Source organism: Elgaria multicarinata, chromosome 5, assembly GCF_023053635.1.
Source record: "Elgaria multicarinata webbii isolate HBS135686 ecotype San Diego chromosome 5, rElgMul1.1.pri, whole genome shotgun sequence".
Lineage (NCBI taxonomy): Eukaryota > Metazoa > Chordata > Lepidosauria > Squamata > Anguidae > Elgaria > Elgaria multicarinata.
In genome coordinates, this window is record NC_086175.1 from 2,950,579 (window position 1) to 3,086,020 (window position 135,442).

The following is a 135,442-nucleotide window of genomic DNA, read 5'->3' on the forward strand; positions in this document are numbered from 1 at the left end:
ATTCTTCCGAACCAAGATAAATTTAATCTTTTATATTTCTCCAATTTCTCTAATACCTCTTTCTTTAACCTCGTTAAATTTTCCTTTTCAAGATTCTCTACATTTTTTGTAATTTTAATTCCCAAATATTTAATCTCATTCTTAACTTTCAATTCCATTCCCTTAAATTCCCAATCCTTTTCTTCCTTCTTGGTATAGTTAAACAACATCATCTCTGATTTAGACCAATTTATTTTTAACCCTGTAATTTCCTCAAATTCCCTCAACTGATATTTAATTCTTTCTAATTTTCTTAATGGATTCTTAATGGTCAATAAAGTGTCATCCGCAAACATGTTTAACTTTATTTCCCTTACCTCTCCAATTCCTTCTAACTCTTCATCCTCCCTTAGTGCCTTCGCCAAAACTTCCATAACCATTACAAACAGGACCGGCGAGAGCGGACATCCTTGTCTTGTTCCTCTGGCTAGTCGTATCTTTTCAGTAAGTCCGTCATTTACCACCACTACCGCCGTATTTTGGGAATATAGCTGTTCTATTACATTTTTAAATTTATTTCCAAATCCCAATTTATCTATAATACTCTTTAGTGCCTGCCAGCTCACACAATCAAAAGCTTTAAAAATATCTAATGCCATAATACCTGCCTTAATATTTGCTTTTTTTATTACATTTATTACATTTAAAACTCTACCCACTAAATTATGCATATGCCTTCCTACCACAAACCCACATTGATCTGCTCCTATATATTCTGCCAAAAATTTATTTAGCCGTTTGGCCATAATAGATGTAAAAATTTTTGCATCCTGATTTATTAAAGAAATAGGTCTATAAGAATCGGGATTAGTCAAATCTTTATCTGGTTTTGGGATCAGAATTATCACTGAATGTTCCCATGATTCAGGTATCTTCTCTCCTGATAATATCCTATTATAAAGTTCCATTAATTTTGGAACTAAACAGTCTTTGAAGACCTTATAATATTCTGGACCCAAACCATCTGCTCCCGGTGATTTACCAACTTTTAACTTATCAATAACCTCTTCAACTTCTCTTTGAGTTATTACTGACTCCATTAACTCCTTATATTCTAATTTTATTCCCTTCTTTATAAACCTTCCAATATACTCCTCCACCTTTTCTTGTTGAATTTCTTTACCCTTATACAATTCCTGATAGAATTCCTGAAAAATTTTTATTTTAGCTTTCATTGCATGACAATAATTCCCTCGGCTATCTTTCAACGTTTCTATCCCATTCCTCCCTTTTTCTTTTTGTGTGAGCTTGGCAAGCAACCTCGAGTTCTTATCACTGTTTTCAAAATATTCCCTTTTCATATACATTAAATTCTTTTGAATCTCTTCTATATTTAAATTTTCTAATTGTTTCTTCTTAGCTTGTATTTCCACTAATTTATATTTATCTTTAACTCGCCAATATCTTTCCTCCAAGTTTTTAATTTCTATCTCTAACTTTTCCTGTTCTGCACGTTGTTGTCTTTTTAAACTACATGTTTCTCTAATACAGATTCCTCTTGCTACAGCCTTCATGGTGTCCCAAATGACTGACCCAGCTGTTCCTCCTTTTTCATTAATTTCCCATGACTCCGACAGTTCCTTCCGAATTTTATCTACTATTTTATTATATTTCAATATCTTTGTATTCAGCTTCCATCTATATGCCTCTTTATAATCTTTCTTAACTGTAAATTCTAGACTTAACAAGGCATGATCAGTTACTTTTATTACCCCCATTTCCATTTTACAAATCCTCGTTGCAAAATCTTTTGAAACAAATATATAATCTATCCTGGAGTATGTATGATGAACTGGGGAAAAGTATGAAAATCCAGGCCTATTCCCGTTAAGTAAACGCCACGAATCTAAATAATCATTTTCTTTTACTAATTTATTCAATATAGTCATATTGTTCCTCTTTTCAACATTAGTGGGATTTGACCTGTCCCGTTTATTATCCATAACCATATTAAAATCCCCAGCTAATATAGCATACCCCTCCTTAAATTCTTCTATTTCTTTAAACAACTTTATAAAAAACTCTCTATGCCTCTCATTTGGGGCATAAACATTAATCAAAGTATAGACCTTTCCCTCAATTTTACCTTTTAACATAAGATATCTGCCCTTATCATCCTTTTTTACTTCTTCTAATATAAACCCACTTTTTTTTGAAATCAAAGTGGCCACTCCATTTTTTTTCGATGTCCCTAATGACTTTTCATAATAGGCTAACCACTTTAATTTTATCATATTCGAATTCTCGGAGCCTTGGTGTGTCTCTTGGACCATTATAATATCTGATCCCTCTTTATTAAACATTTGTTCTATTCTCTTCCTTTTCACGACTGCCCCCAAACCTTTAACATTGAGTGTTGATACCTTTATCTTTTTATCCATAATCACCCTTTTGAAATCTTTTCCGATCCCTTGTGCTCAGCAATACAAACTTGCTTACATAAAAAAACAAACTCCATACATAAAACCCCCACCCTCCTACCCCAATCCCTCCTCTCCTACCTTCCCCCCCTCCCCACCCCCCCACTCTAATCCCCCCCCATATCCCCGTGAGTCTAGTACTCCAGCCATCTACTTTAAAGGGGGGGGGAGGCAGTGCTGCGCCTGGCCGGCAGGTTTCTATATTAGCATTTCTATTTGCAATTATCTCCAAACAGAATTAACAATTCTCTTACTCTCCAGATGTCCCAGCCTCATTCCCTCCCCCACCCACTCCAGCCCCATTTGCTTCCCCATCCAGACCCAGCCTCTTCAGCAATTCTTTACCTTGATCCAATGAGGTTACTCTGTGTTCCCTCCTCCCATATGTAAATCTTAAGAAAACCGGGTAACCCCATGCGTATGGAATTTTGTTCTGCATTAACATTCCAGTTATTGGTTTAATACTCCGTCTCCAATTTAATGTATGTTGAGAAAGATCATTATAAATTTGCACTGCTTTGCCTTTATATTGTAACTGGGTCAAAGATCTCAATTCTTTCATGATTTGCTCTTTTTTATAATAGTTACCAAATTTCACCAAAATATCTCTAGTCCCTTTGTAGTTTTGCCCCCCCACGCGGTGGACTCGGTCCAGATCCGATCCATCTATTGGTGTGTCAGGCATCAGCTCTTTGAACCAGTTCAGAATGATTTCTCTAAGATCTTCTCCTTGTATCTGCTTCAGCTGCTTTATTCGAATCGAAGATCTACGAGACTGGTCTTCCAAGGCGATCAGACGTAATTCCCATTCCTTAAATTGAATATTTGTTGATTTTTCAAAGGCCTCTTGCTTCTTCTGGTCCAATTCCGCTTTTGCCTCTATCTCTTTGATCTTATCCGAGTTTTCTGCGATCTTATCCGAAAGAACACGCATTTGTTGTCTAAATTCATTCATTTGCAGATCCATTTTTTTAAAAATGATGATATTATTCTCTACAATAACTGCCTTAATTTCTGCTAGGGAGGGAAAATTGCTGTCCATTGCTTTTCCCCCTTCAGCCATATTCTTTTCTTTATTTGGTACTGTATCCAAAGAAACTGGGTCTATAACTTCGTCTTCCTGGTCTGTTCCAGGGGCTGTATCTTCCAGGTGGGAGAGGTGGGTTAAATTATGATTTGAAGGTTTCTTTTTTTGTCTATTCAACTTTTCCCACTTCTTAATCTTTTTTTTAATGTTGGACATAGGACCCTTCTGAGTAGGGCATAAATCTTAGAGCCCCCACTTCCTTAGCAACTTTTACTGGCTTCTCTTCTATGTGCCAATCACACCACCTTCTTCCCGAGGGGGAGGAAATATATTCAGTTCACAACAGCATTCACTAGAGGGGATCAGATCCAATCATTCACAGTTTCTCAAAATCCCACATCTCCCTCACAGAATGCTGTTTCTTCCCCTTCACCCCCCCCCTTCTCGGCACACCGCAAACAGCTTCCACTTTCCACTTTACAAAGATTACAGCAAACAACTTCAAAGCCAGTATTTCAATCTTTCCAACTTAAGATAAAGGATGAGAAGTGAGGATCGCTGTAAATCAGATCAACGTCTAACAAGCATAAGTTCTTTCTTTTCAAACTGCGACATCAATCATGTTACTTTCGGTTTCGCCTCTGCAGTTTATAAAGACATTCCGTCAAGCTCACCTCATCCCATCGGCTCTTCTCAACACTTTCCAGCTCCGATAGCTTTTATAATCATTTCCTATCGTTTGCTCAAAGATTTATGCCCATTAAAAAATAGATAATTGCTTTTTCCGGCAACGCCGCTCAGAGCCTCAGAAGAAACCTGCCACCGCCATGGCTGCCAAGCTCCGCCCTGCTCCTGCAGCTTTAAATGTTGTGATGAAGAGAGAATTTCACCAGGTGGTGCATGCATACAAATAACACCTGCTGAAATTCCCTTTTCTGTGCAACTGTTAAAGAAACAGGAGCCCTGTCCTCCTTTCCATAGGGTCATCCTAGGTTAGCTGGAGCAATAAGGCAGCTTCCTATGCTCCTTCGTACTACAATCTAGTATCAGTATTCTGAACCAAATTGAAATTTCTAAGTAGCCTTCGAAGTCAGACTGTAATTTAGTCTGGAGACTAAATTACAGCAGAAGGCTCAATCTAAACAACACATCTTGCCTCGCCAAAAATAAATAAAAGGAAAACACACACACCAAAGTATGGTCCCATTTGCTTAGTTCTAACTAGTTCCGAGAATGTATGAAATCTCAAGGTAAAATGGTAGATAGTTCAATATTTCTTTGGAATTTCCCTTTCTTTCCTTCCATTTCCATGGTTTGCTTGTATCATATCAAACCTAAGCATCAGTTCCAAGATTTTTGTTTTGTTTTGTTTCACAAGCTGCGAATGACTAATACAAGTTCATAGAATCATAGAAAAGCAGAGCTGGAAGGGGCCTATAAGTCCAACCTCCTACTCAATGCAGGAATCCACCCTAAAGCATCCCTGTCCAGCTGCCCCTTGAAGGCCTCTAGTGTGGGAGAGCCCACAACCTCAATAGGTAACTGATTCCATTGTCGTACTGCTCTAACAGTCAGGAAGTTTTTCCTGATGTCCAGCTGGAATCTGGCTTCCTTTAACTTGAGCCCATTATTCCGTGTCCTGCACTCTGGGAGGATTGAGAAGAGATCCTGGCCCTCCTCTGTGAGAAAACCTTTCAAGTATTTGAAGAGTGCTCTCATGTCTCCCCTCAATCTTCTTTTCTCCAGAATAAACAAGCCCCGTTCTTTCAGTCTCTCCTCATAGGGCGTTGTTTCCAGACCCCTGATCATCCTTGTGCTATAAGAGAGGTGTCTTGATGGTGTCACTTTGGCATTTGTTCCTTCAAAACCCTGAAGCATCACAGCTATAGGGTGGAAGCAACAAATCCCCATGGCAGGCGGCAGCACAGGAGTTCTGGGCAGCACCAGCAGCTATTTAGCTCACCAAGCTTACACCCAGCCATCCCACGCATCCCCTGACCTACTGTGGGCTTCAATAAGGGTGACCATACACAAAGGAGGATAGAGCTCTTGTATCTTTTACAGTTGTATTGAAAAGGACATTTCAGCAGGTGTAATTTGTATGCATGCAGCACCTGGTGAAATTCCCTCTTCATCCCAACAGTTAAAGCTGCAGGAGCTATACTAAAGTGACCGCATTTAAAAGAGGGCAGGGCTCTCGTCATCCTTTACAAAAAGCCATGAAATTCAATGAACAAAAAACCTACGGTTTATAAAACAACGTTAAGGATGTACACTTTTCCACCAAGCACCAAAAAGCAGGGAAATTGGGAGTTAAGGCTCACCAGCCTTAACGCCACATCCTCCCTAAGGAGGCAGAAAGTACCAGTGAAATTCTCATTCTGCCAAAGCAGATAAACCATGAGGACAGGATGGAGAATAGGATATGCAGAGGTGACTGTGGGGTTGTAGAAAACTGATGACAAACAACTTAGAGTCACCTACTTCTTTTTTTGTTTAGAGCAGCCCTTCCCCAACCTGGTGCCCTCCAAGGGTGTTGGACTGCGACGACGGAGCAGGTAAGAAACCCCACCCCCTCCTGCCTGGCCCTGCTGCCACGTAAGCCCCAACCCACTTACGTGTTCCATCGTCACTGGGCCCGGGCTTGAACTGAGCGCCCTGGTCCATCCAGAAGCTCAATTCAAGCCTGGGCCCGGGGATGACGGAGCAGGTAAGAACCCCCCCCTCCCGCCTGAGCCCTTACCTGGACCCGCTGCCGCTGCTGTGCGAACTGCGGCACTGGCTCCAGGAAAGCCCCCACCCCAGCCCACCCCACTTACCTGCTCCATCGTCGCTGGGCCCCGGCTTGAATCGAGCGCCCTGGTCCACCCGGAAGCAAGTCCACACCTGCAGCCTTACTTCTGGGTGGACTCGGGGGCTCGATTCAAGCACGGGTCAGGCCATGACGGAGAAGGTAAGTGGTGGGGTGCGGGGGGGGGGGGCTTGCCTGGAGCTGCCACCGCAACAGTTTGTGCAGTGGCAGCTCCAGGTAAGGGGCCAGGCAGGAGGGGGGTTGCCTGGAGCTGCCGCACTTTGTGCAGCGGTGGCAGCAGGTCCAGGTAAGGGGCCAGGTGGGGGTGTTCTTACCTGCTCCGTCGTCGCCTGGCCCAGGCTTGAATTGAGCCCCTGGGTCCACCCAGAAGCAAGGCTGTAACTGTGGCCTTGCTTCCAGGTGCACCAGGGCGCTCAGTTCAAGCCCGGGCCCAACGACGACAGAGCAGGTAAGCGGGGGGGGGGGCTTGCCTGGAGGCGCTGCCCTACGTTCCCCATCCTGCTGTCCCAGCATTCCTGACCATGGGACATACTGACTTGCAATGATGGATCGTCGTAGTCCAACACCTTTGGAGGGCACCAGGTTGGGGAAGGGCTGCTCTAAACAAAAAAAGAAGTAGGTGGCTCTAAGTTGTTCGTCATCAGTTTTCCACAACCCCACAGTCACCTCTGCATATCCTATTCTCCATCCTGTCCTCATGGTTTATATCTGCTTTGGCAGAATGAGAATTTCACTGGTACTTTCGGCCTCCTTGGGGAGGATGTGGCGTTAAGGCTGGCGAGCCTTAACTCCCAATTTCCCCGCTTTTTGGTGCTTGGTGGAAAAGTGTACGGCCTTAACGTTGTTTTATAAACCGTAGGTTTTTTGTTCATTGATCAGAAATATGCACTGGCAGCACTTGGAACATGAAAGACAGTTCTGGGAACAAGGTAATCTTTACTATGGCCACATACCCCAACCAGAATAGATTTAGTTTTCCCTGCATTTTAAGGTAAAGTTTAATCTTGGACAGGGCTAGGCCAAAGTTAAGCTGCTTTGGTTTGGGTAGGTTCTTGTGGATAGCTGCACCCAAGTATTTCAGTGAATTGTAGCTTACAGCAAAGCCTGATAGGGCCTGGATGTATTGCTGAACTCCTGGAGAGATATTTAAACAAAATTGTTCCAATTTAATATAATTAATTTGAATTTCACTATCTCCCCATACTCTCGTAGTTCTGTATGGACCTGTGTGATTCATCAAAGTATTTGCTAAATATTTCATTGATTTGGGATGGAATAAAAATTCTTCTGCCATTGGTGTCTCTGATTGAATATATTCTGTGTGTTTTTCTGATATAATTTGCTAAAAGTTTAGATGATCTGTTGCCAAATTCATATTTTGATCCTCATAATTTTATTTAAATCTAGTGTTTCCAATTCAGCGTTTTAGAGTGTGAAGATTACCTGTTTTCTTCTGCTGATCTTCCAGAGCTTTGATCTTTGCCTCTATTTTCTTCCTTTGAGCCTCTTTTATATTTTTGAGAGTGCTCATGTCTTTTATATAATGCCCTCTAATCATGGCCTTTAAGGTGTCCGAAATTGTGTTGTTTGACATTTCTGGAGTCAAATTCTCTTTTATTTATTTTATTGCATTTGTATACCGCCCCAGAGCCCAAGCTCTCTGGGTGATTCACCTAAGATAAAAACACTTAAAAACAATATACAAAAATTAAAAACCACAAAAACATGCAAAAATGCACGTACATTTAAAACCACTACAACAAGTTTACAAATGATGAGCTAAAAAACAGACCCAGGCTCATTACATATTGCTAAATGCCTGGGAGAACAGAAAAGTCTTGACCTGGCGCTGAAAAGATGACAATGTCAGCGCCAGGCGGGCCTTGTCAGGGAGATTGTTCCACAGTTGGGGGGCCACCACAGAGAAGGCCCACTCTCTTGTTGCCACCCTCCAAGCTTCCCTCAGAGTAGGCACCTGGAGGAGGACCTTTGATGTTGAAAGTAGTGTTCAGGTAGGTTCATGTTGGGAAAGGTGTTCCATCAGGTATTGTGGTCCCAAGCCGTGAGATTTTTTTGGGGGGGGGGGAGAGTTCACAAATTTCCTGTTTTTGTAATAGTATGGGTTAACATTTCCAGCTATGGGATTGATGTGCACAGTTTCCCAAGGGAAACACTGCTGAGACTGGAGCATGATCCAATATTGTTATGGATCCTATTTTGGCTTCTTTTTGCTTCAGTTCACCCATATGCCATCATGCTTCTTATGCCCCCTACTTCCACTCCTCTTTAAGTACTGGTCTACTACTTCATTCAGACCTCCAGCAATAAACACTGTTCCTTCCTTAAAGTTTTCCAGGGTTTGCAATGTGTCTCTCAGGAACTGAATTTGACCAGAATTTGGTGAGTAAATACATCCTAGGGTTATCTTTTGACCTCTTAACGTGCCTTTAGCAAACACATAATGTCCTCTAGTGTCTGACACCATATCTGAGATTGTGATTTCTTATTTGTTCATTACTGCTATCAACACCCCATGTAATTTTGAGTTTCCTTCTGCAGCAAAAGACTCCCTAATGCCTACCCCTTTTAACAATAAGTCTTTCTGATTTTGTTTATGGTGTGTTTATTGCAAAAAGATAATATCTGGGTTCTCCTTTTTTATCAACATCTGTACCCTTCTACGTTCAATTGGTGAGCCCATCCCCTTGACATTTAATGACCATATTTTCAGATCTGCCATATTCAATTAGTTAACATAAGCTTTAAAGTACTTTCAGTCTCAAGTCCCTCTTTGCTCCCACTGACTGACATTATCCCTACCACAGTTATTGTGTGCATGTAGACAGATACCCCAATAACGAGTAGTAATAACATAACCCTAAACCATAACAATGAACAGTTTCCCTTTTTATTTGACGGACCCCTTCCTGTGGGATCAACCATGCCCCAACAGTATTTATGAGGCGACTTAGGGAAATTCAATGGAGAAAAGTCCAATCCAGATTGCTCCCTCACCCCACCAACCCAAAATGTAACACAGTATAAAGCAATTTGTGTAGGTTTCTTTTCTTTCAAAGATCCTCTCTCTCATTACTCTTCAATGAATATGTGGAAATAAAAGGTGTGAATTTACATGTGATCCTTGACCAATCAACTTCTATTGTATGTCAGCATGTGTATATTAAATTCTCCAGTATTGTACTCAATAGTTATAGTTCAACCGCAGCTTTTAAAGCTCAGCTAAAAACTTTTCTTTTTCCTAAAGCTTTTAAAACTTGATTTTGTTCTGGCTTTATACTGTTAGTTTTACCCTACCCAGTGCCTGTTTACCCTACCCTGTGACTGTTTGCATTCTCTTCCCCTCCTTATTGTTTTATTATTACTTTATTAGAATGTAAGCCTATGCGGCAGGGTCTTGCTATTTACTGTTTTACTCTGTACAGCACCATGTACATTGATGGTGCTATATAAATAATAATAATAATAATAATAATAATAATAATAATAATAATAATATAACGCTTATCCGCGAGTAAAACAAAATCAGATATTTACTTAACATGAGGGAGCCCAGCAGTTGGTGCTTTGCTCCTTTTTCTTTGCCTTCTGGGATGTTCTGACCACTCTGCCATGTTCCTCCATTCCTCCTTGAGGGTCAGATTCTTGCTCTTCTGATTCTGACAAGCCTTCAACATTCAGCTTGAGCATTTAAAGTAAAGATCTTGCTTCTTTGTGAGCAGAGACTACGTGGATCTTGCTGTCCTTGTGGATGATTAGTTTCACAGGATGACCCCATCGAGAAGGAATGTTGGCTCTGCAGAGTTGCTCAGTGAAGAATTTAAAAGGTTTTCTTCTGATAAGAGTTTCAGGACTCAATTCTTGGGAAAGTTGCATCGTGCTGCCCTCTATTAACAGGTGTGTGTGTGTGTGTGTTGTTTCTTGCAGCTTTTAAAATGGCATTCCTTAGTGCTTCATTTGACAGTTTGACTGTAATGTCTCCCTAGGGAGCTCCAACCTGCAGCTTAGGGTATAATTTATTTATTTATTTATTTATTTATTATTTATTGCATTTCTATACCGCCCAATAGCCGGAGCTCTCTGGGCGGTTCACAAAAATATAAGGCACTGTGAGCTATCCTATTGTAACAGTTCCAGCTCCAGGAAGGTGTTAATGAGCTATTATGTTAAGTACTTAATATTCTCCTTTCCCTCAGCCACTTCTTTAACCCCTCAAAGACTGCGGTTAGCCCTTCTGCTTCAGTTTTCCAGGGATTCTATCTTTTGGCTTAGCTCTTTATTCATCAAAGTCAGTTTTTTAATGTGCTTCTGGTGTTTCAGCCCCAGTTCCATGGCATGGTTTGCTGCTGTAGAAGTGTCATTTAACTGCCACTACCTCCTCACTAGAGTTTTTCAAAAGCCTTACTGTGTCATTCCAGTCCTTACAGAGTAGCTTTATTTGCTCTGCTATTTCTGAGATGTTATCTACGCCATCTTTCGCCATCTTGTTAGGCCTTTCCATCTCACCATTGTCAGAGAAGCCCCTTTTAGCCATTCTATTTTTTAAGTAAAAAAGAAAAGAAAAAAGAAGCTTCTAACTGAACTTCTTTAGGATTGGCAAGACCCTGAGACATTCCCCAGTGCAGGATTGCGCTCTGATTTTGTTTTGGGTGGTGGATTGGAGCTACAGGTTATTCTGCCATCTTTCTTGATGACATCACTTCCTCCTCCTTCACCCTATTTTGATGATGATGATGATGATGATGATGATGATGATGATGAAGGCCTTTCTCCATTCCTGTGTGCTTCTCACACATTTTCCAGGATCCCTCAAAGATGATCGATTCTGAGAGCACATCAGCATATTCCTTTAGTCCCTGGGATGCAGTTCTTCTTGCCCTGAAGACTTGATCCTATTTATGGCATGTCCTGACCAATCTTGAACTGCAATCCTGACTCCTCAGCAGCCAAGCTACTTCTGTGCAGTTGCCCACCGTTCTCTTTTAGGGAGATGCAGGCAAAAAAAAGAGTTGAGTAGCTCTGCCTTCTCTATCATACATTAGTATCCATTTCACCTGGCTGCAAGAGGGAGAGATGCATTAGTCCAGCCTACTTGTTGGCTCTGCTGGGATCAGCCACCATTTGATTCTTCCCCAGCTCTGTCTTCCTTAGTAGTTCTTCACTTGGTCATGAAACATTAATGGCTGATTACAATTATTTTGTTCTCTCCCATCCTTTCCCCTTTTTGAATTGTGTCTATTAGACTGTTTTGTATTTTAATTTTCATACAGTACTAGAAACCTTTTATGTCCTTTATAAACAGCAAGTAGCAAAATCCCCCTTCTATGCCACTTTTAAAGGTCTAGCAGTCCTATCAGAATCTACTAGTCCTAATGCACCCAACAGTTCTTTGCTCACAGAACTCTGTCTTTTGAGCCTCCATGATCTTTTTATGTCTTTCTTGGCCCTACACCCAGTGTGAGTTTTTGACCAACCCCTACTTTCTCCTTGGCTCCTCCCATCTTTGTTCCCATCATACATTGCTTCCTGAGGTCCCTGCTTTTCAGGCTACTACCCAATTTGCATATTTGCCCCCACTTCCTTTAAGCCACCTTTCTCAGAAGTGCTGCTGCTTAACCAGTCATGCTCTTTCGTATCCTGCTGAAGACTTAGGCTTTGCCACCCCACCCCACCCTACCACGAGTACCCCATCTCCTTCTCCCTAACAAGCACCCCATGAGGTGCTTGAGCTGAGCTGAATTTCACATATTGAGTTGAATGAACAAACTAAATCTTGTAAGTCTTTAGGCATCCTTGGAAAATTGTTGTGGTGTATTGAGAATCAAGATGCAACTTTCTTATTGGCTAGGACTGATTCCTTACAGAATTGCTAGGCAACAGCTCTGCAGGATCTCTCCTAAGCACCTATAATCCCATGCATATGATTTTTATTTATTTTTTACTTTCTCGTTTGGCACTAAGCAACAATAATAAGATTAAAACTGGCTTTTACCAGTTCCTAGTATTTTTCTTTAGCCAAGGCAATTAGCAAGGAGCTGCTTTTTCACAACTAAATTGCAGCATGTGAGAAATAAGGCATAACCCCTTGGAAACAGTAGTCTACAGGTAGTCTGTCTAATTAGAACTGCATTTACATATTATGCATGGTTCCTCTGTAAGGGGTATGTTAAACCCACCCTCTTCCATAGCCTCCATAATTACAAGAGTTCACCAGTAAGTGCAGGCAGCTTTTATTTGTAAGTCTTTGCCCCTACTCACAGCACTAAGGACAAGCAAGCCTACAACTCGGGGTGAGGAATTACACCTTCCCCCCTTTCCTGGCTTTAAATTCCAAAAATGTCAACTCCCCCAGTTTGCACTGCTGGTTTTCCAGGTGGCAACCCTTCACAGTTTCCCAGTTGTTGTTCATTCTTGGGAAGGTAGCTCCCCAGACCAAGCTGTAGGTGGGACTCTTCAGGTGCCTCAATCAAAGAGCTTCTTTAGACAAGCATCTTATAGCATGCTTGTGACTAGCCACTCACAGATGTTTGCGGGTTGTTTTGACAGCACAGTGAACTTCCTATGAATCTCCCGCTCCTTCTTCTCTTTCTTCTGTCACAAAATAAGACTCTGAAAACCTGACTTTTCTGAACTATAGCAATATTTGTTACTATTACCTGCTGTGTACAGGAGTAGTTGCACTATAAATAACCTACTAGAGAGCACTTCCCACTAAACTGAATAGGCCACATGGTCACTGCTTTATTCCCCTTTATTCCCCATATGATTCTGCATAAAACTAGCACAAAACTTTGGCATTGGTTCAGAGGAGATGTGAGAATGCAGATTTTTAAATTATTTGCTATGTCACACCTAAGCATAGGTGTGGTGCAGGCACAAAACTTGGGATTTGTTGCAGAAAATGGTATAAAACTAGCATAAAACTTTGGCTCAGGTTTGGATGTGATATGACAATGTGTGTGTGTGTGTGTGTGTGTGTGTGTGTGTGTGTGTTAACTACAAACCCACACTTGATACTCAATTATGGGTGGTAGCACAAAGCTTGGGATTTGTGGCACAAAACAGCTCAAAGTATAAAACTTTGGCATAGGTTCGGAAGAGGTTCTAGTTTGGGGGGTTCGTAGTTAACAAAGCCACCAGCTCCAGCACTAGCCACCATCAGGAAAGAGGAAATGGTAGCAGCCACTACCATGCATCTCGCCTGAGGCAGCAAGGACACGGAAGCAGGAACCTACCCCTTCCCCAAGTCCCCTGTCTTTGAGCCCCTCTTTCCTGTCTCTCTATGAGAGGGGTGCTGAGAGCCCCTGATGCAGATCAGAGGTTGCGCGACATGGACAAGCAGAGTAGTGTGGCCGGTAGAAGTTGGGTTTGAGCCAGCCAGAACAAGGGATGGTGCACCCTGTGAAGGAAGGGTGGGGTCCACCCAGCACCCCTGCAAGGTAGGCCCTGGACCAAGCATCCGATTTCCCAGGCAGCCACCTCCCTAACCCTGTCCCAAGATGGTAATAGCCAGCCCTTCAGAGAATACCACACTTTAAGGACTGAAGCGGTTTATTTACACATACTAAATCTAACTCGTAAGGCTCCAGTCCGTGCTTAAGCTAAAGGGGGGGAGAAAGGGGAGGGGGAAGGATGGAGGGTTAGGAAAGAACAGCAGCAATCAAGCATACGCTTAAAAATAATCCACCACGCCACATGGAATCATAGAATAGTAGAGTTGGAAGGGGGCTATAAGGCAGTCGAGTGCAACCCCCTGCTCAGTGCAGGAATCCACAAAGGTGGCTTGTCTCCCCTGGAGCATCCAGACACTTTAAAACACAAAAAGCCCTCCCTAAAATCAAGCTGCCACCCAGCCCGACAGTGATCTCCCGTTCTGTTAATCTGGTGCTAAAAGGGTGAAATTATGCTGCAAGAAGAAGCATACACACTGATGCTTCTTGATACATGCTACGCATGTAGCCTCAGGGAAGATGGCTGCCCCCCCCCCCCCGGCTACCCACTCCTTTCCCCCTTTTGGGTCTGTTGGCATCGTGACCCATCTCAGCCAATCCCAAACCCCACTTGGGCTGCTGGCGCCCCCTCCCTTGCGGGCGTCCCTCCCTCCCCGGCAAGACTTTGGGCCAGGCTGATAACTTCCCAGGTGCTGTTGTGGGAGAGATGGAGCGCTTAGCTCAGCCAACTATTCTCTCTCAGATGGACCTTGAGAGTTGCTCCCATACAACTGCTAGGAGGCCAGGACAAATCTGAACAAGGCCAAAAGAACCAAACAAGACCGCAGCCACACCCTTATCTCTATTCCATGCCAAATAGACACTGCTTTTGAAGACTCCTTCACACAGAGGCCTTTCTCCCACTATTTACTGCTTTTTCTTGTTCCAGATTCTTTTTGGGATTTAAATGAACTCCTTACACAGCTGGTTTTCTTTTATTGTATAACACTATATGCCATTTACACCGGTGGGTGGAGCCTGGTGGGATTTTATCAGACGTCCACCTTCTCTGGCATAAACCCTGCCCCCTCTCGGCATGAAATGGAACGTTTCAATTTCCACTTCCTTGCCTCCCCTTTTCACTTCTGCTTGGATCCCTGCCTTGCTTTCTTCCAAGTAAAGGTAGCCACTGTGGATGAGACAATAGGACTTCATCAAGAATGAGCCCCTTGAACTCAGCGAGATTTACTTCCCAGTGAACAAGTGCTAAGGCTGCCTAGCGGTCTGGCAGCTATCTGGCTGCAAAGACCATTGAATTCAATGGCATGTCTTTTCCTGCTGCCATATGTTTACCCAGGAGCCAGCCTCTAACAAATCAGCGAGGGTTACAGCCGAAGGGCTCTCCCCATCCCCATGCCACATGCAGAAGTCAATATTGCCTTTGTAAAAGCAAGCAGTAATACTTTTCTTATTTGAGAATAAACTGGGAGCTCCATCACACCTTTGTTTTATCACACTCTTATCCTGCCTGTTTTGCTGTTTTGCTGTTTTGCAACGTGATACTCACATCATGTTGTGCCTGTCCTACAGTCACTTCCCCTCCATTTTCCTTCTTTTTCTAAGACAGGGAAAGTTCAATATATTTTCTCCACATGCCCTTCTGTCCCATGTATTGCTTTTGTTGGGGGTGGTCCTGCTGATGAAAGAGGAGGGTGGGGTGATTTTCCTCCAGCTTGCTGAGTTTGTTGGTCAAACAAACGGACTTGTGCTGAGCTGGTCAAATGGACTTTTGCTGCTCCAACCCCACCTTCGTTGCCCCGCAGAAACGGTGCCCAGCCGATTAAATGCTGAATCAGTAAGATGCTAGACAACAAAACCAGAGTGAGGGGGGAGGGAAGGCACCCACATCCATTGCCTGACAAGAACCAACGAACTGGAGGGGGAAGGAGAAAGGGTGGGTGAGCGCAATAGTAGGAGAGCAAATAAGTGAAAAGAGAGTTCACCGGTACAGCAGTGATCATGAAATGGACCAGCACTTGCCACTTTAATGAAACAGCGGTCAAAATTGCGGATGTATACCAGGAAAAAAAGCAGGTGTGATGGAGCTCTGGGAGAAGGGATTGAGTGGAAATGGGTTGCTTTTCTCTTGTTTGTGTATACATGGAGATTGAATAGAAAGGGTTCAAAGATTTCCAGGCAGCACTTGTAGAGCAGAGCAATCCCCCAAACGCATTGTAAAGTGTTGAATCTTTGCATCTTCGGAGATCTGCACCCCCCACCATGTGCAAATCAAAAAACTGCAAAGCAGGCTATCTTGTCATTTGATTCCTCACAATTTAAACCCCTTGTAGGGTTTAATTTAAATTTAATTCCCCACAATTTAAACGCACCAGAGTTACTGAATATTGGCTGACTTTACAAGCGTATCAGGTTGTTCTAAATATTTTCTCCTTTAATCATAGTATACCTTATTGGCATTATTTAAGGCAGCTTCTGGAGATTAGATTTGCTGACTTCAAGACAGTTCAATTATTCTCATCATGTGATATTCGGTTCTTCTTAGTTTCAACAAATCAGATATCCCTATTATTTTAATTAAGAAAAGTAAGGTCCTTCACTAACATTCAATTCTGTAAGACTATCTCCTCATGCTGGCAGCCCTAATGGCTTTTGGTTCTTAGAGTTTAATGAATTAGGATCATCTCATATTCCCAGTCTTTGTCCTATGTCCCACAATGCACAAGTTTTATCAACTAAAAATGGTTCAATCAGGAAGGAACATTGGAGAAATTAAATGCTATTGATTGATGACCTAAGCCTTGTAACTTCTTGCCCCTGATTATGTACTTATCATGGAATATAGTCAATTGAAACACTGGGGATAAAACATTTGTAACTATATTCAATCCTTTGATATTCTTCTGTTACAAGAGACTGGGGGCCTTCCTAGACGAGGCCTTAGCGCATCTTCTGACCCGGTTTCCCTGCTGTGCGTCCAGATGACGCACAGGGGAATTCGGAGGCAGGCCGCGCTGAGGCCTTCTCCAACGCGCCATAAGCGAATGCTCTTATGGCGTGCCTTTTCCCCAGCTCCGGCCTCAGGCCGGGGCTGGGGGAAGTGTGGAGACTTCCACAGCTTTTCGTGGCTCCTTGCTTACTCACGAGGAGCCGCAAAAAGCCGCGGACCGGCCTGGCACAGCGCTCGTATGAGCGCTGTGCCCATCGGCCCAGGGGCGGGGGGGAAAGAGAGGGGAGGGGGGAGGATGGCAGGGGGGGTGGCAAGGGGGGCGGGTGACAGAGGCATTGCCCGGGCAAGCGCCGCTCGCCTGCTTGCGAGTGGCGGCGGCGGCGTGCGGCGCTCCCTCTGTCACCCGCCCCCCCCTTGCCACCCACCCTGCCATCCTCCCCCCCCCATTTTTTTTAAAAAAAACCTTACCTTTCCGGTGTCTTCGGGCCCCTTTAAACCAAATAAAAAATGGCGTACGCCTCAGGGCTTCCGTCCTCCCTGCGGCTCCGCCGTCTGGAAGTGTGGGGGAGGCCCGCTAACGTTAGCGCGCCTCAGCCCCGCCTCCCTGCCGGCGTAAGCCGGCACGTCTAGCAAAGCCCTTGGTGAACAGATAACTCTTAATGGGTATATTGCCACTTGTTTGGAGCAACTCAACCAACACTAGAGGAAGGCCTAAAGCAGGGCTACTTTGTCTGATTTCTGCTGCAAGTAGTTACACTCCCTGGCTGTAGAACCATTGCTATAGCAAACAGTTATTTTCAACTACTGCTCTTTAACGTTTATCTTCCCCCATCTAGATGTCATTCTGAGAAGGAAACTCAGTGGGAAGGGCTGGAGCAACATATTACTCAAGCTAAGGCAACATTCCTAGCTGCATATGTTCTTAGGGCTGGGGACTTTAATGCAACACTAGGGTATGCATTAGTGTTTAATGCAACACTAAGGTATGCAACACTAGCGTATGTTATCTTATAAGCAGAATCTAGACATCTTCAAGAAACTGAGCATAATATAGGGCAGTCCTTCTGTGAAAGTCATTTCAAGGATGCTATAATAAATTTGCTGATGTAACCCTGGGCTCATCTACATCAAGCAGGATATTCCACTATGAAAGCGGTATATAAAAGACAGGAGCCACACTACTGCTTTGTAGTGGTAATGAAGTGCACTGACAACTGTTGGGGCCTATTGACACATCTACACCAAGCAGGATATAGCACTATGAAAGCGGTCTGAAAGCAGTATATGGTATGTGTCGTGGGCCCCAACAGTTGTCAGTGCACTTCAATACTACTATAAAGCAGCAGTGTGGCTCCTGCATTTTATATACCACTTTCATAGTGGAATATCTGCATGGTGTAGATGAGCCCCCTGTCTCTTTTAGCTAGCCTCCACAATAAAACTATCCTAAATGGAAGCATGCCAGGTGACCTGATGAGAGTGTTTACTTTTAGTTCTGTGTTAGGAAGCAGTGTTGTAGATTATATTCTGGTCACTTAGGGAGAGGGTCCAAATATTCTTTATTGACAATTGTACTGATAGTGATCATTATCCATTAGTTACACTCATTAACCTTTTTTCAATTTCTGTCTGCCTCATGGACCTTCATTGTTGGAAAGAAAGCTCATTGCCCTTGTGAATTTGTGCTATTCCACGATGCCACCTAAAAGTTATATTGTGAAAAAGCAGGAAAATGCTCCTCAATTCTGGGAGGAAACTGAAAGTAGAGCCGATTAACAGCCTTGTGTAGAAAAACTTCATACCACCCAATATATTAAATTCTAACCTTTAATGGTAGGCTTCCTTTATTTCAATCCTCTTGACTCTTATTTTTAGAACCGGGAATATTCCTGATATCTGGAGCAAAGCAATTATAGTTCCTGTTTTCAAAAAAAGGTGGTAACTCTGCAAATTATTATCCCACCAACAATTAGGAAACTCTTTGCCAGTTTTCTAACATGTAGGCTTCTGTCCTTGATGGAGGATAAAAGAATTATAATGACAGAACAGATTGGTTGCTCAATTCTAGATCATAGCACGATTTGTAGAAAAATATACTTCAGTTTCTGTCAGGAAGCTTTTTTCTGCCTTTATTGACCTTAAGTAAGCTTTTGACCTGGTCCAATGGAATTACTATGGTCAAAATTCAACAAAAGCTTTATAGACAAATTTTATTATTTCTTATTAGCTGGCCATATAATGAAACCTCCAGCCAAGTTAGATGTGGGCTGTAGGGACAAGTTCCGGATCCAATTTCTGTTACTAGGGGTGCTAGACAAGGGCGTATGTTGCGCCCCTTACTCGTTACTCTGTCCTTAAACAATCTGGTTCCTCATCTCTATGGTGTTGACTCTCACATCCCTAAACTATCTGCTGATGATGGAGTGTTCCTTTCACTGTTTGAAATAGGTTTAAATCAAACGTACTTTTTAGTGAATGCGAAGTCTACATTTGAATTACTGGTGTGAAAATTGCAAAAGCAAATACCAGCATCACTTATGAAAATAAAGTGTTGTAGTACAGTAGCTCTGGGCAATATTGGGCCTTCTTCATAAGAATGTGGGCATAGCTAGATGGAATGATATCCCAGGGATTGACCTGGGAATGTCCCTGTGCATCCACATGATGCACAGGGCATCCCAGGAGCAGAGAGGGATGATTCCTCCCTTTCCTCAGGATATTGTTCTACCCATTAATTTTAATTTTTCCACAGTCTCGGGATGATCCCGAGACAGTGGAACACGTGGCCTGCCGTTGCAGTTTCCCCCTGGCTCCTCAGGAGATCTGTGCCCATTGGGGGTGGGGTAGGGGGAACTCGAGGATTGGGGGGTTTTAGCTTACAATTTTGGTGGACCGCTTGTGTGCTCATTTTCCTTTAACAAAAATAAATCCAAAATGGTGGCCATGATGTCACGCGCTGTGTGTAGACGAGGCCAATGATCTTGTGATCATAAAATTGTGAGATCGTCGCCCTCCACCCCCCCTCACCTAGCCATGCCCTGTGACCCTTGACTGCTCCTGGTATTTGTAAACATCAGTTTTCTTTATAGTTGTAATTAATGCAGTCTTAACTTGTAGCATCTTCCTATTAAAAAGTACAAGGAATACTATGCTGAGCATAGAACTAATATAACTTTCCCCCCTATTGTTTCCCCCCATCCCAGGTGAGGAAATGCAGATAGTGTAAGGCACTGGCCTTTGAACTCAGCTTACCCTTTCTACATCAATCTGCCCCACATGTCCTATGCAACTGCAATGAAACCCCTAGGATTTATGTGATTCAGAGGATTGCGAAGGTACATCTGTACGGTATTTTGACATGAACTGAGAATACAAGCTAGGGGAAAGGTTGGTAATAGCTAATGAGCTGTCTTTCTTGCAACTTGTCTCCTTTATTAATCTTCTCATTGTTGAATCCCACAGTTTCACAGAACACAGTTGAAAACATTCATCTGAGGGACTACTGAGCAGTACTACTGGAAATGTGTCAAAACAGATCCGTAATTGGATTAATACTTCATCGAAAACATTTCTGCTATGTCTAACACTCCAGTTTTATTGTTGAATTAAAGTATCAAACAATCAAAAATAATACAAGAAATGCAGTAAATTTCCTTCTATGTTTATTTGGCATACATACCATAATTCTGTGGGAGCAGAGAAAAAGCACAAAAAGTTGTATCTGGTGGAGGTTTCAGCTTCCTGAGATTTCAGCTTTCTTCTTTTTTAAAAGCAAGGACATGAACCTTTTCCATGTGAGTCCTGCTTCGTCCCTCCCTGATGTGTACAGACAGGTGTGCATGCAAGTATCATGACTGCATGATTTTACATGTAATAGCACTGGGGGGGGGCAGTTAGCATTGGGGAATTGATACTGGCATGTATCCAAATCAGCCCCTTCGTGGCTGTTTTTCAAAGAAAAACAATCAGAAAATCCAATCACAGATTTCACATGTAATGTGTAGTTTGGCTCTCAGTGAGAGAACTCAAAGGTTTAAGTTAGTATAATTATCCCAGTTTTACAAATAAGAAACTTGATATGAGGAGGACAGAATTTGCTTGAGGCTGCCCTTGCAAGCCTGAAATAAAATCTGGACTTAAGAACACAGTATGCTAGTTGTTAATCAACACTGAAATTAATAGAACTAGCTGTTGCGTAAAAGCTGTTGGGTGCGCAGAAGATAGATCTATATCTACTGGTAACTCTCTGGGTGATTTGAAGTAGATTACCAAGGACTCGTAATTGTTTTAACAATAGCAACAATAAAACAATTTGCCACTGCCCTAAGCTATAAGGCTGAAATGAAGAAAGCTTGAGGTAATCAGGAATGAATTTTCATGTGGCAGGCTGGAGAGCAACAACCAGTTCTAACACTCAACACACATTCCTGGACTCAAATTTCTTTAATCTTTGGTTAATGTCTTTTCTGTCAGGCGCCCGTTGGTGGATCTCAGGGTTTTACTAAAAGAAAACCCCAAACCCTATCCTACAAGCCTGAAGTTTGCCCACTTCATTTTACCTAGAAGTGTAAAGTTATTTCTATCCTAAGATCAAAACTGTAGGCAATAGGAACTGGAAATGGGACTTCAGGAGAAAGGAAAAGGTGGCTACTTCTGACATCAGAATGAGGTGAAGCTGTGCAAATTCTGATTAAACACCTAGGCCATAGCTAGACCTAAGGTTTATCCCTGTATCGTCCAGGGGTCAAACCTGTTCATCTAGGTGACACACAGGGGATCCAGTGCTCAGGCAGGGGCGAACCCTGGATGATCCCAAGATAAACCTTAGGTCTAGCTGTGGCCCTAGACTCAGTGATAGGCTGGATGAGGACTAATAAATTGAGGCCAAATCCTGGCAAGGTGGAGGCTCTGTGGGTGAGTGGTTCCCAAGTCTGCAACATAGGCCACAGTGGCTGAGAAAGCCTTCTACCAGCTTTGACTAGTACACCACGGGGGGATCTACACTACGGCTTTAAAGCACTTTAAAGCACTTTTAAAATGTTTTGAAAACTGTATATGCAGTGTGTTCTGGGCCCCAACAGTTGTCAAAACTGTTACAAAGCGCTTTAAAGCAGTAGTGTAGATCCTGCCCAGCTACAGCTTCTCTTGGATAAGGATAGCTTGGCCATAGGCGCTAGTAAACCTCAAAACTAGATTACTGCAACACACTCTATTTGGTGCTGACCTGGAAGCTGCAGCTAGTGCAGAATGTAGCACCTTGACTATAGTTGGGTTCTGCCCCTTTTCAGCATTTAATACTGAGGGAACTGCACTGGCTGCCTACTTACTATTGGGCCAGGTTGAAAGTTTGTTATTGGCGTATAATGCCCTAAACAACCAGGATATTTCTCCTTTACCAGCCTACCCTGTCAATGAGGTGATCAGATGAGACACTCCTGGCGGTTCCTCATGGATCTGAAGTCTGTTTGAAATCCAGTAAGAGTAGGGCCTTTGGTGGATTTGCTCCCTCTCTATGGAACTCCCTGACTATTGATGTCTATCAGGCACCAAAATTGTTTAATTTTCAGCACCTGCTGAAGACATTTTCATTTAAACAAGGCTTCTCTGTGTAGTCACAGTTTTATTGGTATAATTTGATTTTAAAGATTTTAATTCTAGATTTTGATTATTTCCCTTCCTTTTTATTGTTCACTGCTCAGGAAGGTTATTGGATACAGAGCAGCATATCACCCTCAAATGGGGATTGTGGAATGGAGGTTCTAGTTCTCAGTCTTAACTGTTGTAAACTGCCCAGAGAGCTTCGGCTATGGGGCAGTAGATATATGTAATAAATAAATAAATAAATAAATAAATAAATAAATAAATAAATAGAAGGATTCAGCTATGCAGAAGCATTCTGCCTTACCTGTGAAGGCTTCCTTGAGCTATCATGCCATTTAGATAATAGCTATTGATAGATGCATTTATGGAGGATAGGTCTAATACATTTATAAGCCATCAAAGCTAGTGGCTATCATCACATTTTGTGATTCTGAATTCCATATATCAGTTATATGTAGAAAAACTTACTTCTGTCTGTCCTGAACCTCCCACAAATGAACTCAATGGAAAGACGTCCTAATTCTAGTGCTAAAAGTAAGAAAAGTTTGTTTCTGTCTGCTATGACCACCCAGTTTATAATTTCTGGTCAATTTTCTATTCAGATACGTTGAATTTGACTTTTTCTAAGTGTTCTGACAATACTTGCATCTTTTGCCATATTGTGCAGTTTAGGATTAAACCCAGGGCTGCCTCCCCTCTTGTCAATTTCATTTGTATTGTTCTAAGGCACAAGCATGTATCAGAGCCTTGGTGGTGGTGGCGATGGCGGGTACCTAATGGGAGGGTCATAATTTGAGTAGGAAGAACGAGTAATCCCTTCTTCCTCCTAATGGGCACCTTTAGTTTTTGTTGGCTAAACCACTTCCCCAAAGCAGGTCAATGTAACTCAGATCATAAATCCTGTACCCACCATGTCACCTGCCATTGCATCTTTGGCATTTGTGGGACAACAGCTGCTTGTGAGAGAGGATAGTAGAGACTCTGCCACTGATATAGAGCCATGTATCTAATCTAGTCAACTAGCTGATCTATTTAGCTGTCTAGGAGTACCAACAATTTGCCTACTTCATTTATAATGTCCTGTGGTGATGAAAGTAGCGACGAGAGCAGAAAGAGAATGCTGCTGAAAGCCAGTAGTCATAACTCCACATGGAAAAAGCATTAGAGCAATGGTCACTCTTCACAGGCTCAAGAAAATATGTAATTTGTATCCTCTTAAAGGTGACAGAGCAGATCTTTCTAAGCATACTGCTACTGGAATCCTAATTTCAGCTTGACTTCCAGATCCTGTCAAGTTACCACTCCTGGCTTGTCATCCAGTGCTGACAGATATGTGGAGCATGTTAGTCTAAGACAGCATTGTGGATTCAAACTCCAATGGCCATTTTGTTCCAATTATGCTGAATTGAACTTGCTATGTATCATCAACACAATTTTCTAGAAGGCCAAAAACAAAACAACAAACAACAAATAGATGCAGCCTGACTCAATAGCATGGCATATAATGCGTGTAAAGGACATGTACATCACACAAACTTTGATATCAGCTTGTGAGAAGCACGAGGTGCATGTAAGTAGGGCACCCAAAGCCATCAGAAAAGGTATGTGTGTGCTTTGCAATACCCCAAGAAAAACCCAAAGTTGGACCAATTACTGGAGAGTTTTTTTAGCAAAGGTCCAAGAAAACAAAACTTGGCAGAAGCTCAAATATGTCACATCCAGCATGACAAGCAAGGTTCTTGGTTTTGAACAGTAGAAACATCTGGATCAGTTCAATGGCCAACGGAGGAAAGTCGACTTAGTCCTACACTCCAGAAGTCAAAATGAAGTGGACAAAGAATCATTAGGCTAAATACATACTGGAAAGCTGTCTAAAGCAGGTAAAATAAACAGTGATGAGAGCAGAACACATTTGAATTACACATAACAACTGTTAAGCATGACCTGAACACCCTTTATGAAGATCTTTCCACTCTGTATATTCCAAACCATGTGCTTCAGCCCCCAACTTTATTGCAGCAAGCAATAGACTAAAAAGGATACAGTCTCTCAATGGTCTAAACAATTTGATTCCCTTCTGAATTGTCAAGAAATCCATTCTCCTTTTGAGATTTAGCTGCCTTTAAGGAACCTCCATTTTGTGAGGAAGGGCCTGCACACACTCATTAAACCACTTGTGTGCATTTATCACATGTTGTTTTAATCTCAAGACTAGGGGTGTGCAGAGCGGGTCTGCTCCTCCCTGAAATTTAGAGCAGCACTCAGCCACCAGAATTTTTGGTGTGGCGCTGTCTTTCCACACCGTCGGATTACCCCGTGGAAAAGCACTTTATTAGCATCAATGGGAATTAACAAAACTTCATACATCTGTCATTTTTAAAGATAAAGAGATGAAACTTGGCACCTTGGTAGCTCTTACGTAGGGCTTTAGCTATGCCAAGTTTAAATCAGATCCCTTCATCTCTTGATTTTTAGGATTTTTTTAAAAAAATATTCCCCCTCAACCCCATCCCTATACATACATATACACCCACCCGAAACTGCACAGAACCTTTTATCTTTTACTTTGCTGTTGCACAGTTGTGCATCTTCAGTTTATAAAAATAGAGATCTGTTCCCTGACCATTTGCTCTAATGTGGTGAAATGGTGTGTGTATATGTGCTCTCCCTATGAGAGTTCAGACAAGAACAAACATAAATACAATATCTTTATTTTTATATATATTTTCAAACCATATATACTTGAGTCCTGTCTTTAAAACAGGAGTTATACTAGTACTAGCAAACTTTTCTCTCGCTGCCCCTTCTCCTTGTGACTTTATGCCTGACCAAATTGTGTCCATACTTGCAGTACCCAGACCAGCCTTTGGCACAAGATTCTTTTCCATATCCTAATATTGGCTTATATGGATCTACACTGCCTGCCAGTCATAACCTCTTCCTGGGACAACTCATTTACATGGAATGGTTTTCATTATTTTCACAATGTGAGCCATTTTTCCAAAATCCTTTCAGCCAACAACAATAGTGCATATGGGGTATGGAACTTGGACTCTTTCTCACTCCACAAGCTAGCAAATAAATGAGTTCCAGGGCAGGGGAAAAGGGGTTATATAATTTGTAATCCTTCCCCCTAAGCACTGTGATTAGAGTGGGGGGGACGGGGAGGAGCCTATGACTATTGGTTAGCAACAGATGTCAATCTCAAAACTTCCCCCCTTCCCCCCTTGTTAATATGGAAGTATGTTCAGTTAGCCATCCATCAACATAAAAGTGCCCTCACATCACCTAAAAACCTTCAGACCTACAGATCCATTCTGGGCTTTGAACAATCTAACCACACTGTGGGTTTCTGACAGTTTTAAAACCACGCCCTAACTGCACTGCAATTTCAGAGGTTGGTCAGAGATCTGGCAGACACCCAAGTTTTTGGTGTGGAGCACACACCCCTAGTCCAGGCCAAGTTCAGAGTGGAAGTCTTGTCAAATTTAGGGTGACCAGATGACCTCCAGAAAAATGGGGATCTCTGGGGCAACCGGGACTGGGCCCCAATTAACCCAGGAAAAGGGCTGGAGGATGCGTTCCCGTACTTCTAGGAACGCGTCCTCCAGCCCCCCACCAGCCCCGAGCCGATCTGGCCTTCTCCTTGGACAGCACAATTGCGCCAGCCAAGGAGAAGGCCAAGATTGGCACTGGGTGGGCCTAGAATGATGCGTTTCTGGACTTCTTGGAATGTATCCTCCAACAACAACCCCCACCCAGTATTATTCTAGCCTTCTCATGGGCTGGCGCGATCGCCAGCTGAGAAGGAGGAGGAGAAACAGCAGCAGGAGAAGAAAAAACAAGTAGCAGGTAAGACTAAGGTGTGTGTGCGAGAGAGTATATGGGTGAATAGGGTGCCTGGTTGTTTGAGTGAATGGATGTGTGTATGCATGTTTTGGATATGTGTGTGCTTGTGATCCTGAGTGTGTGTGCTGGCAATGTGTGAGTGTATTGATGTGATGATGTCTTAATGTGATGCCTTGCTTTGAGTGAATGGATGCCTGTGTATGTTTGCAGTGTGTGTGTGTGTGTGTGGGGAGGGATGTAGTTATCTGTGTGTGAGTTGCAAGGGTGATTTGGAGGTGATGTTCCTATTAAATAATGCATTTTGACCCATAGACCTTCCTTTCCAATTTGTTTGATTGGTATGACGTTTGTTTTGTAAAAATTGCTGATAATTGTTCATCATTCTTAAAAAATATTTTTAAAAATTAACAGGGTTGCCATTATTATTATCATCATCATCAATCATAATTATTTATCTCTCTTTCCTTGCTCATGGTGGTTTTTCTAGATGAACATGATGGGCTTTGCCAAGTCCTGCTGTCTTTACTGATTCAGAAATTTCCTGACTATTGAATATGTTTTAAGTATGACTGCTTTCTGGATGTTGGCATGCATGTATTTTGGTAGGTTTTCTGTAAAAAAATATGATGTGATGCTGGTGACTGATGTGACTGATGGAATAATTGTAATTTTTTCCTGTTGTCATAGTTCTTTAACTTCCATAGCCAGTGGTGAATAGTTTTCTTCCTTGTCCTCTTCCTTTTCTGCAACATTTTTGTCATTAGGTATTGCTATGTCAATGAGGTAGGTGTGTTTTTCTTTGTTGTTTTGACTGTTATGTCTGGTTGAAGTTGAAACAAACTAAGAGGTGCTAGCCTTTAGTGCGTTTTGTTCCATGGATAATGTTTGCAGGGTAGTAGTAGTTTATACTCTTTCTGAATGCTTGGTTGATGTACTAGATAATTCTGTACTTGTCAATTGCTTCATTTGTTCAGTAGTAGCAGTATGCTGAATCTGTGAGTATGGATATGAGAAAGGTGATGGGGAAAGAGTGTTAAATTTTAAGAAAGGTGAGACTGTGGTCATCCAGTGAAGGATTTGCAGTCAGAAAAGATATTTGAGGGAAGTGGGGACTGTATCACACAGACTATGGCAAAAGCTTCAAAGTACAGCAAAAGCTACAAAAGTAAGAATGAGAGAAGTTAATTTCAGATAAATTGAATGTCTAACTTGTTCTTTATTCCAGTGATTTTAACATTAAGATGTTATGTAAAACAGGTTTGTCTTAATTGTGTGCTGTGAAATCAGACGTAGCTGGACATGTTGGTGGGCACACTCCCTTGGGGGTGGTCATGTTGTCCTCCTTTTTGGTTTCCAAAATATGGTCACCCTAGTCATATTAGACTGAATAATTTCAGTTGGTCTGCAGTGAAAGCTGTTCAAGCCCCACTCCTCCTGAATGCAGAGGAAGTTATTCAGCCCACCAGTGATTGCCTAAGGAGGGTTACATCTGAAGAAATTATTCAGCCAGCTATGGGTTGGCTACGGAGGCTCACCTCACATTTGTCAAGGGCCTGGGGTTGGGTATAAAATAAGGGGGCTGGCTATTCCTGCCCTTTGTCATCAGTCTTTATGTGCTAACTTGCTTTCAGGGTTGTGAGCTTTGGGATCCTGGATTGGACTGTGGCCTGCTGGAAGACCCATAGCATATTATCTGTAGATAATATATAGGATAGGCTTACGTATTGCTTTATTAGTTTTGCCTGCAACATTGTTCCAAAATTTTCTCTGGCTTTCTCTGATATTTGTATCCATTTCCCTTTGCCTATGTAAATAAACTTAATCTGTACCTTTAGAGCTGTGTGTGCTTTCTTCCAGATAAACCCCAGTATTAAATTCAGAGCCTTTCTGCTTGGTTTTGTTACTGTTTAAAGTTTTAGGCCTAGAGACTGAAAAAGAGGGTGTTGGCTTGGCCATTTATTTCTGAAGCTCTAGAAGGGTCCTGTGAGGTCTGAGAGTCCTGTCAACCTACCATGGCCAATGAAATTATCAGTTCACTCCCACAGAACCTTTTCTTATCCAATATGGAGGCTCCGTGCTGTTCATGGCACTGCTGGTAAGATTTTGTAATGCAATAAAACTAACAACGACACACACCACACACATAGAGCTTTATCACACCAGCGTTATACTGTGCAATCACTGCAAATTGTGCATGCAAAGGACTCTGAAGTTTTCCAGCTTATAATCTGCTTTTATTGTGAAGTACTCCCATGCATCATGCTTTAATTGTGCTTCAAAGGCAAAAGAACCGAGCTATTTTGGTACTACTTTTTGAGCGAATCATTTGTTGTTTTCCGAGAGGCCGCTGGGGTCACAGGAGCAGGATTTGATATGTTTTTTAAAAATTAAACAAATGCTTACATCTGCATAAGCTTTAAAGAGAAAGACATCAAAATTGGCACAGTAATAGACATTGAGAGCTTTAAGTATACCATATTTGAATTGGATTGGGTCATCCATTGATTTTTTATGATTTTTTACATTTCTCCCATTAAACCCATTTCCTGGTACGCAAAGGATCTTAGGAGCGCTGCCGCCCAGGGTGTGATTTAGCTGCCAACAACAACGGTGGCAGCTTAGCACTGTAGGGGATAATTCGAAGGAAACAGGTACGTGGGATGAAGCTTATACACACAGAGATCAGAAGAACATGGACATGACAAAAAGCCTTAGTTGCAGTGAATTGTGAAGGCATGTAGAAACCTCTCCACGCACTTGGCGGTTCAAAAGAGATGAATTTTTCTTCATACATTTAAGTTTTGGAAAGGCATTAAATTTCTGCGGTCAAAGGAATGCTTATTAGGGGCCAGCTTCAAACTTGGGATTTTTATGGAGGCCACCCATATGCCTAACAGATCAGGATAGGAGCGTGTTTCAGAGGTCAGCCAATATAAAACATACTCTGAAGGTCAGCCTCCAAGCATGCAGGAGACATGCTCTCTGCACCAGACAGAGGTCTGTCATAAGAAGATTTCTATGTTTGAGAAAGGAGCATGTTGTAAAGCAGTCATACTATTTGCAAAACATCTAACACAAATATTTCTGAAACATCTAACCTGTCAAACATATTTCTGATGCAAGAAACCATATAAATTAAGGCTGGAAACTGGGCACATGTACTGGGAGTAACCCATTGAACATAGTATAATAGGCACACAACTGCATTGCAAGTAAAGATTTCAGCTGATAATAGTCTTTTGGCCTGTTACCTTCTTCCCATTATTATTTTATGGAAATTTTTGTTTCTCTATCGCATCCTATTCCTTCTCTTTCACAACTAAAGCAATATCACCTCCAATATGACTTGCTGTAGCCCATACGAAGATTTATATTTAAACAACTGTGTTTCGTTGTCTCACATTGTTCAGATAGGTCTCCAATATGCTCACTCTTTCCTAACATTCTGTTTTAGTTCCAGGCACTCATAATTCACCAACCTTTGATTTCAAGCTATTGCCATTAGTGTAAAAACACTCTATATTGTATCCCTTTTTGTGTATAATATTTCAGGTGACCCTTTATTCTCTTTATTTTTCTAATCAAAGCTTCCTCTTCCCATAATTTCTTTGTAACATCCATAGCAGAGGTTTGTGCGTTTCCTTGTGAAGAGATTAATGTGCACGTAAATGCATGTACAGGTTGCACACCTTCCCAAGCGAGACTCCAGTTCAGACATTACATGGGAAACATAGACAAAGAAACCACGAGTGATGCTTTTTCCTCACTTTCTGTAATGCCGAAAACCACTTTAAAACAATTAAAATGTGCTTTTCCTGACACGATGCAGCCCTCTAGTGGGCCAAAACCAGCTCAGAGTACTCAAAGAAGATGGCTTGTTTGAAAGCAGATCCGTCTAAAAACCTCCCCTGCATGTGAAAGATTGCCACCCTTTCTGCGTTTTTGGCTTGAGAGGACCCATGCCGTATCAGAAGTCGCCTATTCGACCCAGCTGTTAGCTACCGCAGTTTAAAGAAGCTCCAGTGAAGATACAACTAGATGAACAAGGGTGAGATTTTACCTGCCTGCATTAGCACTGGATTTTTTTTCCTAATGTGTTCGGCAGAAGCAGGGGAAACAATAGTCCACTTTATTTTCAAAAGCCTGCTTCCTTCTGCAAGCTTACTTGTGTTATTGCATAGTTATATTTACATCAGGTTTTTCTGTTGTGGAAACGTCATCCGGTGGGGCTTTTCACACACCCATGAAAGAGAAAACTTCAAGCATACAAAAATAAAAACCAGCCACATACTTAAAAATGCCTCAATAAAAATAATAATATTCAATTTAGATTACGTATCATCTTCATTCCTTCACCGCCCAATCAATTAGGCTACATACTATTAATTCTCCAGAAACCATTTAGTGCAGTGATAACAAAGGAACAAAATAATTAAAAGGCACAAGCAGTTCTTTTCTTCCACTTTCCCCCCTAATACTTTATAATATTATGCTGTGTTATGCAGTTTAATGAAATCACTGAAAACAGCTAGAAAATATTATACCAATTTCTGTACACTATAAACCTCTATCCTACACCATTCCACAGTACACATTTTAGCTTCAGGAGAAATGTACAGCATAGAAATTTTTAAAAAAATACATCCCACATCCACACACACTCAGTTCCACTAGGTACATTCTGTAAATCAAATTCAATCTATATTACTGATCAATTTACTTTATTGCTGGGACACAGTTTGATGCTGCTATTTTTAGGTAGGGCACTGTCTGAGACAAGAAGAAACCAGCACTGACAAGGCATTAACTAGTTAAAAAGAAGAACATTTTGACTTTTGTGACCTATTCTTATTTAGTTGATATTTTATTATTTGCATGGAGACAGTAATCACTCTCCTTTCTCTGTACAAGGAATAGAACTATGAACGGCATTTCTCTTCCATAAAAGGTGCCCTCTTCTGCATAAGGATGAAGCTGACTCTCAGAAAGCACAGTGAAGAGGGATTTCAGCCTCCTCCAAAATGGATTAGATGAGGAATATTAATCCCCATATTGGCCCTTGCACCAGTCTCTACAAGTATATCTGCAGAAGCAGAGTACAGACTGTCTCCATGTCAAAGAACAGAGTCCAAAATCTTGCTGTCAAGTTGCTGAATTTTAGGAACATCAATCATTGCAATCCAAGGCATTTGGTTGGGCCATCATCAAAGCCCTTGAGCACTGTTCGTGGATGTTTCTGCCTGATGGAAAGGTCACTCCCTCTTTTACTTGAGTTCATCCCTCACATCTTGCCTAACTTCTATCATAGTATTTTTTTAATGAGGAAATGTCAAATGGGATTTCCCTTTAAAAAGCTGAATCCTTTGACCCATCCAAAACAAAGTGCAACCAGAAATGTTCTTAGCATTTCTGCTATATCACATTTAAAAACTCTTGATTTCCCTCAAGATACACTTCATGCAAAGTTGCTATTTCTTGAAATAAGTAACCGAGTTGGTAGTTCAAGCAAAAAAAAAAAAAAAAAGGCTGTAACCTTGATTATTTTAGTGGCAGGTACTGTACAGACACGCCAAATCTGTGTTGCATTGCTGTTTGCATTGTACTGTACAATTCACAAATCTCACATCATTAAAGCAGCAGTTCCTTTTTATGGCAGGCTGTCTATATTTATTCCGCTGGCAACTGTTAAAAAAAGTATCTTCTCTTTCCCTGCCACCTTCAGTCAAGCTCAGGACTTCAGTTATCTGTCTTTTGCATATTGCTTTTCTGAAGCATTTAGTTTCAGTGCACATATTAGCATACAGGTGTGTTGCCATAGAAACAGACGCCTCCATTTTGCCTCTGTGAAACCAATCAGCAAAAGCTAGAGCTTGAATAAAGAAAGCAAAAAAAGAATAAACAAAATTTTACATGAAGCTAAAATTAAATCAAAAGGCGTCCTACAGATTATAGAGATGTCTGGCACAGCCCTGCAGGTTATATGTACATCAGGGCAGACCATATTTCAGTACTTTACATATGTTACACTGGGCTCAGGGTTCATATTTGCTGGCTTAGGAAGAAAATGAGGATAAAAGAACAAGTCATAGTTATTGGATGCACCGAGATTCTTTCAAGCCGTTGGCAGAATGAGGTACATCAAAAAGTGCAATATCAGAGCCTGCTTGGCAGTGCCCACGTGTCTGAATGCATGCAAACACTTCCTCTTCATGCATTATAGCAAGCAGGTTTTTTTCACATTTTCTTTCAGTATTACTAATCAATATGTCACGGTAGCATGAATGTATACTTGTCCATGAAATACTGAGAAATGCATTCAAGTAAAAGGTCTGCACTTAGCTGTATCATGAAGTATCACTATATATTTTTTATATATTTCAGGAGGGAATACTATTTACAACACACACCAGACAAGCAGTATTGTTACATATTGAACATTTCTGTGCTTATGGAGGTAACCTGGGTAAGAGGGAGGGGCAGGTGTAGACAGGTGTGCGGCCATCTTGACCTCCTTGGCCGCTGAACAAATGAATGCCTCAAGGACAGCCAGCAGCACCTCCAGCGTAGCACCATCACTCTACAAGCATGTCAGAAAGGAAGGACCCTTCATTTGTACAAGGAATCTGTACAAAGCAAATGAACAAAATGAAATGAAGAAGCACAAAAATAAAATGAAATCTGCAAATAAACAATGGCAAAAACTCCCACAAAACACTAGCAAGGAAGATTTTGGGGAGGAACAAAATTAATTGGGGGCTTTTTTATTCTTCACGCAGCTGCAGGCAGTAGCGGTGATAGCGAAGCTGGAAAAACATTCGCTCTAGAATAGAATGCGTCATCCCAGGCAGAGTGTAGTGTTCAACAACACCCACATGCTTGAATCCTAAAGACTCATACAATTTGTGGGCTGCCACCTTCACTGCCGTGGTTCCCAGAACAACAGATGAATAGTTATTGACCATGGCAAACTCCAGCACCTTGCGGCCCAGAGCTTTGGCAATTCCTTTACCACGGTACTTGGAGTCGACAGACATGCGATGAAGCTCCACTGTGTTGTCTTCCTCATTGCCTCTTGCTGCTACGATGCCCACGACATTGCCATTCAGCACTGCAACCCAGAAGCAGGAACCTGCCGGTACAAAGCAACATGAGAATCTGAAAAAAGAAAACTCATCTTCAAACACATATATCTAGGGTCCATGTCTCACTTATTTTTTTAAGCGCTCGCTTAAATCTATAAGCTCATGACAAGGCAAGAGAGGGGGAATATTTAAACTCCCTCATGAGACCAACATTAGTCACAGGTCATTCTTCTACAAGAATTCCTGTAAAATTTCTTGTACAGGCTGAGTTCCTCGCTTAACAGGGAGCAGTGAATTGTGAGGCGCACTGGCCGGTAATGAAGGGAGAAAGGCTGGTGGAGAGCAGTGCGGTGGTCCAGCCACGTGGCAGCACAGGCCCAGCAGCAGCCTCTCCTTCCCAGGAGGGGACTGGTGGGCCCATCATCGCAATGATGGGTGTGGCCAAAGAGGCAGACCCGGCAGAGTGAGATCGCTCCTTTGTTCTGCCTCCAGTTCAACCTGAGGCTTCAAAAGCAGTCTTCTCATGCAGCTCCAGGATTGCAGTTGCTGACTTCCCCAAGAGTAAATTCTGCCAAAAGTGGCCCCTCCAAGAAATTCCTGACTTGTGTGGCTGATAACTTTCTCCTACAGAAAGTGGAGGAAGGAACTAGAGGATCAGCAATCCTTGACTTGATATTGACCAATGGGGATGACTTAGTGGATAAAGTGGCAGTCATGGGAACTCTGGGGGAAAGTGACCACGTCGTACTTGAATTCTTGATTTTAAAGGAAGAAAAAGCTGAGTGTAACCATACATGTAGTCTGGATTTTAGGAAAGCCGATTATAATAAACCCAGAACTATGTTAAGTAAGGTCCCATGGCAAGTAGCCCTAATTAGAAAAGGAGTCCAAGATGGGTGGGAGTATTTAAAAAAGGAAATTGTAAAGGCACAATTACAAACAATACCAACAAGAAGACAACAGAAGAAACCAATGTGGCTCCACAAAAAGCTTAGAGATGACCTGGGGCTTGTCTTGACGAGGGGTCTATATAATGCAGCCGCCATCGCGAAGCCATCCAGGGGCAAACCCCTGAAGCTCTGCTTTTAAAAAGTTGGCTATGTACTGTAACTTTTTCCTGTCAGCAAGGTGCAGAGACACAAGGCGCAGGCCAGAGGCATGTCATGGCCAATAGTGACCTTGATTGGTCACCATGGCCGGACAGGAGGAGGAGGGGGGAGGAGGGGGCAGACCAGCAAGCCAAATGGCTGCTACACCACCTCTGCGCCTCCACGGACCTTGCAGAGCTTCCCAATACAAAGTAACAAAATTAAAATTTTGCAGGACGCACCAGGAAAGTGGGGATGTGGTGCTTCATCTCCGCGCTTCTCTAGAATTGCACAATTGTGCAATTACAAATGGTTTTTTAAAAAAATCAACAACCCCAAAACACTGCTAAAACAACAACAATGGGGAGAGGAGCCGACTTCCCCTCCATGACTCCTTTGTTTTTGGAGGGGGGAGGGGGGAGGAGTAGGAGTAGAAGGGAAACAAGAGGGGTGTAGGAACAGGGGGCACTAGGTGCATCAGTGTCCCCATGAGCTTCCAAAACCTGCATTCGCCCTCTTTTCCATGGGTATTATCCTGGAGGAATGCAATTGAAGGACGCCCAATAACAAGGCGCCAATACGACCATGTATAGATACAGCCTTAAAACAAAAAAGGACGCCTATAGGAAGTGGAAGGAAGGCCAGGCTACAAAATTAGAGTGCAGACAGGTGGCACAGAAGTGCCGAAATGGCGTCAGGAAAGCTAAAGCTGAGAATGAGCTGAAGCTAGCGAGGGATCCTAAAAGCAACAAAAAAGGCTTTCTTCATATATGTGAATAGTAAAAGACAGAGGAAAGAAATGGTGGTTCAGCTGCTTAATGAGGATGGCAAATTGATATCAAATGACAAAGAAAAGGCCAAAGTGCTCAATTCCTACTTTGGCTCGGTCTTCTCTCAAAAGTGGGTCTATGAACCACCCACTCCTGGAAAAAGCGAAGTACAAGCTGAAGGGGAAGGATTGCAGTTTGAGATTGATAAACAAATGGTCAAGGAACACCTAATTTCTTTGAACCAGTTCAAATCTCTACGGTCCAATGAACTGCATCATAAATGAGCTGGCAGAAGAACTCTCAGAACCACTCTCTATTATCTTTGCAAAATCATGGAAGATGGGTGAAGTGCCAGATAACTGGAGGAGGGCTAACGTTGTCCCTATCTTCCAAAAGGGCAAAAAGGAGGAACCTGGGAATTATAGAACAGTTAGTCTGACATCCACTCTGGGAATTTTTTGGAGCAGATTATAAAGGAGTCAATCTTTAAGCACCTTGAAAACAATGCAGTGATTACAAGAAGCCAGCATGGATTTGTCAAGAACAAATCCTGTCAGACTCATCTGATCTCATTTTTTAATCAGGTAACCTCCCTTGTGGACTGTGGGAATGCTGTGGACATAATATATCTTGATCAGCAAACTAGTTAAAAGTGGGCTAGAAGGAACAACTATTAGGTGGATCCACAGTTGGTTACAGAATCAGACTCAAAGACTGCTTATCAATGGTACCTTCTCAAACTGGGGGGAAGTAATGAGTGGGATACCACAGGACTCAGTCCAGGGCCCAGTGCTCTTCAACATTTTTATGGATGTTGGATGAGAAGGTGCAGGGAACGCTTATCAAATTTGCAGATGACACAAAATTGGGTGGGATAGCTAATACCCTGGAAGACAGAAGCAAATTTCAAAGTGATCTTAATAAGCTGGTGGTTCTTAAGAACCACCAGCAGAATGAAATTTTTAATTTTAAAAAAATACTTTATTGCATATTAGCCAGGTAGGCCATTTGCATACAAACAAAATAATTGCACACCCAGCCGCCAACTCACCGCAGCTGAAAGACTAATACAATCATTAATAACATCGTAGACAGCCAGGTTGTCATATTTATGTTAACTATATTAACCAACATATGGTATCAACTGGATATAATTTGATCCTATAAGGTAGTCAGGAGCTTCCGCACCTCCAGCGCCCGATGTACAAACTCTGCAATCCTAAATGATATATAATGTGTTTTAAATTTGTTGGTTGTTTTTATGGTTTTTAATTTTTGTGAACCGCCCATAGAGCTTTGGCTATTCGGCGGTATAAAATGTAATAAATAAATAAATAATTATCAGAGCCTAACAGAAGTATTTGAGTTGCCTTTCTGGGCGGCATATAGTTAAACCTGGGAATTAAAGGCTCAAGTTATTGCTTCCTCAATTCTGCATACATTGGGCATTCGACTAGAAAATGTGTCATATCCTCAGTTTTGGAGCAGCCAGCTGGGCACTCTGCTTTCACACTTGAATGGGTCCTATAACGCGCCTTCACCTCCATCAACTGGAGTGAATTTAACCTGCACTGGGTTAAACAAACTTCAAAGCGATATTGATAGGCTGGAGTGCTGGGCTGAAAACAACAGAATGAAATTTAATAGGGATAAATGCCAAGTTCTACACCTAGGAACAAGAAACCAAATGCACAGTTACAAGGTGGGAGTCACTTGGCTCAGTAATGCTACAAGTGAGAAGTATCTTGGAACTGTTGTAGATCACAAACTGAATATAAACCAACAGTGTGGTGTGGCTGCAAATAAAGCAAATGCTTCCAAATCATGCGATGCACTGGTTCCCCTCTATTTGGCACTGGTTAGGCTCATCTTGAGTTTTGTGTCCAGTTCTTAGCACCACACTTCAAGATGGAGGCAGACAAGCTGGAGCAGGCTCAGAGAAGGGCAACGAGGATGATCAGGGGTCTGGAAACAAAGCCCTATGAGGAGAGACTGAAAGAACTGGGCATGTTTAGCCTGGAGAAGAGAAGATTGAGGAGAGACATGATAGCTCTCTTCAAATACTTGAAAGATTGTCACACAGAGGAGGTCCAGGATCTCTTCTCGATCATCCCAGAGTGCAGGACACGGAATAATGGGCTGAAGTTACAGGAAGCCAGATTCTGTCTGGACATCAGGAAAAACTTCCTGACTGTTAGAGCAGTACGACAATGGAACCAATTACCTAGTTAGGTCATGGGCTCTCCTACACTAGAGGCATTCAAGAGGCAGCTGGACAGCCATCTCTCAGGGATTCTTTAAAGTGGATTCCTGCATTGAGCAGGGGGGTTGGACTTGGTGGCCTTATAGGCCCCTTCCAACTCTACTATTGTCTGAAATCCATGGGTGAAAGAGCTCCATTATTATTATTATTATTATTATTATTATTATTATTATTATTAACCCATCTCTCCCTCTGGATCGAGGCGGGGAACAAAACTAAATAAAATATAATGATTAAATTAGTTAAAAGAGCATATAAAATAGGGTGACCATATGACCGGATTTGCCTGGATTTGTCTGGGTTTTTTGATGACAAATCTGGGAGGGGGAGGGGAAATCCGGATTTTTCCAAAGAGCAGCTCTAATGGGAATTAACAAAAATGCTTATAACTCCGTCATTTTTAAAGATAAAGATATGAAACTTGGCATGATGGGTTTGAAACAGATCCGTTCATCCACTGATTTTTTTAGGAATTTTTTAAAAACTGAGTTTTTAAAATTATTATTTTTAAAATCATCATTTCTAAAGATAAACAGATGAAACTTCACATCTTGATAGGATTTAGGTAGAGCCTTAGCCACACCAAATTTGAAATAGATTCGTTCATCCATTGATTTTTTAGGATTTTTTTTTAAATTGAGGTTTTAAAATTATTTTTAAAAGTCATTTTTAAAGCTAAAGAGCTGAAAGTTGGCACCATGATAGCTTTTAGGTAGCGCTTTAGCCATACCAAATTTGAAACAGATCTGTTTATCCATTGATTTTTAGGAAATTTTTAAAATTTGAGCATTTAATTTTAATATATATATATATATATATATATATATATATATATATATGTTATTTTAAAGATAAAGAGATGAAACTTGGCACCATGATTGCTCTTAACAAGGACTTTAGCTATGCCAAGTTGAAACAGATCTATTCATACATTGAGTTTGAGGATTTTTTTTTAAAGTTTGATGTTTTAAAATTATTTTTTTTAAAAGACATTTTTAAAGATAAAGGGTTGAAAGTTGGCACCATGATACCTCTTAAGGAGAGATTTAGCCATGCCAAGTTTGAATCAGATCTGTTCATCCATTGTTTTTTTAGGATTTTTTTAAAAGTTCAAAGTTTTAAAATTTATTGTGCTTTAAAACTGCTGGAGCCATATCTTTCAAACTCAGGTTGTCAAACCTCCTCTTTGGGGTGTTGCATATTGAGCAGTTTCAGCCCTTGGCATTAAAGGGATCTCCAGTCTTTAGGTAAGAAGTCCTGGGCAAGCAGGGCACCTTTCCTGTTGTAGATTTGGTGTGCAGTCGGATACCTGGAGCTCAGCAGAGGCAAGGCATCCACAAATCAAAATGTGGGAAAGGAGAGGTCAGTCAAAGCCACCCACAGGGCAAAACAGAATGGGCCAGAGGTCCTTTTGTCAAATTTCCACATCATGGGCGATGAAGGGTCATCTTTAGGTGATCATATGAAAAGGAGGACAGGGCTCCTGTATCTTTAACTGTAATGTAGAAAAGGGAATTTCAGCAGGTGTCAATTGAAGAGGGTGAAATTCTCTTTTCATCAACACAATTAAAGATGCAGAAGCCCTGCCCTCTTTTGTATCTGGCCACTATACTATAGCTAGTGTAGCTTTAACTGTTGTGATGAAGAGGGAATTTCACCCACTTCAATTGACACCTGTTGCAATTCCCTTTTCTACATTACTGTTAAAGATATAGGAGCCGTGTCCTCCTTTTCATATGGTCACCCTAGTCATCTTTAGAGAAAAACTCTCATGACCAACAGTAAGGTGCCAGCCAAGAGAGAAGCTCTCTTCTTTGCGGATACCCTGTTGCTGTGAATGTTGGAACCTGGCATATCATTGCTTTGCTTCACTACCACTTCCCTTCCACTTCACTTTGTACACTTGTGAGCTAGGCTCTGACTGCACTGCTGGGATGTAATGCAGAACATTTGAAATGCATACCAGAGAAAAATAGATAGATTTGTGGCTTTGGCTGGCTGGCATATCTCTTAGAGACAGAGTTAGACTGAAGACACAACTCAGAGATGGCTGTAGCTGAGCCCTGAGAGGCTGCTGTACCACACAGAGCCTTTTTAAGAGAGTCTCAGAGTCTAGTTTTGGTGCAGGCAGAGACGACTGGAGGTGGAGTTTTTTGGGGGAAAAACAAGAGTCACTGGATGCAACCAAGCCATAAGCTGTTGGCCTACCCCCAGCCACAGGGTACAAATGCACAGCCTGGCTGGACTGTTGGAAGACTTTGGCAGAGAGAGGCTGAAGGCAACCCATATGCACCTGTAGCTCTGCGTGGCTGGCTTGCCACGCAGAGTGTTTTAAGGGTGCATCAAAGTTGTGCAAGAGGAGAGGAGGTGGAGGCGGCTGGTGGCAGAGGTTTATAAAGTATTGGGCAAAAGGCGGGATAATAATAACAACAACAACAATAATAATAATGTAAGAGTCACCAGAGATGACCAAGCAATATCCTGCAATAAGCAATATCCCAAGCCACAAGTGTGCAGCCTAGCTGGACCACTGGGAGACTTTGGGGGAGAGAAAGAGATTGTTTGAGGCTGGAGGCTTTGGTTTGTCTTCAATGACTTAGTGTGAGAGACAACAGAGGCTGCACAGACAACCCAGAGACACCTATTGTAACTTAGTCCCATGGTGCTGGCATGAAACGCAGGGCATTAGGAAGAGGGTCTCAGAGTTGCATGTTTGTGCAGGAAGTAGACAGGAGTTCAAAGTCTGGATGGTGCAAAGTGGTGTATATATAGAAGCTAATGTATACAAGTGAGAAGTGTGAATGGGCAAAGTAGTGTTCACTGCCACAACACCCACCCTAATGTTAGAGTAGAGAAACTTGTGACAATTATACACAAGCTTTTTTAAAAAAATTGAAATTAAAAAAAGCCAGCCATCCGGCCAGCCAGTAGCAAACCCTGTTAGCAACAACAGCAGCTTGCAACGAGTGAGGATACAGTCAGAAAAGATATTTGAGGGAAGGGGAGAATGTAACACAGAGAGTATAGCAAAAGCTTTCAAGTACAGCAAAAGCTACAAAAGTAGGAGTGAGTGAAGTTAATTTCAGATACATTGAATCTCTCACTTGTTCTTTATTTCAGTGATTTTAACATTAAGATGTTATGTAGAACAGATTTGTCTTAAATGTGTGCTGTAAAATCAGACATGTGACCAAGGCTATGTTCGGGTGGCCACGCCCCCTTGGTGCTGGACACGCCCCATTGGGGGCGACCATGTTGTCCTCCTTTTTGGTTTCCAAAATATGGTCACCCTAATATAAAACCAATACAATATTAAAATAACAATCACAATATCTTAAAATTCTTAGGTTTAAAATTCATCTGGGTAGGCCTGCTGGAAGATGTGCTTGAGAAGAAGCTAGCCCCACCCCTGCCCCAAAGCAAGAGCAGGCAAAAGACCTCAGAAAACCAAGCAGGGAAGAGCAGTGCTGCCTCCGCCGCCATCAAGACAAGGAGCGCGTCTCGTGGGAGGAAAAGCCGTGGAAGGGGAGCAAGCTGTTTGCTCAGAGGTTTGGAGATCAAGGAGCAGGGGAGGGAGGTGGTCCTGGGAGGAAAGTAAAAACACAGTGGTGGCGGGAGGAAAGGGAGCAGGAAGGGGTTGAGGCTGCAAAAGGCCACGGCTTTCTGTGCTCCCCCCCCACCCCATCTACCCGCTCAAGAAGCAACATGCTCCTCCCCCCTCCCTTTAATCGCTCACCAGCTCAGCCAGACTATAGGAAAAGGGTATAATCCCCAACACACACACACTTGATACTGCATTTGGCAACTGCCATTGGAAAGGAATAGGGCACATTCCCTCACAAGACCAATATTAGTCAGAGGTCATTCTCCTACAAGAATTCCTGTAAAATTTCTTGTTACAGCCAGTATTACCAGCACAGGCTTAAAAATCTACCTGTGCAGAAGAAAATTGAATGATCTTTTATAAATCTCAGCCCTAAGAATTAGCAGCTTATGGATGGCTTTACAATGATGTTCCTTAGCGGGCCCACTTCAACACAGCCTCTCCCCACCCTTGTTTTCCCCTAGAAAGGCCTAATGAAGTCATACTCCATGTAAAACAGTGCTGAAGCTGGTCCTGTCAGACTAGCAGACTTCAAATATTTGCATGTCCAGGGTGTATTAGGGTTTCACTGTTTTTCATCTTTCGTTGAAGAACATGGCTGGGTCTGGCCAGAGGACCAGCTGAGCCAGCATTCAATTCCCAAGAGCACTGAGACAAATGTCTTCATGGAGCTTGCAAGCAGGGCATGAAAGCAACAACCCTCCCTACAGCTTTTCCTCACTATTTGTCTGTCATCCAAAGATGCATTGCCTTTTACCAGGGGTTTCTATTAAGCTCTTATGAGTAACTGACATACCATCACACCAGCGATTTATCACCATGCCTGGTATGCAGTTTTTCAGTCCGGTACTCATATGACATCATCCACGTCCTGCACTCATTTTGTCTCTTCCCCTCCATGTTTGGTTACTTTTTAGAGCGGGGAAAGTCTGGATTATTTTCCCTCCTTGTGAAATAAATGCACTCCTCCCTCCTGTGTATTGCTGTCATTGCATTCTATCTGACCATCCCGTTCTTTGTTGGGGGCATGTGTGTCTAAGGGTGGCCTCGCTAACAAAAGAGGAAGGTGGGGCAATTCTCCACTCAACTGTGAAGGAGGAGGGAGAGAGGTCCCATTTAACTCTATGTTCTTACTCCTGAGTAGGCATGACAAGGGATACATTTTCACCTTAAAAGAAATACAGAAAATGCACCCTCTTTGCCTGCAGCTTGCTCATTTTTAAAGATAAAGAGATAAAAAATTGGCACAGTGATAGCTCTTAAGGAGGGCTTTCAGCATGCCAAGTTTGAATCAGATTGGTTCATGCCTTGATTTTTTTTTAATGAATTTTTGAATTTACCCCATTAAACTCATTTTCCTGGTAGTCCACAAGTGCGAAGGACAGACCTTCCAACCTGGAGATGCACATCGAAGCTGTGCATCTCCAGGTTCATAAAATAGAGATCTGCTGGTTCCCTTACTCAAGAGTAAATCCCATTGATTTCAACTGCATTTACATCCAAGTCATACTAAAATCAAATGCATGCTTACCTTTGAGTAAACCCCATTGAACAGAGACTTACTTCTGAGTAAACAGTTTGCTGTTTTAGACTTTTAAAGAAAGCTTCTGAGTGACCACACTATTAAAAGTCAGTTCTATATGTGTTTACTCAGTTCTATACGTGTTTACCTTTCATCCAGCTGCTTTCCATAAGGGGCTGGTGCCCTTCCTCATGAGGGAGCAGACCTGCAAGGCAGGTGCTAAAACTGGCCATATCAGGATACTTGGACACATCTTATCTCTCCCCAGGTGGTTCCATTTGCAAGTAAGTATCACAGCCTGCTATTTCAATCAACACATTTGCAGATGCCTAATTTTCCTCAAGGTATCATTGCCATAAAGTTTACACACACACACACACACACACACACACACACACACACACACACACACACACACATATATATATATATATATATATATATATATATATATATATTAAAAAAAAGGAAGAGAAGGGAGAACCCGCCAAGGCCCACCAATGGAGGAGGCCCATTAGTGGGCACTTTGCCTAGGCCTTCTCAAACCTGGAGCTGTCCCTGAGGAAAAAGAGCTAAACCCTTTCCCTGCCCACAGATTCTGCACTCCAAATCACACACCCCCAAGCAGTTTCTTCCCTCATTCATGTGGTTCAAAATATAAATATGTGTTTTAGATCAGGGGGCTGACAGAGAAGGGCGGTTTCAATGATAGGCCTTTTGGAGTAGATGTTTTCACAGGTAGAAATTTTTTTGGTGGCTAAGCAGTACCTGAGTCTGACAGGGACATTTGGCACAGGACTGGTGGCAAGAAGGAGCGATTGGTGATGTTGGTGGATGTGTTTTTCTGGGTGAGGTGGTTATAGAAAGCCCCATATAAGGACATGGGAAGCAAAGCATATGGAACAGGAGAAAAAGATGAGGGGGGGGGGAGGTTAGGCAGGCAGCCGTCCGTCAGGAGAATGACTTTGGAAGCCTCCTTTCCTGTCCTTGCTGTGCTCCACACCAGGCAGCGGAAAGGTTCCTGGGGTAGAAATATTCAGGAAGGGAACATTGCAAAAATGAAATTGTGGCAAAACTAAGCATTTTTAATGAAAAATTAAGGTTGAGGCTCCTTGACATTTTCTGAGGTTGACTTCACAATTCATTTTAGTTGGACACATCCTTTAGTTTGCTAAGGAAACGTCTAATGACTGTTTTCATGTTTGTAGAATTAAGGGTCGCTTCCCCCTCCCTGTTTTGTTTCCTTCTTTTCTTTCTTTTAATTTCATTTGTATATTTCTGTGATTGAAAATTATTGCTACCCCCCAAAGTTCCCTAAATTTGGGATTCTCTTTGGCACAAGATAAGGTATGTGAGCTAATGGGGAGCAAATTGATTGAGCCAAGGGGGTTTGGGGTGGGCTGTGGACGAAGGGGGAAATGGTGCCTGTTGTGGCTTGTTTTGAAACATTTATGTCAGTTCATATATCAAAACAAAAGTAACCACAATGATGCAAAGCAATGATGGGAAAGGATTCAAGACATCCCCTGTCTAATTTGTTAGGTATGTTGTGCTGAGGATACTTTTCATGGGCAGGGAGCAGGAATAGACCTTTCAAGTCCTGTCAAGCCTTACAGTTCTGTAGATTGTATCCATTTTGCTGATGCAAATATACCACTTGCAGAAACCTGCTTTTTGTGCTTGCACAAGTATCAGACTCAAATCCAGTATTTTGATTCTGTTTACACACGTTGTTGCACAAGCCATTGAAAGTCCAGTTCATACTTATTTCTGTGATCCCTGTAGGGCAATACATTTTAAAAGACAGAAACTGTACAAAGACCCTTTTAAATCTTCCTTACTCATGACAGAACTTCCATATCAAGCTAGTAATTAATCCTTCTATTATAGTTTTCTCCCTTTTGCTTCCAGTCTAATTATTTTTAATCCTTGAACACGCTCTCTCAACTAACTTCATCTCTTCCTAATTACTACAAAGATGATGTAGATGATTTTCTTCTGCCTTTTCCTGAATTAGGGTGACCATATGAAAAGGAGGACAGGGCTCCTGCATCTTTAACAGTTGAATTGAAAAGGGAATTTCAGCAGGTGTCATTTGTATGCATGCAGCACCTGGTGAAATTCCCTCTTCATCCCCACTGTTACAGCTGCTGGAGCCTTACCCTCTTTTGTATCTGGTCAAGACGCAGGGCTCCAGCAGCTGTAACTGAGGTGATGAAGAGGGAATTTCACCAGGTGCTGCATGCATACAGATGACACCTGCTGAAATTCCCCTGTTAAAGATACAGGAGCCCTGTGCTCCTTTTCATATGGCCATCCTATCCTGAATTGTTATCACTCCCTGCTGCTTCTCCAGCTATGACTGGGCCTCTGCTTTAAGAACAGACTGCCGTATGAGCAGAAAAGGGAGAGAAGCGAACAAGGTAAATTGTGACTACTGCCTCTTCCCCATGTGGCTGCTTTGCTGGTTGGGAGTGGGCCATTTCTCTGTGGAGACAGAGACAAACAATGGTGAAATTGTTGTAAGCCACTTTGAGCTCATAGGACAGAGCAGTCTATAAATACAAACAGACTCACAAGTGGGATTGACTCAAAGGCTATTAGAGGCAATAATAATAGCAATAATAGTGTTAGAGGCTATTACTGCAATTACTTTTGAGAAATGTTTGTTTTTGTTTGTTTACTTACAAAGAGGAAATATAGGGTGACCATATGGAAAGGAGGACAGGGCTCCTGCAGCTTTAACTGTTGTGATGAAGAGGGAATTTCAGCAGGTGCTACATGCATACAAATGACACATGCTGAAATTTGCCTTTCAATACAACTGTTAAAGATATAGGAGCCCAGTCCTCCTTTCCATATGGTCACCCTAGGAAATATAGCAACAGAAGATGAAGAGAAAAAACACACAGAAAGCCAAGTGTGTGAACTTGTGTAGTTCAGAACTGCTTTCTCTCCGGAGATAACATCATACAGAAAGATCTCTAGAGTTTTCTTTGAAATAATTTTAAATGTTAAGTGACCTAGAGCTACATCCAGACATAAGGCTTCTCTACACAAGCTTTTATCATGTGCTCATGATTGAATACTCACAGAAGCTTGTGGGTCTTTTACATGACATTGTCAAACTCCAGTGCCTCTACAATGCTTTATAACCTTTATCCCAGCTTTTTTCTTAATGGAGAAAATGCGATAAAATGTAATCACACTTTGAAGTGCTCCAACAGCTAGTGAACTTTTGGAATCCTGCTATATCACAGCCCCACCTAGTGCCTCTAAATGAAACATACAGAACTGCAGAGAAAGGAAACCTCTGGGGAAAAAACTCTGAAAAAAGTTTTCTGCTTCCAGATCCTTTGCAGGGTTAAGCTCTGTTACATGTCAGTCTTAATCCTGCAAAGAATCTGGAAGCAGAAGACTGGTAAAGGTCTGGGATAAAAGTCTCGTGTAGAGAAGCCCTTAGTCATACTTAGAATATGCTCACTGAAATCAATGGGAATTAACTCAGTCATGAGTGACATGTCCCATTGATTTCTGGACTCAACTCTAATACACTCGGGCTGTTTCTACACCTGCCTTCCCCCCCCCCCCAAGGATGGTCCTGGGATCATCCCTGTGCATGCAAATGCCACACAGGGGATCCCAGGAGCAGGCAGGGGCGATCCCTCCATTTTCCTGGGATAATCCTTAGGTGTAGAAAGGGCCTCAGTTTAGAAATAATAATCAAAGAGGCCAGCAAACAGAAATCTATAGATGATGTCTCCAATGAAAATTAGAGTTTTTGTTTGTGACCAAACCCATCTGCTAAGATTTAGGGAAAGGAACAGTGGATAAGTTGGCATGTTGTGTTGACAGATGGCATTTTATTGCTCTATGAGGATGGTTTCAAAATATTTTGTGGATATTTGGACATTTTGAAAATATTTGTTCTGATGTATTGATGACTCACTCTAAATGTGAATATTAAAACTTTTTTTTTTTTTTACAAAACAGAGATCTGATTTTATTTTGCTACAAGGAAGCAGGCAAACAAGTTAGCTGTTCTAGAAATGGCCATCAGGACCTGCATGGAAAATAGCAAAAATCACACACAAAAAAATCCAGTTGGATTTTGGAATGTGTTTTCACCATCAATTTAATACAAGGACTGTAAAAAAACAAGATCATAAGTTATCTGCAGTATCCTGGTGCACTGAAAGTTGCAGAGTGGAAATCTCCTCCTCAAAGGTGAAGAAACTGGTAGGGGAAGAAGCAATGAGAAGTAGAAGCCAAATGACTAAAGATTTAAGAACACAGGACACTCTGTCCTCACTAAGCCCTAATGTAAATATGATGTGATGCATGATAATTAAGAACTTACCCATCTAGGATTACGTACATCTGGTCTCTCATTTCAACTGGATCACCTCTGCCAGAAATGCAGCGTTAGCATGCTAGAGATCCCTAGTTTGGTTGACTACTATGTTGTGTGTCCACTTTAGCACACACAGCAGTTGAGAGCCTGGTTTACATAGAATCATAGAATAGCAGAGTTGGAAGGGGTCTACAAGGCCATTGAGTCCAACCCCCTGCTCAATGCAGGAATCCACCCTAATCCACATGAGACAGTGAGCACCTACACCTACATGGTGTGGGTTCTTCTTGTCTTCTCAGCATCATATTTAGATTGGATCTGAAGGAGGCATTGATAACCTCAGCCAGAACAAATATTTTAAAAACACTGAAAACGTATCAGTTTACAAACAGAAAATTAATTAATCAAAATCAAGGTTTACATTATTAACACATTATTAATATAGCAAGCTACTCTGATTTATAGTTCAGATTCAAGCTAAAGCTTGATTCATTTTTAGTTCTAAGGCAAGCAGCAAAATACCACTACTGTGTAATAGTGTTAAGTGGGAAAAGAAGCCCGTGTGTCAATCGGGAGGGGAAGATAGGTGATGGGGTCACCCCTTGGACACATCACAGCCAGGTCACAGGCACACCCCTAGGCATGCCCAGCACGCAGGATTTAATTTGGGGAAATGTATACCCTACTGCTGAGGAATAGCATAGAAGCTGTGTTTAAGGAGGAAGGGCTTTGTGAAATGTGCCTTTTTGAGAGGAAGCTGCATGGTTGATGCCTAGTGGTGACAGCATCATGTGTCACGAATGACCCTGATGTGCTCTTACTCCACACTAAATCACCCATGTAGACGGGGCCTAAGTCTAGTGCCAACCTTTGGCCAGACTTTTGTATATTCCAAAAAATTAAATCAACAGTATAAACAAAATAAACATGAGCATTCCCCGCCCCCTGCTTCTCTAAAATAAGTATTGTTTTCATATTAGTGCTGGCTTCAAGAATTTTTTCAACTAAAATTTCAGCTCATGAACTATGCTATCTCTCTAAACTTTCACCATACAAATCTCTGGTTATTGCCATTAAATGTGGGGGGAATCATTTTATTTTCTTATTATCTTATCAGTATAACCCAAAAACATAATTTGTGGCTTTGGTGGATGATAATACTCAATTGTAGCACCTTTTCCAAGATGGTTTTATTTTAGGTTGGTCCCACCATACACACACAAACACACACCTTTCAGACCATCATTTTCTAACAATTACCCAAGGCTGATTTCTTAAGTCTTTAGAATGTAAAATACCACTGAGAGGTCATTTTGAAGTAAGGTTTTGTTAATGTAGCACTCCTGGCTGGGGCTTCGGGTTGCAGATTCTTTGCGAGATTAAAATTGGCTCCTTTACACAAGACGCCCTTTCTCAATATAAATTCTACATGTTTCATTACACAGCCACTAGATGGCAGTGTTGATATATTGTATTTACCTTTCTTATTGGTTTGTCTCTAAATTTTCTGGAAGCAGGATAAAGGAAGGAAAACACAGGAGACGTCCTGGAGGTTGATGACATTGTGTAAAGGACCTGCAAACTTCTGTAAGTGCTCAATCACGAGTGTGCAATAAAATCATTCATGTAGAAATGCTCAGTGTGAGAGAAAATATTTTGATTCCCAATTTTATCCAGTAGTTGAGTTCATCTGAATGTCCCAATTCTCTTTCCCTCCCCCCTTTCTTTAAATCTGTCACTCAGTGAGGTTTAGTTTCCAATAAAATGCTAGAGACCTTGCATAGAGGTGTACAAAATTATGCATGGTGTGGAGAATGTGGATAGGGAGACATTTTTCTCCCTCTCTCAAAATACTAGAACCCGGGATCAGCCCATGAAACTGATTGGTGGGAGATTCAGGACAAATAAGAGGAAGTACTTCTTCACACAGCGCATAGTTAAATTATTGAACTCACTACCACAAGATGTAGTGATGGCCACCAATTTGGATGGCTTTAAAAGGGAGTTGGATAAATTCCTGGAGTAGGCGGCTTTCAATGGCTACTAGCCCTGATGGTTGTGTGTGCGATCTCCAGTATTTGAGGCAGTAAGGTTGGGTGCAGCAGTTGCTGGGGAACATGGGTGGCAGGGTGCTGTTTCACCATGTCCTGCTTGTTCATCCCTGGCCGATGGCTGGTTGGCCACTGTGTGAACGGAGTGCTGGACTAGACGGACCCTTGGTCTGATCCAGCATCAGGGCACTACTTATGTTCTTATATCCACCTTTTTAATCCTGTTTTTCTAAGAACTTGCTTTTTAAATAGTGAACTATTTCTCAACCATTTTAGAAATGTTGATTTTATGATGTTGATAAAACGTTACCTTGATGGTTTTCCCCCCACTTAGTTGAAAAAGCAGAAAAAAATATAAACCATTTCTATTGTTTAATCAGGAAGTGGGGAATGTGTGGTCCTCCAAATGTTTTTGGACTACATCTTTCACACTTAAGTATGATGGTTGGGGCTGATGGGAGTTGCAGTCCAACATCATCTGGAAGGCCAGCTGTCCCCCACCAGTGGTTTAATCCATCTGTAACATGATCAGCTGAAATCTCTGCCAGAGTTCAGATGATGCTCAGTCTAGTAAATATGCAGGATCTTACTATGTCTAATTTGTTTGTGCCTAATGTTCATAATACATGTTTCAGTGAATTTTTGAAATGCGTTTGCTCATAACTGACAAATAATAGACTCCCATATTTGAACTTTTGTCCTAGGAACATTGCTGATTGCATTTTAAAATATATATTTACATTTTCTCGGCCTGTCTTTTAACATTATGTTAAACCTTTCCCCCTAACAATTTTGATGTAAATCTGTTTACATTATCTATGCACATTTTTCCAAATGCTTTAATCAGTTTCCAGAAATCCAACAGAGATTATTCCAGATTTGCCAAAATCACCAGGTGCATGCAATGCCACGATGGGTAAGTTCTCACCCACACCACACCACATTTAAATGGGGCCTAACTGATAGCAGAAAATCCATTTTCTAATGATGGAATTCTAGCACTCAGGATTATGATTGTCTTGAGATCTGTTCCAAGCAAAATTTGGAACAGATTTCAATCTTGCAACTGGGATGAAGTTCTGATTTGCATACTAACTCTTCCTGGAGAACAAATAATACATGTTACTTTTTTATTTTTGTATTTTCCAATAGCAGAGTACAGGCAGAGTCTATAATTTCTAAGAGCAGTACAGATGTAAGCATGTATTATTTAATTAGTTAATTAATAGGGCCATTTTCCTTCCAAATAAAGACTAGGATGTCAGATAAAATACCTAAAGTAAAGCAGAAGCAATGTCCTATCCCCAAAAACCTTGTGTTATTTCCTCGCAAACAATTCAATTTTAAGTTGCTTCCAACACAAAAGAGGGGAAGGTGCCATGCAGACTCTCCCTGGGAGGATTTCCACAAGCTGGGCACCACTATGGAAAAGGCCGCACCCCTGGTCACCACCACACAGAGCTTTCTCTGCGGAAGACCTCAGCAAGCAAGCACCGACATATTGGAGATATTGGAGAAGGAGGTCCTTCATAAATCCTAGTCCAGACTGCTTAGGGCTTTATAGGCCAATATAAGGTGCACTTTGAATTGCACCTCGAAACAAACCAATGAGTTAGTGCCAACCTTTAAGCACAGACATAATGTGCTCAGACAAGTGAGTCGTGTTAGCCATGTCATTGCTATAGTCTGGATCAGCTGTGGCAGCCACCCATAAAATCCACTGCAGCAGAGATGCACACCCAGCCCTGGCATGAATCATGTGAGGTGTTGAACCCTTTTCCTACGCCATTTTCTAAACTGAACTCCTCCAGCTGCTATTAGCTCCAGTTGAGGGGGAGAGACAGGCGCAACAGAGGTACCACCTATCTTTCCCCATAGCTAGGCTAATAGCACCTTGCAGGGGAGTCAAGAGGTTCAATTAGGAAAGTAGTAGTAGTAAATGTTCTTCCCCAGCAATACTGTTCCTATACAATGTGGGTCTCCCTGCAGCTGCTTTAAGCCTTGGGGAGCTTTTTAAATCAGAAGATGTTCCACACTGCATGCAGAAGCATAAATTTCCCCTTGCCATTTCCTGGATGCAGAGATGGACTCTGACACTATGGTGAATTGGCTGAAGAATGAAGCCTTCAAAAAAGGGGGGACAGTTGTGAACAGCAGCAGAACTGAGTCAAGAGGAGTCAAGAGTACAGGATTACGTGGCAAAGGATATCATACAGATTGTGAGCATAAGGGGCACAAGTGTGCATCTTCCCATTCTGGAATACACAAAGACTAAGTTTCCAAAGCATCTGTTGCAAGTGTGGTTGCCATCCCATCAATTGCAATGCAGGGACAGTGGTGGGAAGAGAGTTACTGCACTACTTCTGGAGACTGGAGAGACAGAAGTGGTAAGGGGGGAAAAACGCACACGTCATCTGTTAGGGAAAAAAAGCAAATATCATTTATTTGTTTTTAATACCAAAAGAGAAGCAAATCAGAAAAAGTTTGGGAAACGTATAAATTTAGAAAGTAATGTAGAATTAACGTAGAAAGTAATTTGAACAAGCATCTGAAATGTGTACTGTACAACTGTGTGTTGCTTTTGTATTGAAAAGCTAATTCCTTGGGAGAACAAGCCATGTCTTCTCTAAGGTGTCCTGGAGATTTCCTGGAAGCAGGTCAAGATCTGCAGGCCTGCTTGGTCCAGCAGGAGCTCACAGTGTTGCCTTGTCTCCTCCCTCAAAGCTGTTGGTTCTGTGGGAATGAACAAAACAAACCCACATGGTTACTGAATTTGCCACATCAAAATGCACGCCTGTCAGCATTCCCTGCCCAAATGCTTTTGATTCCTCTTTCAACTATTTGGCTCGCATTGTAGGAAATTATTTTCAGAGCTCTTCCAGTCACCACTGAGCTGGTTTGAGTCAATATTGCACTGAATGTTGCATTATTCAACAGTAGTAAACTTTGCTATTTGTAACTTTTTGTGTCTGAGACTGTGGTTGCAGCTACAGAAGCAGAGCAGAAGGATATTCCTTGTCAGTGAAGCAGAATTTGCATTGCTTCTGTGAGCTTGGAGCAACCCTTTGGGTACTAGCAGGGCTGCTGGTTCTGCTGCCCTTCTGCCTGCTACAGCAACACTGCAGAGGCGGTTTGGAATCAATCCACTTGACCTGAATATACTTTGTGGGCTGTGTTCACCTGTTGGATGCTGCCAGTGGTTAGGAAGAGGTTATCCGCACTAACTCTTCTGTGTTCATGACCTGGTCATCCAGATCTCTCAAAACAGTACAAGCGTGAAAAGAAGAGGGGAATCATAAGCACAAAAACGGAAGAAAGCAGGACTAGGCACTGATGTTGCCCCTGGCTTTACATTCCTCAAACCGTACTGCTGATAATCCAAATGGACCCCACATACCAGCACATCGCACATTGCATGACATCCCTCCCTCCCATCCACCACTTTTCATCCTCACGCACCTACCTTGGCCCTAGCCTCAAGCATCTGGAGGGCCAGTTGTTACTCTTTTTCTCCACCTGAAAAGACAAAGGAAAAAAAATCATCCAACCAACTTCAAAAGCATACACCAAACCTCAACATCCACTGGTCCCTCTTATTCAGGATTCCATCTGGTGCATAAAAGCGCTTCTCCTCCTCCGGATGCGTCTCCCACCATCTCCAATCGTCCTCCCTCAAATACACCTACCCTGAAACCTTGAAAACCACACCCACGTACGCTGCCCTTACATCTGTCAATTCAGCAGAGCCTTGCAACACAGTTATTGACTTTCAAGCTACCCCATTAACATGCCAGCTGTACGATAACCAGTATACTTACCAAAGGAGAACGAGTGGATGCCTGTAGTATGGAGCAGAATGCTTCATACTTGCCCACCATCCCGGTCACCCCACATGGCTGTAGGGTTCATATCGTGGTTAGTGAAAGGTCCATGGTGTGTGCATGTGGAGAGGCACCTCCAGAGCTGTTGCTGCTGTTACTTTTTCCTTCTGCAAACAAAAAAAGCCTCTCTACGCAACCAGTCTGATGCAATTAATGTACAATGTCCTGGAAACAACTCGTACACCATTGAAACATGTTACTTATGTGTGAAATACCATTCAGGCCCAACAATGGAACAATTAGGATTCCAAAATATGGAATCCTAATTGAGCTTTGCAAGAAGATACAAAGGTCTCGCAAATCGACTTCATCGTAATTGTAACTTCTATCCCATGCTGCTGTTGCTTATCTTTTGTACCAGGTGTTCTAACCATGCCTATTTATTTTAAATATGTGTATGTTTTAAATAACTCTTTTAGCCTGTTCGTATAATGAACAAATGACGGTGATTTTATGGTTTTAAATTAATGATTGTGGGTATTGTTTCTATTGGGTCTGTGACCACATAATAAAAATGTATGTATGAATAGAACTGAGTGGTTTCATGCAACTCTAGCCAGGATGGACAGAGGCCTTCTTTGCAACTGGTTTTTTGCATGCCGAAGCCTTCACACTGCCTTATGATACAGCCTGAAATTGATCCAAATGCCATTATGTTAAATGTTGTGTGTACATATCCCAAATCAAGCCACACTGTGTCTGCTAATAGGGAGCTAATGAAAGGTTAGAATCCTGGTAGTCCAGATGTGCCTTAGTAACCCAGGCAAAATATTTAATTGCATAGTAATTTACATGCAATCAAATTTGAATGGCTATCATATTCAGAAATGCAGCTACATTCTTTCCTTTCTTTTATTTCACTACTCTGTTGGGGACTTTGGCAGCTGGAAATCATGTTGTGCTTTTACGTTCCGAGTCAACAGCCAATTCGCCACGGTGTGAACAGAATGCTGAGCTAGATGGACCCATGGTCTGATCCAGCACCGGGGCTCTCCTTATGTTACCTGTGTCTAAATGTGGGTGGATGATCACCTGCATACTGAAGTACAGCTGTCTTGTTTAGCAAACTGCATTTAAGGGTTTGTTCCTCTCATCCAGTGTTCTCCAACTCCAGTGTTTCCTTCCCTAAGAATTTCCCCCGATCTTGAGTGTTATTCCATGTTTATCCCCTAGCTCAGAGAAAGTAGGTGATGAGCCCCACAGAACAGATCATTTAAAGACATAATATTTCTGCTCTAGAGTTCTCATACCGATGAGTCTGATTGTCAAATAATTTGAGGTATACCTGTGACAGCCTAGAATGTCCAGACATCTCCAAATGTTAATTTAATCATTAAACACAATTATAAGTGCTTACAAATGTGTTTAAATTATGTTTATATTTTAAATATTGTCTTTTATTGTTGTTAGCTGCCTTGAGTGCCATTTCTTCAGGACATACATTAAAAAATAATATGTGGGATCTAAAATAAAATCTTGCAGTGTGGAGTGCACCTGAGTCCTGTTCAGCATACTCAGTCATTCAGCATTCTGCACGAACTGAGCATGCTCAGCTCTCATTGGGCTGTTTTGGGTTCCATTCCCATTTAGCAAATGTTTTTGCACTTCTGCAAATGCTGCAGTTTCCCCAAGCCTGCTGATGATTCCCTCTTGTGCATGGATGGTGCAATTTTGGCTACAAGACCCCACATTAGGGGAATAGCTTCACTATTAGTATATAGAATGGCTAGAGATCATTGTCACTAATCCTTACGTTTAAAAAATCCAACCTATTTTACCTGGGGAAATGAAGGTTGTTTATCTTATCTAATCATATATTTACTTATGGTATACGTGCAACCCACAGTTAACACCAGAGACACTTTTGAAGCAATGCATGTGGATTGGGGAGCTGCACACATGGGCTTCAGTTTGACCATGATCTTTTCAATCCTTTATTAGCAGAAGAGAGTTCTGAAAGAGGGAACAAGGAACTTTACAACCAGGCGCCATTTAATCATACTATTTGGTTTACCTGGATCTATTCCATCTTGCTTCTGGCCTGATTTTAAAACCAGAACTACCTATGCTGAGAAACAGACACCATGGGCCTGTTCAGAAAACACACTAAGGGCTTTGCTAGACCTGCCGGCTTACGCCAGCAGGGAGGCGGGGCCAAGGCGCGCTAACGTTAGCGCGCCTCCCCCATGCTTCCAGACGGCGGAGCCGCAGGGAGGACGCAAGCCCTGCGGCGTCTGCCATTTTTTTGTTTGTTTGTTTAAAGGGGCCGCGGGTGGCCCGAAGACTCCAGGAAGGCAAGTGGCTTTTTTACTTTTTTTTAAAAAAGGGGGGGGGGCGAAGGATGGGAGGGTGGGTGGCACGGGGGGAGGGCGGGTGCGATCGCGCTGCCGCCGCCCGAGCAATCAGCTGAGCGGCGCTTGCCTGGGCAAGCGCCGCTCGGCTGCTTGCTCGGGCGGCGAGCAGCGCGATCGCACCCACCCTCCCCCCGTGCCACCCACCCTCCCGTCCTTCACCCTTCCCTCTCTTTCCCCCCCGCCGATGGGCACAGTGCTCCACGAGCGCTGTGCCAGGTCTGCGGCTTTTTGCCGAATAAGCGAGGAGCCGCGAAAAGCTGCGGAAGTCTCCACACTTCCCCCAGCCCCGGCCTGAGGCCGGAGCTGGGGAAAAAGCACGCCATAAGCGCATTCGCTTATGGCGCACTAGACCAGGCCTCACTGCGGCCTGCCTCCGGATTCCCCTGTGCGTCATCTGGACGCACAGCAGGGAAACCGGGTTGGAAGGCGCGCTAAGGCCTGGTCTAGCAAGGCCCTAAGCCATGGTTAGGCTGCTAACCCTTTTGCAGCAAATGGTTAGTGAATGGTTCACATGACATGCTAAGTCATGGTTCACATGATGTGCTAAGCCATAAAGTTTAGCTCAAAATGCTTAACCACCGTGGTTTAGCATGTCTTCTGAACAGGGTCAGAGTGCTATCCTGTTGATTCTCCCAGGCTTCTTGACCATGGCATCTTTCTGGTCATGTGGCAGGGAGTTTATGAGACATTCTTCTGCAGTGGCTTCATTCATTCCTGGACAACTGGTCCCAGAAGATGGTGCTGGAAGGCTGCTGTTTCACCCTGTGGCTTTGACAAGAAGGTGGCATCTTGTCTCCCCATGCTTTTTAACATCTAAATGAAACTATTGGGAGAAGTCATTCAGAGATTTGGGCTGATGAGTCATCAATATGCTCATGGTTCTACTTCTTGTTTCCATCGTCCAATCCCAGCTAGGCAGTGGAAATGGTAAATTAGCACCTAGCATTGGTTCAGGAGTGGATGGAGGCGAGCTAGAAACCATACAACAGGGGTGCAGAACCATTTCCAGCCTAAGGGCTAGATTCCATTTCAGAGACACTCTTAGGGGACTTCCAATGGTAAGTGGGACCAAAGACAAAATGGAAAGGGCCCAAACCACCACCCCAGCCCGCAAATGCCAGCATATTGTTGCTTAAAGCTCTTACTGCCAGTAACTAAGTTTTATGAGAGCATTCCAACTTTTTACAATGCATAAAAAACCTGCACAAAAGCTGGGAAACCACCAGACCATGGTTGTGGGGAAAAGGGGTGGGGTTAGGGGAAGGGGGCATGACCTACAGCAGAACCCTGGAGGACCTGATTGGGCTTCCCAGAGGACCAGATTTGGATATTGGGAGATGATGTACAAGGGTTGCACCCTCCCACAAGAAGTGGACATGCAGCTTAGCTAGGGTGACCATCCAGAAAGGAAGACAGGGCTCCTGTATCTTCAAGAGTTGCAGAGAAAAGGAAATTTCAGCAGGTGTCATTTGTATGCATGCAGCACCTGGTGAAATTCCCTCTTCATCACAACTGCAGGAGCCCTGCCCTCTTTTGTATAGCTATATCAGAGTGACCAGGTACTCCCGCACCCAGCACTTTCTTTGGATTCTCAGGTGGTAACAGTTGCCAGGAGTGCCTATCGGGTTTGGCATCATTTCCCCACACTTCCATTACTTACAGATTGAACCACTACTGCAATGCTTTCTACATGAAGCTTCATTTAAAAACAGCTTGGAAACATCAACTGGATCAAAGTGTGACTACCAGAAGTTTGGGGTATATGACTCCAATCTTATTTAGAGTTCAACCTCATTAAGTCTTTGATCGCAGGGTCAATTTAAAGTGATAGTCTAAGGCTGCAATCTCATACATGCTTACCTGAGAGTAAGTCATACTGAACTCAATGCAGCTTACAACTGAGTAGATGCGTACTGAGTAGACATATTGCACTGCACACCCTTAAAGCCCTCAGCAGTCTTGGACCTGGATGCCTCCAGGATCATATATTTCCATATAGACCTGTCAGGGTTTTAATATCTGTCTTGGAGGCCAGTTCTCTGTGCCATCACCTTGGGCTGTTAGGCAAGTGAGCCCAAGAGACACTGGTGGTGCCATGGCTCTGAAATACCCTCTCAGTGGGTTTTATTCTGGTTGCACTTTTGTATTGTGTTTTTATATTGTGGTTTATTTATTTATTTTATTTATTTATTTATTTATTACATTTTTATACCGCCCAATAGCCGAAGCTCTCTGGGCGGTTCACAAAAATTAAAACCATCATAAAACAACCAACAAGTTAAAAATACAAATACAAAATACAATATAAAAAGCACAACCAGGATAAAACCACGCAGCACAATTGATATAAGGTTAAAATACAGAGTTAAAACAGTATAAACAGTATAAAACAGGTTTAAATTGTACTTATGGTTTTTTTAATTTTTGTGAACCACCTAGAAAGCTTTGGCTATTGGGTGGTATAGAAACGCAATAAATAAATAAATAGGTCAGGCTCCCATAGTAGTATTTTAAAGACAGAAACCAAGAACATATTTATTTTGACAGATTTTTAATGTGTAATTTATATTGTTGTTTTAAACTGCTTTTTTATTCAACTGTTACTTTAGATTGTATTGTTTTTAAAACTGTATTTTGGAATTGCTATGAGTTGTTTTTAACTATATTATACTCTATTTCATATAAGCTGCTCTTGTTGTTAAAAGGGAAAGTGATAGTGCAAGTACATACACATGTATGAGCAAAAAAAGAAAGGCTGCTTCCTTAGAGCTTTATCACACTAGCGTTATACTGTGCAATCACTGTGAATTGCGTGCAAAGGACTTCGAAATTTTCCACCTTATAATCTGCTTTGATTGTGAAGTACTTCCATGCATCCTGCTTTAATTGTGCTATAAAGCCAAAAGATTTGCCATATTTAGCCACTACTTTTTGAGTGTATCTTCCGAGCCGCCACTGGGGCGCAGGAGCAGGATTTTAAACAAATGCTTACATCTGTGTAAGCTTTAAAGATAAAGACACCAAAATTGGCACAGTAATAGATATTAGGGAGAGCTTTAAATATACCAGATTTCAACCCTTGACCACTGTTTGGTCTTAACTCACCTGGCCCACAGATATTCTGCCCCTAAAGGTGGCATACTTTTTGCAGCCTTTATTGATTTAAAATCAGCTTTTGATTCTATATCACGTTCGCGTCTGTGGAACAAATTGGAACAGCTTTCTATGGATAAGAGACTCCTGTTTTTGATTCAATCTCTTTACCATAACACCACTGCTCAGGTTCAGTGCAGCCCATCAGGTCACTACACAAAAGAGATTGCTGCATCATGTGGGGTTAGACAAGGCTGTGTGCTAGCACCTCTATTATTTAATTTGTATTTGTCAGACCTCCCCCACGCATTGGAGCCCTTACCATCCCACCCACCTAAGATACAGAACACTAAAGTTTCTCTGCTTTTGTATGCAGCCGATGCAGTTCTGATCTCTCAGACCAGGGTGGGCCTCAAGAGATTGCTGTGCGGCTTTGCAAACTACTGTTCAGAAAACTTGCTTTCTATTAATTATACTAAATCTAAGGTATTGGTGTTTTCCAAACGCAAGGTTAGATTTTCCTGGGCCATGGAGAACTCCACGATTGAGCAAGTGGGCTCCTCTAAATACTTGGGTATATGGTTCCATGAAACCATCTCTTGGAGAGAACAGGGAAAACTCTCTAAGACTAAAGCTGAACAACACCTGGGTGCAATTACTCGCTTCTTTTTTACAAAGGGCGGGTGCCACGACACAGGCTCTGAACACCAGACCTCACGTCTGCCACCACTTCTTATGGGGCGACACATGCTCTGAACACCAGACCCTGCCGAGGCTACTCCCTGCTCAAGCCAAGCACCACCGCTTGATACGCCTGAGGCAAGGGATAAAAACCACCTTCCTCCAAACTATGTGGAGAAAGGGGTTAATATGGAGAATGGATTTTAATATATATAATAATGCGCTGTGAGTTATATCTGCTTAGGTGAATGATTGTCAGAGTGGGTGCTGAATGTGTAAACTTAAGATGATAAACGCCAAACAGACACGTGGGATTTTTGTGGTAGTTTTAAAACAATCAAAATTTATTTTTATAAGTTCATAAGCTTTGTTTCAAATAACAACATTTAAAAACCTTTTTGAAACCTTCCATACAATCCTGTCACTCTCACATTCGCGCTTTCCTTTTTCTCACACAATCACTCTTGAACTTTCTTTATTATCAGTATTGATTAATATACTTCCACTACGTGCACACCACACTCTAAAGACACCACTCACTACACTGGCTCTCAAATTTCCCTGAACGTAAGTACCATAAATACAGAGAGCACTACAGACTCTAAGAGTACCTAACAAGTCTCCCTGAAAAGTTTTTCTGAAAAGATCTCTCAATCCCCTCAGTCATTCCCTTATATATCACTCCTCCCCCCTCCCAAGACATTCTAACTCCGCCCATTCAGGCCAACATTCTAAAAACCACAGACTTACAAACTGCAGACATACATTTGGAATTGACTTGTGGGGTGTAACGCCACAGCGGGAAATTCATTCCGGCAGCTGTCCAGGTTTTCAAAGCCAAAATCATCCCTCATATTTTATATGGGGCACCAATTTGGTTCCCGTGCTCTAAATCCTCCCTTGAGGGTATTCAGTCTTCTTTTCTTAGGATGTTATTTGGTGTTCCCAAGTGTGTCTCTGGAGCTGCTCTTAAACTAGAAGTTGGTCTGAATTCTGTTAATTGTATGGCCTGGATCCATGTTATCCGTTTTTGGCTTTGCTGTAAGTTGGCACCTCCATCTAATTCTCTAGTATCTAAGATTCTGTTAGACCACTTTGAATCCCCTTGGTCAAAGGCCATGACTAGTAAAATCAAGTCAGTAGGCCTATCCCCCCAAATGCTACTATCAAGGGATTTAGCTAGTGCCAAATCAGTAGTGAAACAGAGGCTGCTTGATATAGATATGCAAGTCCTTCAGAGTGCTGCACGGGGCCCATGTTCCCCCCTGTCCCTAGGACTACCTGCCTCCTTTTGTAAAGATGGGATGCCTTATCTATGCTAGTTGACTATTCCTAAATACAGGAGAGCATTTTCATTAGCCAAACTTAATGTCCTTCCCTCCAAACTTCTGGAGGGCAGATTTAATAAAATTCCAGTGCTCAACAGATGCTGCCCCTGCAACAATAGTGAAGTGGAAACTGTATCCCATGTTTTACTGTTTTGTAGATTTTATCTTGGGGCTAGAAACGATCTTCTAAACCCTATTTTACAATCTTATCCTGGTCACCCAACTGAATTCTTAACGTCTCCTTTACTTTGTAATATAGACAAATCAATCACTGAGCAAGTGGCCAAGTTTTTGAACTTGGCCATTTCTTTTAGATCTTCTATGATCGCCTGATTTTTAATAATTAATGGTATGTTCAGTTTGCTTGTATGTAAAAATTTTATTTGCTGGAATGGTCTATTGACCACAATAAACTGTTGTTGTTGTTGATTTCAATTGGATTGGGTCATCCATGGATTTTTTTTATGAATTTTTTTACATTTCCCCCCTTAAACTCACTTCCTGGTATGCAAAGGATCGCTGCCTCCCGGTAGCGAAAACAACAATGGCGAAAGCTTAGCACTACAGGGATAATCCAAGGGAAGCAGGTACATGGGATGAAGCTCTAAATATCCTCAGCTATCCAGTGAACAGGTGGAAGCCTTTCTGAAAACAAAAAGGACCCCAGCACTTCAAAGAGTAGGGCAGCCATCTGTCAGGTATGCTTTAAGGTGGATTCCTGCATTGAGCAGAGGGTTAGACTCAAGTGCCTAAAACCCACAAATGTTTGAGTAATTTCCAGTTCTGCCCTATGAGCATAAAGGGTCAAAACCTTTCTAAACGAAGCATTTGCTGTGTGCGCGTGATTCTTCACTCATGATAGCTTTCACGTGTTTTACACAATGTCATGATTCCTCCAGGGCCACTATGCTTTGCAACCACTATAGCATTTTCATATTTCTATGAACGGCAACATGAAACCCTCATGTATTTGTGCAATTCTGCCATATCATAGCACCACCCAGCGGATGTCTAATGCAACGTACAGAAAGGCAGAGAAAGAAAAACCCCAGAACAAAAACTTGTGTAACGGATCAGAAGCCTGGGTAAAGTGATGAGTTAATGCAGAATGCCTCATGTGGAGGAGCCCTTAGTCTGCAAAGGGTCTGGCGCATTCCACTTGGCTCCAACTGTCAGTTGCTCTGGACCTGCAGAGCTAAAGGGAAACACACTTTGGCTGCATACGTTGGTCAGGCAACCAAGGGCTTCCATGTCCATTGCAGCACCACTATCCAAGCAAGACCACCAGCAAGGGAAGCTCAGCTTGCCCAATGGGGTATGAGTACCTGCTTGTAATTCTGCACTTTTTTCTGGCATTGTCAAACTGATCTTCCTCCTCTATCTTTTCTTTCCATTCGCTTCCCCTTGTGTATCTAGTCTGATTAGTTTGTAACCCTAAGGACAGGGCCATGACTCGTTTTGTTTATTGATGTGAACCATCTGGGATAAAAATATAAGCAAATATGATTTTACTACTTTTGGAATAAAAATGTAAAGAAATACATACAAATTTAATTTAGCCATTTGTGCTCTTTGTTGTGCTTTTAATTTTATTATTATGGTTTTGTTGTAGTTTTATAACAAAACCATACCAATATATATATATATATATTCAATAACATTTATAAATATGGTTTGTTAGTAGCCTTGATTGTTTTACAGAAAGCTGGGAGGTAAATATTGGAAACAAAACCAACAAATAAATAATAGTTCAGCGTCCATTCCGGCCCAAGTATGGAACTGAAATTGACTTGCTATCTCCACTGGAGGATACAGGAATGGCCCCCTGGATCAAATGGATAGGTCCTGAGTACACCCTTTCCAGTTGCTCAGAAACGTTATGGCATAAGACTTCCAACTCTTGTATTGTACCCAATACTGCTAGTATAGCTAAAAATTGCAAAAACATTCAGTGTCTTCTTTGGCTGAAACAAACATTACCTGACAGGTTCTCTAGTATGTAAGTACACTTTCCGCTGCACCCATAAGATAGTAGACTGGAGGCTTAGCTAGATCTAAGGTTTATCCCGGGATCGTCCCGGGGTCGTCCCTGCCTGCTACCAGGATCCCGTGTGTGTCATTTACATGAACAGGGATGACCCTGGGATGATCTCGGGATAAACCTTAGGTCTAGCTAAGGCCTAGGTTTCTTCTCCCACAGCAAGGCTTAAAGGTCCATTTCCATGACTAGCTCTTAACATGGTAGCTTCTGTTTGTGCTTATAAAGCAGAGGCAGATGTGGGAGGGGCAACAGTATGTGCCCCATGCACTGATTTTAGCACCAGCTGTTTGCAATGGTGAAACTTTGCACACAACTGCTTCTCCTCATGATAGCAGCAGTTCTGAATCCTAAGACCTCTGGAGTAGGGAATTCAAGCGCTTCTTTCTGAGCAGCCCCTTTGGCCTTGCTAGGCTGACATTCCGATAGCCGAAATAGAATTGTGCAAGAGGTTTCCTCCTGTGCCAACAAAACCCCACAGACCTTTGCCCAATGGCATCCATGTTTGAAACGTTTTCTCCAGAAAGCTGGGGGTGGAGGGAGCATTAAAAGGAAAAAGATGACTAAAAGTCATCTTTTCTGATTTGCTGTACCACTGCTACTGATTGTAATATTCTGATTAGTCCTCTATGAAAACAGATTGGAAATACGTTTACAGCAGATAGGGAGGCAGAGAACCATACCAGTTAGTAGAAGTGACTGAATGTGTCCATTTTGCCTGCTTGATTGAGTCCAAAGATTATAACGCTGGCAGGGACCAGTGTGACTGGCTGCAACCAAGGCCAGGCAGTGTAGAGAAACGGACCACTGCTACCAATTCTAATATTCTGATTTGCTGTACTTAGCACACAAAGGTGTACCTCTCACCAGGGTTTGAGAGTCATCACAGTCACCTACCAATGTGACATCTTCAGAAAATCATAAACCCACATTTATTGTACCTGGAGCTGCTTACATGACAGCCTCTCAGCATATTGAAGCTAAAGGGAGGTATAGAAGCCTCCTTCTCCATGCCCATGTGGCTGGCCAAGCCCCCCAAGCCACCACTTGGGAAGCCACAGTTGAATGAGGAAGAGACAAATGCTACAGGGGATCTGAGCAGAGAGCAGGAATAGGGAATGTCATGCGGCCCTCCAGATGGGGCTGGACTGCAACACCCATCGTATAGCAATGTGGGCTAGGCTGATGAGAATTGCAGTCCAACAACATCTGGAGGGCAATGTTTGCCCCACCTCTGGCACATAGACCATGTGGCCACAAATTAACCAGAGTGTCCTGTGACTTCTGCAACTTGCAGAGGCAGGTGAATCATGTTCAGGTTAGGAAGCAGTTGGAGGATATGGGTGGGGGGGAATGACTTGGCCAACCAGCCTGTTTCTCATTCAACAGACATGACAACAACAACAAGAAGACACCCTTTTGCTAGCAGCCAGATATTAGTGCAACCAGTTATGTAAAAGCGAGTTGACAGTTCCTTTGTACTGAACTTTAGTTGCACCTTTCATTTGATTTTGCATTGCAAATTGCAATCCTGGAGCTGGGTAACTTCCTGGCAATGATTAGCTTGAATCATTTACTAAAGTAACTGCAGTGCATATAACGTTCAGAAGGATAGTAAAAAATAAAAAAATCTATGCACAGCATCTTTATTAGGAGCCACCAAATGGTTTGTGAAGCCTTCCAGCAAAGTTACAAAGCTGACAGAAGTCGATCCATGGTGCCCACCCTGCTTGAGTGAAGCCATGCCTGCTGGCGCCCATAGGCACAGCCCCTGCCATGGTGCACCCCTAGGACCTGCTGAGGAAGAGGTCTGTTTACTCCTTTCTCCTAATGGGGGGCTGCCCCACAGAAGAGGGGAGTGAGCAGACATATAATTCATATGGACTACCCTCCTTGCTTCAACTATGTTGACGGCAAAACTATGTGTTCATTAGGGATGTCTGCTAATGAACTTAAAATGGTCCTGTAGGCTTCAAATTCACGTTTAAAATAATTAAAATTAATGAACACACTGTAAAAAAAAACACCCACCAATGCAACTAAATAACACCAAGGCGCACACCCCTGAGGTCCTCTTAATATGCATCCCATGTCTAGATTACACACTGTCTTGGAACTAGACAGACAGACATCCTCCTTTATTTATTATTATATTCACAATGCAATTTTAATAAAGGTATTATTTTACTTTACTTGTGGATCCCTGTGAATTTCATTTTAATGGATCAGCACAGCTACTCATTTCAATCTATTTGGACATATATATTTATTTGTCTTATGAGTCTGAGGAACTAAAGGTTTAGTAAATTATGCAATCAACTCCTCCTCCTATATGAACTTGCCTGTGAAATCCATTATTTTGGGAAATACCTTTAAATAAAACGTTAGATGGAAATTAATGAAATATGCACAAACACACACCTCATCTTATTACACATCTTATATTATCTTCCCACAACACTGGAATTTGTCTTCGTAATATTTGAAGTCATATGAAAAGAATATCTCTGAGCACATGCTGCAAGACGTTTTGCCCATCATTATTAGTAAACCCAACCAGCTCCCACATATGTGGACTTAACTAAAAACAAACCACTACTTTCCCTTTTCTTTTACTTGCCCTACAGAGAACTCACTATCCACTGAGCATCAGTGCTGCCTTTTCTGGTTCTAGGCAAAGGTTTTCAGAAATGGGAGATTTGGAGGGTGCAGTAATCTCTTGCCTTTCCCCTTGCCTTTCAGACCATGTCCTGGGACATTTGGAAAATGTATAAGTGGCTGTGGCGTCACCAGGCTCAGTGACATCTACTAAAACCTCTCCTTCACTGCCACCACTCTCTTCTTTATACACAAAAAGAATGAGGGAACTGTAAACCTTCTTTTAAATTATTATTTGTGTGTGAATGTGAGTGTGTATCATTAAACTGTCTCTGCAGAGGCCACCAGTGAGGGAGGAAGCAGCAGCCAGGCACCTCTCCACCATGCCTGGGTCCAGCTCCAGCTGAGAGCCCCCTCCCTCCTGCTACCAACTGTCTCTGCAGAGGCCACCAGTGAGGGAGGAAGCAGCAGCCGGGCACCTCTCCACCATGCCTGGCTCCAGCTCCAGCTGAGAGCCCCCTCCCTCCTGCTACTAACTGTCTCTGCAGAGGCCACCAGTGAGGGAGGAAGCAGCAGCCAGGCACCTCTCCACCATGCCTGGGTCCATCTCCAGCTGAGAGCCCCCTCCCTCCTGCTGTCAACTGCAACTGCTGAACTTTGCAACTAAGATTGTAGTGCCTGAATTTGCTTTCCTTTTCCCCCTCCTCCTCCTCCCTCCCAATCCCCTTTCCTTTTGTGTCATGTCTTTTAGATTGTAAGCCTGTGGGCAGGGACTGTCAAGAAATACTTTTGTAAGCCGCCATGAGAGCCTTTTTTGGCTGAATGGCGGCATAAAAATGCTTAAATAAATAAATAAATAATAAATATAAATAAACTGAAGTAACGCATAAGACTGAGCGGACGTGATTGATAGAACAAAATAAGAATGTACTTTATTTATAAAGTAAAAGATTTTAAAAGACAGTTTAAGTTCTTATGTTATATAATTCAAAGTGAGGCTTTCATTCTTTACTCTATGTCCCAGATAAACAACTTCAGACTTTCCAAATTGACACTTGGAAGCCTTGATAGTTAATCCACCTCTCCCTAGCAATTCCAATACTTCTGCCAAATGATTTAGATGTTCAGCTACATTTTGACTATAAATAGCAATATCATCCATGAAACAAAGAGGCGGACTCTGACATCCCTCTTAAGAGGATGGAGAATTAACCAGTCCAAAAGGGAGAACAGTGAATTCATATAACCCATCTGGGGTAATGAATGCAGAGTTTGGTCTTGATTGTTCTTCAAGATTCATTTGCCAAAATCCCTTACATAAATCTATGGTGGACATTATTTTGGCTGAGCTAAGTATTTCCAGAAGGGTGTCCACCCTTTGCATTGGATAAGCATCTAAAGTTGTTACTTTATTGATTTTTCTGTAATCAATGCAAAATCTGGTACACCCATCTGGCTTGGGCACAAGAACAATTGGCAAGGACCAGGGGCTAACTGATTCCTTGATAACCCTCAGTGCTACCATCTCTATAATTTCCTTTCTGGTGTTTTCAAGCACTGGCACATTCAGCCTATAAGCTAGATACTTTCTCTTATTCACAGTAACCATTTCCTTCAACTTTCTATCAATGTATTCCACATTCTGCCATTTTATATATAACATTGTAAAGCAGGTCAATCTTCCTTTGGTGGTCCCTCATGTATATGCACTCGCTTTATATTAGCTGCCTGAGGATTTGATTTTTTACCCCTAGGACAATTCTACCTGAGGTACTACATCTGTCCACATTGGTAACGTGTCTTGTCAGTATGCCTAAATAAAGGTTTAACCAAAGATTTTATCCCAGAACTTGGTGTGCTGTTCTGTGCTTTACTATTGTAAATAGGCTTTCTGAATTCAGGGGCTTATTTAATAGGAAATTTATTAGCGTGTTCTTTTCCAAATCTCCCATATATTCCTCCACCCCATCAGCCATTAGAGTTATGTAACCACTTTCAGCTACTGGAGGATGAGACTGGAGGACAGCCTGCAGAGGAAGAATTACAGGGGATCCCATTCAACAGTGAAGAAGTCATAATGTTAGTTGACCAAGAAAAAAAAGCATAGTCATTGGGGGAGACTCCCTGCTGTATGGGATTGAAACCCAAGTATTTCATGAAGACCCATGGACTCACCAGGTATGCTGTCTCCCTGGAGCACATGTTGTTGTTGTTGTTGTTATTAGTAGTAGTAGTATCCCACCTTTTGCCCAATACTGGGCCTCAAGGCGGTATTACAAAGTTTAAAACATACATTTTAAAACATAGGAAAAGAAATGTAAAAAAAAAAAAGTTTAAAAATACAAAACAAAATTATAAGTCAGTAGGGAGAGAAAACAAAACAAGCAAGGGGACAGGCCTGCAACTTGGTGTCGCCACCTTGGTGGTGGACCCACCCCCAAAGGAGCCTGCCTCTTAAGCTCCTAGTCCCAAAAAGTTTTTGTCACAACAAAAAGTTGTGAGATGGTTCTGTGTTGGGAGCCTGAGTCTGCTAGGAGGCAGTTGGAAGGTTCCGCAGACTAGGCAAACCCCTAAGGCAGGACAAAAGCAGCCACTGATTGGCCACTTGCTTTGTAGGCTTCCTCTCTTGGCTGGATCAGATGGACATGATCCCAGGTAGCAGGAGCCTGCCTCTTAAGCTCCCAGTCCCAAAAAGATGTTGCAGCTGGGGGTGAGATGGTTCTGAAGATTTGCCAAAGCTCATAAAGCCCATTGACACATACCCTTTTCTTCTCATCCACGTGGGAACAAATGATATTGCCAAGCGGAGCTACAAAGAAATCATGTAAAACTTTGAAGCTCGGGGAAGGAAATTCAAGAACTTTGGGGCCCAGATAGTTTTCTCATCCATTCTTCCAGTTCTTGGAAGAGGATTAGAAAGGGAAAGAAAAAAGTCCTTATCAATGGTACCTTCTCAAACTGTGGGAGGTAATGAGTGGGGTACTGCAGGGCTCAGTCCTGGGCCCAGTGCTCATCAACATTTTTATTAATGATTTGGATGATGAGGTGCAGGGTTGCAGACAACACAAAATTGGGTGAGATAGCTAATACCCTGGAAAACAGAAACAAACTTCAAAGTGATCTTGATAGGCTGGAGTGCTGGGCTGAAAACAACAGCATGATATTTAATAGGAATAAATGCCAGGTTCTACACCTAGGAAAAAGAAACCAAATGGGGGATATTTGGCTCAGCAATACTACAAGCAAGAAGGATCTTGGAATTGCTGTAGATCACAAGCTGAATATGAGCCAACAGTGTGATATGGCTGCAAAAAAAGCAAATGCTATTTTGGGATGCATTAATAGGACAGCTTTCAAATCGTGCAAGGTACTGGTTCCTCTCTATTTGGCACTGGTTAGGCCTCATCTTGAGTAGTGCATCCAGTTCTGGGCACCACACTTCAAGAAGGATGCAGATAAGCTGGAGTGTGTTTAGAGGATGGGTCAGGAAACAAAGCCCTATGAGGAGAAACTGAAAGAACTGGGCATGTTTAGCCTGGAGAAGAGAAGATTGAGGGGAGACATGATTGCACTCTTCAAATACTTGAAAAGTTGTCACATAGAGGAGGGCCAGGATCTCTTCTCAATCATCCCAGAGTGCAGGACATGGAATAATAGGCTCTGGAATCCAGATTCTGTCTGGACATCAGGAAAAACTCATTGACTGTTAGAACAATTTGACAATAGAACCAATTACCTAGGGAGGTCATGGGTTGCCCAAACTAGAGTCATTCAAGAAGCATCTGGACAACCATCTGTCAAGGATGCTTTAAGGTAGATTCCTGCACTGAGAAGGGTGTTGGACTTGATGGCCTTATGGGTACCTTCCAACTCTACTATTCTATGATTCTGTGAAATGCAAACAGGTGGAATTTCACATTGGTGTACTGGCAGGAAAATGGTTTAATGGGGGGAATTAAAAATTCCTAAAAAAACAAGGCATGAACTGATCTGATTCAAATTTGGCATGGCCTTATGTTGTATTGCTATGCCAAGTTTCATCCCTTTATCTTTAAAATTATGCAGATGTAAGCATTTTGGTTAATTTCCATTTTAAAATAATAATAATAATAATAATAATAATAATAAATTATTTCTTACCCGCCTCTCCCTTTGGATCGAGGCGGGGAACAACATTAGAACAGGAATCAATACATCTTAAAAAATCATGATTTAACATTGATCTGGATAGGCCTGCCGGAAAAGGCTAGTCTTTAAAGCTGCCTTAAAATCATACATAGTGTTAATTTTACGAATCTCCTCCGGTAGGCCATTCCACAATCTGGGGGCGACAGAAGAAAAGGTCCTTTGGGAAACTGATGTCAGCCTAGTTTTAGCTAACTAAAAAATTTGCAAAAATCAAGGCATGAACTGATCTGATTCAACCTTGGCACAGCTAAAGCCCTCCTTACAATTTTCATCACTTTATCTTTAAAAATGACGGGGCTGTAAGCATTTTGGTTAATTTCCATAGGCACTCCAATGAGCGAGGGGGGAAGGCTACCACATTGATCACAATGTCCATCAATGACAAGAACCAATGAACTGGAGGGGGAAGAAGAAGGGGCAGAGTGGGGTGAGGTGAGCTCACCGCAACAGCAGCAGGAAAGCAAACAAGTGAGAAGAAAGTTCACTGGTATAGCAATGATCGTGAAAGAGAGCAGCGCTTGCAGCGCTTATGAAATGGAAGTAAAAGACAAAGAGGCAAATTAGGGGGCGTAAAATAGGTGTGATGGAGCCCCTAATTTCAAGTAAAAGGAAGGATGGGTGGCAGTGAAGAAAATATTAGTCAGAATTTGAAGGAACCTGTATAAAAAGGAGTAATCATACTCCCTCAAGCAAAGCATGTGCTCTACTACTGAGCTATGATCTTTCTCTGCTTTGCGTAACATCAACAATGTTCACACTGGAAATTTAAAAAAAACAATTCACCCCCAAATGGAGCATCTATTTCTTACCTTTCTTGCACATTTATTTTATATGGCTACTTAATCAGGTGGAAAGTAGCACTGAACAGGTCATTTGTTTCAAGGCCAAACTTTCTCTCATAGAACTATATCCTGTAGTGCTTTGACCTTTTCATCTTGTTTTGTTTTGGAAGACTGTAGACAAGATTACTGCTTGGGATGTTTTTGTGTGCTTTTTTTTACAGTTCGCTGTGATAAATGGGACTTACCAGCCATGTTAAATTTATGTCAAGCTGGAAAAGAGGGTCGCTGCGGGAAGCAGCACCTGCCGCACAATGAGCAAAGCTGGTAGAGCAAAGCCTGTGCCTTCGCCTTTGATGTACGATTCTGTCGTCAGTCAGGTCATCTAACCAGAGAACATTCTGGTATAGAAAACATTTGCAAAGTTAAGACTAGACAGTTGTATCACAGTTTTGTTTGACAGTATGAAAGTTAAAATGTACACAACTTGTCCCTTTTAATGAGACAGTGAGTTTTAGGCACCTGTTGCTCGTGTGCTGTTACCATCTCTGCTCCCCCCCCCCCCCCCCGCTGCCTTTTGCCCACTGTATTTGCCTTTGCTCTCTGCTTTGCTGAGTACTCTGGCCAGCTGCCTCGGCTCTCTTTTCCTCAAGTAGCTCTATCAGGCCCCAGCTCTGTAAGACTTTACAACCTCATTCTGTACTTTTCCCAATTCTTTTATTGTCCAATTGGTTATACGACACCTTGTTTAAATTAGAAAAGGCTAGTACATCAACATGCACTAAGTAAAGTTAATCAGTCAGTCTTGTTCACAACCTTCTTCCAACTTGCCTCCCTTATAAACTTATTGGTTTACAAAACAACTTTAAGGCATATCATATTCTCCAGAGGTGACTGTGGGGTTGTGAAAAACTGATGACGACCATGGGACATACTGACTTGCAATGATGGGAGTTGTAGTCCAACACCTTTGGAGGGCACCAGGTTGGGGAAGGGCTGCTCTAAAAAAAAGTAAGATAAGTAGGTGGCCCTAAGTTATTAATCAGTTTCCCACAACCCCACAGTCACCTCTGCATATCCTATTCTCCATCCTGTCCTCACGATTTATCTGCTTTGGGAGAATGAGAATTTCAACTTGCACTTTCTGCCTCCTTAGGGGAGGACATGGCGTTGAGGCTTCTGATCCTTAACTCCCAATTTCTCTGCTTTTTGGTGCTTGGTTGAAAGCTCTAGAGCCTTAACGTTGTTTTGTAAACCGTAGGTTTTTTGTTTAATGAATTGCGTGGCTTTGTGTAATAGATGACTGGGTATTGTACAGTTGAAAACCAAGCCAACATCATCCAGGATGTTACATCCAATATAAAATCAAAGCTAGTATTATGTGTTCAACCACTTTTCAAATTAAAAAATGAACCCCAGAAGTTATGTTCTCTGACTTGTAATCTGGTGTGTCTAATTTGAACTTTTCAATAGCCAGTGTCCAGAGATAAAAGCTTTTTATGACTGCCTTATAAAAAGGGAGCATTTCATGTTTTGGGTCTGCATTTGGAAACAACTTGAAAAATCATTCTACTGGAAATAAAAATCCCTGACTAATTCTGGAAGCACACAAGATGATAGAGGGGAATATTTTATATTAGAATAAGTTACAGTTTACTATGTTAATTATTATAGCTCATTTTATGCTACATGCCTTTTCTTCCTGTTTGGAAGAAAAAGCATGTAGATCAAAAGCAGATTGTGATCAAGTTTGTGGTCAAGTTTCAAGCCTGCACAGGCTGCATTTCCATCCATAATAAGACCCCTTGAAGTAAGACCCCGTGAATTTCCTTGATTCTTGAAAAGCAACATACTTGCTTTTAGTTTTGCCACTCTCAGCACTCTATGTGTGTTATGTATGCCTGCTCCATCTGTCCCTGTAGTTCCCTGCAAGGCCCAGCCAGGTAAATTAAACCCAGGGGTGGAGGGTGGGATTCCATCAAGTTCAGCTGAGAGCAGTTTCTGTCAGGCCCTGGTAGGCAACGTCTGATAGTCCCTCTGTTTAGTAGTCTGCAGGAGCACCTGCCTCATAAAGCAAATGGTTACATGAACAGTTATTATGGTCTGCCACTTCATTTGTCTTTAGTAGTCTGTGGTCCAGACCTCTTCAGAAGGGGGAATAGTGTTATGTCATAGGTTGACCATATGGAAAGGAGGGCATTCCATCCAAATTGGTGGCCAGCACAACATCCTGTGATACTAAATTCTATAGTTAACTATGTGCTGTCTGAAGGAGTACCTCTTTTACCTGTCCTGAATTGCCCACTAATCTTGAAAGTTGATTAGTTGCAAAGAAGCTTCGCTAGCAAGGGGGAAAGGGAAAGCTAGCTGGCCCAGGACTGTTCATTCTTTCAATAAACTAGTTATAACCAAGTGCCATATTCCCCCTCCCAACACACACAAACCATGAGGTAGGTTAGGCTAAGAGTCTACAACTGGCCCCAAACTACCTAGAGCTTCTTCTCCTGCTCACTTTCATAGAAATGAAAAACTAATGTTTGGTAATGCTTGGGTGTATGGCAGGTGCTACTTTTATCCTCGCAACAACCCTGTAAGGTTAGGCTGGAAGTCTATGTCTGGCCCATTGTCTGCCTATGCCTGTGTGCCTGCTCTCTCATATATACAGCACACAGAAAGGCATCTTTGGGTTTGTTCTCGACTTACTTCATACTATAAACTACATGTGAATACTGAAGTCTGTGACAAATAATGGAATAAACTCACCTTCTGTACTTTCTAATACCCTACCCATGTACTGTGGTCTTATTTATTTATTTATTTATTTATTTATTTATTTAATTACATTTATATACCGCCCCACAGCCAAAGCTCTCTGGGTGGTTTACAACAATTAAAAATAGTAAACATTAAAAGTATACAAAATTTAAAAAACATAAAAACAGTATAAAAACAGTATCCATTTAAAAACAACAATTCTGGGGTCCATTAAAAACAAACTTAACGTTGTTAAATGCTGTTAAAATGTCTGGGAGAAGAGAAAAGTCTTGACCTGGCGCCAAAAAGATAACAATGTTGGCATCAGGCGAGCCTCATCGGGAAGATCATTCCACAGTCGGGGAGCAACCACTGAAAAGGCCCTCTCCCTTGTTGCCATCCTCCGAGCTTCCCTCGGAGTAGGCACTCGGAGGAGGACCTTAGATGTTGAGCGCAGTGTACGGGTAGGTTCATGTCGGGAGAGGCGTTCCATCAGGCATTGCGGTCCCAAGCCTATCTTGATCCAATAGGATCCTCCACACTCAGCACATACACCTAAGGTATAGTTTTTGTACTTAAAACAAAAACAACAACAAGCCTTTTCATTTCTAGATTGTTGCATGATCAGTAGTCCAAAATGAAAAAAGGGGAAGACGTTTTGCTTACTACTCTCCAGTTCTCCCATATTTTCACTGCATGCAGTTCCCAGCTGTTTGTGTACAGTGGGGAAGAGGCAACAAAGCTTTGTGACATTTTCCTGGGAGGAAATCCCATTGAAAACAATGGGAGTGACTCTTAAGTAAACATACATATGATTGCAAGGTAAATATAGGAACCAAAAATTACTAATGAAACCTTCCTGACCAGAGTCTGGAAATCATATTTATTCATAGCACAATCCTCTGCATGTGTACACTCTCAAGTAAATCCCACTGAATTGTCCTGGAAATTGCAATCTAGTAAGTATGCTTAGGTATGTGGGCCAAAACACTGAGGAGGCAAAAAGGCAAATTAAGGCTGTGATCTGAAGCAGACTTGCAAGTGAGTAAAGCATCACTGAATATAGTGGGGCTTACCAGGCAGCAAGGGATCCATTGGAATCAGTGAAGCTTTTTTACTTATTTATTTATTTTTAACCAGGAAAAGTGGGATTAGGGGACAAAAGTAAGTGGGGAGGAAGCTTAAACACAAAGCAAGCAAGAAAATAAGTTGCAATTGTAGTATTATTATTGTGCTGAAAAGAAAAGATTAAATCATTCCCCCTCTACCCACCCGGCTCCAATTTTAAAAATGCTGCAATTGTCTACATCTTTACCTGGGAGTAAGACCAATTGCATTCAACGGAATTTACTTCTGAGTAGACTATGCCAGTAGGATACTTTTAGTGTGCTTTTAGGATTTTTTTAAACAGTGTATACTATGTTTTTAATTTGTATTTTATGCTTGCTGTTGTTCCCCGCCTCGATCCAATCGGAGAGGCAGGTAAGAAATATATTTATTGTTGTTGTTGTTGTTGTTGTTAAGGGAATCCATGAGGCAGGCAGTCCCTCCCACTGGCCTCTCAGTGTTCCAGTCTAGTGAGCTCCATCAGTTCCTATGGAAGCTGATGGCTCAAGATAAATATTGTATTTTTAAAAAACTATCTATCTAAAACAGCTGTTCTATCAAACATTAGATTAAAGGAAGACAAAATAATTGGGATTTTAATTAGGTAACCTGTCATTTCATGAGGAGATGAGAGCACAAATCCTCGTCAATCCTTTTTTAGCAATCACAGTGAGAGAGGGAGATTTTTCATTTTCTACTTTAAACTGCCCTCCTTCCCTCAGTCTTTCACCAATCTTCTTGAAATTTTCAGGTTACGTGTGCCTCTTTCTGGCACATGTAAATTTCAGGAAGATAGGTGAAAAATGTTCAACTATATGAATGTTAGAATGACACCCCCCCCCAATTACCCCATTATAATGGTAGAATGCTTTTTTTCCTGTCAGACCTTAACTAAACACGCATGGCTGTGCGTGATTAAATTCTATCTTCTGCCCTAATCATGTTCCGCTGGTGAAGACACAGACACACAGTAGAATAGACTTCACAGGTAAGACAGAGAGGGGCTGCCCCCCCTTACCTCTTAGCTATTATTTTTGGAATGCTATGAGGGGGGAGGCATAATGGGAGAGAAATGGGAGAACCAGGGAATCTATAGTGTATATATAGTTTATAGAATATCTATGGCTTAGAGATAATTTAACCTTAAGGCAGGGGTGGGCAGAAGATAAATCTCCTCATGTTTGGGCCTTTAACTTTCAGAAGCCCTTGCCAGCATGACCAATGGTCAGGAATGCTGGGAGTTGAAGGCCAAAATATCTGGAAATCTACTTTCTGCCTTAATGTAGGGCTTCTCTAAATGAGTGATTGCTTCTCTAATTGAGCAGTTTATAACATGCTTGTGACTGGCCACTCATGGAAGTTTGCAAATTATTTTGATGACTTTGTGAACCTGCTGCATGCCTCTTGATCTTTCTCCCAGTTATTCTGTTGAAAAAAAGCCCTTGGATATCTCGATTCTTTTGAGATATCTCTTGATTTCCTAATGTGTGCAGCCAAAGTTGTGCTACAAAACACCCACTAGAGGGTGCTGTCCTGCTCAGTACTATGAGCACTGAGAGGAGGGGAAGTTTTCAGTTACAGACCATGTGGTCGCCCAGCTCATTACAATTGCGCAAGAAGCTGGAAGAAAAGTGCCAGTAAGTGAACACTATTTCCCTTTCATCTAAAGAAGCTCATAGTTCAAAGGAAAGCTTTCAACCCCTTCCTTCCCCCCGCCATCAGCAGCCCTGTGTTCAATGCAACACAGTTCAAGATGGCCCTGAACCCCTTAGAGAGGCTTTTAGGGGGGCACAAGTGGCTGCAGGGAGGAGGAGGAAATGGCAATTTCCCCTTTCATGAACTCCCTTAATTTAAAGCCCTCTTCAGGCATTTAAAATGCATGTTGTCTCTACATGTGAGGAGGGGGAGCAGGGATGAGCCACCTCTACCCCAACCACCCTCATTCTCATTGTGTTACACATGTAGAGATTTATTTATTTATTACATTTCTATACCGCCCAATAGCCGGAGCTCTCTGGGCGGTTCACAAAAATTAAAACCATTCAAAGTATAAAACAACAGTATAAAACCATAATATAAAATACAATATAAAAGCTCAACCAGATAAAAACAGCAGCAATGCAAAATTACAAATTTAAAACACCATGTTAAAATGTATTTATAGATTGTTAAAATGTTGGGAGAATAAAAAGGTCTTCACCTGGCGTCTAAAAGCATATAATGTAGGTGCCAAGCGAACCTCCTTAGGGAGCTCATTCCACAGCCGGGGTGCCACAGCAGAGAAGGCCCTCCTCCTGGTAGCCACCTGCCTCACTTCCTTTGGCAGGGGCTCACGGAGATGACTGTCTGCACTGGACACCTCCTCGATCCATGGAGCTCTCCATGCAATTTTGAGCCCTGATTTTCCAAGGGACAAAGAGGGTTCCAACCCTGATTTTCCAATAGTACACAGCTGAAGAGGGCTTGTGTTTCCATCTATATCTATTTATAGGCTTATAGATGTAAACCTATCAACAATTTTATGTTGATTTTTTAATGTTTGTACATTGTTTATGTGCCTGCAATTCCTAGGCAAACATACAAAATAAAACAACAACAAAACAAATAAGGAATCTAGTTAATGTGTCAATGGCCTCTGAAGGAACTACTTGCTCTCTCTTGCCAACTGAGTTTTTAAAGCCAATAAAACTTGACCTGTTCTTTCATGCTCATTGAGGTCATGAGTGTGGGTGAGTCTTTGCTAGTCTTGGAGGTGAGTCAGTGTACTGACACTGGCCTCACCAATTCTGTTTCAGGCCGTGAAAAGAGATCTCTTATCTTATGAGATTTATCTTTCCAGTGTTGTACGATTGGTCCTCCCGCAATTTCACTTTTAATATCGCTAATATGTTCTCCTATTCTGATCTTAAGATTCCTTGTTGTTTTTCATTTATATAGTTTCTTACAGGGACAAAGAATGATGAGAGATCTTTTATTTTGTGCAATAGAAACAATGAAGAAAAAGACTGTTAGAAATCTTTTGGAGAGGGAGGGTTTTTTGGCTTCCTTCTTGGGGTTCCTTCTTTTTTTGGCACTTTAAAAACTAACATTTGTTCTGGCACAAGTTTTCATGCTGACTGTCCACTTCATCACATGCAATCAGACAGTGTTCATGAAACCTTATGCCAGAATAAATTTGTTAGAATTTAAGGTGCCACTAGATCCTTTGTTATTTTTGCTGAAATATTTACATTGATACCTCTCTAGAAATATAATAATAATAATAATAATAAGAAGAAGAAGAAGAAGAAGGCCTACCAAAATACATCCAAACCAACATCCAGAAAGCAGTCATACTTAAAACATGCTCATTTCCTGAATTAGTAAAGGACAGCATGACTTGGCAAAGCCTGTCATGTCCCTCTAGAAAAGCCACCACAAGCAAGAAAATTGTTGTTGACGATGATAATAATGTGGCTGGATGGATTCTGCCACCTCCGTATTTTGCTCAAATGAACTTAAAGCCACTAGATTTTCTGTGTAATGGTAGTTTTTGCTAGAACAGGAGAATTTGGATCCAAAGCTTTTGTGTGGCTTTGTGCCTTCCCCCACCCTGCCTTTCAACCGCTTTGCCCTCATGGTTTTAAAGTTCATTTTGCTCAGTTTCCATTTTTTGAGGTATGAGCTGATGGGGATTCAAAAGAATGTTCTGCCTCTGGTGACTCCCTCCCTGCTTCCCCCCACCCCCCTGGCAGCTCTTGGCTCCAGCCCACCAGCTCCAATAGGCACCAGTCGCCACTGATGGGTGAAGGGAATTGGCACCAGTAAGGAGGTGGAAGAAAGAGAGACGAGCTCTGGTGCTGTGTGTAAATAAACAATGAACGTTTTATTTTTGTAACCATGTGAAAAAGCTTAATGTTTCGGATTCAGAAGAATCCTTCCTCAGGAGCTAAAACAAATAGATTACAAAGCCGTTATTTCATATAAAAGAAAAAGCGCAACACCCATACAGATTTCATTGAAAATGTGAATATCTATAATAATATAGTTTTTCTTTCTGGCAACTACAATACTGTGCATATCTCTCTGCCCTGACTCCTACTGAGCTGATTCTTAACTCATTAACAACAAATTCTTAACTTTTTACAACAAATTAAAAGTCATAAAATGCTCTTTTTCAAACATGTAATACACTCTAGTCCTTTTTTCAAACTGCATCGATAGCTGTTAAGACCACAACATAAAGTCAACTGGGGGAATCTAATTACTTATACAGTTATACTTATGGTCTTAACAGCTATCGATGCAGTTTGAAAAAAGGACTAGAATATATTACATGTTTGAAAAAGAGCATTTTATGACTTTTAATTTGTTGTGTATTATCTGTTTTTTAAATATACTACGTGTATTTTTGGACAAATGACAGTAGATTACCATGTTTTAATTATGTATAGTATTGAAGCTGCCAGAATGAAAAACTGTATTATTATAGATATCCAAATTTTATTATAGATATCTAAAGTTCTTCAGTTAAGAATCAGCTCAGTAGGAGTCAGGACAGAGAGATATGCACAGTATTGTAGTTGCCAGAACGAAAAACTATATTATTATTCACATTTTCAATTATATCTGTATGCGTGTTGTTCTTTTTCTTTTATATGAAATAATGGCTTTGTAATCTATTTGTTTTAGCTCCTGAGGAAGGATTCTTCTGAATCCGAAACATCGAGCTTTTTCACATGGTTACAAAAATAAAACGTGCATTGTTTATTTACACACAGCACCAGAGCTCGTATCTCTTTCTTCCACCAGTTGCCACTGCCTCGACATCATCATCAATAATAATAGTAATAATAATAATTTATATAGCACTATCAATGTACATGGTGCTGCACATAGTAAAATAATAAAACAGCAACGCCCCGCCACATGGGCTTACATTCTAATAAAATCACAATAAAACAGTAAGAAAAGGGAAAGGGGAAGCACCAAACAGGCACAGGGGACAATAAAACTAACAGTATAAAAGACATAATTTGTGGTTCCCTGGTAACTTAGCAAACATGCTAGTTTCTGGACTAGCATTACTAGACTAACAACAGCCTGTATCCAGCATGAATTGAGCCAGGGACTGAGCTCCCTTGGTACCAGACTAATTCCCCAATCATCTGTTGTTCCTGAGTATCTTGTGCCTCAAATATGGAACAAGGTTGAAACATGCATTAAAGACAACTTTTTTGAGCAAGTGTGGTAACACTCTCACAAGCACACTTTCAGAGTACTTCAGTCGGCTTTTAATTCCTCAAAAGCAAGAGGTTTCACATGGACACACATGATATTAAAATAAACACACTGACTATCTCCACTACTGGAGATTAATCATTGGCACTTGAAGCACAAATGAACTGTGTAAAAAAAGGGGGAAACATGTATGCGTGGTTTTGTTTTGTTTTTAGAATGCTGCCCAATGTTCTCATGCATGGTTGCAATCCTATCAGTCGGGGCAGGTTTTCTGGGACACTGGAGCCTCCCAAAAATCCAAAGCCATGCTATGAAGGGAAGACTGGCCAGGATTTCCACCCACCCCTTTTCTGAATGTTTTTCTTTCTTTCTTTAACAGCTTCTCTCCCACTGATGGCAGCGGGAAAGAAACACACTATGCCCCACCCTACCCCAATTCTCAAAGCATGGACAGTGTTAATCTGGTGCTAAAAGGGTTAAATTATGCTGCATAAAGAAGGCTACTTCAGGCTAAATATGGATGATTTGATCTGGAATGGTGGAATGGTTTGAGTGAGGGTTTTGGGGAGATATACAAGAAGACCCTCTAAAAGACCCCGGACTCATATCTGAAAGTCCCCCAGAAGTATATTCCAGGCCCCTGAGCCATGGGCATGAAGTCCTTGAAGTTTGATTCTATGCTAATTGATTTTATGCCATTAACTAAGACTCTAGCTGAGACTTGCAGGACTTCTTTGAAGAAAAGTGGGGGGGGGGAACACAATGGATTTTACAAGTGGTTTTTCAGAGCTCATTCAAGGCCACAGTGTGCCAGCAGAGTGAACGAGAGAACTGAGCATGCTCAGACGTCCACCAGGAAGAGGAAGAAACCTGTTGTGACATCTCATGGTGTGCACCTGCTAATAAGAGAATGTCCTCACTCGAAGTTGGGCATGGAAAATCATAATACTGAGCAAACGTGACACTTGGGAGGTGTTTGGGCGGATATGACCAAATATGTCTGAAGAGGAACGTGAGTTCAAAGAAGATGTGCTAGACAGAAATACGCCAATCAAGGTAAGGTAATAAAGACTGCAGGCAGATTTTTAATTTTTTTTCTCCTTCTCTTCGACTTCACCTCTGATTTTTGGATTAACAAGCCCAAGGATTTGGGTAACTATGAATCTCTTTATGCTTTTAGACTTTGGGACTTAGAATATTTTCATGTCTTGGATTTTCTCTTTCACTCTAACTTCTGCTTTTATTCTTCACATGCCTAGAGGAACTTAGTAATGCTTCAACATAGCTTTTAGTTTCAAATAGTGTGCAGGAGGAAGAATAGGGAGGGTTAATTACTATGTTTTAGTATAGTCGAACGTGTTTTAGTTTAGCTTTAAACTGCAAATAGTAAACAGAAGCAGATAATGAAGAGGAGTCATAACAATGCTAGAAGCTCAAGCTGTTATCTTATTAGCTAAGTTTGTAATACCTGCTTTGGCAACTACAATTCTTTTAATTAGTCTTGTATTTGCATTTCATTCTCTTTTCTTGTAACCACACAGAGAGAGATTGTATACTTAAATAACCATGCCACTTGTTTAATTTTGCAATTTTTACAATAAATAGATTCTTATTTACAATCATGCCTGTGGTGATGCTTGTCAGTTGGGAGTAAATGTTTGTCTGTTTGGATTAGCACTGGTTACCCACCGGGGTGTTTCGGACCCATTTGGTGTACGTTCTGAGGTTAAAGAGGACCAAATTTACAAAAGGGTTCCCTGAAGAGCCATGAACCACCCTCAATCCTTATCTTTTTTGCTTCTACAATTTCAGAGAAGGAAGGGTTACAAAGGATTGTGGGACTGGGAGGGGCCATCTAAGGTCAGATCACCCCCTCCAATGGTGGGGGCCCTGTCTTTCTGCTTTCATCCCTTTCTGCAATCAAAGTGAGACACCTTTTCAGTGTAGACTGGTGGAGACACAAACCATAGTCAACAGAGCCAACCCCAGGCATACACATTCCCTCCATGGGGCAAATCCCCTTGTTCCTCCAGAAGTAGAGTTAAGCATTTCAGTGTTCACTGTGATAACCATAGTTAAGGCTCACAAGGACTTCCCATAAAACAGGGCCTGAAAGTTTTGAAAATGTTTACTAGTGCCAAACATGCCACACTTCATACATGATGGTGTATATATTTTTTCCAGGGTAAAAAGCTAAACATGCTTTTATAGTTGTCGTTATTTAAATAGATTCAAATATTAATATATTACATTCTGATAAATAATTCATTTGAACAATATTACTAGATTTCAAGCGGAGGGAGAACACTATATGTTGTATACATTTTCATAGAAGATATCCTACACACACAAAAATGTGTTCTGAGAATTACTTGGGAGACCCATTATGCTTAAACAAAAAAAAGTATATATTAGTATATGTGTAAATACATATTTCACAGACAGATTTTAAAGAATTTTGCAGTCTGAAGCAGGGAGTTTTTTTTTAAAAAAAAAACCAAGCACTCAACAACTCCTATTCCAGCAAATATCTATCTATACCTATATCTATGTACACTCTCACACATTACTCACTCAGTAAATAACAGCTACATAACTACTGTACAAATCTGTATTACAGCAGAGGATTTTTTTAAAAAATAGTATGGAATATTTATCTCTATATGCCACATGTGCCTGATTCATGCACCTCGTAAATATGCGGCGGCCTACTGGAATAAAGTTACATTCAAAATAATTAAAATACTCAAGTCTCTAAATCTGAAGTAGAGCGGGGTTTTTATACATTTCAGTCCCATGAGTTTCTCCCTCTCTTTAAGGCTCTCTGTGCTGCTGTTAGTTATTAGGCATCAAAAAAAAAATTGAACAGAGAGAGAAACACAATGAAAATAAAACCCAAAGAGACTACTGTGGCTTCCAACTTCTGCCACCTCCATGTGAACACAAGTACCGAAACAAAACCAGAAGAAACACGTCCATTGTCTTGATTTCCTTTTAAAGATAACAGGTTTTCTTATTTGTCTACATCTGCATTCTTAGCATGACTCTTCAGTCATTACGACACTGGAAAGATGTTTAATTATTGTATTTCACAAGTAGGGTTTGGTGATGAATCCCTCCATGGACTTATTACTCACCTGGTGATTTCATGTAATATTGCTCAATATCAGACATGTCCGTATTCAGTGCGCACTCGAGATAGTTGAGGATAACTTTTCTACTGAAGTAGTACCTCATACCCATTAGAAAGATGGGTAAACAGCAGGTCAGCAGCAAGGACTTGGTCACAACAAAGCATATTACTATGGAGATAAGGAAGAGAAATAAACGATACCTGTCAGAAAAGAGAATTTAGTGTTGATTTTGGAACACAAACCCATAAGTCACAGATATTATACCAAAAATGAGTTGCTTATACACTACATTTTCATATCCATTTATACATTCCTTCTGTTAATAAAATAGGTCTTTCAAAAATAAAAAATGTGCTAATATATTCACTTAAGATTATTAAATTATTTTGAAAAAAATCATATCTGTTCAGTTGTCTTATGCAGTGAGCTATTAAAAATCCATCTATTCACATTGTCAGAGGCTGGCAGTAGGGATGGGGGAGAAATTAGTTCTCCCTAATTTCTTGCTTTCAAACCACTTTTTGAACCGAAACTGTTATCCTTCAAAAGTCACACTTCTCCAGATTTTGCAGTGAAGTTTTCCAATTAAAAATGCATCCAAAAATATATATATTAGGGAACATAACTTTCAAAAATACATTATATTAGGAAAATTGCTTGCAGAAATGTGTATATTAGGCAAGTATATTAGGCTATTCATAAAAAATATGACAAGTCACTGCATTTATAAACCTTTTACAGATCTCTTATCCATGACAAAACCATGAGGACAAGAAATCTGCTCATGGCAGAAACACAACTCAATTAATCTTAGGGACTTCAAGGAACTAGTTACTAACTAGTCAAATTAATACACAAGATTTAGCCCCTTGTCCTCCTACTACCACATAGTTTTGCCACACAGTTTGTTGGTCCTTACTACCTCCTTATGGTTGCCACATCACAGTGATGCTACAACAGGAGTAGTGGCAGGATTTTCACCTTGGCACAATTCTTAGAGGTACATGTCTAGACCTTTTGCTTCCCTCTTGCTAAACTGGATGTGATGGACAGTAATGTGGAGCAGAGTAGTGCTTAGTAGTTTTTCACAGAAAATTTTCCATTTCATAAGTTTATAAGTTTATGCGCTTTTTATACTGTATTTCGTAATTGTGTTTTTAACCTGTTGGATGTTTTTTGTGGTTTTAATTTTTGTGAACCGCCCAGAGAGCTTCGGCTATTGGGCGGTATAAAAATGTAATAAATAAATAAATAAATAAATAAATAAATTAGTAACAATGAACGGATGCCAATTGCAAATATTTCCCCCTCCATTGGGAGATAAGAGGGGGGAGCACGGCCTTCTCATGAGCTTTAACAGTCTCCTTAATTTATTTTTATTTTCTCCCTCTTCCCTCCCCATCCCATTTTCCTTGTGTGTCATGTCTTTTTTAGAATGTAAGCCTGAGGGCAGGGACTGTCTTCTTTACTGATCAATTGTAAGCCGCTCCGGGAGCCTTTTTGGCTGAGGTGTGGGATAAAAATACTCTAAATATATAAATAAATAAATAAATAAATAAATAAATACAACATTAGGCAAATTTGGCTATTTCAAACTTGTTTTTCAGGTCATCCCTAGCAAGTTTGTAAAAATTCATATATATCCTAGAAATATATGTCTCAGTGTGAAATAGAACTAATAGGTAGTGACAGAAAAGGGGAAGATGCCCCAGCAAGACAATAGAACTCTTGAAATAGACGTGTGTTTGCCAGCATATCATTCACAGTTCTTTGGGTTGCTAACATTTATTAGTGTATCAACAATTTTCAGTACCTTTGTTTCTTTCTTAAATATATTGTACTTTTCTACAACAAAATTGTACCTATTCCAAGTAAATGTGCATAGCATCAGGGGAACAAAAGGGAGCTCCACAAGACCGTTAATAGTAGGGGTATAAAATTACCTAGCTGCACCACTGCAAACTGCTCTTACCATTAAGCCTAGCTACAGTTATCCATGCTCTGATAACCTCTCGTTTGGATTACTGCAACGCGTTATACGTGGGGCTGCCTTTGAAAACGGTCCGGAAACTTCAACTGGTACAAAACAGGGCAGCCCGTTTACTAACAGGGACTGGCTGACGAGACCACATCACGCCGGTCCTTTTCCAGCTTCATTGGCTGCCAATCCAGGTCTGGGCCCGATTCAAAGTGCTGGTATTAACATTTAAAGTCCTAAACGGCTTGGAGCCAGGCTATCTGAAGGAACGCCTCCTCCCATATGTACATGCCCAGACCCTAAGGTCATCCTCAGGGGTCCTTCTCCACGAGCCCCTGCCAAAGGAAGTGAGGCAGGTGGCTACCAGGAGGAGCAGGGCCTTCTCTGCTGTGGCACCCCGGCTGTGGAATGAGCTCCCTAAGGAGGTTCGCTTGGCACCTACATTATATGCCTTTAGATGCCAGGTGAAGACCTTTTTATTCTCCCAGCATTTTAACAGTATATAAATTATTACTATTATTATTATTATTATTATTATTATTATTATTATTATTATTTATATAGCACCATCAATGTACATGGTGCTGTACAGAGTAGAACAGTAAATAGCAAGACCCTGCCGCATAGGCTTACATTCTAATAAAATCATAATGAAACAATAAGGAGGGGAAGAGAATGCAAACAGGCACAGGGTAGGGTAAACAGGCACTGGGTAGGGTAAAACTAACAGTATAAAGTCAGAACAAAATCAAGTTTTAAAAGCTTTAGGAAAAATAAATTTTAACTGGTGTTTTAAATTTGTAATTTTGCATTTCTGCTGGTTTTATCTGGTTGAGCTTTTATATTGTACTAGCTGTACCCTGCCACGCGTTGCTGTGGCTCAGTCTGGTTAAATTGAAAAGAAAGAAAAGACAAAGCGGATGTTTCTAATATGTTTAATTTCACAATGCTTGTGGATATACAATATTTTTAGTTGTTCCATTGTCTGTGCAGATATAGAGATTGTCTGGTTTGCCGACTCTAGAACACGCAACATATAATTGTCCATGTGAGAAGCAATCTGTGTCTAGATCTAAACCGCACAATTCTAAAGATTGGCCCTGAGCTTTGTTGATGGTGATTGCAAACGCCAATCGAATTGGGAATTGCAATCTCTTAAATTGAAATGGCATATCTGTTGGAATCATAGGAATGCGAGGAATGAGGACATCTTCACCTTTGAAAGGTCCTGTCAAGATTGATCTCCGACTATAACAATTGCCACTTCGTCTATAGTTGGAGCATTGAATCTTCGCACATGTTCTCCAGCAGGCGTTTTGTCAGCATGAATAACAATCTTGTGTGTATCAGATGGCATCATGTCAATTGCTGTTTTGAACAAATGTACTAAATTGTTTTTTTCGTGAAGTAGCTGTTGCAGTTTTGAAACGATGGACCTTTTTATGCCGGTATAAATTCCGCAGCGTGCATTCAATTCATCATTGCCATCACCAATGAAATACATTTGTAGGAATTTATGTTGACTATCTTGAAACGGAAGGAAGGAGCCGGCTTTATGATAAATTTGTCCTTTGACTTTGAAAGTTGGCATAAATGGAGCTGTGATGATTTCTGCGCCGAATGACGTCATTTGGAAGCATGAGTTGTATTTCCTGATGTTAGATAGGAAATGCTTTGATTCTGCGGTATATCCGGCAAGCAAAGTTTGTAATGGCTCTGGTGGTTCTCCAAGTTGAGGCAGTTTAATTTTTCCAGCAGCGCAACGCATTCCTTTTGTTTCTCCATTAAATTTAAGAGCCTTGCAATAAGGACACACTTCAGTCATAGTGCCGATGAGAACATGCCACCTCAAACTATAATCATCAGCTGGGTTGTACTGGAATGCAAGGCGATTGTAATCATGTGATTGTTTACCACGGAGTCATGTTTGACGCTGATGTGCTGTTTCTCGTTGACGTCTTTCAGCTGCTCTCAGCCTGTCGCATTCATTCTGTTGAGAACAAAGCAGATCTGAAGCTGTAGAACGCGATTGCTGTGCTCACAACCGTGCATCCTCAAGTCTGGCTGAACGTCTTGGCTGGTTCCTTGGCACATATTTGAGGCATTCTTTTTCTTTTTTTCTCGTTTGCTGATGCCCGTTCTTCCTCAGTCTGATTTGCAATTTCTCGTTGCAGTGCTTCCACTCTGCGAGTATGACAACCTAAGTGTGATCTTCTGCGAGGCATTATTTGGATGAAGTAAAGCAGATTGTTTGGTTTTTTAAAAAAGGATGTTTTTACGGTGAGGAGGTTAGTGGAAACTCCTGGCAGTTACCTTTCTTCAGAACGTGTAACTGTCACAGGTGTGACATCTATAGTCACTCAGCCAATTGTGAGAGAACATGCAAATAGGAGAGGAGGCAGAGGCAGTGGATTGGCCTACTGGTTGGCGATGTCACAATGACCTATAAGAGCAAATAGGAGAGAACATGCAAATAGGAGAGAAGGCAGAGGCAGTGGATTGGCCTACTGGTTGGCGATGTCACAATGATCAGCAGGACTGGTTTTGAGGAGGCCTATTTCTTCGATTTTAAGACAAACTTTTGACCCCATATAGAACATAGTTACATAACAACGCTCGCGTATTCGAATGCAACGTTGTGTCAAAATTTCAAAGCAATCGGTGAAGAACTTTCGGAGATATAACGTCTGTTTCGAACGAACATTTACATTTTTATTTATATAGATTTTATATTATGGTTTTATACTGTTGTTTTATACTTTGAATGTGTTTAATTTTTGTGAACCGCCCAGAGAGTTCCGGCTATTGGGCGGTATAGAAATGCAATAAATAAATAAATAAATAAATAAAGTTTCACTTAATGTTCAATTGAAATCTACCCTCCTATAACTTGGATCCATCAGGTCAGAGTTAGACAATGAGGAACATGTGGGTACCAATATACCCAATGACACCTTTCTTGGCATCTGCCAAAGTGCATTACCCCTCACAGTTGTAATCGTAATCATCATCATCATCATCATCTCATTGGCTGCTGAGAAATCAGTTTCTGATGGTGCTAAAAACTATGGGTTCAAAGAAGCTGTTTAGTGTATTGGGGCTCAGACCCAACCTTTCCCCTGCATTCAGTCTTTTGGATAGGTTACTTGTCCTTCCAAGTGCCAGGTGAGCCTATGGCAAAAAAAGGTTGCTTACTTCCACTTTAGATCCATCCCTGCCCTTTGGGGCATCAGCAGAGAACGCCACCACACCCTGGATTAAGGAGTTTGACAAGATGACTTTTGAGGTCCCTTCCAACTCTTCTTTTGATACCACTTCCAGTTCCTCGTCTATTCCCTTCAGGATTTGTTTCCCTTGACCATCATCATTGCCCTCCTCTGAAACCTGTTCCAAATTGTCTATATCTATCTTAAAGTTTGGTTCACAGAACTGGACGCAGCACTCCAAATTAGGCCTGGCTAGTGCAGAATAAAATGCAAGTATTTATTCTTGTGACTTGGAAACTTTAATAGACCTCTAAATATCACATTAGCCTTTTCTTTTCTTTAGCTGCATCACACTGCTAATGATCCTTTTCACATGTACTACTTCCCAGCCAGGAATCCTACATCGTATACCTGTGTATTCGGTTTTATTTGTTTTGTTTTGGTTTGACTTAATTGCAGACCTTTGCATTTGTCTCTGCTGAATTCCGTTCTGTTAACTTCGGCCCAGTTTTCTATTCTATCAATGTCATTTTGAATTTTATTCCTGTCTTCTGGGGTGTTGGCTACCTGTAATCACACACTTGCTGAGCCAGCCGCTGCCTGACTATAACGTGTTTTTAAAAGTACATGGATGCTGCGTGCCCATCTCATCACTTGCTGCTTTCTGTGTGGTCATTGAGGGGTGAGGAGCTGGACTTTGGCCCCAAGGTCCAGTCCTAGCTGCATCACTGGGCAGACAGAGCAGCAACTACAAAACAGGAAACAACAATAATAGAGAGAATCAGCAGAACTAAACAAACAGGCAAAAGCCCACTGAAACAAGAAGCATTCAGGAGATGCCTGAATACCAAGAAGGACAGCCAAATGGACTTCCTGGAACTGGGAAGTCCAAAGGTTGGGCACTGCAACTGAGAAGGCCCTTCCCTGTGTTCCCACCAACTGAACCTCTCTGGAGGGCCTTTCCAGATGACTTCAGTGGATGGGCAGGACTGCATGTGAAGAGGTTAGTCCCAAGCTTTTAAAGGTGACAACCAACACTTTGAATTCCCCTTGGAAGCAGACCAGCAGTTGGTGCACTTGATGTAAAAGGGGAGTTATATGCTTCAAAAACTAACTCCAGTCCATAGTTTAGCTGCTTCATTTTGTACTAACTGTAGTTTCTGGGCAATTTTCAAAGGCAGCCCCACATAGAGCATGTTCTAGTAGTCCAATCTCAGGGCCTTGCTAGACGAGGCCTTAGCGCGCTGTGAGGCCCGGTTTCCCTGCTGTGCGTCCAGACGAGGCACAGGGGAATCCGGGGTCAAGGTGCACTGAAGCCTCCCTTAATGCGCCATAAGCGAAGTCGCTTATGGCACGCCTTTTCTGCAGCCCCGGCCTGAGGCCGGGGCTGCGGAACATCTAGCAAGGTCCGTGGCTTTTTGTGGCTACTCGCTTACTCGCGAGTAGCCGGGAAAAGCCACGGACTGGGCACAGCGCTCAGCGCTGTGCCCATCGGGCCGGGGGGATCCCAGGGGGGGGGGAGATAGGGGGGAAGGCCGGACCGGCAGGAGAGGGGGAGGGCGACACAGGGGACGGCGGAGGGCGACACAGGGGAAGGCGGAGGGCAACACGGGGGACGGGGAGGGAGGGAGGGTGGGGAAAGAGTGGGCAGGAGGCATGGGAGGGGATCAGGAGCGGATGGGGGGGCTTAATTAAAAAAAAAACCACCTACCTTCTCTGGAGTCTTCGGGGCGCACGTGGCCCCTTTAACAACAACAACAAAAAATGGCCGATGCTACAGGGCTGCCGCAGTCCCTGTGCATCGGCCGTCTAGGAGGCGGGGCGGCGCGCGCTAAAGTTAGCGCGCCGTCGCTTCGCCTCCCTGCCGGCTTATCCGGCAGGGTCTAGCAAGGCCCCAAGTGTACCTAAGACATTAGTACTTGAGGCCAACTCCGCCTCTCCAGAAATGGTCATAAGTGTGTCATATCCAAAAGTACACAAAACCATTTCCGGTAACAAATGCTGTCTGAGAATCCTGGAATAAAACCAGATACAGAAAATAGACTATATCCCTATTGCAGGGTCACCAGTCCTCCACGCCAAATCCACTTCTGCCTTGTCTGGATTAAGTTTCAATTTGTTTGTTCACATCTAGCTCATCACTGCTCTCAAATAATAATTCAGAACTTCCACTACCTCTCTGGAATAAGATGGAATTGGAAAATAAGAGTTCGGCATCATCTGCATACAGGTGACACCAAACTCTGAAACACTGGGCAATCTTCCTCCACCGATTTCATGCAAATATTAAAGAGCACGAGGAATGAGATAGAGCCATGAGAGACTGCGTAAGACAAAGGCCATGGTGTCAAGCAGAATTCACCAAATACCACCTTCTGGAATCTACCTCCCAGAAAAGATGGAACCACTCTAAAATGGCACCCTCATTTTTCATCCCAGTCAGGTAAACCAGAAGGATGCCATGTTCAATGGTATGAAAAGCTGCTAAGAGATCCAGCAGAACCATACTTCCCAGTCCAGTTCCCATACTTCCCCAGTCTAGTTCCCAGACTAGTTCCCAACTCTAGTTCTCTGTTGTGGCACCCCAGTTGTGGAATAGACTTCCCTTGGAGGCCCCTGACACTGGCTTCATTTCAGTGCCAAATTAAAACATGGCTCTTTAAAGCCTTTGAGGGCTAAATTCCCCATGGTCACACATAGTTCTAATTGTTTTAATTGTTTTTATTGCTTTTAAAAAAATTCTACTGGTTTTAATTTGTTAACAATTGAATACTTTTTAGCTGTGTATATGTATGTTTATATTGTTCTAATTTTATCTCTTTGCTACCCTGAGATCCCAGTGATATAGGGCGGGATACAAATATTTCAATAAAATAAATAAATAAATAAAATAGCCATTAAGATGAACAAGACAGTCTCAACTTCAAACTGGGGCATAGAAGAGATTGAAACAGATCAAGATAATCAATGTCATCCACAATTGTCTGGACTTGGGTTGCTATCACTTGCTCAGGTGTCTTGCCCAGAAATGAACTATGAGACTGGTTTGTAATTTTCCAGTACAGTGGGACCAAGAGATGCTTTGTTCTTACCACTTTTCCCTTTAAACAAGTGGCATTTCCCCCTCTATGAAGACAACATTTACAATATTCAAATATTCATAATCCACTCAGCCCCCTTCCCGACGGCTTTAATCAGCTATGATGGACAAGTTTCAAACACAGAGATAGATAACTGCACACCTTGAAAAATTCTGCCACATTTCCAGATTGAACAAACTGAAAGGTATATATAACAATTAAGATGGTCACTTATGCACCTGCCCCCCTCTTCGCTCCTCCTTCTTTGAAACTCAGCTTGGGGAAATGGCCGGCCACAGTAAATGGATCATCTGGTGAAGGGGCAGTGAAGAGGGGAGGTGCCATGCGGATGCCAAGCACATGGCTTTGAAACTCGGCTTGCGGAATGGGGCAGTGGCAGTACATGCTTTCACCTGTAGCGCATGGGAAAGCCAAACGGCGGGGTGGGGAGAACTATAATTTTTTCTATAACTCCATGGGGATTTGAAGGATTGGGACCAAACTTGTCAGACAGCCTCTCCCAGTCAGAAGGCTGATAGTCAGGAGGCACCCAATACAGCAGCAAACCCCTGGCCATATAACCCAGAGGAGTGGCAATCTGGAGTGCACCAACCAGGGGAAAGTGGCTAGAAAGTCTTGTGATTTTGCAGGATCAGCACTGAACTTTACACACAGCCCATTTCCATACGTAATGAATTGCACGGTTAGCCCATTTGTTCCTTCACAACAGAATGAAATTTAATAGGGATTAATGCCAAGTTCTACAAATAGGGAAAAGAAACCAAATGCACAGTTACAAGATAGGTGATACTTGGCTCAGCAATATTAAAAGTGAGAAGGATCTTGGAATTGTTGTAGATCACAAGCTGAATATAAGCCAACAGTGTGATGCGGCTGCAAAAAAAAAAAAGTAAATGCTATTTTGGGATGTATAGCTTCTAAATAGCGTGAGGTACTGGTTCCCCTCTATTCGGCCCTGGTTAGGCCTCATCTTTAGTATTGCGTCCAGTTCTGGGCTCCACACTTCAAGAAGGACGCAGACAAGCTGGAGGGGGAGGAGGGCAATGACTATGATCAGGGATCTAGAAACAAAGCCCTATGAGGAGAGACTAAAAGAAATGGGCATGTTTAGCCTTGAGAAGAGAAGGCTGAGGGGAGACATGATTAGAGCTTTGAAGGGCAGGAACCCCCCCAGAAAAAATCAGAAAAAAATGGTTTCCCCCCATTTTTTTCCAAAACCTTTTTTTCTGAAAAATTGGAAAATTGAAAAAAATGAAGAAAAAATGGATTATGGGATGTTTATTTCAGCATGATGAATAAAATGTTTAAGAAGGTGTTCAAATGTTTACTTCTCCAAATCATTTCTAAAAACTATGTACAGCATCAGATTTTTACAATTGCTGTGCACCGAGGACAAGCAAGGGGGATTCCACACGTCGTACTCAGGGCGCTTCCATCCGCCCCCAGTGCACCCCGAAAACGATTGTGTAGCTTGCCTGTAAAAGAGACGAGGAAGAGGCGTCCTTGCTGGCGCCGGCGCCGCCACCCATCTCCCTCCTCGCCGGCCGGCTCAGAGACCTCGGCAGAAGAAGGCGGGGTGGAGAGCTTCTCTCCACCCCGCCTTCTTCCGCCGAGCTCTCCGTCCCGGCCGGCAAGGAGGGAGGTGGGTGGCGGCGCCGGCAAGGACGCCTCTTCCTCGTCTCTTTTACAGGCAAGCTACACGATCGTTTTCGGGGTACACTGGGGCTGCATGGAAGCGGCCTCAGTACGACGTGTGGAATCCCCCCAAGTCCTAGGTTGCAAATTGACTACAACTCTCAAATGCAAAAGCAAGATGCATTTTTGCTTCTAGGGGGCAGCACTGCCATTGAAGCAGAGACTGAAACTGATAGTGTCTGTTTAAATTTCATGCATATTCATTGAATCTTGGTGTCCCCCTTTTTCTCAGTTCTTTTTATGGGAATGGGTACTTTATGTCTGCTTGACACTGTGGAGAACTGGCGGAGACATAAATAATTTTCTTTGTTACTAATGTTGATGTTTTCCTCTGTTGTTTTTAATTATTTTTTGCCTGCTCCTCATAAACTGGCAAAACCAAAGAGATTCCTTACAGTTCAGGTGTTCAGGAGCTTGTAGCTCCATTTGTTACAAAAAATAAATTAAAAAGTAAATTCAATTTGTAATAATTGTTTGAATACACTGTACTTTTAATATACCAAATGTAATAATTTTATGCCAAACCAACTTGGACTTAATTACATTTTATGTTCCTAAAGTAACAAAGTGACTTTCAATCTGTAAAAAGTGCTAATATCGCATTATTTCAATTTTTCTGAAAATTTGTTCCCCCCCCCAAAACGGAAAAAAACCCCTGTTCCCCCCCTCCCCCTTGGCTTCAAAATTTCTGGAAATTTTACATCTCTAGACATGATAGTACTCTTCAAATATTTGAAAGTTTGTCACACAGAGGAGGGCCAGGATGTCTTCTCCATCCTCCCAGAGTGCAGGACACGGAATGACGGGCTCAAGTTAAAGGAAGCCAGATTCCGGCTGGAATGTCCATCGCCTTACACTTGCTTACATTGAACCACAGCTGCCATTTGGACACCCACTCTCCCAGCTTGGAGAGATCCCTTTGGAGCTCTTCACAATCCCTTTGTGTTTTAACGACCTTAAATAATTTGGTGTCCTCAGCAAACTTGGCCACTTCACTGCTCACTCCTAATTCCAGATCATTTATGAACAAATTGAAAATAATTGGTCCCAATACCCATCCCTGTGGGACCCCACTATTTACTTCCCTCCATTGGGAAAATTGACCATTCGTTTCTACTCTCGGCTTTCTGTTCTTTAACCAGTTACTGATCCATAAAAGTAACTTCCCCCTTTTAAGTTTCTTTTCCTGCCTAGCTCCAAGCAGCTTCCTGGAGATATTGTTTTGGTTTTGGTTTGCCTCCAGCATATTTCTGACTATAACTATCATTTTTTTATTTTTTTTTATTTAAGCATTTTTATGCCACCGTTCAGCCAAAAAAGGCTCTCATGGAGGCTTACAAAAGTATTTCTTGACAGTCCCTGCCCACAGGCTTACAATCTAAAAGACATGACACAAAAGGACACAAAAGGAAAGGGGAATTATTATTATTATTATTATTATTATTATTATTATTATTATTAATTTATATAGCACAATCAATGTACATGGTGCTGTACAGAGTAAAACAGAAAATCGCAAGACCCTGCCGCATAGGCTTACAATCTAATAAAATCATAGTAAAACAATAAGGAGGGGAAGAGAATGCAAACAGGTACAGGGTAGGGTAAACAGGCACAGGGTAGGGTAAAACTAACAGTATAAAGTCCAGGCAGCATCAAGTTTTAAAAGCTTTAGGAAAAAGAAAAGTTTTTAGCTGAGCTTTAAAAGCTGCGATTGAACTTGTGGATCTCAGATGTTCCGGAAGAGCATTCCAGGCGTAAGGGGCAGCAGAGGAAAATGGACGAAGCCGAGCAAGGGAAGTAGAGACCCTTGGGCAGGCAAGATACATGGCGTCAGAGGAGCGAAGAGCACGAGCGGGGCAATAGTGTGAGATGAGAGAGGAGAGATAGGAAGGAGCTAGACCGTGAAAAGCTTTGAAGGTCGACAGGAGAAGTTTATATTGGATTCTGAAGTGAATTGGAAGCCAATGAAGAGATTTCAGAAGTGGAGTAACATGGTCAGAGCGGCGAGCCAAGAAGATGATCTTAGCGGCAGAGTGGTGGACAGAAACCAATGGACTGATGTGAGAAGAAGGAAGGCCAGAGAGAAGAAGGTTGCAGTAGTCCAACCGGGAAATAACCAGTGCATGAACAAGCGTCTTGGCAGAAGAGACAGACAGAGATGGTCGAATCCTGGCAATATTATACAGGAAAAAACGACAGGATTTAGCTACTGCCTCAATATGAGGAATAAAGGAGAGCGATGAGTCAAATATGAAGCCAAGACTGCGAGCTTCCTTGACCGGAGTAAGCGTAACATCATTGACAGTGAGAGAGAATGAAAGATGAGGAGAAGGTTTAGGCGGAAAAACAAGCAATTCAGTCTTTGCCATATTTAGTTTCAGACGACGATGAAGCAGCCAGGCTGAGATATCTGAGAGACATGCCGAGATACGATCGTGAACATCAGGAGAAAGATCCGGAGATGAAAGATATAATTGTGTATCATCGGCATACAGATGATATTGGAGGCCATGAGATTGAATAAGCTTACCCAAGGGCAACATGTATAATGAAAACAGCAACGGGCCAAGCACCGAGCCTTGCGGAACCCCTACTGAAAGGGGAAAAGAGGAAGACGAGCTGCCATTAGCCAACACGCTGAAAGAGCGACCCGCTAGATAGGAGGCAAACCAGTTATAGACAGAGCCACGAAGTCCAAGGTCATGAAGGGAATCTAAGAGAAGATCATGATCAACCGTGTCAAAGGCTGCAGTTAGATCAAGGAGAATAAGAATGGAATAAAGGCCTTTAGACTTGGCAGTAAGAAGATCATTGGTGATCTTAGTAAGGGCTGTTTCAGTGGAATGCAAAGGACGGAATCCGGATTGAAAAGGATCTAGAGCAGAGTTACTAGTAAGAAAGTCAAGACAGCGAGAGTAGACCACACGCTCCAGGACCTTTGAAACAAAAGGCAACAAAGAGACAGGTCGGTAGTTAGACAGAGATAGCCTATCAAGAGTAGGTTTCTTGAGAATGGGAGAGACTGTAGCATGTTTAAAAGCAGAAGGAAATGAGCCAGAGGACAGAGAAAAATTAATAATATGAATCAAGGAAGGGAGGATAGCGGGAATAAGATTTATAAAGACACGAGAGGGAATCGGATCACGAGAGCAAGTGGAAGGCTTCGAAGAGCGCAGTATTGTAGACAGTTCATCCGCTGAGACCGAAGGAAACGCAGAGAAATTTGCAGGAGGAACGGACAGATGAGGAACAGGAACTGGAAGAGGGAGGAGGAGGAGGGGGGAATGCAAAGCAAATGCAGGTACTACAATCTTAGTTGCAAAGTTCAGCAGTGACAGTTGACAGTTGGCAGCAGGAGGGAGGGGGCTTTCAGCTTTACCTCCTTTATTTTCCTCCTCAGCAGTTTTCCTGAAAGAATTTTTTAAAAATCCCCGTTTTTTCAACCAGAGTGACTAAGGTTGCCATCCTTGGGTTGTGCTTGCAAGGCCTGTAAGCCCTTTGGTCCTCAGGCCCAGCATATCCTGAGACTCCTTTCTAGAGCTGAGATTGGAGTTAACCAGGGCCTTTGAGAGTATGGCCGTAGCTAGACCTAAGGTTTATCCCAGGATTGTCCTGGGGTCAAACCTGTTAATCTAAGTGCCACACAGGGCATCCAGCGCTCAGGCAGGGATGAACCCGGAATGATCCTGGGATAAACCTTATGTCTAGCTACGGCCTAAGTCTGTCTGCCTAGACAAGTGTTCCCCAGGAAGCCTGCAGTCATTGGGGGATTCCAATGCTTTCCCTCCTAACACCAAAGAGGAGCAGGTTAGGCCTGGCATGGTGGCACATCCCAACACCCTCCCCGCAATCCCCAGGGACTGGGAGCGGGCCTTTTGGAATGGGAGGATAAGCCACTAGAGAGGCTTACACACATTGATCTGGTTTGAAAACCATGTTTGGAGTTGAGCAGCATGCTTCTTCACAATGCTAATTGCTCCCACTTGGCTCCTCCTGCAAGTGGGAGCAGCTAAACAAACTGCACATGATCCATCTTTGGTTTGTTTAGCATGACATCTGAACTGGAGGCTCTGAACTGCCTCTGGTTTGTTATTGGCTAGAGACTCTGGCTTGCTTGGAGAGAGGCAAACCAGAGTCTCTAGTTTGGATGTCACACTGTGGTTTGTTTAGTCACTCCCGCTTGCAGGAGGGCCAAGTGGGAATAACTGGGCATCATGCACCACCACAGTGCTCGATACTGATAAACCAGGATTTTATGGAACCTTGGCTTATCACTGTGTCTGAATGCAGCCAATGCATCTAGCATTGATTAACAGGGAGATAAACTCTCCAGAAGTCATTTTGAAGCTGGGCAAGAGATGAAAGGCCTGAAATGGAGAAACTGGAAATTCCAAGGCCTGAAATGGAGAAACTGGAAATTTTGGGCCAGAGTTTCCAGGGTTTGCCCCTGGATGGCTTCGGAGTGGTGGCTGTGGCATGTCGATGACATGTCGCTACTGCGAAGCCACCCCTGGGCAAACCCTCCATGTAGACGTGCCCCTGGAGACTTCCTGCAAGGATGAGATTAAGTAGAAAGGGAGGCGGAGGGGGAGTTGGGGTGAGCAGAAGCTGACTTTTGTCAAGCTATTTCTTTCTGTGGTGCTTTCAGCAGAGAGAGGTGGAGGCCGAGCAATGACTTTGAAGCCTGCAAATTCATATCAAACTTTGATTCCCCATTCCCTGCTCTCTTTTTCTCTCCACCCACATCATTTGGGGATGTGACCTGTCTATTCTCTCTCTCTCTCTCTCTCTCTCTCTCTCTCTCTCTCTCTCTCTCTCTCTCTCTCACACACACACACACACACACACACACACACACCTCCTATCTTAAACTTGTTTTTTAGCTACATTGAAATCAATGGTGCTTACTTCAACATTAAGTTTCCTGAGGGAATGCAGACTGGCAGCAGTTTGAACCTGTGCACATCTATAGGTCAATCCCAACAACAGTGCAAGCCTATGAATGTTTACTCAGAAGAAAGTCTCATAATAGTCAGTGGAGCTTATTTGTGTGCATAGAGTTGCAAGCTAAGAGGAAGACTGAAGAAAGAAAGGGTGGGCTGAGCTGGGAAGGTGGGACAGGGTTCTGAAAGAAGGACAAGACGATAAAAGGAAACAGAATGTGGGAGCGCAGATTTGCCTCTGTGTGTGTGTGTGTGTGTGTGTGTGTGTGTGAGAGAGAGAGAGAGAGAGAGAGAGAATATGAGAGACCCATTGAGCAGGGGGTTGGACTTGATGGCCTTATAGGCCCCTTCCAACTCTACTATTCTATGATTCTATGACTAAGAGGATCATCGCATGGCCGGGGGGGGGGAGAGTAAATCGTGTTTCACCACAATAGGGACAAGCAGCTTCCCTTTCTTCACACAGGGAAGAAAGAATACGCAAGCAATAACCACATGGCTCATTCACTGGGCTTTTTTTTTTAATCATGCTGCTGCTTTTGCACTCAGCAGGAAATGGCAGCAAGTTTCATTACAGCCCCAAAAATCAGATTTTCTGGTTCTTTTGGAAGATGCGCCGGGAGGCAGACAGCGTCATCAAAAGGACCCGCAAACATTGTGAGCGGCCACTAACGAGCGCGCAATGAAACACTCGCCTTGATAATGCTCAGGGAGAGGAGAGCAGCAAAGGGAACAGGCTGGAAGGAAAAAAGCTCTTGCCTGGCTTGGGAGGGGAGGAGCCTTTAAGTTCTCTGGCAAGTTGTTCTGTTTCATAGCACAAACCTATTCATGTCTATTCAGAAGTAAGTCCATTGAGTTCAATCTGGCTTATTCCAGGTAAATCAGTATAAGATTGCAGTCTTAATTTCCAGTAAACAAGGAGCTGAGCTTAGAAAAGACAAAATTTTAATAAGATGAAAAAAGCATGCACAGAGTGCAGTTTCTGCAGCAACATGCCTCAGGTGCTGTCTAAGGCTTGAATGGGAGAAGTGCACGCCATTTGATGCTCTGCATCAGAGAACAAAATGTCTTAGGCCGGCCCTGCATTTACATTGGCCCCAGGACATACCTTACAGTGCAGGCAGCAGCTGGCAGCAACATCTCTGGGAATATTTGTAACCACTGCTTGGTTAAAATCAAGACAGGAGTGGGCAGATTTTAGGATTGCAGGATGTACTTTGTGTGTTATTAGAACCTCAAGATCATTTTGTTGTGCTATCGTTAAAAAATGGGAGTCCAAAATCTTTTCTGATTTACCTTCTGCCCACACTTGAATTAAAGCATTTATACATTTACATTTCAAAAGCAAAACCACGCTATATGTTTTTAGGTGCTAAATTTATACATAACACATTTCATGATCATGCAGAGCAATCTTGTGCATCTATATGTGGCAATTAGTTCCAATGGGGCTTACTCAGTTGGATAGCCGCCATGTAAATGTCATTGGATTACAATATTAAAATAATAAATTAAGTTTAGGTTTGGTAAGGAAGTTGTGTTGCATATACAGCAGGGCTCTCGCCCAATTAGAAAAAACTTTAATTAAATTTGCATATAAATAAATTAATTGTTCTGAAGGAAAAAAATACATGCATTATCTTGGAAGATAAGCTCAGAGAGAGAAAAGAGGAAATTCTTAAAATTAGGTTTTCCATCTGCAATTTGATGTAAGATTTTTTATTAAATATAAAACTCCCCCATCCACCCTAGGAAAAATCTGCTACCCAATTAATCAGGGCACCTTTTTAGTCAATCACTGGAAGATGGATGGAGGAAGTGGGACCCGTTTGGTTCTTCCAGACTTCTCAGCGCCTTTCAGTACAATGGTATCCTTCTGGGATGCCTTGCGAGGATTAAATTAGGTGGCACTGTTTGATGGTGATTCGATTCCATTCATTTCAGTGGTGGGAAACTGAAAGCATATAACTCCAATTTTATTCCATTTGTACTGTTTGCAAAGTTGTTTAAGGCTTGATTTAAAGTGTTGGTGCTGACTTTTGAAGCCTATACTCATTTAGAATGACTATTTTATTGTTTGGTTGATTTACTTGCATTTGTATAGCACTCCAAATCTAACAAATTCCAGAACAGTAAACAACGAGAGATAAAATGATACAAAGGTAAAAAGAATAAAATATGACATAATTATTCCTTTTTGAAAACAGAGTACCAATTAAACCTTGGTGGCTATTCTACCAAGGAAGGCTTGCTGGAAAAGATATGTTTCCAGGCAACACCGAAAACAACACAGTGTTGCCTGACCTCCAAATTATCTTGGAATTGGCTTGCTACTCTCATGTGCATCAGCTCAGCCTCTATGATCAGCCTCATAGCCCCTGCTCTGCCCCTACGACCCACGGAATTAGGTGGATGGGTACAAGAAACTGGGCCTTCTTGATGGTGGCATTCCTGCATTGAGCCCGGGGGGGTTGGACTTGATGGCCTTATAGCTCCTTCCAACTCTACTATTTTATGATTCTATGTGGCATTTCCTCCCAGGCTTTCCATCCATCAAGCTTTGATTTTAGAGAAGAGTAGGATATAAACCTTAAACTATCACTATCACTTATGGGGAGATGGAAGAGCTCACATTTCCACATTCACCGCTACCGCCACCTTTGAACTGATGTGCTGTGGAGACTTGAGCATAGGCAAACGTATTTCATCATCAGAGGTGCCTGCATTCCCAGGACTGAGTGCACCACTATGTATATTTGCCCCTTCCCATCATGACAAAACAGGAGGCTTCACTATTACTCCATGTCAATTGTACAATTCAGGATTGGGATCCATTGTTGCAATATTTTATTTATTTTTATTTAAAATATTTAAATCCAGCCTTGTGGCTGTTAGTTTCCAAGGCAGCTCATAACAAATAATAAAATCCATAATAACAATATATGTAATATTCAAGCATAAAAGAACAGCAGCATCAAAACAGCAACATCCCTGGATAGCAGCAATACTAAAATATGGTTTTAGTTCAGAAGATATTCAGCCAATGGTAACCACTTGTTAATTAATTGTTGTGTTATGTAGCATGCAGACAGTCAAAATACTTCCGTAAGGTTTTGTACAAAACAGCGTTATTTGAGCATTGGAACTGCAGTGGGTCCACTGTGAAAGCACACGCACCACCGGGCTTGGCAACTGTATCAGCTCAGAGAAAACCAGTTCTGCCAGTTTGTAGCAGCAGTCATTTGTTCACTGTGCTAATTGGTTGGTGGTTGTGCAATCACAATCTCTCCTCCCTCTCTCTGCCAAGTCCAGGGCAGTTTTGCAGTTTGTTTAGCATGGTCTTTTTCTTTATAAAGAGCATGTAGATTAAAAAAAAATAAGTTGAAAGGCAGACAAGCCACCCATGGAATGAGAGAGGGACAAGACCAAGGACTGAATCAGTAAGTACGTATCTTAATTAGATTGTGAAGTGCATGGGAAACTCAGCTCACAACAAGGGGGAAAAGAAGCACACACTGAATGATGTTTCAGTGGTTATTTGTATGCAGCCTAACTAATCACTGACAATTGTGAGGGAAGGCCATGCTCATTAATGCTGATCTGCCCTATATTTAGACCTATACAAATAGAGCCGGACTTATGTGAAGTGGGAGGAAGCTCCCACATGAGGTGGCAGAGGGTGGAGACAGCAGCGAATCTGTGCTGCTGCCCCTTCACACCCATGCCAGGATGGCTCATCTGGTTGTCCTGGGCATGGCAGCCTCGGCACAGCAAGGCAAGGGTTAACAGCCCTCGCTGATGCTGTTCTTCAGCTCACCTTGTAGGCTGGTCATTGTCATAGTTCTCCTCCTGCAGTTTCTGAGAAGAAGCCACATGGGCCGGCTTGTGGCCGCCTTCTCTAAGGCAAGGCTCTACTGAAGAGGAGAGGCCAGAGCACTGCATTCTGGGGGACAACCTCTGTGCCTATTTTTTTAGGATTTAGCACACAATCCTATGCATGTTTACGCATAAGTAAGTCCCAATATGTTTAACTGCCAATTGAGAGGGCACCAGATTGGGGAAGACTCGTTTAGAAGAAGAATGGCTGGCAGCGATAGGGTTAAACACCCCATACCAAGGTTCTGTCCTTGCTTCCTAATTGCACTTTTATATTTCATATTGCATTTTCTTTTATAATGCATTTTGTGGTTTTAATTGTTGTGAACCGCCCAGAGAGCTTTGTTGTAAGAGTTGGTTTGTGCCATTTTTTAGGATTTATCACACAATTCTATGTGTGTTTACTCAGAAGTAAGTCCCAATATGTTCAGTTGCTAGTTGGGCTTTCTCCCAAGTAAGTGTGCATAGGACTGCTGCCTTCCCAAGGCCTCAGTAAATTTAATCTCAAAGCCAGGTATTATAACAGCCCAGAGAGCTCCGGCTATTGGGCAGTATAGAAATGAAATAAATAAATAAAATAATTACTCAGATATACACACCACCCAACAGACAAATGCCATCAGGGTCATTAACACACCACCCAACAGACAAATGCCATCAGGGTCATTAACAGTAGTTGAAGACTTTGAGGATCAGGCCCACTCCTATCACTTCTCACATGGTAAGAGTATAATTTGTAGATCTAAGCATCATCATAAAAACTCATCTTAGTCCTATGCAGGGCCGGCGCTGCCATAGAGGCAGCTCAGGTGGCAGCCTAGAGCGCCAAGCAAAGGAGGATACCGAATGGCGTGCCTGGAAGCCGCTTCCGGGTGCGCTGTTCCGAAGCTGCCACCCTGGCCGCCCCCCAACCCCAGTGTCCTGGCTTCGAAGCCAGGAGCGGGCGCAGGGGGCGGCTTCAGTACGGTGCGCCTGCCCAGGGCGCAAAATAGTCTGGCACCAGCCCTGGTCCTATGTACATCTTTTCTTTGAGACATTCTTTGTTCTGCCACTACTAGTAATTGTTTCATAACCTAGTCAAGTTTTATTGGGTTGTGGCTGTGGGTGCAATTTTGGGGATTGCATCAGGCAGCAACATATCTTGGGCTGGCCAATTGCTGCCATGTCACCACAAGAAAGTTTCAATTGTTTTTGAATTCCTGTCCTCCATCCTGACTTGGAGCTGAGCAGAGGCAGGGAAGAGCAACTGGCCCAGCTCAAGTAGAAGCTATAAAAGTAAGCCAGTTCCCAGAGAGAGAGAGAGCTAACAGGAAGAGCAAACAGGAGTTTGGCAGGGGAGGTCAAGGGGGAGGCCTCTAAGAAAACAAAAAACAAAAAACAAAGAGGGGGGGAAAAACAAAGAAAAACATAAAGAGGGGGAAAAAACCCACAAAACCACACACACACACACAAAAGAGGACAGGACAAAGCAAAGGCAATTCCACTATAAACAGAAAGGAAAAAACCAAAGCAGAACTAGACAATATGGATGGAAAGGAGCCCGTAGAGGTGGTGACCTGCAAAGGGTGTGCAATGTTCGTGTTTCTGCCTGAGCTCAGCATGGCGTATACCTGCAACAAGTGCAAGCTGGTGGCACTTTTGGAAGAAAAAGTGAGAGGACTTGAGCGGCGAGTGCCCACCCTCCAAAGAATAAGAGAAGACGAGGAGTTCTTAGACCGAATGGTGGAACTGCAACAGCAACAAGAAGCACACGAGATTGAAGAGTAACAGCCAGCTGAAGCAGAAGTGGAGTATGCTGAGGGGAGGAAAGCCAATGAAGAGGAAACTCCCTGGAAAAGAGTGACAGTTAGGAGCATAAGAACTAGAAGGCATTCTGCACCAGTGGGACCATTAGAGTTAAGCAACCGCTTTCAGCTTCTGGAGGATGAGTCTGAAGGACAGTTTGCAGAGGAAGAAGTACAGCAGACACCGTGCACCGAGGCAGTAGGTAGGTCAACCAAGAAGAAGAGAAGAGTAGTCGTTGTGGGAGACTCCCTGCTGCGTGACATTGAAACCCAAGTATGTCGTGAAGACCCATGGACTCGCCAGGTGTGCTGTCTCCCTGGAGCACAGATTAGAGATGTGACTGAAGGGTTACTGAAGCTCATAAAGTCCACGGACACATACCCCTTTCTTCTCATCCATGTGGGAACAAATGATGTCGCCAAGCAGAGCTACGAAGAAATCATTTCAGACTTTGAAGCTCTGGGAAGGAAACTGAAGAACTTTGGGGCCCAGGTAGTTTTCTCATCCATCCTCCCGGTTCTTGGAAGAAGATTAGAAAGGGAAAGAAAAATACTCTGGATGAACGACTGGCTACGAAGGTGGTGCCGTTGTGAGAGTTTTGGATTCTGGGACCACGGGCTACGCTACTTGGAACATGGACTGCTGGCAAGGGATGGGTTGCACCTCACAAGGGCTGGAAAGAATGTGTTCGGCCATAGCATGAAGAACTTGATCAGGAGGGCTTTAAACTAAATCTTACAGGGGCGAGAGACGTAAACCACAAGGCAACAAGGGATGAAGGCCAAGGCACCACAGTACAGAGAACAACTCCAATAGTACCCCAAAATAGTGTCCGCAACAATGTAGGAACAATTTATTTATTTATTTATTTATTACATTTTTATACCGCCCAATAGCCGAAGCCAAAGCCAGACTATAAAACAAATGGTCTTCGATGTCTATATACTAATGCCCAAAGCATGGGAAACAAACAGAACGAACTTGAACTCTTATTACATGAAGGCAAATACGACTTGATAGGTATAACTGAAACTTGGTGGGATGACTCCCATGACTGGAATATAGCAATTGAAGGATATAACTTGTTCAAAAAGAACAGAAGAAATAGAAAGGGAGGTGGAGTTGCACTATATATTAAAAATACCTATCCCTGCACAGAAATACAAGCGGATCAGACTGGGAGCCCCATCGAGAGCATCTGGATTAAAATAAATAGGGCAAGGAATAAAAAGAACATGATAATCGGAGTCTACTACCGACCACCCAATCAAGGAGAAGACGAGGATGAAACTTTTGAGAAACAAATTGCCAGTGTTTCAAGGAAGTGTGATGTAGTAGTGATGGGGGACTTCAATTACCCTGATATCTGTTGGGAGACCAATACTGCCAAAAGCGGCCCTTCCAAGAAATTCCTGACATGCATGGGTGATAACTTTCTCCTACAGAAAGTGGAGGAAGGAACTAGAGGAATGGCAATCCTTGACTTGTTATTGACCAATAGGGATGACTTAGTGGATAAAGTGGCAGTTACGGGAACTCTGGGGGAAAGTGACCACGTCATACTTGAATTCTTGATTATGAAGGAGACAAAAGTTGAGTGTAGCCATACACGTACTCTGGATTTTAGGAAAGCTGATTTTAATAAACTCAGAACTATGATAAGTAAGGTCCCGTGGCAAGGGAGCCTAATGAGAAAAGGAGTGCAGGATGGGTGGGAGTATTTAAAAAAGGAAATTTTAAAGGCACAGTTACAAACAATTCCAACAAGGAGAAAAGATAGAAGACAACAGAGGAAACCAATGTGGCTCCACAAAAAGCTTAGAGATGACCTGAAAACAAAAAGGGATACATATAGGAAGTGGAAGGAAGGCCAGGCTACAAAAGAAGAGTACAGACAAGTGGCGCAGAAGTGCCGAAATGTCGTCAGGAAGGCTAAAGCTGTGAATGAGCTGAGATTAGCAGGGGATGCTAAAAGCATCCCTAACCCTAAAAGCAACAAAAAAGGCTTTCTTCAGATATGTGAGTAGTAAAAGACAGAGGAAAGAAATGGTGGTTCAACTGCTTAATGAGGATGGCAAATTGATAACAGATGACAAAGAAAAGGCTGAAGTGCTCAATTCCTACTTTGCCTCAGTCTTCTCCCAAAAGCGGGTCTATGACCCTCCTAGAAAAAGTGAAGCAGAAGTTGAGGGGGCAGGATTACAGTTTGAGATTGATAAACAAATGGTCAAAGATCACTTAATTTCCTTGAATGAGTTCAAATCTCCAGGGCCCGATGAACTGCATCCTAGAGTAATGAAGGAGCTAGCGGAAGAACTCTCAGAACCTTTGTCTATTATCTTTGCAAAATCATGGAAGACGGGTGAGGTGCCGGATGACTGGAAGAGGGCTAACGTTGTTCCTATCTTCAAAAAGGGCAAAAAGGAAGAACCTGGGAACTACAGAACAGTCAGTCTGACATCCATCCCTGGGAAAATTCTGGAACAGATTATAAAGAAGTCAATCTGTAAACACCTTGAAATCAATGCGGTGATCACTAGAAGCCAACATGGATTTGTCAAGAACAAGTCCTGTCACAAAAATTTGATCTCATTTTTTGATAAGGTAACCTCCCTTGTGGACCATGGGAATGCTGTGGACGTCATATATCTTGACTTCAGCAAAGCTTTTGACAAAGTACCACATGACATTCTGATTAACAAACTAGCTAAAAGTGGGCTAGATGGTGGATTCACAGTTGGCTACAGAATCGGACTCAAAGAGTACTTATCAATGGAACCTTCTCAAACTGGGGAGAGGCAATGAGTGGGGTACCACAGGGCTCAGTCCTGGGCCCAGTGCTCTTCAACATTGTTATTAATGATTTGGACGAGGAGGTGCAGGGAACGCTGATCAAATTTGCAGATGACACAAAATTGGGTGGGATAGCTAATACCCTGGAAGACAGAAACAAACTTCAAAGTGATCTTGATAGGCTGGAGTGCTGGGCTGAAAACAACAGAATGAAATTTAATAGGGATAAATGCCAAGTTCTACATTTAGGGAATAGAAACCAAAGGCACAGTTACAAGATGGGGGAGACTTGGCTCAGCAATACTACAAACGAGAAGGATCTTGGAATTGTTGTAGATTGCAAGCTGAATATGAGCCAACAGTGCGACATGGCTGCAAGAAAGGCAAATGCTTGGGCTGCATTAATAGAAGTATAGCTTCCAAATCACGTGAGGTACTGATTCCTCTCTATTCGGCCCTGGTTAGGCCTCATCTAGAGTATTGCGTCCAGTTTTGGGCTCCTCAATTCAAGAAGGACGCAGACAAGCTGGAGCGTGTTCAGAGGAGGGCAACCAAGATGATCAGGGGTCTGGAAACAAAGCCCTATGAGAAGAGACTGAAAGAACTGGGCATGTTTAGCCTGGAGAAGAGAAGATTGAGGGGAGACATGATAGCACTCTTCAAATACTTAAAAGGTTGTCACACAGAGGAGGGCCAGGATCTCTTCTCGATCCTCCCAGGGTGCAGGACACAGAATAATAGGCTCAGGTTAAAGGAAGCCAGATTCCAGCTGGACATCAGGAAAAACTTCCTGACTGTTAGAGCAGTGTGACAATGGAATCAGTTACCTAGGGAGGTTGTGGGCTCTCCCACACTAGAGGCCTTCAAGAGGCAGCTGGACAAGCATCTGTCAGGGATGCTTTAGGGTGGATTTCTGCATTGAGCAGGGGGTTGGACTCGATGGCCTTGTAGGCCCCTTCCAACTCTGCTATTCTATGATTCTATGATCTCTGCTTTTTTTTTTTAGTACAGGATAACATTTTGGAAGTTTGCAAATGAATATAAACACACATATAACTCACCGGGCTGGGCAATTTCCTATTTCTGAATCACCCTCGAGTGTGTTTTCCATTAATGCATTCTAATGCATTATTATTATTATCATCTTCATCATCATCACCATATTTATTTGTATCCCGCCTTTTGCTCAATACTGGGCCTCAAGGCAGCCTTAAAAAGTTTAAAATCTAGGAAAAGAAATGTACCAAAAATAATAAATAAAAATTGAACATAAACGTTTAAAATACATGACAAAATTATAAGTCATTAACATAGATGGAGGAGCAGATTATTCTCCAAAGACCTGCTGGAACAAACAAGTTTTAGCCTGCTTCCGAAAGCCCATCAAGGAGGGAGCCAGTCTAGCTTCCCCGGGAAGAGAGTTCCAGAGCACTGGAGCAGCCACCGAAAAGGCCCTCTCCATGTTCCCACCAAGCATGCCTGTGGAGATGGTGGGACTGAAAGAAGGGCTTCCCCAGAATATCTCAAAGCACGGGCAGGCTCATAAGGGAGAAGACGGTCTTTCAGATATAATGTAGCCAAGGCACCCTTTAAAAAAGCAACTCACCAAGTTTTACGTGTGTTGTTTCAGGCGGGTGCATATCCACATCCCTGTTCATTCCACAAATTGCCACGCAGTCCCAGCTGACTCTAATACTTTGAAGCTGTCCCTGATTTCCACTCATTCACAAATCATTTTTATTCCCCCTCCTCCTCCTCCTCCTCTTTTTCTGTATTATCCCACTGATGTGTTTAAATAGTTCAGTCATCAATTTCGTTCCACTTCTTTTAGAGCTTATTTTTGCTACTTTTCACTACCAAGTCCTGGTAATTCAGGAGGGGGGGGGGAAACTATACTAAAGCATTTTAGGCCAGTTTTTAGAGGTGCTGTAAGAACATTACATGCCTTGCATTGGTACCCAGAAAAGACCTCAGGAAAACTCTTGTAGCTTTGGAGCAAGGAAGTAGCACACTTGCTCAAGGGGACAGGAAGGTTTGATTCACCTAGAATTTCTTCATATTTTGTTCAAACAGTAAAGGTTTATGGCTGCATCTTCTAAGGAAGTACATAATTCTAGTCCAGAGAGCTTCCGCTATGGGGCGGTATATAAATTTAATAAACAAACAAATAATCTATTTGCTGCTCATACTCAGGTGTTGGTGGGTAGAGTGGGAATACATGGAAATCTATTGGAATGATGAAAGTTTGTGTTTCCTGCATTCCACATGCCTTTACATGAACATTCATTAAAGGTGACTTTTTAATTAGCAAACATTCAGCATTACAAGGAGGCACTAGTCCAGGTATAACATTTCGATTGGTAATTGTTATCAGTCACCATGTGGACATTTATTGCTGCTAATCAGCACTATAGTATAGGTGAGGCATCGATTCAAGCATGCTGTTGCGACTGATAGCATGTCTTCACAAATCCATGCTAAAACCCCACTTCTCTTCTTACTATCTATTAATATCTGTAATAGATATATTAGAGAGAGGCTCTAGATCCTGGCCATATGAAACGGCCTTATAGCAAGTCAGACCATTGGTCTATCTAGTTCAATATTGGCACCTGAATTGTCAGCTGCCCTCCAGGGTCTATTGCACAGAGTACCAGCAAAACAGAAACTCTACCACAGAACTATGGCCCAAGTGTAGTATTCCGATAGGATTTTGTTGCAACTACTCACAAAGTAGCTTTTTTCAAATATAGCTACCAGAAGGAGAATCTATTTGTGGACATTTAACCTTGATCATAGGAACTAACTGCAAGTCACAGCAGCTACCTATTCTTGGCACGAGGAGCTGCCCACAGTAGCCCCTTTCCAGCCTCTTGCCTCCCCAGACGCTGCACTGAACCTGTGCTTGCACGTCTCTCCACCCAGCCTCATGGGAAAGGCAAGGAGGCAGACTCAGGGCAGCAGGGCCATCTCCCCAGGCTGCCAGGCCAACCCTCTTCACTGCTGGCAACCCAAGCGTGTGCCATGCAATGAGGCAACAGGCTGGCCCCTCAATCTGCTCAGCCTTTAGGTAGTTTCACAATTGACTCTGATCCTCAGATCTGCTGGTGCATTTCTCATGTATGTAATTCATATTATCCAAAACAAAAAGGACAAGGTCCCCAACCACAATATCAATACAAACACTCCAGGTGTGAGAGACCTGACCCTCCTGCCTAGTGCTATGTTGTAGGTCTCTCACATCGGAAGTGTTTGTTAATATTGTAATAGTTATTAAACAGGTATGGTTTGTAGTTAAATTGTCTTTCAAACCGGCTCTGTGGCGCACACTGCCTTGTCACGTGCATCCCATCGCGTGTTTTGCACAAGCGGCACCAGGAGTGCTTGGCTGGAATGAATCACATGTGAACGTTATTTTATGAGCCATTCACAACTGAATGGCTATTCAAGCCAAAACAAGTTCACATTCGAGCCACCGGCCGCGGAAAATACACAAACCGATGTAAAGGTTTGTGGAGACGCCAAACCGTCAGCAACGGAAGGCCGCAGGGACTCTCCACGGGACGGGACGGGACGGGACGGCACAAGCGCCGGGGGAGCGGGGAGCTTCCTTGGCCAGCCGCATGACGGAGGCAGGGTCCCTCTCTCCCTCGGCCGCTCACACCGGGGCCGGGTAGGCCGGCTTCCGTCGTGCCTACCCCGGAAAGGCGCCTCCGTTCCCGCACCGCAGAGGCTCCTGCGCAGCCACGCAGCTAGCTAGCAGCAGTCTGCCGCTACTGCCCGCCCTGCAGGGTCCGAGCAAAGGAGGTCCGTCCGCCCCATCCACGGGCAGAGCGCACCGCCGCAGCAGCGCCCGGCACTGCAGAGCATGGACAAGGGAGCAGCGCCTTACAGGCAGAAGGCCTGCGACCCCCGCCGCCGCCGCCGCGACCCCCGCCCCCCATTCAGCCTGCTGAGCACCAGCAGCCCGGGGGAGGGGGCGGCGGAGCCCAGAGCTTCCGGTTCTCCCCCCCCCCCCCCGACCGCCTTCCAAGCGCAAAAAGCGGCCCTACTTACCAGCCATTGTCCCGTAAGTGAGCTGCGTCAAGGGCTGGTCTTTTAACCCCCTGAAGGCTGTATTGGGGATTCTTTCCATGATGCCCTCATAAAATATGCGTCGCGCCACTTCTTGCTCGGAAGGGTGAAATGCCCTGATGCAGACGCCCTCGCTCTTGTCCCCTTCCTTCACCGGGGGGGCGTCCGGGGAAGCCGGGGGAGCCGGAGGCGCGCCTGCTAACGAGGGCCACATCTGAGAGGAAGACACGATGATTGTCTCCTTTTTGGGTCCCGACAACGATTCATGATCTTCTGCCACTATCTTAGTCTCACAAACCATTTTGGGAGACAAATAATGCATGCAAACTGGCCAAGGAAAAAAGGGCTTGGGGTTCCGAAAAAGAAAAGAAGGCGCCTTGCCAAGCAGCGGCTGCGCTAGACGCGGTTTAGAGATGCGGCACGGATGGAGGCGGCGGCGGCAGAGGGAGGAAGGAGCTCCGCCGCATTTTGGAGAAGTATTTATAATGCAGCAGAGCCGGTGCCGCTTGCCACGGGGTCCCCCAGGGTCCTAGCGTCCTTTCCATTGGTTGGCAAGGGTGGCCCCGCGCTCGCTGGCCCGCGGAGGGTGGTGGGCAGGAGAAACGCCCCCTCGCTGTGCTGATGGCGAAGGACCACAGCAGCGCCTCCTTTCCGCTTTCAAGTCACCTCTCAACGCTGCGAGTCCTGCTGAGGCTTACAGAAATTATGGGCCAAAGCGCCGGAGGAGGCGCCTCACTGGAGGGGGAACGGGGCTGGCTTCGTTTAGGGGAGGGGGAGGAGGAGGAGGTGGCGACACCGAGGGCTCCCTTCGAGCGCGCTCAGCGTTTCGGCTTAAAATAACCCTCAGAGCAGAAAAGGGAATCTAGAAGGAATCCTACAGATGTACAGAATTACACGGTTCTACGCACATGCGTGCGAATGTGTTTCCATTCTTGCGAACACGGATGAGACCATTCGTTGAAAAAGGCGCTTATTAAAATCCGCAGTTCAAACATAAATTATGCCTGTAGTCTTTCTGTACGTAAAAACGTCTTTGTGACTTTCCAGCCATTTAAAAAATTGGAAGCTCAGACCCACCACGTTTGTGTATGTGCTTCATTTGCTCACTTAATTATCAATCCCAAGGGGTGATAATTGGGAAGAAGAAAGAAGATAGATTTGGGACTGAGGCGGCCAAAGTCAAGAGTCGGGTTTTGCGAATTGCCGTTGTTTTCGTGTGATCCAGGAGTTCGTGCAGTTCAGACTCAGGCATGTCTGCTTGAGAGTAAGTCCCACCGATTTCAGCGGGGCCCTTCTCCCAGGGACGGAATCGCAGCCCGGAGGTGATGACTTTCTTGTGGTGACATGGCAGCAACTTCTAATGTTGAGTTTGTTTGGTTAAGGCTGCAAGCCCCTGTCCATGCTAGCTTGGAAACAAGACCCATGAGACTCAGTGGGGCTACTTCCGAGGAGACATGCTCAGGAAGAGGCCGCACGAGTGCAAGCGACACCCTCTTTCTCTTCTGCGGAGACCAGATCCAGCTGCTCTTTTTCCTCCGCGGTGATTGGATGAGTCACTCACCACTGCGGTAGTTTATAAGTGTCGATTAACACTTCACTTGTGCGCAGAATCCCCGGCTCGGGCTGCAGAGAGGAGACCGTCGCGACGCCCCGGGACCCATCCGTGGGAAACCGGCGAGTGGCAGTCCTGTGGCGGGGGCGTCCCTTAAGGGACACGCCTTCAAGGTCCCGTCCCCCCGCTTCTAGCGTTGCCTAACCCCCGCACCTCTCTTTCCCCGGCAGAAGTCGCGCGGGGGTCGTCCGCAGGAAGACAGCGTCTTTTAGAAGGCCGGGGCCCTCCGCGAGCCGAAAGGCGCGGCGGCGCAAGGGGCGAAGAAAGGCGGGTTGCGGAAGAGCCCCCGTCGCCCTCGAATCGCCCCGTCGCCCGGCAGGCAGCTCCCCAAAGCGCAGGGTCCCGGGACCCGTTTGCTTGCTTGTTATATTGTTATAGCGCCCAATGGCCGAAGCCCGTTGCTTTCTTGGCCGCTGCAGCTCCTCTCTCCCGTGCGAGACCAGGGAAGGAGCCTCATCTTCCTTTCACCCACCCTTATGAACGCCCCCCTCCGCCCGTTCGAGGGGTGTGTGTGGTGGACACACGACGAGGTCGCCTCCTTGGATCGGAGTAAGATACCTGCGAACCAAGCGGGGCCTGGAGCGACAGCCAGCCTGCTCGGCGACCAAGAGCCCGGCCATGGCCGCTGGAGAGCGCTCGCTCGCCCGCCAACTTCCTCGGAGTGTCCTGGGTGGAGCCGAAAAGCGACCTACAAGCAAATGCCGACCCTGGCGGGTCTCCCTCGAGGCCACAGAGGAGGAGGGGTGGGGGTGGGGTGGGGGTGCCCCTTCCTTCTACCCTGCCTCGGTGCGGCGGAGGCGGCGCCTCTTCCCCGCCGCGCGCTTTGCCTTTCTTCTTCCCGTTCTTACCCGCCCCCTCCCTCTCGGAGCTTGGCCCAGTTTGTGCATGTCACGAAATGCCGAGATAAAGCTCCTTCTGGGCTGTACCACTTCAGGCTGCAGGTGGAGGGTGGCGTGTGTGGTCGGCGCTCCCCCGCAAAGCACGGATACACCTGACGCTCTCCTTGCATCTGTAACGCTTCACGCTGCAACTGCCGCAGCCTGCAGGTATAAATCTGGCCCGTGTTCGCGGGCCTCCTGCGGAAGTCTGCTCCCGCCCCAATTAGCCGTCCTGCACAAGGCTCCCGCCGGGACTTTAGAACGAGCGGGCGGGGCGCAGAGTCTGATGCCAATCCCTCAAGCGGCAGGAGACGCTTAGTCTGCGATCGCTCGATCGAGCAAATAACCCCGGGGACAATCTGGAGAGGGGAGGAAGAGGCGTCCTTCTTGTGTCCCAGGATCCCGCTTTGGACAGTTACAGCTACCCAGTCTCTCCGCACCCCACCAGCCGACACCCTCTCCTTCCTGCCAGAGCGCGCGCTTGGGCTCATCGCTGCAGGTGGCGCTGCCAAGAGGCCTCGGGCCGCTCCCGGAAATGGGGGGGCTCTGAAGCGGCGGAAGGAGGGAGAGGCTGCGTTCCACGACACGCTAATCAACGGTTGCTTCCCAGTCTGTTCCCGTTACCGCCACGCGCCCCCTCCCCCCCGTTTGATTAGCGTGTTGTCCGAACTCAGCCAGAGGCAGGCATGACGGACTGCAAGTGGCGGAAAGAAAGCCAGCCCCGCTCTGGGCTACCCCGCCAGCCAGCAGCCCAGCCGGATCTACACTATTGCTTTAAAGTGCTTTATAACAGTTTTATAGCGCTTTAAAGCACTTTATAACCGTTATAAAGCGCTTTAAAGCAGTAGTGTAGATCCGGGGCAGGATCTACACTGCTGCTTATAACGGTTTATAATGGCTAGACAACTGTTCAGGCCCAGAACACATTACATATACAGTTTTCATACCGTTTTAAAAGTGTTATAGCCTGCTTGGTGTAGATCGGCGCCCCCAACGCTTCTGAGGAGGAGCGGCTTTGCGCCGTTGCTAGCAGCAGCGCCGGGGAAGTCTTGCGAGGCAGCGAGTGGAAGGCCTGCCATGTTTGGATAAGCGCAAACCGTGGCCTCAAACCAAGTTGGCGCCTGTGGGATTTCTCAGGGTGGACCCAGGCAAGACGTTTTATTAGGTGTGCCGTGTGAAGTGGTACTTTGGACACTCGTTCATAGTTGGGTCTGTTCGTGTAAGTATCCGGCAATTTGTGGTAAGAAGGTGCTACTTTGCTCACATTTACTTTAGGCCTATATAAGTTTATATAGTCTATATAAGATTTTTTTGGGACTCCCCAAAAAAATCAATTAGAAGTCAATATGGTGGCCATCTTTCGAGAGGAAGAAAATGTGGAGGCAGTGACAGACTTTGTATTTCTGGGCGCAAAGATTACTGCAGACGCTGACTGCAGCCAGGAAATCAGAAGACGTTTACTTCTTGGGAAGAGAGCAATGACAAATCTTGATAAAATAGTTAAGAGCAGAGACACCACACTGACAACAGAGGTCCGCATAGTTAAAGCAATGGTATTCCCCGTAGTAACCTATGGCTGCGAGAGCTCGACCATAAGGAAAGCTAAGCGAAGGAAGATAGATGCTTTTGAACAGTGGTGTTGGAGGAAAATTCTGAGAGTGCCGTGGACTGCAAGAAGATCAAACCAGTCCATACTCCAGGAAATAAAGCCAGACTGCTCACTTGAGGGAATGGCATTAAAGGCAAAACTGAAGTACTTTGGCCACATAATGAGAAGACAGGATACCCTGGAGAAGAGGCTGATGCTAGGGAAAGTGGAAGGCAAAAGGAAGCAGGGCCGACCAAGGGCAAGATGGATGGATGATTTTCTGGAGGTAACAGACTTGACCTTGGGGGAGCTAGGGGTGGCGACAGCTGACAGAAAGCTCTGGCGTGGGCTGGTCCATGAAGTCACGAAGAGTCGGAAGCGGCTGAACGAATAAACAACAACAAATCTTTTTTTTTTTAATTTTATTATTGAAACAACAAACACAAATCAAAATCACTTAATACAAGATATTATAATACCTTACTATCATATATTCAATGTTAACCTATTAAACATAATATAATAAACATAACAGTGCTCCCCCCACCTCGGGATCTCATTCTTGTTTCCAAAAACTCATAGTTTCATCTGTTGGTGGATCCCCCCTTCCTTTAGAAAATACAAACTCCAGGAACTTTTCCATATACTCTCAAAATCATTCGTTTTTACTATGCCTCTTTTCATTTTTATATTACATGTCAATTTATCGTTTATAGCAATGTCCCACACTTCTTTATACCATTCTTCAATACAATAATCTCCTGTAATTTTCCAATTCCTAGTTACTATCAACCTCGCAGCTGTCAGCAGGTTCGTTATCAATTCTTTCATTTCTTTATTACATTTAAGATCATCATGCAGTGAGAGTAATGCAATCCTTGGTGTAACTTCTACTTTAAATCCCACAATCTGTTCAATCTCATAAAACACCATCTTCCATAACTTTTGCACATGTATACAATCCCACCACATATGTAAATACGTTCCCTTTTCTCCACAACCCCTCCAACAATCTGCTGAAAGCTGTTTATTAATCTTATTTAATCTAACCGGAGTTAAATACCACCTCCATACAAGTTTATAGTAATTCTCCTTTATTCTTACTGACATATTTCTCAACACTCTCTGTCTCCATAGTCCATCCCACCTCTGTTGTCCTATTTGTATCTTCAAATCAGTCTCCCAAACCATTTTCCCAGCACTATCCAGCCCTCCTTTCTCAACTAATATATTATATATTTGACTCACTAACCCCTTTCTCCCTATATTTTGTCCCTTACCTATTTCTTTTTGTTCAATTAATTCCTCAAATTTCGTCCTCTCTTTACATTCTCCATTTTCTCTTACCCAATTTTTAGTCCATTGTTCTAATTGAAAATAATTTAACCACGTTAATTCCAAATCTCTCAAAACTTCTTCCAACCTCTCTCTTGTATTCATCCCCCTTAACCACTCTCCTAATTTCATTTTATTTATTTCTTTTAAAACTTTGCTTAACCTCTTCTTTAAATTTTCAGGAAATTTCTTTAACATTATCACCGGTGTTAAGGGGGAATTACTTGAAAACAATTCCTTTTTATAATTATTCCAAAGTTCCCAATGGAACTTCAGAAATTGGTTATCTAAATCATTAAGCCATTTACCCTTCCCTTTTTGCTTAAAAAACACATTTTGCAATTTCAACTCAATATTCCCTAGCGTATTTTCCTCCATCCATTTCAAATCCCCTACCCCTATAATTGCTTCAACAACATGTCTTAACCTATTAGCTAGATAGTAGTACTCAAGGTTTGGGAGACCCAATCCGCCTCTCTTTTGGCTTAAATACCATTTACTTTTATTAATCCTTGATCTCTTCCCTTCATTGCAGTAATTATTTATAAGATTCTGCCATCTTTTTAATTCTATCTCTGAAATTCTTATTGGTAACATTCTAAAGAAAAAATTAATCTTAGGTAAAATTTTCATCTTTATTAAAGCTATTCTTCCAAACCAGGAAAGATTCAGTTTCTTATACTTCTTTAACTCTTCCTCTGTTTCTTTTTTCAATCCATTTAAATTCTCATTTCACAAATCTTCTAATTTTTTTGTAATCTTAACACCCATATATTTAATTTTTTCTTTGCTTTTCAAAACTGAAGCCTTCCCTTCCCACTCCCTTTCTTCCTTTTTAGTATAGTTGAATAACATCAAATCCGATTTTGCCCAGTTTATCCTTAACCCCGTAACTTCCTCAAAATCATTCAACTGCTGTTTAATTCTTTCCATTTTACCTAAAGGATCTCTAATAGTCATCAATGTATCATCTGCAAACATGTTCAGTTTTATTTTATTACTACTGCCTATCCCCTCTATCTCTCCATCCTCTCTTATTGCGTTTGCCAACAATTCCATCACCAATACAAACAGGACTGGCGAGAGTGGGCATCCTTGTCTTGTCCCTCTGGCTAGTCGTATCTTGTCCGTTATTCCATCATTTACTACCACTACGGCTGTGCTTTTAGAGTATAACTGTTCTATTATTGTTCTAAATTTAGTACCAAATCCCATTTTATTTATAACCAACTTTAAAGTTTGCCAGCTCACACAATCAAAAGCATTAAAAATATCTAACGCTAAAATACCCGCCTTAATCCTTGATTTTTTTATCCCCTGTATTACACTCAAAACTCTACCTATTAATGTGTGCATCTGTCTACCTGCTATAAAACCACATTGGTCTTCCCCTACATATTTAGCTATACATTTATTTAACCTTTTAGCCAAAATGCCTGAAAAATTTTTTGCATCTTGGTTTATTAGTGAAATTGGTCTATATGAATCGGGGAGAGTCAGATCCTTATCTGGTTTCGGAATTAAAATTATTATAGAATGCTCCCATGACTCTGGGATCCTCTCCCCCTCCATTATTGCATTATATAATTTCAGCAACTTTGGCACTATTAGGGTTTTAAATTTTTTGTAAAACTCTGGTCCTAAACCATCTGCCCCTGGTGATTTCCCTGCTTTAAGCTGATCTATAACCTCCTCTATTTCACTTTGCGATATATTATTATCCATTATTTCCTTATGCTCTTTTTCTAATCCTTTCTTCAAAAATTTATCCACATATTCCTCCGTCCTCTTCATTTGGGTATCTCTTTTCTTGTATAACTCTTCAAAAAAATCTTGAAATTTTTTTATTTTATCCTTCATCAAATGACAATCATTACCCTGCTTATTTTTTACTAACCCTATCCCATTTTTGGCTTTTTCTTTCTGTGTGAGTTTGGCAAGCATCTTCGAATTCCTGTTACTATTTTGAAAATATTCCCTTTTCATATAAATTAAATTCCTCTGAACCTCTTCTAAGTTAATATTTTCTAATTCCTTTTTTTGTGCCATTAATTCCATTAATTTATGTTTATTCTTAGTTTGCCAATATTCTTTTTCCAGCTTTATTATCTCTTTTTCTAGAGTAACCTGCCTTGCCTCTTGTTGTCTTTTTAATTTACACATTTCCCTAATACAGTTCCCCCTAAACACAGCCTTCATGGTATCCCAAACCACTGCAGTTCTTGTTCCCCCCTTCTCATTTATTTCCCATGTTTCTGACAATTCCTTCTGCATTTTCTCAATTACTTTGTCATTCTTAAATATCTTAGTATTCAATCTCCACCTTAATGCTTCTTTATATTCCTTACTAACTGCAAAAACTAAGCTTACCAGTGCATGATCCAATACCTTGATTGTCCCTAATTCCATTCTACATGTCTTGGTTACAAAATCTCTAGATACAAAAATATGATCAATTCTGGAGTATGAATGATGGACTGAAGAATAAAACGTGAATCCTGGGTCCGCCCCTCTGAGAACTCTCCAAGAATCAACAAAATCCTTCTCTTTAATTAATTTGCTTAGAATAGTAACATTGTTTCTCTTTTCTACCTCAGAGGGATTTGACCTATCTACTCTATTGTCCATAACCATGTTAAAGTCTCCCGCCATAATTACATACCCCTCCTTGAATTCTTCCATCTCTCTTAATACCTCCTCATAAAATTATTTTTGTTTATTGTTTGGTGCATACATATTAATCAAAGTATATTTTTCCCCCTCCAGTTTACCTTTAATCATGAGATATCTCCCATTCTCATCTTTTTTAATATCCTCCATCATAAACCCAGTTCTTTTTGAAATCAAAATGGCCACTCCCTTTTTTTTTGACGTCCCCAACGATACTTCATAATAGACTGGCCATCTCAATCGAATAACGTTCTTTTTCTCATTAATTTGATGAGTCTCTTGCAGAAATATCAAGTCAGAACCATCCTTATTTAACAATTGTTCAATCCTTCTCCTTTTTACGACTGCCCCCAGACCTTTGACATTGAGCATTGAGATTCTTAATTTCTTATCCATATTCAGCTCTCTGATCTTCTATTCGATCCCGATCGTGTTGAAAACATAACATACACACATATACATACAACACCTCAAACATACCCTTCCCTCCCACCCCACTTCCCCCTTCCCTCCCATCACTTTTCCCCCCAATATATACCCGGAAGTCTAATACTTCCGCCATTTTTTTTTACCCTTTGGGGGGGGGGGAAAGAAGCCAGGAACCCAGAGCCAGCAGGAACTAATTAATATATTTCTTATCATCGCTATATTAACCATCTACACCCCCCCCCAACTGCTCCTCTTTCTTCTTCATCATCGCTTTTTGCACTGCCACCAGCATCTCTTTGAGGACCCAAACCTAAGCTCTCAAGAAGCTCCATGCCTTGCTGGGCGGAGAAAACCCTGTGATTTTTCCTGTTGTATGAGAAACGCAGAAAAATCGGATATCCTCATGCATAAAGAATTCTCTTCTTTTTCAATTCCTCCGTTATGACCTTGACACTGCGTCTCCATTCCAAAGTCTGTTGGCACAGATCATTAAAGACCTGCACTGTTGCTCCTTGGAACTTCAGCTCACCCAATGCTCTTAATTCCTTCATCAATTGCTCTTTCTTGTAATAGCTTAAAAATTTCACCAAAACATCTCTGGGGGGTGCACCACTTCTGAAACCCCCTACCCTGTGAGCATGCTCCAGATCTTCTTCAACTAATTGCAGGGTTGGGACTAGTTCTTTGAACCAGCTTAAAATATTCTTCCTGAGGTCCTCCCCTTTCTTCTCCACCATATTATGAACACGCAGATTTACTCTTCGTGCGTTATCTTCTATAGCAATCAGTCTCTTATCTTGATCTTTAAATTTCGCCTCTTGATCATTTTGAGTCTTCTTAATTTCTTTAACTTGATTTTTCACTTGATCAACCTCTGTCTTCAAAAAGCCTAATTGATTATCTCTTATAGCCATTTCTGCAGCCAGCTTATCCACCCTCTTATTATTTTTGTCAATTTCCGTTTCAATTTTCATAAAAAGCTCAGCTTTAAGACTTTTCAACATAGCTGAAATTTGATCCACCATTTCCTCTTGCCCTGCTGGCTCTGCGCCAGCTCTGGCAGCCATCTTCAACTCCTTTGTTGATATTGTAGATTCTTCTTGTTTTTCTTCCGTCTCCGGCTCTGGATCAACAACTCTTTGAAGTCTTTTAATGGTATTGTTGGACGCGTGTTGAACCCAGCGTGGCTTCACCACCGGGGCAGTTTTTTTGGGTGGCATAGGCTTAGAAATACTGCTGGTGTTAGTTAGTTTCGCTTTTGAGTCCAACAGACAGCGAGCTCAGAAGGGTTTTACTGCCATGCTTAATGAGATTTATTACTTGCTACTGAAAAGGTGGCTATCAATCAATCTCTCCTGACGATGGCTCTGCAGTTAAAATTCCTTTCAAGATAAGCTCTCCGTCTGGGAGATTTCTTATGCAGCTGCTCTTAACAGTTCAAGGAGGGGCTACTTCTCCACTAGCCACCTTCCTTCCACTTTAAATACACTCGTTAAGCAGCAAAATACTTTAATCTTTTAAATCCCATTCTGTAGCTCAAAGTTTCCCATTCAATCTTCACCGTTCTTCACTATATCCAGCTCAAATAATTAGATGATAAGGCTTAAAAACCTACCGGTCAATCGGCAGTTCTTTTTTTTCCTTATTGCTCCATTGGCACGCTGGCTCCTCCCCGCCACAACAACAAATCTTAAAAATGCCATAGATAAGCAGTTGAGTTGTCTTTTGTTTTTTTGATCCAAAAATTCAATGGTACTATTTTAAAGTAGGTATTTTAATAAATTTGCTTAAAAATGAAAAAATAAATACTTTTTAATTGTAAAATTTCTTCACTAATCAAACATTTAACAGCCCCATCCAATGTTTAAAATATATCAATTTTTTAAATTTATATAAGAGAAAAACAACCAAAAATATGAACTATTAACTGTTATTACAGTATTACTCATTTCTAAATTTAATGTGTAACATTGGTATATATTGAAGTATATGTAAATTAAACTACATTTAAGAAATAATTAAATGAAATCATTGTCTTTGATGTTTAGGCACTTAAATATTACAATACAACATCAGTGTCCTCAAATGGTTCTTCCACTATTGTGTCAGTAGACTTCAAGCATTTTGCCTTACAGTTCTTACACAGCTGTATACATGGGACGCCAGCATTTTTGCAACTGCAGTGTGATTGGCATCCTGATTTACAGTTGCAGCAGACCAACTCTCTCCAAATCTCACATTGTTCTGGAAGAGATGTCCACAATGGTGTCCATATACCATCAGTTTTTATCCAACCCCACTCTGAAGGTGGATGTAAGACCGGATTTGCAACATGAGACTGCCCCCACATATGTCCACCCTGATAAGCAGCCCTTAGAATGTGCTTTTGCAAGGCAGCTGCAGTAGGAGGCACATTTTCTAGCAGTCTACCTTTTGATGTAAACAGCATTTCCCTGGCTTCAGTGATGGACATGGCAGCACATTCTGTACTGTAAAGCAGAACAACTTAAGTTTGAAGTTTCTGCTGAAGTTCTGGGATTAGATATGGCATAGGGGGTTGAAATTGCAAGAAATGAGTTTGTAGCATCTTCAAATTTTATCCAGCAATTCCAGGCACTTCGTTTTCCATTAGCAGAAAATGACGATGTAATGTCACATGCGGTGAAAGTGTGGAAGTCTCTTAGGGCAACAGCCTTTGATCCCCCTAGAACCTCTGCGATGTTGTGCACAGATATATGGCGCTTCCGGTTGCCAGCACCAAACAAAATCCACAGTCTCTTAAGGTCAACGCTTTTTAGGTAGTGATAGTAAGATATAGAGAGGACAATATCCGCAGTGTGAAGTATTATGTGACCATCAGCTGCTAGTATCAAAAATGTCCCATGGAGAGAAGTGTTTGAGCACAATGATAAAAATGTTCCGCCATCATTCGTTACAACCTCAAAACTCATCTTGTCCCTTACTATTGCTGTAGCTAACAAACCAAAAAGTTATTTGTTTTTATCATTTCTAAGGAAGCCAGCCCAGTTTTTCAGAACAAGGCCTCCTTCAGTCACATGTCAGCAAACTCCAAGTCCTCTTTTCTCCTGTGTAGGCTTCTTGATGCTATCTTTTGTCCCAGACGAAATCAGCTCTTTTTACTAGGGCTGTGCATGGACCCCCGAACTGCTTTGTGGCCTGATCCGGAACTTTCAGATCAGGCCCGAACCGCTTCAGGTTGATCCGAACCTCCCCTGCTCCGCTCTGCGGAGCGAGATCTGGAGGGGCGGAGCAAGATTTTGCCCCACCCCCTTCCCTTCTTACTTGCCTCCGTGGTGGATGTCTGTGTTTTGAACCAGGGCCAGTTTGTTTGCTTTCTGCTAGCCTCTCTGTGCCAGGCTGACTCTCTGCCCTCCTAGTGCCTGGGGGATGTAGCTGGGCTTGGTGGGTCAACCCCATGAGCCTCTGGCATGCTTTCTCCCAGTGCTCCATGCCCCTAGCTGCCCACATGCCTCTCCTCCTCTGTGCCCACCTTGCAGGGCTGGTTTGTGCATTCCTTGCTTGAATCAAGACAATCCTTGAGTCACTTATGTCACTGGTTGCTTTGCTTCCTCCTCCTCCCGTGATCCTGTCACAGCTATGCATTACCATGGCACCATCCAAAATACTGTGCAGATGTGCCCACCAACCCACCTTGCAGGGCCAGTTTGTGCGTTTCTTGCTTTGACTCTTGGAACTCAGCTACATTTTGAAAGTGCTGCTGCAATCATGAGGGAGAGATGTGCGTGGCCTCCACCACGGCTGGACCAGATGTCCGTGGTGAAGTGGATGGATGCAACCTCAGCACCCTCCAGCAGTTGTGCCACACACTCCTTGCAGCCCCAATACAGGGTTGGCACGACTCTGCACAAGAAGGTGGTACGTGAGGGGACTTTGTATTGGGAGGGGCACCAGGGCCATCAGACGTTGAAACCCTTCCTGCTTCACCATCAGGAAGGGTTGGTTGTCAAGAGCCAGCATCTCTCCGATGGCCCTGGTCACCTCCCTATCTGCGGGCATTTTTAAGCCCCCTCTGCACTTACTCCACTGGTCCAGCATGGCCTGCCTCTGTCGCCTCCCAGAGGTTGGTGAAGGGGCATGGGGGGTGGGAGCCTTGCCCACAGCTCTGCTGCTCCTGCCAGCGTGAGAATGGCCACTGGCTTCAAGGGGGTGCAGCCTCTTAAGATGTGTAAGCATCACTGATGTGCTCAGACACTTCACATCTTTCCCCCTGCTGATCTTGATTTAAACACACTCACAGTAACATTGGGGTAATAGGAACGACAGTAGAACACACACACGCACACACTCAATAACACCAAAGGGGGGGATGTGGGATGGATATAAAAGATGCCACAGATGTCAATCTCAAAGCTCTCCCTCACCCCCTCTGTGTCTTCCTTATATGGAGAGGCCTTCAGTTAAGTGCAGCAATGTTGTCTGAAGTCAAAACAGGCTTCAGAAAGCTTAAAAACCTGTCAGATACCTTCAAAGCTCCAATGAGGCTCCGCTCTGCAGATATCCAAGAGTTTTAAAACCATCCCAGCTCCACTCCGCGAGGTCAAACCTTCAATGAAGCTCCATCAAAACTTCAAATTTGCAGAGGGGAGTGCACAGCCCTAACAGGAATAAATTGGCCACAACTTTATTGCCCTCATCTATATGACAGTGGAATTGCTTCTCATTAAATTTTGAGCTGATTTTTAGCTGATTCAAATTAGTAACTGAGCATCACAGTGCAGCAGCAACAGATATATATATATATATATATATATATATATATTAGGGATGTGCTCCACTTCTAATCGGACCGGAGAAGCAGGAGCGGAGCGGGGGGCTTCGCCTGCCCTTAAGGCGGAGGCGAAAAGGATTGGGGGGCCAGCAGAGCTTGGCAAAGAGGATCGAGGTGAAGGCGGATCGAGGTGAATGCACTTCCGGGTGAACGGGTAGCAGCGGAATCTGTAAGCTCCGGTCTCAAATAATCTTTGGAAAGCTATTAATCTCACCCAAAGCAAGATAAAGTGAGTATAAAGAGGGATTCTTGTATTGGAAAGCCTACAGCAGCTGAAAGTGGAGAAAAAACTGACTGTTGATAAACAATTTAGCTATAATAAGCTACTTTCACTTTCCGAGCTTCGGGAGTTGTTGGGTAAATGCCAGGGAAGGGTGGAAAAAAACAACAAACTCTCCCTGCATGGATAAGAGGCAAACCACAAGATAAACCCTCAGATTGTACAACAGCCAGACTTGGCAGGATTGACTTGGAGTTGGAAAGTGGAAACGCTAAAAATAATAATAATACCGAGGACTCACAAACAGCTGGGAAGGGGAAAGAAGGTGGGGCCAGCCTGCCTGGAACAGCAAATAGATCTAAAAAGCAAGAGGAGGAAATGCAGATGGAGCAGATGCTGGTGAGCATCAAGGAAATGATGCAAGATAATAATGAGATTCTCAAAAAACAAATTGTGTCTGAGATATCGACTGAAATGAAAAGAACCATCTCTGAATTTCAAAAACAGTTGAAAGAAGTGAGTGGTAAAGTGGGAGAGATGGAGAAAAGTATATCAGCAAATGAAAAATCTATACAGGAACAAAATCTTAAGTTTCAGCAATGGGAACTAAAGCTGATGGATTTGGAAAATCGAGGTAGACGATCAAATCTATGACTTCGTGCCTTTGCAGAAACTTCCGGCGAGAATCCCAAAATATTGAGAGACCAAATTATGCAATGGGTTGTAGTTATAGCACCAGATGTCACATGGGAGGATTCGGATATAGAAAGACTGCACAGGAGTGGCCCAAAAAGGGGAGAGATGCCCAGAGACATTATTATTAAATTTTCAAATTATTATAAAAAAGAACTCTTGATGAAGGTAGCTAGACAAAGTTCGGGTCAACTGATGTACCAATCCAACCCAGTACAAATATATAATGATTTGTGTCCTGAGACAATTAACTGGAGGAAAAGTGTGAAACCATGTGTGGTGGTTTTGATGGAAAATGGAGTGAAATACACTTGGGGATACCCAGTTTTTCTAAAATTTCAATGGAAAAGACAACAACACAGAATTACATCGCTGGAACAAGGAATACAACTACTATGGAAGCTGGGATAATTGAAACCGGAGGAAAAAACACAGGGAGCAGATAGAGGAAATAAGGAGTAGAAGACACATTTTAAAGACAATAACTTTAGGGGATGAGAGACATATTGACCGGGAGAAGAAGATGGCTGCTGCTGGGGACTTCGGAGAAGCTTCTCCCCCCCCCTGCGGATCTGATTGATCTATGAACAAGGCTAACCACCTCGGGGAGGAGAGAGGGGGAGAGGAGTATGGATGGTGTGGGGGGGAGGTGGGGGAGGTGGGTCAGGAAGAGGGGGGAGGGGATGTAGGACACTATTCGGGACCAACAAATACTATTAAATTTTATCAACAACAATATGGAGAGTAGATTAAGAGTTACATCACTGAATGTTAAAGGGCTTGGGACAACAATTAAACGGAAAAGAATAGAAACATTACTGAATAGAGACAAGGCTGATATTGTATTCCTGCAAGAAACACATCAAATTAAAGAAGGGATTAATGAGCTAAAGTTAAGATGGGCGAATATTTATGAGAAAGCATATGGAACGTCAAAGTCTAGAGGGGTAGCTGTTATAATATCAAAGAAATGTGGTCTTCATGATATAGAGATAAAAAAAGATGAAAAGGGAAGATTTATAATCATACGGGGGAAGATAGCAGATGAATATTATACACTGGTGAATGTTTACGCCCCAAATGAAAACCAAGCAACCTTTTATTGTAGAGTGTTTAAAGAAATGGAAAATATACAAAAGGGTCATATAATAATGGCGGGGGATTTCAACATGGTAATGGATAAAAATAAGGATAAATCGAACCCCACCATAGAAGAAAGGGGTAAAAATATAACAAGTTTGAATAAATGGATGAAAAGGAAAGAAATGGTAGATGTTTGGAGAGAGATTAAGGGGGAGGAGAGAAGATACACATTTTACTCATCGGTACATAAGACCTACTCTAGGATAGACTACCTTTTTATATCAAAGAGCTTATTATCAAAAGTAATAGATACAGTGATAGGGGTCATTAAAGTGACGGACCATGCACTGATTAATATGGATATAAAAATTAAAAAAGAGTATAAAGTAGTTAAAAGATGGAGATTAGATACTAGGATTTTTAAATCTAAGCAAACAATAGGGAAAATTGAGAAAGAAATGCAAGATATATGGGAAATTAATATTAAAGGGCAATCGACCCATGCAATAGTTTGGGACACTATGAAGGCAGTGATGAGAGGGATGACTCAGGGAGTCATCTAAATTAAAAAGACAACAGGAAGAGGCTAGGAAAAATTTAGAGGCGAATATTATAGAGTTAGAAGGAAAATATATAAAAAAGAAGGATAAATATATTGGAGCACAGTTACAGGCAAAAAAGAAGGAATTGGAGAGTTTAGAAATAGGGAAAGTGCAGAGGAATCTGATTTATTTAAAAAGAGAATATTTTGAATACAGTAATAAAAATTCTAAAATGTTGGCCAGATCCACACAATCAAAAAAAATTAAGAACCAAATTGGGGCAATAAAAGATAATACAGGTAAAATGCATAATTTAATGAGAGAGAAATTACAAGTCTTCCAAAATTTTTACCAAAAGTTATATACATCAAATAAGAGGCCTTTAAAGGAGACCAAAGATTATATTGAGAAAAATTGGAAAATAAAGATACAGGATACAGATAGAGAGGTTATGGAACAGCCGGTTACAGAAAACAAAATAGAGGGAATAATTGATGATTTAAAAGTAGGGAAATCACCTGGAATGGATGGATTGGGTCCAGAATATTATAAAATATTTTTAAAAATGTTGATACCAAAATTGAAGATGTTATATAATCAAATAATAAATGGAGAAAAGGCCCCACCATCATGGGAACAATCTATAATCATTTTAATTCCAAAACCGGATAAAGATTTAACAGACCCGGGATCTTATATTATTATTATTATTATTATTATTTATTTATTTATATAGCACCGTCAATGTACATGGTGCTGTACAGAGTAAAACAGTAAATAGCAAGACTCTGCCACATAGGCTTACATTCTAATAAAATCATAATGAAACAATAAGGAGGGGAAGAGAATGCAAACAGGCACAGGGTAGGGTAAGCAGGCACAGGGTAGGGTAAAACTAACAGTATAAAGTCTGCACAACATCAAGTTTTAAAAGCTTTAGGAAAAAGAAAAGTTTTTAGTTGAGCTTTAAAAGCTGCGATTGAACTTGTAGTTCTCAAATGTTCTGGAAGAGCGTTCCAGGCGTAAGAGGCAGCAGAAGAAAATGGACGGAGCCGAGAAGGGAAGTAGAGGCCCTTGGGCAGGCGAGAAACATGGCATCAGAGGAGCGAAGAGCACGAGCGGGGCAATAGTGTGAGATGAGAGAGGAGAGATAGGAAGGAGCTAGACTGTGAAAAGCTTTGAAGGTTAACAGGAGAAGTTTATATTGGATTCTGAAGTGAATTGGAAGCCAATGAAGAGATTTCAGAAGCGGAGTAACATGGTCAGAGCGGCGAGCCAAGAAGATGATCTTTGCGGCAGAGTGGTGAACAGAAACCAAGGGACTGATGTGAGAAGAAGGAAGGCCAGAGAGAAGAAGGTTACAGTAGTCCAACCGTGAAATAACCAGTGCATGAACAAGCGTCTTGGCAGAAGAGACAGACAAAAATGATCGAATCCTGGCAATATTATACAGGAAAAATCGACAAGATTTAGCTACTGCCTCAATATGAGGAATAAAGGAGAGCGATGAGTCAAACATAAAGCCAAGGCTACGAGCTTCCTTGACCGGAGTAAGCGTAACATCATTGACAGTAAGAGAGAATGAGAGATGAGGAGAAGGTTTAGGAGGAAAAACAAGCAATTCAGTCTTTGCCATATTGAGTTTCAAACGACGATGAAGCAGCCAAGCTGAGATATCTGAAAGACATGCCGAGATACGATCGTGAACATCAGGAGAAAGTTCCGGAGATGACAGATTTAGTTGTGTATCATCGGCGTACAGATGATATTGGAGGCCATGAGACCTATATCCTTATTAAATCAAGATGCTAAAATATTGACAGCAATAATGGCAAGAAGGTTGAATAAATTTATGTTTAAATATATTAAAAAGGATCAATGTGGATTTGTATCAGGAAGACAGATGTCAGATTTAAGTGGTAGAGTATTGAATACAATAAATAACATAAAGAAAAATAATTTGCAGGCAGGTATAATAGCCTTGGATATTTTTAAGGCCTTTGATTGCGTGGAGTGGCCAGCACTAAAAATGTTAATAGATACTATAGGATTTGAAGAGAAATTTAAGGGATTGATAAATCAGTTATATTCGCAAAATATAGCAGAAGTAATAGTGAATGATGGTATTACAGAACAAATTTCCTTAGCCCGAGGCACTAGACAGGGGTGTCCCCTTTCCCCAATATTATTCGCAATAGTCATAGAAGTACTAGCAAATGCAATAAGAGAGGATGAAAGTATAAAAGGGATAGGGACAAGAGAAGAAATTAAGATCAGTTTGTTTGCAGACGATACCTTATTAACGATTCAAAAGCCGCTGGAGAAAATGGAGAAAGTACAAAAGCATTTGAAGGAGTTTGGGGAACTGACAGGGTTACAAATAAATTGGTCCAAATCAGAGCTGATGTTGTTTAATTATAAAGAGGAGGGAGAACAGGAATTAGTTAGGAAGAAATGGAATATGAAAGTTAAAAATAAAATAAAATACCTAGGGATATATATAACAGGGGATGCAGGAAAGTTAGAAGAAGAAAATTATAATAGATTAAGGCAGGATATTAAAATAAAATTAGAGGAGTATCGGAAAATAAGACTGTCATGGTTTGGTAGGATAGCATTAATTAAAATGAAGATATTACCTAAAATTAATTTTTTATTTAGAATGTTGCCAATTAGAATATCGGATACAGAGTTAAAGAAGTGGCAAATAATGTTGAATAATTTCTGCAATGGAGATAAAAAGGCTAGGGCAAACAAGAGAGTTTGGTATAAACAACAGAAGACAGGAGGACTAGGTCTCCCAAATCTAAAAGGATATTATATAGCTAATCAAATAAGATATGTGGTGGAGGGTATTCTGGGAGTAGGTGAAAGGACTTGGTTGGAAACTGAAACACAAGAATTAGAAATGGAATTAGAAAATATTTGTTTTATTAAGATTACCAAGGAATTTCTACAAAGAATAGGGAATCCTTTATTACAGAATATAGGTGATGTTAGGTGATAGGCGAGGTGATGTTTGCCCTGTCCTGGACGGGGTTGCACTCCCCTAAAGGATCGGGTCTGTAGTTTGGGGGTGCTCTTGGATCCAGAACTGTCACTTGAGGCACAGGTGAACTCAGTGGCAAAGAGCACCTTTTATCAGCTTAGGTTGATATACCAGCTGCGCCCTTATCTGGACAGAGATAGCTTAGCTACAGTTATCCATGCTCTGATAACCTCTCGTTTGGATTACTGCAATGCGTTATACGTGGGGCTGCCTTTGAAAACGGTCCGGAAACTTCAACTGGTACAAAACAGGGCAGCACGCTTACTAACAGGGACTGGCCGATGAGACCACATTACGCCAGTCCTTTACCAGCTTCATTGGCTGCCAGTCCAGGTCCGGGCCTGATTCAAAGTGCTGGTATTGACATTTAAAGCCCTAAACGGCTTGGGGCCAGGTTATCTGAAGGAACGCCTCCTCCCATATGTACCTGCCCGGACCCTAAGGTCATCCTCAGGGGTCCTTCTCTGTGAGCCCCTGCCAAAGGAAGTGAGGCAGGTGGCTACTAGGAGGAGGGCTTTCCCCGCTGTGGCACCCCGGTTGTGGAACGAGCTCCCCAGAGAGGTCCGCCTGGCGCCTACACTGTACTGCTTTCGTCGCCAGCTGAAGACCTTTTTATTCACTCAGTATTTTAACACTTAATTTTAACTTAAATTTAAATTTTACTGTTTTAACTCTGTATTTTAATCTTATACCAGTTAAACTAAATCAAATCGAGAAGAAATATTCAATATTATGTTGGAGAGGATGCCAGGAGGTGGGCACTTATGTTCATATGTGGTGGACATGTAAATGTGTACAAAACTTTTGGCAATTGGTGTATAAAGAGATAAAAGAGATAACTGGAATAAGTTTAGAGTTATCCCCGAGCGTAGCACTGTTGTCAATATACGATGGGGTGAACTGCACACAACCTATTAAGGATTTGATTACGAACTTATTAACAGCAGCAAGATTAATAATAGCTAGGAAATGGAAGATACGAAGTGAGTATCAGATTGAGGAATGGTATAAGGAACTATGGGACATAGCCATCAATGATAAATTAACATGTAATATTAAAATAGAAAAAGGAAGATGTAATTATAATGAATTTGAGATCATATGGAAACCATTTTTGGAATTTGTTTTGTTAAGAGGGAAAGGATGTACACCTGTACAAGAAATATTACAATTTTGGGAAAAGGGATGAAGGCGTAGTTGGTCCTGATGATGGTAGCACTGTTGTTTTATTTAATTATTATTATTATTATTATTTATTTATATAGCACCATCAATGTACATGGTGCTGTACAGATAACACAGTAAATAGCAAGACCCTGCCGCATAGGCTTACAATCATGTAATGTAACTAATAATAATAATAATAATAATAATAATAATAATAATAATAATAATGAATAATAATAATAATAAAAAAGGCGGAGGCGAAGAGGATTGGGGGGCCGGCGGAACATGGCGAAGAGGATCGAGGTGAAGGCGGATCCTTCGCCTCGATCTGGAGCTCTGCCGGAAAGGTAAGTGGGGTTTACCGGGCCCTGCCGCTGTCGCTGTCGCCCATGTGGCGACGGCGGCAGGGCCCGGTAACCCCCCTCCCCGCCCTCCTCTCCCTTACCTGCCTCCGTCCACAGTCCGTCGCCGTCTTCAATTGAGCCCGCGGTTCCGCGGGCTCAATTGAAGACGGCGACGGACCACAGACGGAGGCAGGTAAGGCCCCCCTCTCCCTTGGTCCTTTACCGGGCTCTGGCGCTGGGACTGCCTTGAGTCTTGGCGTGCGTATGTATCCCTGGACAAGCTATCATGGTGGCAAGTTTGAGGTTTCTAAAGTGCAAATTGACGGAGCTATGGAAAGGGGTGTGAATGGGGTGCCCAGTTTTCATAAATTCCCCCAAAATCAGGGGATGATGGGACTGCCTTGAGTCTTGGCATGCGTATGTATCCCTGGACAAGCTATCATGGTGGCGAGTTTGAGATTTTAACATGCAAATTGACGGAGCTATGGAAAGGGGTGTGAATGGGGTGCCCAGTTTTCATAAATTCCCCCAAAATCAGGGGATGATGGGACTGCCTTGAGTCTTGGCATGCGTATGTATCCCTGGACAAGCTATCATGGTGGCGAGTTTGAGATTTTAACATGCAAATTGACGGAGCTATGGAAAGGGGTGTGAATGGGGTGCCCGGTTTTCATAAATTCCCCAAAAATCAGGGGATGATGGGACTGCCTTGAGTCTCGGCGTGCATATGTATCCCTGGGCAAGCTATCATGGTGGCGAGTTTGAGATTTTTAACGTGCAACTTAACGGAGCTATGGAAAGGGGTGTGAATGGGGTGCCCGATTTTCATAAATTCCCCAAAAATCAGGGGATGATGGGACTGCCTTGAGTCTTGGCGTGTGTGTGTATACCTCCATGAGGTGTCATGGTGCCAAACTTGAGGTTTCTAACTTTAACAGAAAAAAAGTTGTATACTTTTTTAGCTTAATGCAAGCCTATGGGGGGGAACGGAGCTCCGATCTGTATCCGGAGCTCCGAGCGGAGCAGAGTGGACATAGGCGGAGTGGGGGCGGGGCGGAGCGGCACGATCCACAAATCGCGGATCTGGAAGTGAAGCAGAGCGGGGGGTCCGTGCACACCATATATATATTGTGTACTTGATGCTGTACTCATTCACACATCTGCCATGGAGGAGGGACAAGCAAAACAATAAATTCTATATGCGGAGATCCGCTTTTTTATATCGGTGAAAGGAAAAGGAGTGGAGCTCGTAGGTCTGAAGCAAGACGTCAAGAGGGTTCATTAAGTGAGCCCCGAGAAGCCTGAGGGGATGAGAGGGGAGAAGCCGTCTCTCCTCCAGGAGTGAGCAATCGCTCCTTCTTCCTGCCCACTCCCTGCTTTCATTCTCCTCGAGGGTATGGGGAGAGTTTGGGCATTTTTTAAAACAAGCTGGGTAAGCAACTCATATCAGAGGGGGGCAGATAAAGCACGAGTGTGTGGGAGAAGGCTCGAGGCTCGCTCGCTGCCATCTTTGCTGTCAAATTTAAAGTGAAAACGGCGGAAAGGAACAAGGCAGCTGATAGGTGAGAAGGTGGGAAATCGGCCAATCACATCAAAGCAACACCCACATGTCAAAATGCAATTTAACTCCTGCAAGGACACACAAACATAATGCAATGCAAAGTTGAACCCTAACCTAAAAGTCACGGTAAAACACAACTGCTAATATGTGCATCATCGGGGAAAAGCCTCTGCCGCCACAAATGGACGGCTGCGTCATGTAACAGATTGCGCGAATCTGTGCAGTTACATCACTGTAAAGCGGCTGTATAGATGTGGCCATTGACTGACTTGAATAGGCGTGACAGTGGCATAAGGCGTGGATATTGTAATTGGCCAGCCCGCCTGCTGACCGATTCCCCTCCCTGGCCCACATTCCAGCACCCCAAATGTGACCAGCTCACAGCTCTCATGTTGGTCTGGTTTTGGTGTCACATCCCCAAAATCACTTTTGGGAATCCTCACTGTGGAGCCCACTCCCCACAGGATCCTGCCCAATACCTATTATATCACAGGTAATGAGTATAGCTCTTTCTCTCTCTGCATCCCCCACCCTGCCATTTTGGAAATGCATCTCTGAGAGTCAAACTCAAACTAAATCCATGATAGGACTTCTTGCCAGTTCCTTTTCTTCTTCTTATAAGCAGAGCAGGTAGGTGGGAATTTGGGTTAGGAATATGGTGGTGGGAGAAGGGTCAACTGTTTCTGTCCATGCTGTTCTCCTGAATGAGGGATCAATATGTGCTTCCTTTGCTTGGTGGGGGTAGGGGTGGGGGTCACTAAGCAATGCTTCCAAAGAATACCAGCATGTGTAAATGCAGTTGAGGGAGCAAACCAAGTAAGAAAACAATACAAATGTATAGAGCAATTGGGGTTGAGTATACATTAACATTTGCGAAGACAATGCCATTGCAAACAGTGTGCTCCTGATGACTGAGCTAAATATTTGTCAAGGAGGAGGAAGTAAGAGCTTCATCCCACGTACCCGTTTCTCTCAAATTATGCCCATAGCGTAATGTTGTTGTTAGCAGCTAAATCACACCCCGGGCGGTGGCACTCCTAAGATCCTTTGCATAACAGGAAAAGGGTTTAAAGGGAGGAAATGTAAAAAATCATTAAAGCTCAATGGATGACCCAATCTGATTCAAATTTGGTATGCTGAAAGCCCTCCTTAATATCTATTACTGAGCTTTATCACACCGGCCTTATAGTCTGCATTCATGGCAAATTCAATGCAAAGGACTCAGTTGACACCTACATTATAGTCTGCTTTCAGGATGAAGGACTCCGATGACGTGCACCATGTCCAGCTGGGATTGCGGGTTTTCCTCCTCTTTTGGCGGCGTATTTTGGTGCTCAGAAAGTCCGGTTCTTCTGGTGATGCGAAAGCACACCGCTCAAACTGCAACATGTACTTCCATCCCTCGTTTTGAATCAGGTGTTCTCTGTGTGTGTTTTCAAGGGGCGGAATTGCTGATGAAAGAAAGGGGTGTATCTTGTCTCCAGCGGGCGTTTTTAGTTGCCAATTTAAATCCTTCCTCTTCCTGCTTCCTCCATCTTAACTCGTCCATTTTCACCTTAAAAGAAATGTGGGAAGTGCACCCTCCTTGCCAGCAGCGCCCTCTTTTTTAAAGATAAAGAAATCCAAATTGACAAAGTGGTAGGTCTTAAGGAGAGCTTTCAGCATGCTGAATTTGAACCAAATGGGGTCATCCGTTGATATTTTGTGATTTTTTACATTATCTCCCTCAAATCCATTGGAGCTTATAGTCTGCTAGTGTGGAGGAACGTAGGATCGCATTTCCATTCCTTTGAACATGCAAAACTGTGCATCTTCAATGGGATTAACTTTACTCAAAAGTAAATCCCAACTGCTAACATGACATGCTGCCCCTTGGTCTGTGCTTGGAGGGGAGAGAAATGGTGAAGGAGGAAGCTGGGAAGATTTCCCCTCTTTCGGCACCTGGGAGCTTTTCCTAAGGAGGAGCCATGGAAGGAGGGAGGGAGCCTCCGGGCAGGGTTAGGGGATTTACATTTCCTCCCTCAAATCCGTTGGAGCTTATAGTCTGCTAGTGCGGAGGAACGTAGGATCGCACTTCCATTCCTTTGAACATGTGAAGCCGTGCATCTTCAATGATTGCAACTGCTAACATGCTGCCCCTTGGTCTGTGCTTAGAGGGGAGAGAAACTGAGGGAAGGGGTTATTATTATTATTATTATTATTATTATTATTTGCCAAGGCCTTTTAACTTGATGAGATTTTTTATGCTGCATATCCCCACCCACCCGTTATAACTAAACCACAACATTCCAAGACAGATGCAGGAATTACTGAATAAAGTTTATGATTTTTATGTAAAAGCTTGATTATACCATTGAAACAGAAGAGTGAATGGAGGAATGACTGACAGCTGAGGCTAGAATGGAATGGTGGGCAAGTTGAGTGGCAGTTGGAGAAAGTCAGGGAGAAGGAGAACAAAGACAGTTAGTGAGAGGCCAGGAAAGTAGGAGCTGAGTTAGGACTGAGAGATAGTGACCTGGTCTGCTCACCCATACTTTATTTAAAATTTTGTGAACCGCCCAGAGAGCTTTGTGAACCACCCAGAGAGCTCCGGCTATTGGGTTGGAAATGTAATGAATAATAAATAATAATTAAAATCAGCCACTCTACATGCCAGTACTACACCTCCCAGCATGCCTGTGGCAGTCCGCAGGTGCCCACAACCTCTAAGACATCCTCTAAGCATTGAGTAGCATTGCCAAGGAGGGGGAGGTAAGCAGCTGTCAGTGGACACACCCAACTCCAACCAATCCTGCTGGGATTGCCTTGTTGGGCTGCTAATTCATAAAACAACACTGGTACTGTGGAGGAGCTTGATCACGGATCTCCCATGTCATGACTAGTTCGACCCTGAGGCTAGATTTAGAGATGATAGAGAATGGCTGTCTCCCAACTGAAGCAGCAGTCCCATGTCTCTGTTTCACCCACTCCTGCGTAATGTGTGATGCTACAAAAAGCATTATTTATTTATTTATTTATTTATTACATTTCTATACCGCCCAATAGCCGGAGCTCTCTGGGTGGTTCACAAAAATTAAAAACATTCAAAGTATAAAACAACAGTATAAAACCATAATATAAAATACAATATAAAAGCTCAACCAGATAAAAACATGATGTGGCATCATCATGTCTCTTACTCTGTGTCATTGGCTAATGCTTTTGGGGGTGGGGAACTCAAAATGAAAAAATCACTTTGGCCCGGCCTTTTGGGGTAGCATGAAACATCTCCCTCACACCCAAATATTGGCTTAATGTTGGTTTGGGGTTGGGGGAGAATTCTCAGAACCTTTAAAAATGATGTGGCCATGAATTTTCTTTCTTTTCCTAAGAAGAAAAAATGCTTTAGCTGCCACTTCAACCATCAGTTTTAGCAGCCTGCAGCCTTACCATGATATACACACTTCTGGTCATTACTGTTTGTGGGAAAGAAAACTAGCAAGGCCTCTACATACTTCTAAGGTCAGGTGAACTACATATTGCAGCAGCAAAGTAATAACCATGACCCGGGACGGTCTATACATGGGGAAAGCCCTGGGGTGGATCCACGCTGGCGCTGTGGCACTTATATGACAGAGCAGCCACTGCAGAACCATCCCAGGGCTTCTCAAAGCTCTAAAGTAAAAAAGTCAGGAGCTTAGCCAGGGAGGGATGGGCAGCAGTAGTGGTAGTGGGTCCCCCAGTGATCCCTATAAACCCCGTCTCGCTCCATGGCATGGGGATGATGTGTTGCAACCCTGCAGGAGGGAAACTGCAGGGTCTTGGGGGCTAGAGGTGCCAATGCACTGGATTAAGGATTTACCCAGGCAATGATTCAACAAATGTGATGGAGGAGTATATGGGAGCCTCTCTAATGCAACTAAAGTAATATGCAAAGTGGATGCTTTGCACAGGTAGAGAATAATGATACCATTT

General features: G+C 42.6%; 1 protein-coding gene across 2 annotated transcripts; it reads right to left on the minus strand.

Moving 5' to 3' along the window:
- Positions 1-32,652: 32,652 nt before the first annotated feature.
- NAT8L (N-acetyltransferase 8 like) lies at positions 32,653-109,829 on the minus strand. Of its 2 annotated transcripts, XM_063125901.1 has the most exons (3): positions 109,490-109,829; positions 82,057-82,221; positions 32,653-33,293 (listed from the first exon to the last, which is right to left on the minus strand). In XM_063125901.1, exons 1-3 carry the CDS (start codon positions 109,827-109,829, stop codon positions 32,926-32,928), a joined length of 873 nt encoding a protein of 290 aa, XP_062981971.1. In that variant the 3' UTR covers positions 32,653-32,925. The 2 variants fall into 2 exon arrangements, 1 of the variants encoding a protein (XP_062981971.1); XR_010025444.1 differs by lacking the exons at positions 32,653-33,293; positions 109,490-109,829 and adding an exon at positions 52,730-52,886 and having other exon boundaries at positions 82,057-82,143.
- Between the last annotated feature and the right edge of the window lie 25,613 nt (positions 109,830-135,442).

What these genes read in the sequence shown, in the direction of transcription:
- NAT8L (XM_063125901.1), bottom strand. Translation starts at nt 109,829, where the DNA reads ATGCATTATTTGTCTCCCAAAATGGTTTGTGAGACTAAGATAGTGGCA. An exon ending in CACTTACGGGACAATGGCTG is followed by an intron (nt 82,222 to 109,489) that starts GTAAGTAGGGCC and finishes TTATCTCCATAG; the next exon opens with TAATATGCTTTGTTGTGACC. An exon ending in ATATTACATGAAATCACCAG is followed by an intron (nt 33,294 to 82,056) that starts GTGAGTAATAAG and finishes TTGTACCGGCAG; the next exon opens with GTTCCTGCTTCTGGGTTGCA.